Below are 144179 nucleotides of genomic sequence, written 5' to 3' on the forward strand. Positions count from 1 at the left end.
CCGGTTAAGGCAGCAAGGGTACAGAAGCGGATGGAGTAGTCTGTCACGGAGTGATTCCCTTGTCTCAACCTGGCAAGCTGGCTAGCGGCCTCTTGACTGGCCAACGAACGGTCAAATACCTTCAAAATCTCCTTCTCGAACAGCTCAAAGGAGGCGCAGAATGAAGCCTTGGCTGCCCACACAGTGGTTCCTCATTCACGAGCCTTGCCAGTGAACACCACCTTGGTGGTCTCAGAAGCATAAGTGGTAGGTTGCAAGGCAAAAATGATGGAACACTGAGTCAGGAATGAACGGCAGGACATGGGATCTCCATCGTAGGGATTGGGTGTGGGCACTCGAGGTTCTTGAGTCAAACTGGATTGGGCTGGTACGGAACGGGCGGCGACAGCAACTGATCTGATGGTATCTTGGTCCCTCCGCAACTCTCTAAGCTCCGCCGTGATGTCTGCCATCTGGCTGGCCATTACCTCAACATTACGGGTGGTGGCTGTAAGCTGGGAGGCATGTTGTCCAAGCAGAATCCCCTGCTGAGCGACAGCAGTCCGGACGGCTTCTGGCCCTGCTGAATCCATGGCTGGCCAGATCGTACTGTCACGGTTCAGAAAGAGAAGGATTCAATTTGCAGGGCAAAATGTTAGAAACCAGGAGGGGACAACAGAGGAAGAGTCAGGAGTAATCAATGGCAGAAATAAGTCCATAGAGCAGTAACGCTTAACCCAGAGAAGCCTGTTCCGAAGATCCGGGACTCAGGATGAGACTGGGTGTGTGACAGGCCGAGGTGGCAGGAGAGGCTGGAAGGAAAATGAAGAGGCAGCGGAGGAGCTGATGGTGGCAGATGGTGAACACCACCCAGCAGCCTGAGTAACTGGAGAACTGGAGTGGAGAGAGAGAGAGAGAGAGAGAGAGAGAGAGAGAGAGAGAGAGAGAGAAGAAAAAAAAAAACCTGACCTGAAAGAAGACATAGGGAAAAAAAAAATCCGAAATATATTTTTATAGAAAAAAGAAAAATAATTAAATAAAGCTGAAAAAAAAAAATAATAATAATAATAAAAAACCAAGACCAAAAGCTAAGTTTAAGGACAAGCCAAAAACACAAAGAAGGCTAAGCCACAAAAGCTTAAGAAATAAACAGCGTTCTAGACAAAAACTATACTTTCTAAATAAGGAGGAGCAAGACGTATCTGACACAAAGAACAAACACGATCTGGCAGGGAACAAAAAACACGAAGGGAATATATAGGGAGTCTAATGAGGGAAGCACGTGAGTGTAATGAAGAATTAACAGGGTAACAAGAGGGCGGGGCGAAAGCTGACAATGCACACAGCACACAACACTAATGACGAAGCACATGGCGAACGAACACAAACACCACACGCAAAAGCGCGTGCACAGACAAGACAGGCCACAGGCCAAGGCGCCGAACAATGACAACACAAGACAGATCAAACCAGCGTCCTGACAATTTACTAGGATTTTCCTCCCTACATTGCAATGCGCCTACTTCAGAGATCACTTTTCCCACCTAATTTTGCTTACCTCTTTAGAAAGCTGAGACCCTGTAGTTTCTTAGTAAACAAGCAGAATAATTGTGTGAAGTACTGGCACAGAGTTATAGTGGCTAGAATATTGTTTTTTTTACACAAGCTGCATGATTAAGTCGTTTATCGAAACAAAAAAGCTGCAATTTCAACGTGTTAAAGCATCCAGATTTGTAGCCATGTTAATAACGTTTGTAAGAAACCAAACCATTTGTAAATCCATCAAGATTTCAGCGAGATAAGAGTATTTATGTTCGTAAAGATCGCTCATCTTACATCAGGTTCCACAGAGCCCGACAGAAAGCTTGCCTATGACAAGATGGCCGCCTGTGATGACGATGGTGATTCCGCCGTAAGACATCTAGCCTTTATTATGTATATCTATGGGTACAACCAGTTGGTTCGCCACAGCCTGGTGCTTACTTGCCTTGTAGCTCTTTCTCGCCACCTTTGGCCAGTGTTGGGAATGTTACTTTAAAAAAGTAATTAGTTATAGCTATGTTACTATAGTTAGTAACAAATTACTCTACATATAAAAGTAACTTGTTACCAGGGAAAGTAACTATTTGCGTTACTGTACAAAAAAAATTACAGTAAAAGTCATATAATTTTGATTTTTTTAACCAGTTTTCACAAGTCAGTTGAAATGAGTAGAACAGAGAAGTGTATATATATATATATATATATATATATATATATTTATTAATATATATATATATATATATATATATATATATATATATATTAGGGCCGGGACTTTAACGCGTTAATTAAGATTAATTAATTACGTGACTTTAACGCGTTAATTAATTACGCAAAAAAATAAAAATATATATATATACTTTTTTTTAAATATTCAAATATGTCAAATAACTTGGATGCCCCCAATATTAAATGTTAAATGAATGAAATGGACACTAAATAGAATAACTTATTATTATAAAAAATTGTACATTAATCTACACTATTTTAATGTTGCTGTGGGGCAATGTGAGAGACAGCTATTAAATTTCAACACATTATTGTAAATATCAGTAATATAGTGGAACAATAAAACAAAATAGATTGTTTAGAACTGTAATATTTACTGCAAAGACCCCAACTGGCCATCAAATAAATCTAAAAATAAATGATGCTTCTTAAGAAAGGTATACAAAAAATAGAAAATAATAATAATAAAAAATATATTAGCCTAATTTACATAGACTCTTTGTAGTGCATATTAAAATTCTAAAACTGTCACACAACTGGTAGACATACTGTAGCCTGCTTGAAGTATTTTCTTTCTCACAAAAGTAAACAGTTTAACAAAACGTGCTCTCAAGACTTGTTTGTAAAGCGGGCTTACCCACTTTCTCGTGAGAAAAACCTAGTTTTGGTTGCTTTAAGGTCGTAGGTCTGTCTAATGAATCCTTTGATAGCGGAGCTCACATTATCAATTGCGTTCACCAATGTGGAGAGAGTCTTCCTGGGCATAAGTTGAACGTTACATAAACATTCTTACCTTTCACCTCAACGAGGGAAAAGTGGTGCTTACAGTTTGGGAAAGCTACCTTTTGAAGTCATTGGACATGTCGCTCTGACTCCTGATCGCTGGTTGCATGCGTGCGTGTGACACACACACACACACACACACACACACACACACACACACACACACACACACACACACACACACACACACACACACACACACACACACACACACACACACACACACACACACACACAGCTGCAGGACCGCTGACAGAGCGTGCCTGTTCGGATGAAAACAGCTTCAGTGAGCTCAGTTATAGTAATGCCTAATTTTATTCTCAGTAACGGTAACGGCGTTGTAACGGGGAAAACAGTAATTCGTTTGATTACTCGTTACTGAAAAAATTAAAGCCGTTAGTAACACTGTTTATCTATAACGCCGTTATTACCATCACTGCGTTTGGCTCGTATGCAGTTGTCGTCACAGATAACATCAGCACCGTTACCTCCTCAGAATCAGCCAATTCCTCATGTATCTTCAGCTAATGTAGGTCATCTTCAGGCTGTAGGTAATTTAGGGAATCCTCTTGTACAACAATCTACTCCATTTATTCGACCGATTGTTCCTACTAGCCAGACAAATACAATCCCATTTTTTCATTCGCACCAACATCCCCAGCCATACTATCCTTCATACCATGTTCCTCCTTATCCTAATTCCTGTGTTCAGGGACCTTCTTTTCCTTTTGTGGTGAATGATGATCCCCAAGAATTTGCAATGTTGAAGTTAGCTCTGACAAATTTATTGTCACCTCATGAGACAAAACATTACAAATACCACATCCTGTTGGATCATTTAAAATTTCTTCCTGCTTGTGATCTACTACTTTGGCTTATGCTAATGATCCTAGACCATACAGTATGGCTCTCTTTGCATTACAACAGAAATATGGGCAACCCCATCAATTAATTTTGAGACAAATTAAAAACCATTCTAGCTCTTCCCAAGGTGAGCATTTGGTAGCTTTGCACTGAAAGTCCGAGCTTTGGTTGGCATGCTCCTATCTTTGGCTCTATGGGATCATGCCCAAGCTGAACTAACCTGTGCTTCTCATGTACACTACTACATGAGTACGCGACTACTTAGTAAACTGCCCACAGAAAATGTGACCAACTTTACCCGCTATGTTCGTGCCGTCCTACATGGTCAAAGCTACAACCTGATAAAATTTTCTGCCTGGCTTCAAGAAGAGGCTGAATGTCAAGCAAGGGCTGATCAAGTTAGTGACTTCCCAAACCCACTCCTGGGTAAGCCTCATTCAAAGATCCACATTAAAAGTCGAACAGTTTTGTACGGAGCTAATGGCAGTTTTGCTGTATCAAGATCCACACACAAGCAATTCCAAATTGTAAGAGACGGAGAGCAGAGTTCCAATTATTCATGCGTATATTGTTCCAGTAGAGAGCATTTCATTGGTCTGTGTCCCTCTGTATCTTTCAAAGCTCTAGAAGTAACCAAAAAGGGTGCATGGATTAGACAGAATAAAAGAAAAAAATGCTGGAGGTGTGGGCTTAACCATCTGGCTGTTGACTGTGACCTCAAAAAACCTTGTCCACAGTGTAAGGGTCAACATCTTGGTATCCTTCATGGAGTTAACTGCCGTGATCAGGATAATGGTACATTCCATCTTAGCTGGCTTGGAGGCTCCAGCAAGGTTCTGCTGAAAGTTGTTGAGGTACTTATCCATCATAAAGGCCAATCTCTACAAACATATGCCGTCCTTGTCGATGGATCAGAACGTACCATGTTGCTACCTCGAGCAACTGACTATTTGGGCCTCAAGGAGCAAGCTGAATCCCTAATTGTTTGCCCTATACGGCAAGATACTATTGCACTCGGAGGCTCTGCTGTAACCTTTGATATATCCTCAACTGTCAACCCAGAAAGTATACCATTTCCAATGCCTTTTCTGCTGCCAGATTAGGATTGGCAGAACAGACATACCCTGTTGAGATTTTGCAGAGGCGCTTTAGACATCTTCGAGATCTACCACTTCCTGCATTTACTAACGTCCAACCAGTTATCCTTATCGGTGCAGACTACCCACACATGATAAACCCAACTGACCAAGTGTATTTCGGACCTCCTAACTCTCCTGCTGCTATCCATAATAAATTGGGTTGGGTACTGCAAGGCCCAATACCATTTCCTAACAGCGACGAGATGCAGTGCCTTCTTACCCTTACTAACCCTCTAGAGGATCTTCACCATGATGGGGAAAAATTATGGCAATTAAACATTCTCCCTTTTAGAAATGATAAGATCATTACTAGGTTCAAGCAGGATCAAGAGGCTATGTACTTGTTATCCTCTAAGACCATAAGACTTGAGGTTGATGGTGTGCAAATATACGCCACTCCTTTATTGAGTGCTGCTTCTGCCATACAGCTACGAGCTTCTCCCAATGCAGTTATGTCCTCCCTCAGAGGTATTGAACGCTGCCTCCAGCAAAACCCTAAATCTGTGGTTGTCTATGACCAAGAAATTGCAAAGTTGGAGAAGGCTGGTTATATTTCCAAGAGGAACCTTCCCATGACACACTTTCTGAATCATGGTATATCCTTCACCATCTTGTGGAGCATAATGAGAAACCACTAATAGTTTTCAATTGTTCTTATCCATACAAAGATACATCATTAAACAACCTGCTTCTTCCTGGTCCACAATTGGGCCCCTGCTTACTTGGTGTCTTACTCCGATTCCGCCAGTACCCAGTGGCAATTAGTGGAGACATTAAATCTATGTTCCACCAAGTTATTGGACCCTAAAGAAGGAGCTTTTGGTCTGAGCTGGCACTGTCCTCTGATGCCTTGGGGTATCGATCCCGAACTATGGAGTGTAAAGAAATAACTATGCATAATTAGGGCATGATAATGATAATTATCATGATATAATTTTCCTCGATAAAACGATAAGAGCAGTTTGATAAATTCTTGATATAATGCTTACGCACTATGCGTAATGCTGCGCATGCGTATTGCAGACTGGGCTTCTGGGCGCTGAACGCACTGTTGTTTACAGTCTGTGGCTGACAGGCTTGGAGGATCGGGGTGAAGTGGAGCGAGAAAAATGAGCAATAGTGAAGAAAATGCAGCGCTCACGACCAGCTCGAAGGACACAGATATCGTTGACAAGTTCGTTCGCTCAACTTCAGTGGTTTGGAGATATTTTGGCGATCCCATCCGACATAAAACAGAGCGACGTGCGTGGGCTGCGTATCATAGGTTCACCACGCGGAATTTATTATCGTGCTTCTTCGAAGTTCTTCCATATAACATTAAGCCCAACACAGCAGTAACTCTATAAACTACATAGCAGGCTTATTACCTTGTTAACTTGCGGTGGGTGACTTGCAAGCTAACGCTACCAAACTATAATCACTAAAACATCGGACTTCTACATCGCTATCATAATTGTTTTTCTTTGGTGATGTATTAATGACTCAGCGTCGTATGTATCAAAAGAGAAATAATTTCATCCAATGTTTAAAATGAATAAAATAGACTAGACAGGGATCTGGAGAGCTGCAAATACTTAACTTTACTCTCTCTCCCTCATCTCCCGACCGGCCCACTGTCGGTGAGGTGTGTGTGTCGGTGAGTTGGGCGTGTGTGTGTGTGTGTGTGTGTGAGAGAGAGCGAGAGCGAGAGCGAGAGCGATGCACAGTGGACAAATCCACTGTGATGCAAGAGAGGGGGGACTCAAAATGTTTCTTAACTTAAAACGCATTTTTAGTGTTATACTACTTACACAATTAAGTGATGATATTATTGATACACAGTGTAGAGTAAAAAAAAATCCTTACCACAATTAATATTATAATAAATAAATCTACCTAATTTTTAATTAATTGTTCACCTGTTGGGAAGTGTTTGTCATGTTTTGACAATAAAGGATAGTTTAAAACCACAGTTTTTAAATGCCTTTAAATTTTAAAGAAATAAAATGTTTACATTTATCGTGATATTTATCGATATCGACTGATATGGAAAATTACATAGTGATAATTTTTTTTGGGCCATATTGCCCAGCCCTGTGCATAATATCTATAAAGTTCTTGCTAGTCAATATTACGCCATTCAAAACGAGAGCTAAGGTTATTGTACAACAATGCTGGATGAAGTCTCTGGGATGGGATGACCCTCTTATGCCAAGTCCTATTCAACAGGCCTGGAAGGCTTGGGCAACTGAACTCCCAGATCTGTCATTCAAACAGCTTACTCGCTGTTATCTAACTTCACCTTCAGAGCAAATTGTATCCAGGGAGTTGCATATATTTTGCAATGTCTCAAAGAGTGCATATGGGTCAGTAGCCTACTTGAGAATGGAAACGGAGAAGGGTGAGGTACGTACTTCCTTCATCATGGCAAGATCTCGAGTTGCCCCAAAATGCAGATATCCATCCCTCGCCCATCCCAGCACTCTGTGCTGCTCTAACAGGTGCACAACTTTCTAAACTACTGCATAAGGAACTGACACTCTCTTTGATGAATACTACTTTATGGTCTGATTCAACAACTTTCTTGTCCTGACTGCATTTCCTCTCCTGCCGTTATAAAGTTTTTGTAGCCAATCGAGTCACTGAAATACTGGAACTGACTGAGCTTTGTTCTTGGAGATATACCCCTTCTGGGCAGAATCCAGCAGATGATATAACTAGAGGCAAAACACTTGCTGAGCTAGCGAAACCTGATCATAGATGGCGACAGGGTCCATCATTCCTGAAATATCCTCCACATCAGTGGCCCCAAAATCTGGTGTCCAGACTTGATAGTCCTGATCCTGAACTTCGCAAACCACTCTTTTGTGGGTTAACACAACTGGAAGGTCTTGCACTCCCGGACCCGTCCTGTTTCCAGTCATGGGCAGAATTGACATCTGCCATAACTGAATTACTGCAACAACATAGCTCAGAATCTTGTGACCCTTCCTCAGTCCAAACTCTCCTCTTAAGGCAAGCCCAACAACAAAGTTTTCCCTCTGAGTACCAGTGTGTTACGTTCCCCTCTGAGTCTAGGGGCCAGAAGGGGAAATAACAAGTGAAAAAGCAAAATATTTTACCTGGAAATAACTTAGAGATGTAAATAAACAAAAGAAACGTGGAGAATACACCTCAACCTCAGTCTCAGAGTGAAAACAAAACACTTTATAGCGTAATTGTATTTATTTGCTAGGTATAACCAAAGGCTTAACAAAAACATGGGAATAAATCGTCAGGAGAGAGAGTAGCCTAAAACAATAAACAAAACAGAGGCTAACTAAGGTTTAAAAAGAACTACCTACCCTGCCCAAAAACAAAGATGAAAATCAACAACATAAACTTCCCTGAGCTTCCTCTCTAACCAAAAAACAGGAGAAAAGATTACACAAAATATAAAGGCACTCTCCCCCTACTGTTCCCAAATAACAAAATAGCAAGAGGTGATACCAAAGGACAATACCTTTTAGTTACCCACAAAAGTCAGCTAAAATGATACCTCTTCACACACTAGAAGACAGACTAGACAATAGTCAATTATCGAGTATAGGCTCCACTTCTAACTCGAGGATAAACACGTGATCTCTGCTACACACACAGAGAGAAAGATCATTTGCAGTCTGAGGCTGGGGAAGAAGTGTTCCTCTTCGTTGAAGGTTCTGAATGATCCTTATATACCCCTCTGCTCAACCTTAGGCATGCTCACAACGAGTTGCAGCTGATGGTAATTAACCTGCGAGAGCTAGAGAGAGATACAGACAAAGCAAGAGAGAGAACAACAAGACAGGGCACACAAGCATTGTCCTTCTAAAGAAACACACACTGGGTCGTAACACCCCCACCACTAAGATTACAGACCAGGGTTCAATAAAATTTCTGTTTCACCCAACCCAACATGTATATCAGTTTAAACCCTCACTTCAACAGATCTTGACAGGGCATCAGCCACAATGTTGTCGATGCCTCTGATGTGCTGGATCTGGAGGTTGAAGTCTTGCAGCTTGAGAGCCCAGCGCAGCAAACGCTGGTTAGAAGAAGACATGGTGGACAGAAAAGTTAGAGGATTATGGTCTGTATACACAATTACCGGCAGAGCACTACTCCCAAGATAAACTTCAAAATGTTGTAAAGCCCACAATAAAGCCAAAGCTTCCTTCTCAATTGTGCTATAGGCTAACTGACACTTTGAGAACTTGCGGGAGAAATAAGACACAGGGTGTTCAATGCCTTGAGCATCTTCTTGAAGAAGGACAGCTCCAGCACCAAAGTGGCTTGCATCCACCTGCAGTTTAAATGGTAGTTTAAAGTTAGGTGCAGCTAACACAGGGGCACTACTTAACAAATCTTTCGCTGCCCCAAATGCACGATCACAGTCACGGCTCCACTTAAACGTTCTCGTTGTGCTTAAGAGGTCAGTGAGAGGGACAACTACAGAGGAAAAGTTCTTGCAAAAACCTCTGTAGTATCCTGCCATTCCCAGAAATCGACGAAGCTCGCGCTTATTGTTGGGTTCAGGGAACTTAAGAATAGCTTCCACCTTAGCTTCAAAAGGTTTCACCCAACCATGCCCTACCTTCTTCCCTAGGTAGGTTACTGTAGCCTTCCCTATCTCACACTTAGACAGGTTTAAGGTTAGTGAGGCATGTTTTAACCTTTTAAAGACCATTTCTAAAATTTTAATATGGTCTTCCCAAGTATAAACTACTATATCGTCAAGGTAGGCGTCACAATTTGGTATGTCACCTAACACAATATGCATCAGCCTTTGAAATGTGGCTGGAGCATTTCTCATTCCAAAAGCAAGGACAGAGTACTCAAGGAAGTAGTCAGGAGTAACAAATGCAGAGATTTCTGCAGCACGACTAGTTAGTGGCACCTGCCAGTAACCCTTCAGCAAGTCAAGTTTTGTAACAAACCTGGCTGATCCTACCCAATCCTCCATACGGGGAAGTGGAAAGGAGTCAGGCTTAGTTACCGCGTTCACCTTGCGAAAATCAGTGCAAAAAAGGTAGGTACCATCCGCCTTTGGAACCAATAGGCACGGCGAGCTCCACGGGCTTTGACTATGCTGAGCTAGACTGTGCTGTAACATGTACTCCACTTCTGCTTTCATGATCTGACTCTTCATTGGGTTTACTCTGTAGGAGTGTTGTTTGATTGGTTTAGCTGACCCTACATCGATGTCATGTTCAAGAACTGTGGTTCTCCCTGGCACATCAGAGAACAGGGAAGAATACTGATGCATTAGTTTCTTAACCTGATCAGCCTTCTCAGGTTCTAAATGAGAGAGAAAGGAAGTTAGATCTTTCATTACCACAGAGTTTTGCAATCTCTTAGCATCTTGTTCTGCAGCTTGAACTGCTACAGCAACCGGTAAGGGGGTAGTGGCAAGGTTAAACTGGGAATCAGGCTTCAAGTCTCGAACAAAACTCTTTAACATGTTAATATGGCATACCCTGGTTTTCCTCCGCCTATCAGGAGTGTTAATAGCATAGTCGGTTTCACTAAGTTTCTCTTTCACAGAGTATGGGCCTGTGAACTTAGCATGGAGGGATGAACCAGGTTCAGTTTGAAGAACAAGAACTTCATCATTCGGTTTAAAACTACGAGAAACACTTTTCCTGTCGTAGCATTCTTTCATTTTAGACTGGATTGTGGCTAAATGTTCCCTAGCCAGTTTACAAGCTCTGTGTAACCGCTCTTTAAATGAGCTTACATAATCCAGGACTGGAACAGGCATTGCCTCCTTAGCTAGCAATTGCTCGCTTAACACTTTAAGAGGGCCCCTCACAGTGTGACCAAAAACTAGGTCGGCAGGACTGAATCCAAGCGATTCCTGCTCCGCCTCCCTAACAGCAAACATCAAGAATGGTAAACTTTCTGCCCAATCTTTACCACTAGAAAGACAGTAAGTCCGCAACATCATCTTTAACGTCTGGTGGAACCTTTCCACAGCACCTTGCGATTGAGGGTGATATGCACTTGACAGTTCATGCTTAATACCAAACTGAGTTAAAGTCTGTGCAAAAAGTCGTGAGGTAAAATTCGTACCCTGATCAGTTTGTATGACTTTTGGCAACCCGAAGACAGTACAAAACTTGATCAGCTCATGAATAATAATGTGGGCTTTTGTAGAGCGCAAGGGAATTGCTTCGGGAAAACGTGTAGAAGTACACAATATAGACAGAATGTACTCATGACCGGACTTTGACTTAGGCAGAGGCCCAACACAGTCCAAAAGCAAGCGCTCAAAAGGTTCCTGCATCACAGGAATTGGCCGCAAAGGAGCAACTGGAAGTTTCTGGTTTGGTTTGCCCGCTATTTGACAAGCAGCACACGAGCGGCAGAACTTAGACACCGCTGATTTCAGCCCTGGCCAGAAGAAGTAACGGGACACACGTTTGAATGTTTTAGTAACTCCCAAGTGTCCTGAGAGTACATGTTCGTGAGCGATTTTTAATACGGGCTCTCTGTACTGTTGAGGCAAAACGATTTGGTGAATTTCATTCAAGAACGAACGAGCACTAGGCCTCCATCTCCGCATTAAAACATCCCCTTCCCAAAAGTACTTCACCCTATTGTGAGGTTTTCGTTTGAGATCTGTCACGGACCCAATACAGCTTGCCAAAGAAGGATCTGTATTCTGAGCAGTAGCCAATTGTTCCCTAGCCACTCCCAAAACAGGCTCCAGTTCAGGTACCGTGTCAACCTTGTTAAGATCGCTAACAACAGCGTCTTCTAGCCTCAAGTTACGATCATCATCTACATGAACCAGAAAGCTCTCAGAGAGATCAATTACATCACCTAACTTCTTCCTTTGGGCACGGGTGACTGCGCATGAAGGGAAAACAGAAGGAAATTTTTTCGCAAGCGACGAACTCATTTTTCGTTGCATCTCCAATTACTAAGGGGCTAGGGAAAACATCTCCACCTGCGAGATCATTCCCTAGAATAACATCTACTCCATCAACTGGTAGTTGTGGGCAAACCCCGAGTGTTACAGGGCCCGTGACCAAATCTGATGTAAGGTACAGGATATGTAAGGGAAAATTGAGACATCCCATGCCAATCCCACGCACTAAGATGTTGTTGCCAGCATAAACTGCGGCAGACGGTAACGCCTTTTCACAAATAAGTGACTGGACTGACCCAGTGTCTCTCAAAATCTTCACCGATTGACCCACTCCATCAGGTGAATGAGACACTGTGCCATCCAGTAAAAATGGCTGATACGCACTCGTAATAGTCTCCATAGCACAATTATCATTACCGACGGTGTGCACCAAAGCTGTACTTTTAGGCTGCGAAGCAGCAGTTTTCTGTTTCCAAGCACGACATTCAGAAATGAGGTGACTTGGATCCAGGCAGAAGAAACAAGCTCGCTTTTCGTTCTTTTTACGTGGTGAATTCGGTTGTATTACAGGTTTAGCGTGTGACAAGACAGGTCTCACCTCTCTGTCTGTATTATTGCTGTAAGACGATGTTACATTACGCCGCGAGGTAAAGAATACATTCCGGTGCGTTAGAACAAATTCATCAGCTACAACCACTGCGTCACCGATAGAAGTTACTTTCTGCTCATTCAAGTGAATTACTACATTTTCAGGTACACTACCTTTGAACTCCTCAAGCAAAATCAGCTCTTGGAGTTGTTCAAAAGTAGTGACCCGATTAGAAAGACACCACTTTTCAAAAAGTGTGCGCTTCTCTCGGGCAAACTCAACATAAGTCTGTTTGGCAGCTTTGGTATGGGAGCGGAACCTTTGCCTATACGCCTCTGGTACCAGTTCATATGCTCTAAGCACAGCAGCTTTCACAACGTCGTAGTCAAGCGATTGTTCTAGCGGCAAAGCAGAGGAAACCTCCTGGGCTTTCCCAGAAAGACTGCACTGCAAAAGCAATGCCCACACATCTTTAGGCCATTGCAACTTCATAGCTAGGCGTTCAAACGTAACAAAATAAGCATCTACTTTGCTTTCCCTGAACGGCGGAACCAGTTTCAAATATCTGCTAACATCAAAATTGGTATTGGCCTCAAGCAAATTCTGAGGTACCGCAGGAGTGTTAGCAGAAAGACTTCGCAAACGAGGCAAAGGTACAGGCTTGCGTCCCAGCTCTAAAACTTTTTGATCCATTTGCCGTAATTGAATATCACGATCCCTTTCTGCCTCTACAACGCGCAACTTAACCAACATGGTCTCATGCTCTTTTTCTTTAATCATGAAATCAAGTTCTTTCATTTTAAATGCTAACACTGGATCAGCAGAAGGTTCTACCACAGAGACCCTAGGAGGTACATCATCCGACACAGCTCCCACTACCATGTCGGACAAAACCTCGTCCCCGGCAGAGTGTTCTGGCAGAATTCCCTTTTCTTCGAGTTTATCCCGCAGCACTCGCTTGATAACTTGTTTTGTTGCCGCCGTAGGAACATTTATATTGAAGAAGTTAGCAATCAATATTAAATCTTTCTTCCTACAACGCTCAAAAACTTCTGTGGTAGGAGAGAGAGTGAACTCAATCAAATCAAACTCCATTCTACTACCACAGTTTTCCCCACACCAAAAAAAACCTGCCAAACAGTTAAGAAAAAGATAAGTAAACTTACCAACGAATAAGAGTGTCGCCAATACTATCCGTAGTGAAAACGGACGAGCCCCCAATTGTTACGTTCCCCTCTGAGTCTAGGGGCCAGAAGGGGAAATAACAAGTGAAAAAGCAAAATATTTTACCTGGAAATAACTTAGAGATGTAAATAAACAAAAGAAACGTGGAGAATACATCTCAACCTCAGTCTCAGAGTGAAAACAAAACACTTTATAGCGTAATTGTATTTATTTGCTAGGTATAACCAAAGGCTTAACAAAAACATGGGAATAAATCGTCAGGAGAGAGTATAGCCTAAAACAATAAACAAAACAGAGGCTAACTAAGGTTTAAAAAGAACTACCTACCCTGCCCAAAAACAAAGATGAAAATCAACAACATAAACTTCTCTGAGCTTCCTCTCTAACCAAAAAACAGGAGAAAAGATTACACAAAATATAAAGGCACTCTCCCCCTACTGTTCCCAAATAACAAAATAACAAGAGGTGATACCAAAGGACAATACCTTTTAGTTACCCACAAAAGTCAGCTAAAATGATACCTCTTCACACACTAGAAGACAGACTAGACAATAGTCAATTATCGAGTATAGGCTCCACTTCTAACTCGAGGATAAACACGTGATCTCTGCTAAACACACAGAGAGAAAGATCATTTGCAGTCTGAGGCTGGGGAAGAAGTGTTCCTATTCGTTGAAGGTTCTGAATGATCCTTATATACCCCTCTGCTCAACCTTAGGCATGCTCACAACGAGTTGCAGCTGATGGTAATTAACCTGCGAGAGCTAGAGAGTGATACAGACAAAGCAAGAGAGAGAGAGAGAAGAACAAGACAGGGCACACAAGCATTGTCCTTCTAAAGAAACACACACTGGGTCGTAACACAGTGTTTAAAGAAAGGAAAGCCCATTGAACATCAAAGTCATCTCCCTACACTTTCTCCTGAATTTCGAGAAGAAACGCAACTTATAGTGGTGGGTGGCAGACTCAGAAGAGTCGAGGATATGGAGCCTGGAATAGTTAATCCAGTCGTCCTTGACCCCATGCATCCATTATCCAGTTTAATCATCAAGGAATATGACAAGAAACTTTTCCATCCTGGTCCAGAGAGAGTTTTCTTAGAACTTTGGTGCAATTATTGGATAATTAGAGGGAGACAAGCCATTAAAATCATCAGTGGTCTTGTTTGGAATGTAGGAAGTGGAGAGCTAAGCCATCTATCCCCAAAATATCAGACCTTCCACTTTCCAAGCTTAGAGTGTTTAAACCTCCGTTTTGCTCCACCGAAATGGACTGTTTTGGTCCTTTCCATGTCAAGATTGGTCGGAGAACAGAGAAGAGGTGGGGCATTCTGTTCAAGTGTCAGACCACTCTATGCCTACATCTTGATTTGTTAACCAGGTTAGATGTGGACAGCTTTCTAATGTCTCTATGCTGTTTTATATCCAGGAGAAGGTCAGCCTTATGAGATTCTTTGCAATCAAGGATAAGTAAATCAATAAGTGCAATTCTTTGCAATCAATAAGTATTTTTGAATCCCCAAAAATACTTAAGTTAAGTATCCCCTCCTCAGGTGTTGAATTCCTGCTTTTGTGTTCTACAGCAGATTGCTCTCTTACATGTTTAACATCAAAGTCTAAAGAGCAGAAATAAATAAATAAATAAATAATAGTAATAAACTTGATCAAATACTAAAATTAACATTTTTCCTTTTGTTTTCAGAATGTGGACATCTATCTAGTTGACAGCCTTGCCATTGTTATATGGTTGCCACCTTTTTGTGCACATCCCGGATGGCTTACCTGTATGTATAGCTTAAATTACATACATAAATTACATAAATTCTCAAAGGTGGGTTTGTCAACTGCATAAAAGAAAGTCTGTAGGTTTAAGAATTTTTGATAAACTTGTGCTTTTCCAAAACTATAGACTGACATTTCAAGAATTAAGAGATGGTGGTGTGGTCTGTCCTTTTGCTGGGGATGTACCCACCAACATTATACATTTTCCCCTGGTATTAGTTTGTGGAAATTGATGCAAGGATGTCAAAATGTCAACAATTGGTGTTATTTTTCATTTCTTTCCTGCATCCAGTCAGTCCTGATATACTGTATTAATGTATTTTAATGTAAATTAATTTAGGTCACATAAACAAAGGAAAAGGATGCGAATCAGTGCTGACAAGAGATTGGTATTGTTTCTTTTATCCGAGGAGCTCTATTACTGATAATAAATTTTACTTTTTGACTTGCTTATCTTCTATATTGTGTTTGGTTTGAATACGATAAAGCATTGCAGAGATATAGCCCTTAGTTTGTTTTCGCGACCGCTACGTAAAATTAGTTTGCGTGTTTATTGAAAACGATTTGACGAATCAACTTGAATTCCATACATTTTTGTCAACATGGTCTGAAGATGATCTGTTTCAATTTTCGTGAAAATCGGAGCAACGGCCTAGGAGGAGTTCGAAAAAGTACACCGTAAAAAATGATTTTATGGCAAAGTAAATAAAACAGGAAAAATTATGCATAGTTTGCTTAGAATAATCTTGTAAAAGTGAAAACTCTAGAGTATTAAATAAAATCTAAACATGTACTTAAAGGAGAACTAGGTAACTTTTCAACCTTCATAATATATATTTTTAAATCCTTGTGATGATAAATCGACTTACAATAGGTTGAATGACACGTCTGCAATAGCCTGATGGGGTCTGTATCGTTTTTAATCATACTTTTAAACTTCGGGTTTCGGGTAGTAACCCGAGAACAAAAAGAACTACAAAATTTGACTGCTTTACGGCATATACGTCACTTCCACCAACACCCACACTTCCTAAAAATTCAGACGTGCAAGCCCAACTTTGTTCGTCGGATAATATAGTCATGTCCGAAGCAGCAGAGACAAATAAGAAAGAAAAGGTTTTGTTGGAGGAAAGCAATAAGAGGAAACGAAAAAGTGATGGGATTAAAGGCAGGATGAGGATCAACATTGGACCAGCGTTTGCTCGTTGACGTGAGCTGAAGGAGGCGTGCCCGACCGATGCTGTCATGCTTGTTACGGTGATTACCTACCACTCAAACATTGAATTGAAGTATCATATAGATTCTGTAAAACGGTAACCAATAGACTACTATAATGACGCTGGCTGGTAAACGTGAGCATCAGGATTATTTGGCGTTTGAAAAAAATAAAACCAATGAAATTATATTCATATGACATGCTGAAACATATGCCAGTGACTGTACCTGGGATGAAGACATTTCACACGCGCCGCCAGAAGAACACCTGCATGTGAACTCCTCGGGGTTCAGGTTAACTGTTAGTGCTGCACCAACCCGCGGCGCCACTTTTATGAAGTTATTTGGCCCGCACCGCACCACTGTATATATTTTTACAACCCGCGACCATTAAATAGACATACGGGGTCCGCAGGTTATGAGACGACCCACGCATCACTAGTTCAGGGCTATCAGGGTTGTCATGTCAACAAATGCACGCGTGATGGCATCCCCTGTTGTAGGATGATAAAGCTTACGACAGTAGTTGAGAACATTATTTTTTCCAAACTGTAGGGGGACCCCGAGAGCAAAAGTTGCCAAGTGCTGCTTTAATTTTTACTTGTAAATATTAAGACATCCAACAGACAAGTAAATTTCACTTGCGACTTTCTAGGATATTTACACAAATTAATAAAGTACATGAAGCTATTTTTAAAAAAATCAAGTAAAATTTACGTCATTTTGAAACAAGGAATCTGGGCATGCGTGGAAAGATCCCCGGCCGGTTGAGAGTGTCTCCGATCTGCACTGCACTCTAGTCTCGACCATGGTCTCGACAGGTAAGCAATAAACAGCATTATATAGTCTATTTTTAGATTTATATTTATTCAGTAAATGTAATTCATGCAATGGTTGTGTTGTCATCACCTTATTCTGTATATTTCAACAGTTTGAGAGTTTTTAATGATGAGCTAACTTCCTAGAATGTTAGTAGTATAACGTTAGCTTTAGTCAAGTTGAATATATTAGTACAATGTGGACACGACTGAGTAAACCGAGAGAACAAATCCTTAATTCGTGGTCAGGGTATATTTCTCATGTTGTGCATCACATGCTAGCATTATTGTGAGGAAATTGTGACAAGAACCTCGTATTACATTAGTGCAAGAAGTTTTAATGTGTCTTATCTGATTTGGTACGTTAGATATTTATGACGTTTTGTTGAGTTCTTTCGATCATTTTTTTAAACACGCGCTTTGCGTTATGACATTCTGGGCGACAGGCTAAACAGCAAACAAATGTAAAACTCATAGATGCTCTGGGCTTGTTTTTTTTTTGTTAGAGATGTTTCAGCAGTTTCAAGTGAAAGTAATGATGTGAATGCACATATTAATATTAAAATATTTGCTGTTTACTGATTATTGTTTTTTGTGTCTTTTTCTTTCTTAATTTCAGAATATTTAGCATGTGCATCCAGTCCTTTGTGCATTTGATGTAAACCGGTTGCAAGGGACAGAAGAGAGAGACCAACTTATGGTTGCAGTTGATTTAGTGGCTTGGTTAAAGGTATAGTTCACCCAAAAAAGAAAATGTGATGTTTATCTGATTACAGGGCATCAAAGATATAGGTGACTTGGTTTTTTTTCAGTTGAACACAAAATAATATGTTTAGCTCAAACTGTTGCAGTCTGTCAATCATATAATGTATGTGAATGGAAACAAAATACATAAGAGTTAATAAAATATGCATGGAGAAATCCATATCAAACCCTGTGGCTTGTGATGACACGTTGATGTTCTAAGACACAAAATGATCGGTTTGTGCGTGAAACCCAACAATATTTATATCATTTTTTACATCGAATGTGACGTCCAACAGCCTTCAGTGCACGATCACTTGAGGTCAATGTACATGATCTGGCGTAGAGATATGCGTAGGAGATCATTTCCGGTGCTCCGTGTCTTAGGACATCTTAGTGTCGTCACGAGCCGCAGGGTTTAATATGGATTTGTCTGTGCATGTTTTTTTACTCCCATAGATATTGTTTCCATTCACACATATTATACGACTGACAAACTGCAGCAGTTGGTGTTAAAAATCATCATTTGTGTTCTCCTGAAGAAACAAGTCACCTATATCTTGGATCCCCTGGGGGAAAGCAGATAAACATCAAATTTATATTTTTGGGTGAACTATCCCTTTATTTATTTTAACTGGAACAGTAGTCTGTTAATGTTTTGATACTAATAAGTAACTTGACTGACTTCATGTTTCCATCCAAAAGCAATTATCTGCCTTGTTGTTGGTTTTTGTGGAGAACTGTACCCTTGAGAAAACCTGTACCCTGTGACATCCATAATGTTGTGTGTAACCTTTACATTTACACTTGTATTAGTTGTATGCAAATTTCTTAAGTTGTATTAAAACATTGATAACATTGAGTTGATAATGAGGGTTTAAATCTAAAACTGTTTGAACAAATGTTTACACATTTCTGAATTTGTATTTCATAGTGTTTCAGTGTTTAGTTTGAAATGCTTTCAAAATGTTTTGATAGAGATTAAGATGCTATCTTAAACATTTAAACCTGAGTGAAGCATTAGCTACATGTTTCTGTATGTGGTTATTTTTTATTTCTTGTCAATAAACTACCCTTAACTGCACATTGTCACAGTATTATTTTTTTCACATTATAAAAGCAACATTTAATTTCATTTAATATAACCAGCACTGCATAAAACAAGTCAAATGTATTAAAATGATCAGTAATTTAAATTAATATAAAATATGGTAATAACCAGCACTGTATAAAACAAGTAAAATGCATTAAAAGGAGTCAATAGATTTACTTAATTATATTAACTAGATCCAATTTGTAAGTAAAAATTGCTCAATAAAATTTAACAGGCCAAGTTATATGTACTTGTGCACTTTGTAAATTTTACTCAGCTTAGTTAAGTAAATTTACTTAATTTCCTTAGGTGTTAAATTTACTTTAAAAAAATTGTGCAAAAAATTGCAAAATAAAAATTGAGTAAATTCTACTGATTGTTTTTTTCAGTGTAGGTTTTTCAGTAAATTCAAAATTTGCACAGTGGAATGACATAGGGAATCAAAATCGAATCGGCTTGAGCCAAGGAATCGGAGGAAAAAGACTTTTGTTTCTAGCTTGCAGGGGTCAAAAGTTATAAGCATTAACATGAGTAAAACTTTGGACAGGTGGTGGCGCTAGAGGAATTGAGTTAGAGATTTCAAATTTGCTATATTGACAGCTCAGACTGGCCTCTATGAGTGTGCCATATTTCACAACTTTTTACCATACGGTTCTATGGGATGCCATAGACTTCCAGAGCGGTAGAGGAAGAGGAGGAGGAAGAAGAAGAATAGGAACACTAACGGTTTCAATAGGTGCCTTCGCACCTTCGGTGCTTGGCCAACCAGCTGAATAAATCACATTTTACTCAGCTGTTAAAGTGTAACATGTGAAATACAACCTGTGATGTGAAAATGGGCCTGAGCTATTGTTGCACGATATATCGGTACTAGAAAAGTATTGCGACCCTGCTATTAAAAACAGTACGATAGACTTTTATTAATCAATCAATCAATCAATCAATCAACTTTATTTATGTAGCGCTTTTTTACAATCACGATTGTGTCAAAGCAGCTTCACAGTGTCAAACAGGATCATATTGCAACAACATTTGATTTGGCTGTACAGTCGTTCTGGAGAAAACAGTGATGTTATCAGCTTATTGTAAAGTATCATATAGCGACAATGTTGGCAGATCTGTATTATAGTTTATAGAATTAATTAAAACCTAATTCATAAATTTTATTTGTATAATTAGTTGAATAACTTTGATCATAATTTTAGTGTCCCCAACTGAGCAAGCCAAGTCAAGCCAAAGGCGACAGTGGCAAGGAACCAAAACTCCATCAGGGCATGATGGAGAAAAATAAACCCTGGGAGAAACCAGACTCAGTCAGGGTGCCAGTTCTCCTCTGGCCTATTCACACACCGTGTATGATTATTATTCTGGCAACCTTACAGGTCAGAAATCATATTAGATTGGAATATTCAAAATTTCAGGGTATCACGTAAGAGACGGGTTTATTTAGGATGGTGTGTCGATTACACAAGAGTATGAATACATGAAAGATCTGAATTATTGCGCCTGAGACGGGTTTTTTGAGCATGATGTGCCGGTGAGGCAAATTCGGAGGAGACACCAATTGACACGGCTCAGCACACCACAGTACAGGTACATTAGTACAGGTACTTTAAGGAGGACAGCCCTAATATGAGCTGTATTTCTTAATGGCGTGGTTGTGTGACAGCAGGTGTCAGGACGTGTGTGCAGAGCACTGCTTCCACTGTTCACTAAACATTGGAAGAGTAGGCTAAAAGAGTTAAATATATACGCGCAGCGCATGACAGTGAAAGCAACAGAAATATGCGCGCATGCAGGCCCGGTTCCAGAATCAAATCACTGAGGGTGCTTCTGAAATTACTGAGGGTGCTCTATGCAACGACTCCACCATAGCGGTGTGAGAAATGTATGTTTTTTTTATTTACAGGTCATATACGTTAATGCGTTACTAGTATTTTAACATGTCATCTTCCTGAGAACAAAAAAAAAAAAAAAGGTTATGCGAATTTAGAATTTTTTTTCCTCCTGTCATTGTTTGGAGCATAACATTTTTTTTTTTTTTTTTTTTTTTTTTTTTTTTTCATAATGTTATATGCAATATATTCTAATATAGGCCTACAGAGGACACCAGAACCATTTTATTGGGAAAATTAAAAGACATGGATTTTTTTTTTTCATTCGTCCAATCCATTTATTTTACCCAAATATAAAGATGATTCTCAATGTTATGAAAGATAGCCTAAAGAATATTTCGATATAGATAATGGCCCCTAAATAATGTCCCCTACTAATGCCAAACCACTATTCTGGGGCTCCAAAACTTCACAGCAAGCAATATTGGCCGTCGATTTTATCAATGAATGACTGTGTAGCCTCGAAAGAGAGCCAAGATCACTACGATCACTGCTGTTGCCCTTTGTCAGTTCATCGTGATCTCACAAAGTTTCGTTGTAAAAATGAAGTTGTCAACAACAAATCTCTTACTTACACAGTGACTTGCAGGGACGTGCACAGGATTTTTGAGGGGCAAAATTTTGAGGATTTTTAGGTTGCTCTGACCTAAAGAAATTTTGCAGTGGGGTTCTCCCCCAAGAATTTTTTTTATTTCGTAGATGTGATTTCCTGCATTATGGTGCGTTTGAGGCCATTTCCCTTGCCTATACCAATAAAGAACTCAAACCAGTCAATATCAATAGTCTAATAAAAAAAGACAATATTAATTTAACTGCCATCAACAGTTTATGATCGTCCGTTTGTTATACCTTTCCGACAACGTTAAGTCTCACCCGACAACCGCGACAATCTCCTTCTAGTGCCGCTCATGCAGGCTCAGCCAGGGCGATTAAAGGGATTTTGGGGGCCCCAAGCAAAATGGACATGGCTAACCTTCTACAGATAAACGGTTAATGATTAAAAAAAAATTGTAAAATTTTAAGAAACCATTTTTAAAACATCTATAAACATTACATAGATAGACAGACCAAATATTCCTAACTAATTGGTTTGTAAACTGTCTATAAACATTATCTGGATGGTTAGGCTATTATAAAGTTGCAACAGATGCAACTAATACCTTGTTAGCAACTAATACCTTGTTAAATATTTAATAAACAGTAACAGTAAAACATGTGGGTTGTCCTGATACTGTACTTCAAAATGCAACAGTGTAAAAATTTCCACACAGAATAAAGTAACTGTTCAAGAAAAAAAAAAATCATGTTCCTCTGTCTCTTTCTGGTTAAATAATGTTTATAATAATAGTTAATGCTTTATTAACTATTCCAGGTTATTTATGCATAGCATAAAAATAGTTAGTAGCCTATGGCATGCTATGTCACTTTCATCAAAACCTATTACAAAGCTATAGCAATTTTAGGTCATTAAATACGATAAACAGTTATTCTGGAACAGATCTGCATCTTCCTTATCCCGTTAAAAAACATATTACAATGTAACCATATTCCGTCCGTTTGAAAAAAAAAAAGTTGCACTGTTCGTTACAAGCAGCATTTGCCATCAGGCAGGTAACGTTAGCTAACATCAGCTCTAGCTCTTTGGTTGCCCTAGGCGAGATGGAGTTTTGCGCCCCCCACCCCTCCCCACCCCACTCACTTTTATCGTCTCTATTCTAATTCAGCACGTCTGTTTTCCTAGGCCTACCCCTAACCGAGAAGCACTTATTATTGAACACGTTTGACGCTTTATTTCTACTTTTCAAACATTTTCTCACTTTTTATTGAAAATAAATGCGTTTCCGATCTGGTATGTGATGGGAAAAGGGAATAGAGCGGGTTGGCAAAAGGCGGAATCGAACCTCTGATCGATCTGCATCAAATCTTGCTGCCATGCGTCTTACCACTACACTACAGCCACTGTAAAGAATTTAGTGAACACAGCATATTTGTGTTTAATGTAAATAATATGGCATCTATCGTTAGGCTGCTCCAGTAAAAAAAAAAAAAAAAAAAAAAAACGAGAGGCCGTATTTATTTCCTTCCGACGCCCACGTAGAGAGTGTTTGTACTTTTCATAAATAACATGCGTACGTTATCCATATTCATAACGAACTGGACTTTTGATATTTAATGACATCCATTTAGGTTATTGTAGATTATTGTCAGTGAAGTTATGTTTGCAATACGTATAGTAATTATGTAGAAAACTAGCAAGTGATAGCTTAGTGACAATATTAATAATATTTATAAAATAAATATTAGTTGATAAGATTGATACTAAGTAATTTTATTTTGTTTGACAACTTATTGGCTGAGATAAGAAGACTAACCTCTGTACTGGGCTTTCTTTCGATTTTCTTCCTTTCTCTTTTTCTCTTTTTCCATCCCTGTGCATCCCGCGGGTTTAGACGCCTCACTTTTGATGAACGCGCAAGATGAGCACTTGCCTGACCTAACGCCTGAACTAATAATCAATAATCACCATCAATTAAATCTAATAATCAGGTTGATAAGTAATTAAACGTGTGGCTGAGGGGGCGCCCTATGATGATCATGTTTCATGAACATTATGTTGTATTTCGCTTGTTCCGATTCTATGCTTAATGGGAAGTATGGGCGGCACTAGAGCGCGCTCGCGCCCCTAACACAATTGTCGCCCTAGGCAACCGCCTAGCTCGCCTATAGCAAACGCCGGCCCTGGCTAACATAAACATATTTTTGCTAGCCTACCTGCTGCAAATTACACCATTTTTGTACAAATAGAGTTATTTTATATAGTGTAATTTATCACTTACCACTATCTTGTTTTTTCTATTTTTTTCTTTTCTGGATTCCTAAAGCATAATTCCGCTTCATGAGGAGGTTTTGTATTTGCCGGCAGCAGAGATCGCGTGGTTGGGTGGCTGCTGTCAGCGACGACTGAGAGGGCCCCCTTGAGGGGGATTCTGATAACAGTGTCATTGCACTTTACTGCATTGGCTATGAAAGGGGCTCTCGAGCAGTTTGTCGTTGCATTTTATTCTTAACCTGTCGTTGTCTTGAGGCCCTAGTATGGCGTTTAAATAAAGTCAAAAGTCGCGCGCACGAAAACCACGAGCACGTGAATAAACCCAAGCGCGCAAAACAGACCCACGAGAGAAAAATAACAACGCGAGAGCGCATCTGTGCACCCGCGAGCGCATTTGTACACCGCGAGCGCGCATTTGTACACTGCGAGCGCGCGAAACAGTATTTAGGGGCGGAAATGAATACATGCGCAAGCCCCTGCTGCCTAGCGCGCACAACTGCAAATGAGCGCTCGCGTGACTACTCAACATTCGCTTGCTCCTTCGAGTTGACTTTTGACACTTTGAGGGCGGGGCAATGACTTTTGTCTTCCCACCTTTGATTGGTCAGTTGTTTAATCAGTTTCACTCTTGTTTAAACATGTAGCAGGACAAGGACAAGGCACGTTTTAAGGAACCATTATGTCGGACCCTGAGCAGGTAATTTAATTTTTAAGTCTTTGTGTTTCGAGTGCAATATATTCAATATATGAAATTGTATTGTACAATTTCGAAGGTATTTTGTTTACAATCATCTTGAATAGTTTGGATAGGACCTTAACACTAAAAAAGATAAGCTAATTTAAAATAAAGCTGGCTAACCCATAAATCTAGGATGTTAAAGGTTAGTTTTGACCTACATTGACAGTATACAGTAAATAAGTCATGGCTGAGTAGCATTTCTAGCTACTAAACAAAGCTAGTATGCTAATGTACTAAACAAAGCAGTGTAAATGCAATCTTTGTGATTTATTCAAACCACAGCACCGACCCCTATTCCCCTATTGCTATTATCGTAATGCCGTTTATAAAATGATTAGAACACATTACAAATGGCATTAGTGAAACTTAAGGGTTACATCACTGAAAGCGTTTTTCTGCTGATGGTCTATGTGACCCTGTAAAAAGTGTAAAACAAAAAAAAGTGACGTTTTGATGTTTTCTGTCATCCTATATGCAAACAATTAAGAAAATAATTTTGATATATTTACTACTAAGACCATGTTTAAAATAGGGAAATTAGTAAGTAAAATCAAACTTTGATGCTCATTATCTGTTTTTTTTATATATATATATACTTTCCTGGACTCAAAGGATGAGTAGAGATAATGTAACCCTTTCAACTTTTGAAGTGTGTTTATCACAACAGTGACATGGTATCTTAACATCTCATTAATTATTCTTTGTTCTGTCAATAGCTAAGACAACACTTTTTGGAAAATCTTTTACACAAGTTGCAACAGGCCTTCAGCACAACACCACTGGATTTGGATTATCTGGAGTTCCCTTTCGAGAGAGGTTCCTCGTATTACGTATGGGAAAAACTCCTTTTCTCGAGAATGTGAAGCAAAACTTTATTAATAAAGGTATCTATGTAAAGCGCAGTGAGCTGCACGGCCATAGCCCAGCGCGAGGAGCACTCTGATTGGCCGGGCCGCGGCAACTGCAGGAACCTATGGTGAGGCGGCTGAGAGGAACGAACCAATGGGGGGCGTTCCAGAAGCCCGCCGAAAAGGTGCTTATATTTGCATACAGGAGGCTATATAAGACCCTAATTCGCCATAGGTGTCAGATTTTATCTCCTTCAGCGACACCTTCGCTGACCTCCGGAATCAAGCAAACCGCTGTCGAAAAGGCAACCAGCGGAACATTCCTGCAGCCCTGAAGACGCCGGATTCCCTCCGAGTCTCCGCCTTCAGCCACCTGCGTTCCAGCTGCGCCATCCGGCGTTATATATCCTTTATACTGTGTCTATGTTGAGTGTTGTATGTGTTTGTGTGTGTGTTGCCGCTGCAACGCCACTTCTAGAGCTTACAGGCTTGTTCTATTCGAGGGAAAGACGGAGCTCTTCTCACTCTCCCTCTGCTCTCGTTCCGTCGCGCTGAATAGCGCCGCGGAAAGAGAGAATGTTAGAGGACATGAGCACACTCAAGCCGAAGCTCTCTCACTCTGCCGCCGCCGCGGCTCTTCTTCCGCCACTGCCACAGAGTTGTTCTCTCGTTCCGTCGCGCTACAGCCGCGGACAGAGAATACTAGAGTGAATAGGCGAACTCGAGCCGAAGCTCTCGTCACTATACCGTCGCGCTGAGGAGGCGCCGCGGACAGACGGAGTTTTTCCTCACTCTCCCTCTTCTCTAGTTCAGTCGCGATATCGCCGCGGACAGAGAATACTAGAGTGAATAAACTAACTCGAGCCGAAGCTCTCGCCGTGCTGAAGAAGCGCCGCGGACAGAGTTTTTCCTCACGCTTCCAATTCTCTCGTTCAGTCGCGCTGTCGCCGTGGACAGAGAATACTAGAGTGAATAAACAAACTCGAGCCGAAGCTCTCGCCGTGCTATAAGCGCCGCGGACAGAGTTTTTCCTCACGCTTCCAATTCTCTCGTTCAGTCGCTCTATCGCCACGGACAGAGAATACTAGAGTGAATAAACAAACTCGAGCCGAAGCTCTCGCCGTGCTAGAAGCGCTGCGGACAGAGTTTTTCCTCACGATTCCAATTCTCTCGTTCTGTCGCTCTATCGCCGCGGACAGAGAATACTAGAGTGAATAAACAAACTCGAGCCGAAGCTCTCGCCGTGCTAGAAGCGCTGCGGACAGAGTTTTTCCTCACGTTTCCTATTCTCTCGTTCAGTCGCACTATCGCCGCGGACAGAGAATACTAGAGTGAATAAACTAACTCGAGCTGAAGCTCTCGCCGTGCTAGAAGCGCCGCGGACAGAGTTTTTCCTCACGCTTCCAATTCTCTCCTTCAGTCGCGCTGTCGCCGCGGACAGAGAATACTAGAGTGAATAAACAAACTCGAGCCGAAGCTCTCGCCGTGCTAGAAGCGCTGTGGACAGAGTTTTTCCTCACGCTTCCTATTCTCTCGTTCAGTCACACTATCGCCACAGACAGAGAATACTAGAGGGAATAAACTAACTCGAGCCGAAGCTCTCGCCGTGCTCATTCTACCGCCGCCGTGCTGAAGCGCTGCGGACAGAGAATACTAGAGTAAGTTAGACGAGCGAGCTCGGGCTGTTGAGTATGTCAAGAACAATGTCGCTGCAGCGCGCGCTTACTGCCAAGGAAGTTGTAATGGCTGCCTTGTCATGATAGCGCGCGCCCCTTCCACAGCGCGTTGCTGACTAGAGCGCGACTTACGTCATAGCACGCGCTCACTGTCAGAGCATAAGGGCGTCGGAAAATGGCTGCCAAGCTAAGCCCTTTTTTCACTCTATCACTTCCAGTCCCCTTTATTCAGGCGGCTGGAAAGGTTTTTACACTGTAGACAAAGTGTCCACTACACAGTGTGCACAACTAGCCTTATTGCAGTCAACTAGCCTGTGGTCAAACACGCTTGTCTGCATGCGCGCTTTCAGTCTAGACTAGAGCATAACGGCATTGTGGAATGGCTCACATACCACCCGCACTTCCTTACATTCTCCCAGTTCCCTTAAGTTAAGTGACTGGAGATGAAATATTGCAGTCAACTAGCCTGTGTTAAACACGCTCGTCTGCAACCTAATGCTGTGTGCGTTTACCCCTGTGGATTTGCTCACTGGTTTGCACCGTGGGTATTCTACGTAGGTTGTGCGCCACTGCACATTGTTCACACAAAAGAGCTTTCTATGTAGGAAATGTGCCCACTTTACAGTCTGCACTCCTGCACCCAAGCACTTTTCACAAAGTTCACTCTCGCACACACAATATAAATGTGAGGCGCGCGCCCACTGTAAAGCCTGCACCGCAAACACTAACTAACCAAACACAAACACTAACACTAACTAAAAACTAACACTATCCCCATAGTGTTACAAGCAGTGTTACAGCACAAGCAACCAGGCTAACAGGCCCCTATTACTAAGCGGCCAGCCCCCGAATCTAATTCAACCCCTGGCTTCACGAGCCCAGGCCTGGCAGGCCATTCCTGGTATATAATATTGGGTGTTGAACATATAAAACGAGGTTCTACAGTTTTGCTCGCAGACCCCGCGATTCAAGCCGTGGTCGAGCCCTCAGTAAGAAGCAGTGTCAGTCACGTGCTTCTCGCTGAGGCATTGAAACTGTTAAAGGAGAGAGAGGCGGAAACAGTACACCCGACGCTAGCGAGTCAGGTTTTTACTGTCGCTAATTCCTCATGCCGAAAATTGATGGCGGTCTCAGGCCCATTTTCCAGGCATCTGAACAAAGCACTTATGACACGCTCGTTTCAAGGTGCTGACGGTGAAACAAATCCTCGCGCACATTCGCCCCGGGGATTGGGTTTTTCTCAATAGACCTGAAAAACGCATACTTCACGTTACAATAACCCCCCACCCCCACTACAGGCCATTCTTAGATTCGCCTTCGAGGGGCAGGCTTATCAGTACAGTCATTGTCATAGACTCAAGACTCAACGAGCGTCTTGCGGCATAAGAACCACCACGTCTTGATAACGTACATAGAATCGCTAGGGCAGCCGAGATCAGACTCTCTTCACTGCATGGCTAGGCATCTCCTTTTATGGGCAGAGCACAATCTGAGCTCCCTAAGGGCGGCTTACGTGCCAGGTATTCTGAATCAGGGTCCGGACACGTTATCCAGAGGACCCATGTCCCCAGGGGGATGGTCCCTTTACCCGCAAACAATTCAGCCCGCACAGCACACGCTGCCCAATATTTTTTCTGCAAATGCAGGGATGCCCTGGCCCATGTTGGCCCAGACTCCCTCTATATGCTCCCTCCGATCGCGATCCAGCTGCAAGCCTGTGCTTTTTAATAGCCCCACTTTGGAAGAACCGCACATGGTTCTCCAAACTGTTTCAGCTGTCAGACACAGCCCCATGGCCTATTCCGCCAACGAAAGGGAAGATCTGGCATTCCAATCCCGAGCTGTGGGCCCTCCACGTATGGCCCATCAACGGTATCCGGGAACCTCTCTGACAAGTTATGAACACTATTTCGGAAGCTAGAGCCCCTGCTTCTGGCAGCTCTGCTTTGAAGTGGTCAGTGGTTTTCTAACCAGTGTGCTGCGCGAAACATCGACGCACACTCATGCGAACTGGCGGAACTGCTCGCTTTCTCCAAGAGCTAATGGACGCGGGTCGTCCCCCCTCCATACTCGGGGTGTGTGTCTCTGCCATAGCAGCTAGCCACGCTCCGATCGCGGCACATTCACTAGGGAAAAGTGATCTTATTGTGTGTTTTCTTAAAGGGGCCAGGAGATTCAGCCCGCCTTGCCCCTACCTCGGTCCCTATTTGGGACCTCGCCATGGTTTTGGAGGCCGTGAAGGGTTCCCCCTCCTAACCACTTCAGACCACGAGCTTGAAGCACATATCACTCAAAACCGTTTTTCTGCTGGCTGTGGCCTCGGTTAAGCGAGTGGGTGGCTTACCTGCACTCTCCGTGAGCCCTTCCTGTCTTGAGTTTGGGTCCAGCAACTTCAAGGTTGTGCTCAAACCGAGGCATGGTTTTATGCTGAAAGTGCTATCAACCCCTTCAGTATGCAGGTCTTTTCACTGCTTAACCCGGGTCTCAGAGAGAATAAGACGCAAACCTATTCTGCCCAGTCAGAGCATTGAGATTGTATCTAGAGCGCTCCGCCCCCTTCAGGCAGTCGCATCAGCTCTTCATTGCTTCGGTGGCCGCACTAAAGTTTGTGCTGTCATGAAACAGACTCTCACACTGGATAGTGGATGCAGTCCCACTAGCATATAGGTCTAGGACCTAACCTGTCCTACAGGCATTTAAGCCCACTCCTCTAGAGGCATGGCCTCATCTTGGGCTTGGTCGTGTGGCATTTCTTGTAAGATATCTGTGCGGCGGCAGGCTGGGCCTCTCCGTCCACTTTTATCAGATTCTACAAGTTGGAGGTTCCAGTTCTACAAGCAGGGCTTCTCTCCATCTAGGCTCTATCTTGACCCTGGCAAACAGATTGCCTTACGTTTTGGCCTGTACACATTAGTCCTTAAGCACTATTCATTCATCATAAGATCCGACTACGTCCGATCAGCTGTTCAAACGAACCGACTCTTCCGGTTCTTCATTCCCCTTATAAGCCGCCTCTGTCGGTGTCTCTGGGGTTTATTACATGTGCTTTGGGTATACTGGGTCAGTCAGCACACACGGCGCTTTACATTGTGTTCCCATACGTAATACGAGGAACCTCTCTCGAAAGGGAACGTACTCGGTTACTTTCGTAACCTCGGTTCCCTGAGAGAGAGGAACGAGTATTACGTTCCGTGCCGTGTTTATGCTTCTCAGGTATCGCTTCAGTCGATCTTAAAACCTGACACCTATGGCGAATTAGGGTCTTATATAGCCTCCTGTATGCAAATATAAGCACCTTTTTCTGCGGGCTTCTGGAACGCCCCCCATTGGTTCGTTCCTCTCAGCCGCCTCACCATAGGTTCCTGCAGTTGCCGCGGCCCGGCCAATCAGAGCGCTCCTCGCGCTGGGCTATGGCCGTGCAGCTCACTGCGCTTTACATAGATACCTTTATTAATAAAGTTTTGCTTCACATTCTCGAGAAAAGGAGTTTTTCCCATATGTAATACTCGTTCCTCTCTCTCAGGGAACCGAGGTTACGAAAGTAACCGAGTACGTTTCTGTGTCGTCAGGAGCTGTATATTCTGGAGGCCCTGTCCAGTCTCATACAAGTACCCCCTGCTATCACCCAGGCTTTGCAAGAGCTCTTTGACCTTATACGGGCACAAGCTGAACATCCAGCACCATGTGTCAGAGTGGAAGTTGCTATCACCACAGGACGACCAAAAATGTTGGTTGAGGAACAACGCTTAAAATACATGCAACAGGCTAAACTTCCTGTGAGTCGCATAGCCACATTGATGGGCGTTTCAAAAAGCACGATTTTTAGACGCATGAGAGACTATGAGCTTTTTGTCCGTGACATGTATAGTTCCATCAGTGATGAAGAACTTGACAGTTTGGTTGCTTCTGTGAAGAACGCTTTACCAAATTCAGGCTACAGGATGGTCAGAGGAAGACTGGAGTCTATGGGCTACCGAGTTAAGTGGAGAAGAATTGCAGCCTCTATGCATAGGGTTGATTCAATGGGCATTATCTCAAGGTTATCAAGTCTTGGCTGTGTTGTGCGCCGAGTGTACTCTGTTCCAGGGCCCTTGTCCCTGGTACATGTGGACACAAATCACAAGTCGGCTTGACTGCTGACGCTTTTATTTATAAATTAAACTCAGTCTCTGTACACTCTCAGCGAGTGTGTATTTCTCTCAGTCACTTCCGGGTTCCGGTTAAACATCCGCTCCCGGGTCAACGTGCTCAGTTTCTCAGTGTCCGTGTGTTGCGTCAGCAGTCCCTCTCTCTCTCCCTGGTCTCCGGTTCCACCTATGTTTTATACCCTCTCCGAGCTCATTACTGGAACAAGGGACAGGTGTTATTAATCTGCGTCCAACCCACTCACTTACCGCTCGTCCCGCGGCTCTCTCTCCCGCTGCAGACCTCGCTGAATCACGCCCCCCTTGCCACATACCCACATACCTTGCCACCCCCCCCCCCCCCCCCATTTCTGGAGAGGAAGTCGGCCACAGCCATCTGAGCACCCGGCCTGTGGACCACCTGGAACTTAAACGGCTGAAGAGCTAGATACCAACGGGTGATCCGCGCGTTGGTATCCTTCATGCGGTGGAGCCATTGGAGAGGAGCGTGGTCCGAACAGAGGGTGAACTCCCGCCCCAGAAGGTAGTAGCGGAGGGTGAGAACGGCCCACCTGATGGCAAGGCACTCCTTTTCGATGGTGCTGTACTTAGCCTCTCTCTTTGAGAGCTTGCGGCTAATGTACAGCACCGGCCGCTCTCCCCCCTCCACCTCCTGGGCCAGGACTGCGCCCAGCCCCCTGTCCGACGCGTCAGTCTGCAACAAGAAAGGGAGAGAAAAGTCAGGGGAGTGTAAAAGCGGCCCGCCACATAGAGCAGCCTTAACTTGGGTGAAGGCCTGCTGGCACGGCTCCGTCCACTGGATCGTATCTGGTAGCCCCTTTCTAGTAAGGTCAGTCAAAGGGCTGGTGAGGTCCGAATAATTTGGTATAAACTGTCTATAATATCCCGCCAGCCCCAAGAACTGCCTTACCTCCTTTTTGGTCTTGGGTCTCGGACAGGTTGCAATTGCGGCAGTCTTATCAATTTGGGGACGCACCTGTCCATGACCCAAGTGGAAGCCCAGATACCTTACTTCCACCCGCCCAATCGCACACTTCTTCGGGTTGGCCGTGAGCCCCGCTCCCCTCAGCGACCTCAAGACCGCCCTGACATGCTGCATATGCCGCTGCCAATCGTGACTGTAAATAAAGATATCATCCAGATAGGCAGCAGCATATGCGGCATGGGGACGCAAAATCCTGTCCATGAGGCGCTGAAAGGTAGCGGGCGCCCCGAACAACCCGAAAGGAAGCGTGACAAATTGGTGCAATCCAAACGGCGTGGTGAAAGCTGTCTTTTCTTTGGACAATGGAGACAAGGGGATCTGCCAATAGCCCTTTGTTAAGTCCAATGTCGAATAAAATCGAGCCGTGCCCAGCCGATCAAGCAACTCGTCAACCCGCGGCATTGGATAAGCGTCGAATTTCGACACTGCATTCACCTTGCGGTAGTCCACACAGAACCTGACCGAGCATTCGGTCTTAGGGACCAAAACTATCGGGCTCGCCCAGTCACTGTTGGACTCCTCTATTACTCCCATATCGAGCATTGCCCCTAATTCCTCCTGAACCACCTTTTTCTTGTGTTCAGGCAAGCGATACGGCCGGCTGCAAACTACCACGCCCGGCTCGGTCTCGATATGGTGCTGAATCATATTGGTACCGATTGTGCTTTGATGCTCGCCTCTGGCCTGAGATCATCCTCTCCCCCGATCACCGTTGCCAACAACACTGATTCCACCTCATTCCATTTCGTAAGGAGATTGAGGTGGTATATTTGACGTGCCCCGTTCCTATCGGATCGTATCACTTCATAATCGAGGTCTCCAACCTGTCGTGCGACCTCAAACGGCCCCTGCCACTTTGACATTAATTTAGAGCTCGACGTAGGGAGTAATGCGAGCACTTTCTCTCCCGGTGTGAATTTGCGTAGCTTCGTACCCCTGTTATATGACCGGCTCTGGCGGTCCTGGGCTTGCAACAAATTCTCCCTAGATAGCCGCCCCAAGGTGTGGAGTTTTGTTCGCAAGTCCAGCACGTACTGAATTTCGTTCTTGGCCAAAGAAGTTCCCTCCTCCCAAGTTTCTCGTAGGACGTCCAGCACCCCCCGGGGCTGCCGTCCGTAGAGAAGCTCGAAGGGGGAAAACCCCGTGGAGGCTTGCGGAACCTCCTGCACGGCAAATAAGAGGGGTTCTAACCACCGATCCCAATTTTTAGCGTCTTCCTGTACGAACTTACGGATCATGGATTTAAGAGTGCGATTAAACCATTCGACCAAGCCGTCCGTTTGTGGGTGATAGACGCTTGTTCGAATGGATTTAATGCCCAATAATCCGTAGAGTTCGCTTAACGAGCGTGACATAAACGCCGTGCCTTGATCAGTGAGGATTTCTTTCGGAATCCCCACTCGGGAGATCAGTCGAAACAGTGCGTCCGCAACACTCTTTGCGGAGATGTTGCGGAGGGCCACTGCCTCCGGATATCGCGTTGCGTAGTCCACGATGACTAACGCAAAACGATGTCCGCGTGCGGATCGCTCTAATGGCCCGATGAGGTCCATCGCAATTCTCTCGAAGGGGACCTGCATTAATGGAAGGGGGCGCAACGGCGCTTTTGGGGCGGCCAGTGGATTCACCAACTGACATTCCGGACAAGACGCGCACCACCTGCGCACATTGTCATGAATGCCTGGCCAAAAAAATCTGGTCATGAGGCGATTCAGCGTGGCCGCCTGTCCCAGGTGGCCCGCCATTGGATTAGAGTGAGCCGCCTGGAAAAGCATTTCCCGGCGGCTCTTTGGTACTAACAACTGGGTTGTATCTACCTTTGTCTGAGTGTCTTGGGTCACTCGATACAACCGATCCTTTATTATGGCAAAATACGGATACGAGACAGGCAAGGCAGGTTGGAGAGACTGGCCGTCAATCGATCGGACCTGCTGGAAAGCATTTTTGAGGGTCTCATCTTGTGACTGCTCCAGAGGAAAGTCATCGCGGTCCGAGAGAATCAGTCTCTCGATCCCGCTCGGTTCCTCTGAAGCTGTCCCCAAGGGTCCCGTCTCAGTCTCTCCAAACTGCACTCGCGCCGCCCCCCTCCTCGCCTTTTTCTCCCAAGCGGCATCCGCGCATAGCGACCCCAATAAAGCCCGAAAGGCGGGCCAATTCGTCCCCAGAATTAGCGGATGGAGGTGTGGACTAACCGCGACCTCTACATTATGCTTTTTCCCCCGAAACTGTATCGTGACTGGGACAACCGGATATTCCACCACATCCCCGTGCACACACCGCACCTTAACCATGCGGCTTGTATCCAATGCCCCAGGCTGCATCAGGCTTTGATGGATCGAGGTTTGGTTACATCCTGAATCCACCAAAGCCTGATATGTACCCCCCTTGATACTCACAGGAATTTTGTACTCTCCTGCTTGATCGGGGGTGGTCCGCTGGACGTTCAGGATCCGGATCATTGTTCCACAAAATTATCCGGATCACCGCACCGCCAGCAGGCCAGCCCAGGCCTACCCGCCGCCCCTGCGGCGGGGAGTGGGTTGGAGAATGAGCGCGGGGAGGGTGTGAAACCAGAGCCATTGTCACCACCCGCCCCCAGCGGCCCCGCCCCCCTGGGCGGAGCCCGCGAACTCCCGGACGGTCCTAGGCCTATCCCACCCCGGCCTCTGGGGGGAACGCGAGGAGGGCCTGGAGGGCGGGACCTGGGGAGAGGGACAGGGCGAGAGGGAGAGACAGAGGGGGGAGAGAGAGAGTGAGAGGTTAATGGGGGCTCGCCGACCCCCGGGCACGCCACCAGGTGGTCCTCCGCCAGGTTGATGGCCGTCTCCAGCGACGTGGGCCGGTGGCACTGGACCCACTCGGCGGTCTTCCTTGGAAGCCGAGTGATAAACTGCTCCAGCACCACCAGATCGACGATATGGTCCACGTCGCTTCCGCCGGCCAAGAGCCATCTGCAGCACAAGTCCCGGAGCTGTTGGGCCATTGCGAAGGGTCGGCCGGCCTCGCCCCATTCCATGGAGCGGAACCTCTGGCGGTGCTGCTCCGGGGTCCGGCCGACCCGCTGAAGGATGGCCCTCTTCAGGTCGTCGTACTTCAGGAGGTTCGCCACCGGCAGCTGTTGTGCGGCCGCCTGGGCTTCTCCTGATAGTAATGGAATAAGGCGCACCGGCCACTGTGCCTGGGGCCACCCGCAGGCCTCCACGGCCTTCTGGAACAAGTCTATGAAGGCCTCTGGGTCGTCTTCTGGCCCCATTTTGTGTAGGGGCACGTGCACCGGTGCGCTGGCCAGCCCGGCGGCCTCGGCGCGAACCTCCCGATCCATCCAGCTCCGGAACCTCTCGCGGTCCTCTTGCTGGCCTCGGACAATCGCCTCAAAGCGGCGTTCTTGATCTGCCCGCAGGTCCAGCATCGCCTGGTGTTGGTCTTGGTGGAGGGCCGCGAGGCAGGTGATGATGTCCGCAAACGGCGTGGCGGAGGGCGTCTGCATGGCGGCGGCGCGGTCCTACTTCCTTCCTGGGTTTCGGCACCAGTGTGATAAAGTTCGTTTTTTGAGGAAGGAAGAGGACACGGGGGTCGGCTTGACTGCTGACGCTTTTATTTATAAATTAAACTCAGTCTCTGTACACTCTCAGCGAGTGTGTATTTCTCTCAGTCACTTCCGGGTTCCGGTTAAACATCCGCTTCCGGGTCAATGTGCTCAGTTTCTCAGTGTCCGTGTGTGTCGCGTCAGCAGTCCCTCTCTCTCTCCCTGGTCTCCGGTTCCACCGATGTTTTATACCCTCTCCGCGCTCATTACTGGAACAAGAGACAGGTGTTATTAATCTGCGTCCAACCCACTCACTTACCGCTCGTCCCGCGGCTCTCTCTCCCGCTGCAGACCTCGCTGAATCACGCCCCCCTTGCCACAGTCATTATGTTATAAAATATAGATAATCTAGAATAAATATTACAATGGCATTGAATTGTAAATACAGTCAGGTCCATAAATATTGGGACATCGACACAATTCTAACATTTTTGGCTCTATAACCCTCCACAATAGATTTGAAATGAAATGAACAAGATGTGCTTTAACTGTAGACTGTCAGCTTTAATTTGAACACTTACATCCAAATCAAGTGAATAGTGTAGGAATTACAACAGTTTACATACGTGACTCCCACTTGTTAAGGGACCAAAGGCAATGGTACAATTGGCTTCTCAGCTGTTCCATGGCCAGGTGTGTGTTATTCCCTCATTATCCCAATTACAATTATTATTCCGTCCCATTACTTTTGGTCCCTTAACAAGTGGGAGTCACGTATGTAAACTGTTGTAATTCCTACACTATTCACCTGATTTGGATGTAAGTGCCCTCAAATTAAAGCTGACAGTCTGCAGTTAAAGCACATCTTGTTAGTTTCATTTCAAATCCCAAAAATTTAGAATTGTGTCGATGTCCCAATATTTCTGGACCTGACTGTACATTGAATTGTTGTCTTATTGAACATTTCTAGGCATTACAAGAGCCTGACATTGACTGGGGGACTGCTGCTGACTTTGATCATCTTGAATCAGAAAGCGGTGTTGTCGTACCCAAATATGAGAGCCCTCTGACTGCAGAAATGATCAACGAACTACATAGTTTGGTTGATCCACTGGATCTGAACATTAATGATGAACAGCTCTACATAATCTGCTATGAACACATAAAACGACTACGGACATAGATACATTTCAGTGAATACATGGACGCTTTAAGTTTGCAACTTTTTATTTTATTTTCTAGTACATGTAATAAGCATGTAAACATTTGACGCTGAAGTACATGAACATTGTTTAAGAAGAAAACACTTATGCTTTGGTACTGCATATACTGTAAACATATACAGTAACAATAAAACATTTTGAATGCATACAATTTGTACTTATGTGTTGGAATACACCAACATCACTTCATAAACTTGCACAATAACTCATCATGTGAGCTTAGATTAGATTTATGAAATCCCTATATGTGCTACTCAGGTGTGCAATTAGGAACGTGAATGATCAAGAACATGCATTAAAGTGACAGTTCACTCATTAAATGATAATTCTGTGATTACTTACTAAACTTCATGTCGTTTTAAATCTGCACAAGTTACTTTATTTTGTTAAACACAAAGCTAGATCTTTTAGTTAACAACGGTAACCACACAGCTGGTGGCAGCCATTGACTTCTATAGCATTCGTTTTTCCTACTATGGCTGCTGCCAACTGTGTGGTTACCATCATTAACAAAAACGGTCTAAGGTTTACAATTACATGAAGGTGAGTACATAATCACATCATTTTCATTTGAAGGGTGAACTACCACTTTAACTACAGGATAACAGATACGGTGTGTACAATAATGCACATTGCAGTCATGGTCAAATTCCATGACAATTTGAACATTTTTACATTCTGCATTTTCCTAAATGCGTCCAAATTCATAGCCATGGGTAATGGCCTGTGAGATTAAATTTTTGAATTCCATGTATGTGCAACTCAGGTGTGCAATTGGGAATGTGATTGAGCGGGAACATGCATTAACTACAGGATAACAGATTGTGTGTGTACCATAGCGCACACTGCAGTCGTGGTCAAATTCAATGACAATTTTAAAGTTCTCACGGTCTGCATGACTTAAGGGAATCGTCTCAGGTTACGTATGTAACCATGGTTCCCTGAGAGGGAACGAGACGCTGCGTCGAAACGCTAGGGGACGCCTCTGCGTACCATGTCATGAAGCACTTGTGTAATCAGTCCAATAGCAGGACGATACGTCACGGGCGGGTGACATCATCGACCAGGAAGCTATAAAGCATACCCGGACCAAACAGTCACTAGCTTCTGGAAAAGTCGAACAAATCGATCACAGGCATGCCGGGAGTATGGCATCTCGACGCAGCGTCTCGTTCCCTCTCAGGGAACCATGGTTACATACGTAACCTGAGACGTTCCCTATCTCTAGGGGAACTTCGAGCTGCGTCGAAACGCTAGGGGACCTCAATACCCACGCCGCCAGAGTCCCAAATGTCTGTATGTGTGAATCAACCCAGAAACACCCGGGACCCCGGTGTAGAGGCTACATCTAGATTGTAAAACCTCCCAAATGTATGCGGAGAGGACCACCCAGCCGCATCACATACCTCTGACAATGAAACTCCCGAAATAAGAGCCATAGAGGCAGCCATACTCCTAGTGGAGTGGGCGCGGACCCTCATTGATGAAGGATGTCCGACCGACTCATATGCGAGCGAAATAGCCTCGACTATCCACTTGCTAAGCATCTGCTTTGAAGCCGGTTTTCCCTTGCTCGGGGACCCAAAAACACACAAACAACTGTTCTGAGTTTCGCCACAGGGAGCTCTGTGGACATATGCATCTAGGGCCCTGACCGGACATAGCAGATTTAGCTTCTCTTGGTCTTGACTAGTGAACGGAGGCGGACAGAAAGCCTGCAGCATTACTGGTCCCGGCACAGTAGTCGGGACCTTGGGAGCATATCCTTCCCTCGGGAAGAGAAATGCTTTTACCATTCCTGGTGCAAACTCCAGACAAGAGGGTGCCACTGCCTAAGTAGGCACCCTCGAGCGTGCCGCAGGTCTGAGCCTCAAAGTACCACGAAGGAAACGCATGACCCAAGGGTGTTTCCCCAATGATGCATTATCTAATGGAATATGATAAGCAGATATCGCCGACACATATACTTTCAGTGTCGACGGGGATAACCCTGCGGAGAATTTTTCTTGTAGGAACTCAAGAACTGAACCGACCGGGCAGTTAACAGGGTCCAAAGCCTGGTGCGTACACCAGGCGACAAAAACTCTCCATTTGAGCGCGTAAAGTCTCCTTGTGGATGGTTCTCTGGGGTGCAACATGGTCTCTATCACCTCAGTAGATAGACCCGTGTTTATGAACTGGGCCCCCTCAGGGGCCCAGCCCACCGTTTCCACAGTTCCGGGCGCGGGTGCAGTACTGACCCCCCGGCCTGCGAAAGAAGATCTCTTCTGACTGGGATTTTCCAGGGAGGACCTTCTAGGAGAGACATAATGTCGGCGAGCCATACTCGGCCCGGCCAGAGCGGGGCTACCAATAAAAGCTGAACCCCGTCCCGGCGGACTCTCTCTAGCACTCCTGGGAGCAACGCCAGAGGGGGAAGGCGTACAGACGCAGCCTCGGCCACGTCTGTACCATTGCGTCCAGCCCCAGCGGGGCTGGATGCGTGAGGGAGAAATATGCTGGACAGTGTGTCGTCTCTCGAGACGCAAACAGATCCACCTGGGCTCGCCCAACGCGGATCCACAGCTCGGGGTGGAGTCTCCATTCTCCCGGCATCACTCCCTGCCTCGACAGGGAGTCTGCCGCTACAGAACCCCCGGGATGTACATCGCCCTGAGCGAGAGCATCTTGCCTTGGGCCCATGTTAGCATGTGACGCGTCAGCTTCCACACCTGACGCGATCTCAACCCCCCCTGGTGATTTATATACGAGACCACCAAAGTGTTGTCTGACCGAACTAACACATGGCGGCCCCGCAGGTCTGAGAGGAAGTGTTTGATTTTATGTGATTTAAACACAGCCATCAGCTCCAGCTGGTTTATGTGCCAGGAGAGCTGACGGCCGCTCCACAGACCTTGGGCCGAGCGGCCACTCATGACCGCTCCCCAGCCAGTTAGGGAGGCATCCGTCGTTAGCGTTACGCGACGACAAGGAGCCCCCAGAACTGGACCTTGGGACAGGAACCAAGGATCTTTTCACTTCACTAAGGCACATAGGCAGCGCCGCGTGACCTTGATCAAGCGAAAAAGGGTTTCCCCTCGGGGAGAACCCCTTGGTCCTGAGCCACCACTGTAAAGGTCTCATGTACCGCAGGCCAAAAGGTACCCCGTTGGACGCTGCTGTCATCAGCCCTAACACTCTCTGAAAGTGTTTCACAGTGAGTGACTGACCTAGCTTTATCTGGTTCACGGTATCCAGGATCATTTTTATCCTGGGAGGGGAACCCTTTTTATAATGTGAGCAGGACCCATTCTGAGATATTCGGCAGAAGTTTCCACGCTGCCAGAAAATCTACTAAGGGAACCAGCCTCTCGAGGGTGGTCTCTGGATTTTCCTGGGTGGTCAGCCCGGTGTCCTGTAACGGATAACCGGCAGGTAGCAACCGAACTGACCGCCCCGGGGCCCTCACGAGAGGGCGCGAACATCCCCAAGCCGCTACGTTTCCGGGCGGACCCGGGAACGAGCGGGCGCCTCGGCGAGCCGCACTGTCCCGGAGGGGACTGCCATTGGAAGTCCTGCGCCTCTGACGTCAGGACTTCTTAGCCGAGGCCTTCCTAGCAGTAAGGACAGCCCTCAGATCCGCCCTACCACGGGAAGGTCCCGGCTGAGCGCGTCGCCCGGACCCCTGATCTCTCTGCGGGGGGGCCCCTAGCGGCCACGCTCTCTCTTTGTTTTGCTCGGTGTAGGTTTGAGAAAGGATATACTCGGCTGAGGCCCCGCCCGACAGCCCCAGAGGGACATTTTGATTTATTTATTATATCTATATATATATATATATATATATATATATATATATATATATATATATATATATATATATATATATATATATATATATATTTATATTTCACATCTCAATATCAATATCCCCCAGCAGGTCTGCTTGTTTTATATGCTTGCAGGGCAACCGCCGTATACAAACCGGCGGCCGCCTGATCTGCTGCCGAATATGCCCTACCCCCAAAGCCGACTTTTTTTTTTTTTTTTTTTTTACCGGCTTGTTGTGGGCAGCTGTGGGGCTGTGTGACGATGCGGACTCGGGGGAGAGATAGCTCGCAAGCGTCTCTTCCCCGCGAGACATCGTCGCCTCTGAATGATAGATGCAGACCCATAATCTACGCGATGCCTCGGCAAACACGCGATCTGAGCCACTAGACTCAACCCCGTAATCTACACGCTGCCTCGGCAAGCGCGAGACCCGCGATCGAGTCATAGAATCTATATTGTAGACCCGTGATCTACACGCTGCCTCGGCAAACGCGAGATCCGAGCCACTAGATTCAGCCCCTCGTAATCTCAAACATGCTGTCTGCTCGCCATTATATTGTTCTTTCTCTTTCTCTTTCTTATTTTATTTATTTATTTATTTATTTATTTTTTGGCGAACTTCTTGACACTCGGCCGGCCAGTCTAAACTTAACCTGGACACAGCGCGAGTTACACCAATAGCTCCTCTTTTTATGAGTGTGTGTGTGTCGTTTTCTTTTGGCAGATCATCATCAACGCTAACAACATCCAGTTCCTCGGAGCTGGAGTGCTGCTGCGTTTGTGCCTCAGCGCGAGCGGAAGAAAACCGCAGAGCGTGCTTCCAACTCACTAACTGAGGCATGAGATCCAGCGGGTAAGGGCAGAGATAGGGGATCACCCGTCTCTAACCCCGCCACTAGATCCAACTGCGATCCCCAGGACGCGAGCCTTCGCTGCGCCTCGGCAACAGCGGGACCCGAGCCCTGAGGACCGCGAGCCAAAGCACTCTCCTCGAAGAGTGCCCGACATGATCTTAATATGCGCATTGGGAGTCTCTCGCAATGCTCGCAGCCGACCCCCTCGAGAGCTGACTGGGCATGCTCGAGCCCCAAACACATCACACATTAGGACGTGTGTATCCCCACCCGTGATGTAACGTGGGCAGGGAGGAACACAACACCATACGGACTTGCCATATTTCTTTCTTTCTTTTTTGAACACACACACAATAAATGGACATACAATTCATACAGAGCGCTTGTGAAGACACAGAAGCTAGTGACTGTTTGGTCCGGGTATGCTTTATAGCTTCCTGGTCGATGACGTCACCCGCCCGTGACGTATCGTCCCACTATTGGACTGATTACACAAGTGCTTCATGACATGGTACGCAGAGGCATCCCCTAGCGTTTCGACGCAGCTCGAAGTTCCCTCGAGATAGGGAAATGAGATTGTCCTGTCAGCCATTGGCAAAACTTGCTAACATTAATGTGTGTGTTGGTATGTTTTTCTGCCTTTTCCTCTTCACCCTCTTCACCCATACTCTCCTCCTCAGGTCTGTTGTCTCTGTCGTCTTTGCTCTCTCCTGAGAAAGTGATTAAAAATCAGTAGAGAGTTTTTACCTTACAGTAAATTACAGTTAAAAATATTACAATGGAATAAGTTTTAGCACTACAATTTTTGACAAATTGGCTTTAGTTAAAAAAAAAACTAATCTTTTTAAATCCAGTTTCAAGAAAAAAAATCATAACCATAACAATGTAATGAGAACAGTTTTAACTGTAATGTGAAAACATTGATAATTTGCATAAATTGGTCACCTTCATCCTCCATGTCCTGTAAATAGTCCTGCAGAAAGTTGACTACTTTGGATTCCCTTGCACGCCTCATTGTACCCATCTCACTAAATGAAGGTGATAGTGCTTTCATCAAAAAATCAGCATCCACCTTAAATTTACAAAATGAAGAAAGTTAGACAATTATATTTAAAAACATTTAATGATTCAGCAAGTTATCTATTGGGTGGTATTAAAATTCACCTTGCAAAAAGATCCTGGAACAAACAGCTGCCTGCAAATGTCAGTTTCTTGTTGTACCAAGCTAAGGAGGTCATACAATTTCAATCCAGAGGCGATTTGTTGTAGCATGGGAAGTAACCTCACTGTAGAGTGTAGAACCACAGAGCTATAATAAAAAGATAATTGAAGAAAAAAATTAGTATCTGAATTAAAAGACCAATAACCTACAATAAAATGTCATATACCGCACAATCTCTTCTTTTTTTTCAAAAGACACTGCCACTGTATAACCACATGACAAAATTCTGTCTGTGAACTCCATGACAGTTGTGTTGTCAGCTGCCTTAATCTTTGAAACAAAACACACACAAAAAGTAATTTAATTTTTAATCCTTATAGGCAAAAAAAAAAAAAAAATTACCAAATAATTTAACTTTAAAAGCCATTTTCCATACTTAAATGAGCTACCTCTTTAATTAGTTCCATGACTTCAGGGTCAGTAATGTCTCTTTCAGTTATTGCTTCCTGATCCACTTCTCCAGTAGATATATACTTGTAACACCACTGCGAAAAGAAGTTTGGTGGTGGTCCTCCCTGTGCGATGCTGGCAGCAAATATCTCTCCAATAACCCTGCATAAAATGGTTTGTCATGTCAACAATAATCATAAAAAACTAACATTAGCAAATGAGTGTGAAATTTAAATAACCTACTTGAAGTTATGTTTGTCCAAGTCTGTAATTGAGTACTTGGGGGTTTTGCCACCATCCCCACCCTCAAAAAAACGCTCCTCTATTCCTGACATCATTTCTTTTCAGATAAGAAAAAAGAGAACATTAAAATCATAGATATCAACCATAAAATATATTACAGTAAAACTGACCAGTTAAAAACTCTGTCTTCAGTGCCCCATTGTCAATGCCAGCCTCTCCAATAAAAGTAACTCTAAGGGCATTTTTAGGGGAAGACTTTTTCTGCCGGTGCCACTGTTTAATGCCTCTTTCAACCATCTGTTCCCTGGTCACACAAATGCTGAAGGTGCTGCTTTCGTCCACCCTTTCAGTAAGGGTTTTAATGACATCAGCAATGCTAATAATATTGGGAGCAGAGAAAAAAAACATGAAATTTGAATGTTTCACATTATTAATGTAAAACATTAACTTCTGATGAACTATTTGGGGTTTGAGGTACCTTTTAATCTCTTGGTGTGTCCTTAATCGTTTTGGACACATCTCAGTTCTATCTGTGTCAAAGGCCTCTGTTTCCTCAAAAACTCTGTGAGAATAAATATACAGTAATACTCTGTAAGCAGAGGTGCAGTTACTATCATAACATGTTAAAACCTTTATTGGAAATCTAGCTTAAAAAATAATTAATGAAAAAATGAAATACCTTTCACCACAGTAGCTTGCGTGGAATTCTACAGTGTCACTGGGGTACAACTGCTCACAAATGGGACAGGCAGTCTAAAGTAGTATGTAGTAATAAAACACATTATTATTATGTTTATTATTATTATTCAAATGGAATGAATTAGTTATTCTTACCGTCTCAGAACCCTTGGCACATGAAGTAAGGTTTAAATTGTTGGTGTCCTTAAAATGTAAATAAAAAACATATTAAACTATGAACTGGATGAATAACAGTACCTGTGACATGACTTTTTTTTAGGACATACAGACTTTATATTTGCTGCATCAAACAAACAAATTTACCGTTACAGATGTTTCAATAGAGGAAGTGTTATCTGGGGAATTTTGCATAGTTATGTCCATGGCAGGACTGTCATCTGTAGAAAACATAGAAGTCGTCTGCAAAAGACCCCAAAAACCCCCCCCCAAAAAATTACTTTATTAGCCATGGGGCAACAAATATGTAATTAATTCATTGTTTTAATATGAAAGAAATGTTTCTCACCTCTGTCACTGTCTTACAAGATGCCACATGTGCGGCTAAAAACTGGACTGGCATGTTTTCGTAACAGTTACGACATGTTGTTTTTGGCATTTTTTCAAACTCCTTTGAAGAATAAGGAAGAGGCGACATATCAAGTGTTCCTTGCACTGGCACAATATATAGAGCTGACTTGCCACGAGCAACCGAATTGAGGTAAGCGCCTGTATAACCTTCTGCCTCAGGGGGTACAATACACAATTTTCTTTGTCCAGATCCACCTATAAGGAGGGACATAATATATTAATATAATAAAAGTCACTTTGCCATGAGATCATATAAGTTAGTATGTACAGAAAGTTTCAAGTCTTACCAACAGCCTTATACAACATCCATGCCCCATTCAAATCAGTCATTTTAGGGTATGTCTCCTCGAGTTTTCTGGAGAGCTGTACATAATTTATATAATGTAAGTTCTTTGACAAAAATAAAAAAAATGTAATTCTTTAATAACATATGGTAAGTTATATTAGTCTTGCGATCAATAATTATATGCAATGCCCCCGGCATCAAAATGAACAGAGCACAGCTGCAAAGGAATTTAGGTGGTCCACTTACATAAAAAACATATTGCAAGTCATAATTCTGACATGAACATCGAAGTGCAAGTTAAGTTTTCGACTACAACTTACCCATGAATGGTCAGAATCTTCTTTGACAGTAATAGTTCTCCGACCCATCCCTGCTTGTAAAAGTGTCAGCTCATCTGTAGCTTTTGGTGTCTTCTCCATGTGTTTGTTTACCAGGTAGAACTGTACTTCAAAACACTTCACAGTATGAAGTTTTCTTTTCATGTCAGTAAAGCTAGAGTGTGTTCCTCTTTTCCTGGTCACTTTTTCCCCAAATGTTTTCCCAAACAGTCCTGGGAAGGATCTGCAAAAAAAAAAAAAAAAAAAAAAAAAAAAAAAAAAAAAAACGGTAAATGTATTTTACAAAACAATGTTAAACACTACATTCAACAATTTATTGTACCACAATGTACCATAAAAACAATATGACAAACCTTTTCATGCTCTGCTCCAAGGTATTTTGCTGTGGAACTTCTTGTCTAGTGTGGTTTGTAGAATCTGCAGAACCTTTTTCAAACACACCAAAGCAACACATTTCTAAACATGTAAGCCATTATCACTTTAGGAAAGAAAAGTTACAAATCAGATATATTTGACTCATAAAATAACTTTTTTAATTTTTACCTCTCAGTTAATAATAATATAATACAGTATATAGATTATTTAGGCAACTCAATTTTTTATATTTTTAAATCAGTTATAAAATTAGCAAAATATGTACTAAGTCTACCTATGAGACTTTTAACATTATTCATTTAATATCTTAATTTTAGATTATAAAATGCATGTCATCAAGCCATTACTACAGTATATTGAGGAAAACATGTTAACCTGTTGTTTACCTTAAGCCAATATCTCTGAAAAGCACATGTAGTTTTAAACTTACACATTTACACTTAAATGTAGGTTTACACTTGACTTACCCTACTACTTTTATATATGGTGATAACATTGCTGCTTTAATATCATGCATTGTATGATCAATGTGCAAAATTATGTAATTGTCAATCTTTTAGAAAAGCAGATCAGTGTAAGAATAGGTAAGGATGAGAACAATCCTCACTGTCTCTTGTTGCAGGCCGGGAAAGGGCGCTTTGCGGCAGTGAGACAACCTTTCTAATGGCCGACCCGCTGGATAATGGCCCTCTTGAGGTCTTCATAGTCCAGGAGGTTCGCCACCGGCAGTTGTTGGGCGGCCACCTGGGCTTCTCCCGTGAGCAGTGGAATCAGGCGCACTGGCCACTGTGCCCGGGGCCACCCGCAGGCCTCCGCGGCTTTTTGGAAGAGGTCGATAAAGGCCTCCGGATCATCCTGTGGCCCCATTTTATGCAGGGGCACATGGACCGGTGCACTGGTCAGCCCGGCGGCTTCGGTGCGGACCTCCCTCTCGCGGTCCTCTTGCTGGCCTTGGACAATGGCCGCGAAGCGGCGCTCCTGGTCTGCCCGAAGGTCCAGCATGGCCTGATGTTGCTCCTGGTGGAGGGCCGCGAGGGAGGTGATAATATCCGCAAACGGCGAGGCAGAGGGCGTTTGCATGGCGGCGGCGCTGTCCTACTTCCTTCCCGGGTTTCGGCACCAGTGTAATAAGTTCGATAAGGATAGGGAAGATAAGATAAGGGAAGATCCATAAGATAAGGAAGGAAGAGGACACGGGGGTCGGCTGGACTGTTGATGCTTTTCTCTTTATTTCTCTTAGCAAAGTCAATACCACACTCAGGCGTGTGTTTTCAGTCAAACTCATAAGTAACAATAACTTCCGGTTCATGGCACTTCCGGCTTCCGGGTCAAACTCAGTCTCTCCGTGTTTCGCACCAACAGTCCGACTCTCTCTCTCCCTCGTCTGCGGTTCCACCGGTGTTTTGTACCCTCTCCGCGCCCATTACTGGAACAAGAGACAGGTGTTATTAATCTGCTTCCAACCCACTCACTTACCGCTCGTCCCACGGCTCTCTCTCCCGCTGCAGACCTCGCTGAACCACGCCCCCCTTGCCACAGTGGCACTGTTACGAAACTGATGTGGTGTAGTCAGATTGAGGTGACAATGACACATGCAAAGTTTGGTGTCAATATGTCAAAACATTGCTGAGATGCAGCCTCCAGACGAAATCCATAACTATTTGTCGGCATGGTCTGAGGACAATACGGTTCAATTTTTGTGAATATCGGACAAACGGTCTAAGATGAGTTTGAAAAAGTAGGTTTTTAACAAATAAGATGGAGGACAGATATGTTTGCAAAATATGGCAAAATTGGTATCCATGTTCTCGGCATGAGCCATTGAATGTATTATGACCAGTTTCATTATAATAGGGTAATTTAATCAAAAGTTATAAGCATTTTTGTACATTTTATTACAACTTTTGACCACAAGGTGGCGCTGCCCCGAAACTTTTTGAGTACCTTCAGGACATAGAGCGGAAGACACATACCGAGTTTTGTAACAATACACTAATGCATTCGTAAATTATAGCATTAGCATTTTAAACCATAATACTGCATTGAAATCAATGGGAATTTCATGTTTTGATTTATTATAGTGCCACTAAGAGGCACAATCCCAACAATTTTTTTATGTGTCCTCATATTGAGCCCATACATATGTGTGTCAAGTTTGGTGAAAATATCTCATTTTGTTTTGGATTTATAGACATTTATATGAAAAACACATGAAAAATGACTGACACCTGACTTTGATTGGATTTTACTACCTCTTACTATCAATATTTTGAGATTTGGGCATTAGCATATAGCTACCGACCTATGTTTCCGAACTTCTGACGCTAGTTTCGACTAACAAACCCATATGCCGAAACCTGGCAAGTCTGGTATCGTTGGACTTGCCGTATGGCAAGGATTCAGGAGACCAAAAAAGTCACTCCCATCAAAATATGTCAACCACACCCAAAGTTATAGGTGTTTGAAGTAACAAATTTATCCACTAGGTGGCGCCGAAGAAGAAGAAGAAGAAGAAGAGGAACACCAATGGTTTCAATACCTTTGGTGCTTGGCCCCAAAATATTTAATTACTCGTATCATAAAATAAGATTTTGGTCATCCCAACCTGTTGAGAAGTGAAAGGGTTGTGAATGATAACATGATTGATAATGATGATCTCTGTAAAGATCTTCACACTGGCATGCAGTTATTATAGCAATAACAGAAGGGAAAGGTCAAAAACCCGGGCAGGAACATGCTGGCCAAGTGAATTTTTAGTTAAAAAATAAATAAAACAATGAATAATAAGTTCTGTTGTCATGTTATTCATATTACTTGTTTTTATTTTTTATTTTTACCGTGGTATCGATTTAGTATCTGTATTGAGGTATTTTAGTCTGATATTGTATCAAAGTCAAAAATTTGATATCATGACAACACTAGCCTGAGCATATAATGAAGAGAAAGATTAGGATGTCAACATTCTCAGGGGAGAGTGAAGACCTCTCATGCCTGTTTAACACAGTCATTATTTTTATTTAAAATCCAAAAGCTGGTACTGAACATGGCTTGTCATCATTGCAATTCTCGTTGAAGGTCTACACTATTTTATAGATATCATGTTCAAACACACTACATTTAAACAGATTTTATTCAATATATTACTTTATATTTATATAGCCTAATACCTTAGAAAATGGCTAGACTATGTTCAAATAACAAACATTTTAAATTAGAACTTACAATAGACAAAAACAGCCAAATCATTTTTTCTTTCATTTAAAAAAAATATATATTTTAAAAGAAATTCTGCAGGTCATAAAGAACTTTTTTCCACCTCCAGAAAAGTGCTCTTCATTATTTCACTTGTTTACCTAAAGCTAAAAGCCATTTTCCTTGCTTTACCCAAGGCATAAAGCCATGTGTTGACTTTGAAACGGAGTAGTATACTTTACATTATATGCATATGTGGGGAAATAATAGATTTTCGCATCAATACATGTTTGTTTTAATACAGACAGCGCGCTGTACCTTTAATTTAGCGCGTTCAATTTCAATAAGCAATAATTCAGCAGAACAGACTCGGTGCAGAAAAGATTGCGGCACTTCGCACTGACGGACTGACACTGCGTGCAGTGTGAAAACTGTAATCTGTTAACATGGTACGGAAAAAACACAGAACAAACGAACGACTTGTTGTGGCATCCGATTATAATAAACCTCAACCATGACTGTTGACATACAAGTCCTCACGTCTTCTGCACAGCCTAGATCATAATGTGTGTCCGAGCTGCCGTTTTTGCTATCCTGAAGTGTCGTTTGATGTTTCGGCCTTGTCAGTTCCGCATTGACAATGAACATGTTTGGACAGACGCAAATGTTGGGGGCGTGCATATAAATGATCCCCAACGCTTGCGTCATGGTTGGGTTTATGTTGAGAAGCACTTTTTTTTCTGTGGTGTTTTTGATTCACGAGATTTAGAAGTTGGAGGCAATGGTGATTGAGAATCACAGTATGTGTACTGTCTATGTACTGAACTCTTATTATTTCACTATTGCAAGGTTAATTCAATTTTTCATTCTAGGGCACCTTTAATGCCCTTTTAACTGGTGGTGATAATCATAATTTAATAATACAGTTTGTTTATTTATTAAATAATTGTTTAATACCATGATGCTGTGAAACTCAGATGTTTTCTAAGGTGGTTATCATATTGTGAAAATCTCATTCTATTATAACTCTACACCTGAGAGTCCACCACCCATGCTGTTAAAAAAAAAAAACTCAATAACTTTTACTCTGAGTAAATTTTAAATTTACTTTTAACTTGCACTTAAGTAAAATTTAACTGAATAGTACTTTTACTTGAGTATAATATGTTGTTACTCTTTCCACCTCTGGTACTTTCATATTATATTATAATTGTATACACTATTGTAATGAGTTTTAAAGTTTAAGTTTTAAATTCTGGGTTTAGTTGCCGTGTTTCAAGGAAAGAACACATCCACAACAGGAGTCACACATTCTGAATATGTAACAGTTGAATTTCTTTGTGAATATTTATTTTTATTTGTGCAAAAATAAATTGTATTAAAGCTGCAAGCAGCATTTAACGGGGTTCAAGCATTTAAGGCCTTTAAACAGTTTAGATCTTTTGCATTTACAGCCTTTAAGCAGTAAAATAATTAAAACAGAGCTCAGATGAAATTGTGATAAATTGACAAAATATGATTTTAAAAGTTATAATAGTGATGTTAAGTGACTAGGATGTTGTTAACGTGATGCTAAGATGATTAGCATGTTAGCATGATGTTAACACAACTAACATAATGCTAGCAACATGATTAGCATGTTGTTAGCACAATGCTAAAACAATTAACATTGTGTTAACATTATTAACATGACATTAACACGATTAACATGTTTGTTAGCATTAAGCTAACTTGACGTTAGCACGTCAATTAACAATGTTATCATAATGCTAACACAATAAGCATGATGTTAACATAATGTTAACATGATTAGCATGTTTGGTGGCATTAAGCTAATACGATTAACATAATGCTAACATGATGTTACCACAATTACCATTATTTTAACATGATTAGCATGTTTTAGTGGGACAAATCAAGATGGCGGAGTGAGTAGTTCAGTCTCTAGCAGGCTCAGAAGAAAAACAACGTTTATTAAGTCCAAACATTACTTAAAGGAAAATCAACCAAACCATATTGTGACAGAAGTGACTTTTATTAGTTTTAGACCAACTTTTGAACTTTTTGAAGAATTAATCGCACAAACAGTACTAACTAGGCCAACCGGAAAGATGGAAAAACATGATGAAGCTAACATCGTCGACCATGCCTACAGCACCACTGTGGTGAGTGATATGAGTGAAACAAGCGAAAACGAAATCCAAGAAATGGAGCAATCTTGTGCAAATCTTGAGGGCGATCAAACTCCTGTAAATAGTCCACAACCCAAAAAGCTGAGAAAGAGAGGTGCGAAGACAAGGGAGGAGAATGCGAATAGCTTTATGTTAGCTATTGAGTCTGTGATGAAAAGATTTGACGGGTTGGATGGGAAGCTTGAGAACATTGAAGCGAGGATGAACAATGTTCAAGAAGCTCTGAAAAAGTTTGATGCCCTAGAAGCCAAACTGCAGAACATCGATGAACGCACCGACGCCATTAAACGAGCCACGGATGTGGAAGTTACAAAGGCAAGTTGAGTTACTGGCGGCAGAAAACAAATCCCTGAAGGAAAAGGTGTTGGAAGCAGCGAGATACAAGAGGAGATGGAACCTCAGGCTCTTGGGGTTACCTGAGAAGGAAGATGAGAAAACCAGAGATGAAGTCATAGGTATCCTTACGAGAGTGGTCCCCATCTCTGTTGACGATCTCCGCCAAAATGTTGACACCGTTCACCGTTTAGGGACAAAAGGTGCAATGAACAACAATATGCCCAGACCCATCATTATGCAGTTTGTTTCGCGAACGGTAAAGGAGGAAGTTTGGAAGATGTCGAGGGAGGCCAGAGTGTGTAAAGAGAAGAAGATCATCTTTAAACAGGATTTTTCCAAAGAGGATTGATCATCATTGATGGGAAAAAGGTTTATCCTTGATGCATACGACATGTTCCATAACTTTGATTAAAAAAGTAATCACGTGTTTTTCGAGTTTTTCTGCTTCTGTTATAATGGGCTGTTGAATAGACTGGGGAAAAAGTCTCATTGACATGGCTAAATAGCCCAAGACTGAAACATTTGGGTTTTGGTTGAGCCCTAATATATTTTTGGACAGAGTTGCTCATTCCTGCTTTTTTGTTAATTCAAGAGCGTTTTCATTAAGCACTATTTTCATTGTTCTTTAAGTGTTCAATGTCGGTTTTGTTTACTTCCTTAAATGTTAGAGGTTTGAAAAATCTTACAAAGCGCAAGGCACTTTTTTTATTTTGTAAAGAACTTAAGGCAAATTTAATTTTTTTACAGGAAACACATTCAGGTACAGCAGACGAAAAATTTTGGAAACAGCAGTGGGGGGATAATGTTTTATATTCTCATGGTACTAATTATTCGGCAGGTGTTATGATATTTTGTAACAGGTTTGCCGGAAAAGTAATTTGTCACTTAGGAGATAAAGATGGCCACTGGCTGATTGCAGTTATTGAAATATGCAACCAAAGAATGATTGTGCTTTCAATTTATGGATATAATAACAAAGTGAACAACAAAAGTATGTTAGAAAAACTTGGTAAACTAGTGACAGAGTGGAAAGCTGTTCATATGACAGATAAAGTTGTTATGGGAGGGGATTTTAACATTGCTCCAAATTCTTGGTTGGATAGGCTACCTCCTAGAGGCCAACAACCTGAAAACAATGAAGTACTACAACATTTCTGTATTGAAACTAATACTTTTGATTATTGGAGATTGAATAACCCTACAAATTTGGAATATACATGGATTAGCGCTTCAAACAGGAACCAACGGTCAAGGCTAGATTACTGGCTAATCTCACATTCAATAAGTAATAATGTTCAGAATTGTGAGATTATTACATCTCCGCTCACCGACCACTGTTTAATAAGCTTATCCTTGTTAATAACCAAACAACCATGCTCTTCGGGTAATATTTGGAAACTAAATAATAGACTTTTATCAAATGATTTTTTTTGCAAACAAATAAACTCCATTTGTTTAAATGTAAAAGGAATGGATATGTCAAATAAAGGGAAGTGGGAATGGTTTAAATTTAAACGAGGAGGTTGGCAATTGAAATAGGGAAAAGCATGTCAAAAACAAATAAACTAAAACAGGAAGAAATACTGATAAGGATTAACATACTCTGTGGTAAAACTAATGCTTCGGAGGAAGAACTAACTGAGTTGAACTCCCTCCAAAAACAGTTAGATGAAATTTATTTAGAAAAAGCAAATGGAGCCTTTGTACGATCCAGGGCTGGATGGATCGAAGAAGGTGAGAAGAATACAACATATTTCTATGGCTTAGAAAAATCTAGGCAGTCAAAAAAAAGAATTTCCAAATAATAAAAAAAATGACATAGTTATTGAAGACCCTAGCCAAATAAATGAGGAAGTTCAACTCTTTTACTCTGATCTGTATTGCTAAAATTTCCACAAAGAGGACTGTGAATCCTTTTTTACTCTGATTAAGAGCAACATTAAAATGATTGGTGAAAGTGAAAAAAAAAAGTTTGGAAAACGAAATAAATTTACAAGAAATAGAAAATGCCCTGAAAAAATTGAAAAATGGGAAGTCACCTGGAATTGACGGATTAACCTCTGAGTTTTTTAAATTATTCTGGGAAGACATCAAAGAATTGTTATTGAATGTATTTATTGAATGTATAGAAGAGGGATGTCTTACTCCAACAATGAAAACTTGTATAATAACCCTACTCCCTAAAACAAAAAAAGATATAACAAGTTTAGACAATTGGAGACCCATTACGTTGCTCTGCAATGATTATAAGATATTAGCGTTAATTTATGCAGAGAGATTGAAAACAGTAATTGATAAAATAGTAGATGAATCTCAGTCTGCGTTTATTAAAGGTAGAAGCATACATAATAATGTGAGATTAATTTTGGACATGCTGGACTATCGGTCTATTCTGGAATCGGAAAGCCTGATTTTATTTATAGACTATTTCAAAGCGTTCGATTCTATAGAACATGAATTTCTATTTTCTACATTAGACAATTTGGGATTCGACAACAAATTTTGTTCAGTGATCAAAATGTTCTATACTGATATTTATAGCTATGTCTCCTTAAACCCAGGATTAACATCCAGAATAAATATAACCTGTGGAATAAGGCAAGGATGTCCAATTAGTCCAAAGTTGTTCATTTTATGTACACAGCTATTAGCATATCTGATATTAAATCATCCACATTTTCTGTGTATACATTTTTTTGATTACGAATTTCGCCTCAGTCAGTTTGCAGACGACACCGTTTTCTTCCTTAGAGATAAATCGATGGTTAGCAATGCATTGCAAATAATTTCAATTTTTTCCAAAGCCTCAGGGCTTCGTTTAAATATGAAAAAGTGTGAACTACTTGCATTATATGACTGTAAAGAGACAGAAATAATGTCAATCCCTGTTAAAAAAGAAGTTAAATATCTTGGAGTTAAGATAGTTGAAGATGAAAAACAAAGAGAGGAAATTAATATGAAAGAAAAAATTGATCAAATACAAGTATCCTTAAACCACTGGCTTAGTAGAGATCTTTCCATTTTTGGGCGCAACTTACTATCCAAGGCAGAGGGTATAGCTAAACTGATATATCCCTGTCAATCCCTTTACATTGCTCCAAAAAACGTCAGGAAAATTAACTCTATTATATATAAATTTATTTGGAGAAATAAGACCTACTATGTTAAGAAATCTCAGTTGGTTAAGGAGTATAATAGGGAGGGGGGGGGGGGTATCAAAACAGTAGATTTTGAGGCAATGCTAGGAACATTTAAATAAAGTGGTTAAAAGAGTTTCTATTGAAGCCGGATTCAATATGGTATCACATTCCAAAAAGTATCTTTAAGAGGTTCGGTGGATTAAACTTTCTTTTGAAATGTGACTTTGAAATTTCTAAATTACCCTTTAAATTATCTGAGTTTCATAAACAAGTTTTGCATCACTGGAAGATGGTATTTACCCATAACTTTACCCCTCACTGTGCCACCTTGTGGAATAATAGAGTAATTGTATAAAACAAAAAGTCTTTGTTCAACCAGCTTTGGTTTGACCAAGGCATTATCTTTGTTTATGACATTTTAGATATAAAGGGTGAAATCCTACAGTTAAAAGATTTAAAAATCAAATTTGATAATATTCAATGTTCTCTTAAAGAATATAAGAGAATATGTAAATCTATTCCAGTGAATTTGTTACAGTTGATAAAAAACATAATTATTTTTTCAAATGTCCAAATCAAACTTCCAAACTTAATGATAGGAGAATTAAACATTACGGACAAAAAATGTGACAGCAAATGTTTAAATAAAGCTTTCAAAGGACATATATATCACGACTATGATAGGAAGATAAAACTTAAAATATTAGATAACCCAACAATTGCTGAAAAACATTGGAAATTTATAAAATGGCCAATTGCACCCAAAGTAAAAGAAATGCAATTTAAAATTCTTAACAATTACTATCCATCTGCGGAGACACTGAGGGGTAGATTTGGTTTTGAAGTTGACCCTTGCGATTTTTGTCATGAAAACCCAGAACGAACAGAGCATTTATTCTTCCTTTGCTCAGTTAGTAGAAAGTTGGGAAGATGTACACAACTGGTTAAATAATAAAATTAGCGAACTTGAGCAATTTACAATAGAAGATATTCTTATTTATAATTCTAAACTAACGAGGGATCTTTCACTTCTGATCAACCTTATCATCATTATGGGTAAATACCACATTCACAAAAGTAAATGGAAAAAACAATTGCTAAATGTGAACTGTTTTAAAAATGAATTTCGTATGTTATTATCCTCCATGAACCTTGTCAAAAATTCCAAACAAACTATAGAAGCTATTGTTATGCTGCTGAAATGTTTTTGATCCTGTAACTCATTATTTATTTTGATAACAATGCCTTTTTTTCTTTTTCTTTCCCGTCCTCACTGTCAACTTGCACTTTGTTGTTGCCTTGTCTGTTTTATTTTAATTTTTTTGTTTTGTTGTGTTTCTTATGCTGTTGTCTCCACGAGAGTTTGTAATAAACATGAAAAAAAAGAAAAAAAAGAAAAAAAAGCATGTTTTAGCATTATGTAATATGATTAATATGATCCTAGCATGATGCTAACACAATTAACATGTTGCTAGCTGGTTGTTAGGGTGTTCTTGATGTTTGCTAGGGTATTCTGGGTGGTTGCTATGGTGTTGCTAGGCAGTTGATAGTTGTCACAGGTAGTTACTATAGTGTTTGCTCCATAGAGGAGTAATTATCCCCGAACAGAAACTGTTCGGACCAATGAAATCATCAGGGTGGGCTTTAGACGATGACGGACAGATGATAAACAGTAACGTAATCATGTACGTCATCAAAGGTGCTTGGATTATATTTGTTCGAATCCTAAACGGAGAGCTTGTTTGTAGGCTATATGCATTCTCCTTCACTATTTCTCTCAAAGATGATGATCATGTTGGGTAAGTAGTCTACTCTGTGTATCAATAAATTCTTTTATTTTTTACAACACCGGCAAAGATCGTTTATACCAGCATGCGTGCAACAGGGTTGCCAAGTTTTTATATCAAAACCCGTCAACTACTATCCCTAAACTTCTCGGGGGGATTCTCAGGGAAAAAATTGTGTTTGGCTGGTAAAATGTGTGTTATTTTGACAAGGTTGCCTGCAAAAATTCGCACTCATGGGTCTATATCAGTCACTCCCAAACTGTGGTCCGCGGACCACTAGTGGTCCATGAGGGTACTGCAGGTGGTCCGTGGAAAGGCAAAATAAAATAAAATAATATTTTTTACCTTCATTTTACCAAGCTCGGAACATCGGATTCCATTGAGTCCGTAGCCCCGACGGTGGCGTCACGTGCATTCCCTCTATTGGTAAAAAACAAGAACGCTATTATAATAAGTAATATATACTAAAACATTTTCCTTTAACCTTAATATTAACACAGTTTGTAAGTCTGTTTTTTATTTTTTATTAATTTATTTGTATTCTATATTATGTTATTGATGTATTAATGTTGTTCACAAACTGTGATGGCTGAATGTTTGTATGTTTGTAATTTGATTTATATAATAAATAATAATAATAATAATAATAATAATAATAATAAAAACTCAACATGTGACGTCACGCGCGTTACCGGAAGCCTTGCGAGCTCGCTCACAGACTCACACATTAATCGTCACACTTTTGGGTCTGGCTAGAGATCCTTGAGAAGAGACAACTGGTGAGTGTGAATTAAAGACGCATTTAAGATTATGCATAAACAAATAACATATTGAATGACACTATAGTAACAGTCACAGGCTGCTAGCTTGCTTTAAAACCTCAAATAAATCCTCTTTTGTTTTGGTGTTAATCACATGAGCGAACTGTAGCTAATGCTAACAGAATTAGCACACACGTTGTAAAACCAAAAGAAACTATTAGCATAAGCTAGTGTGTGCTAGAATATTCCGCGTTATATCAACTTTGTTTTGATTCAGCATATGATTGAGCATATTCAAGGTTTAGCACGCTCACAGCAATGGTTGCATATCTAAAGCGAGAACATTTGTAAGTGTCTTACATTGCCTACTTTAAATTAAGTGTACATAGTTGATAATTGAGGACGTTTAGTCAAAGGATTAAACCTAGAAAATGTCATTTTAAACAGTTAACTTGTTAGCTCACAATCTACTAAAGCTCTCATTCTTGTCAAACTGATTTGCAAACAATTATACATTTTGTTTATAATGTTGTATTATAACACTTATATTCGTCTCTTAGGTTTGCTCCACAAATTTATTAGGTGAGGTTCAAGCCTCAAGGCAGAATGGCTGACACAAAGCGTCTTGCGTTCTCCATTATCCAGTTTCTCCATGATCAGCTGTCCTCTGGGGGTCTGTCATCAGATGCTCAAGAAAGCTTAGAAGGTAAAACCTTAATGCTAAAATCAGTGATGGACAGTGGACACTGTTATGTTGGTTTGTAATAACCAGGTCCTAATTTGCCCATTTATCTAGTTGCCATCCAGTGCCTGGAGACAGCATTTGGCATCTCTGTAGAGGACCAAAGCTTAGCAGTCAGTCAGTCTCTGCCAGAGGTATTTGCCTCAGCAACTAAACAGGTAAAAGCTGTTTTTGCATGTCATCTAAACAATGTTGTTTTAAAATGTTTATTTATAGTGCTGAATACACTCTCATTAATTGTCATATATAGCAGACTGGTGCAACACAAGATAAGACAAGTTCATCCAGTGATTCACCTTCAGAGGAGCAGTTAGCAGAGGCAGAGCATCTTAAAACAGATGGTAAAAACATCACACCTTGACCATTTCAGGCTGCTTCATATGGTTCTCTCACTCAAAGTGTGCATGTATGTTCCTTCAGGCAACAATCAGATGAAGGTAGAGAACTTTAGCGCAGCTGTTGAGTTCTATTCTAAAGCCATCCAGCTTAATCCTCAAAATGCTGTCTACTATTGCAACAGGTACTTGCACAACTTAATTAAATACCCCCCCCCCCCATTATTTTATTGATGTGTAACGGTACACATCATGATTAGTTCGATACACAATAGTTCTAAAACATGCTAAATGGTTTAGCAAGAAACTTATTTGTTCTAACAAATTATGTTAGAAACATATGAATACTTACATTGAAAAAGTTTAAATATATTTTTTTATTAAATTAATTTTAATTTATTAATAATCATTTATAAATGTTGAAGTTCAAATGTGTGACCTTCTGGAGTTACCATATATAATGCTTAATTAATATTTGATAGTATGTATAACTTTTTTATAGATTAAAAAAAAAAAAATTACTTTTAGAGCTGCAGCTTACAGCAAACTGGGGAACTATGCTGGAGCTGTTCAAGACTGTGAACGTGCCATTGGAATCGATCCAAACTACAGTAAAGCATATGGACGGATGGGGTAATTGTTTTTTCCTTTTAAAATGTACAGCAAATTTTTACACATTTTCAGATAAATAATTTAAGGAAAATTGATGCATTTATTTTTGTGTTAGTGTGACATCTATGGAGATAATTTATTTTCAACTCATCAAATTGAATTCATTAGGGTTTTTCCTACATTGACATTTTTTTGTCGGCCGCCAAAGCACATTTTTGTCCCGCCAAAGCCTTATTTGATGTGTTATTGTGATTTATAAATTGATGTAGATTTCTAATGCGCGTGACTCGTTCTGCTCGTTCTGACACTCAGTTAACGTGCGCCCTCGTTAACTGAGTGACAGAAAATGAGCAGAGAGCCCCACACTCTGTCTTCAAAACCATCACCGTTCTCTCTCTTTCTCACTCGCGCATATCAATCAAAATCAACAGAACTGACAAAATGGTAAAAGGTCGGAAGACTGAATTTGTGCGCCACATGGCGCGTTCGAACAATATTTTCCCTGAATTACTGCTGGATGCTCAAAAATCGCAGCTCTTTTGACAGATGTTTTGTACACGCAGCTGACATAAACCATACTTTCAAATAAACGGAAAAATATCCTTATGAAGTGTTTTCTGTGATCAATCTTTTGCGTTGTTTTAACAGTCTGGGTTCACACATAATGCGTCCGCTTTTGTCCGATTCGCGAACTAATGACTCATTTGAACCGATTCATTTTAATGAACTGATCTGTCCAACACTGGGTAGTTTAAAATGAGTTTCATGAATCGTGTGTTTACTCACAACACCTCTGAAATGAGAATGCAAGAGTGCTTACCCCATTAAACAAGAGGGGTTAGTAAGAATTAGTCTTAAAAATCCACAATATTTTCATGTATTTATTGAGTATTTATATTGATAATGTGTAGTAAATTACCACAAAAAAAATTTGTTTTTCTGGAATAAGGTGAAAGCAGAACAACGCAAGTTAAATTGTTTATGGCAGAGAATTAGACTTAATTTATTACATTTTTAAAACTGCTTTTTAATAATTGTTGCCAAAATAATGAATCAGTAAACTATGCAAACAGTGTAAAAATGAGGAACTGAAGAAACAAACATCAAGACATCATACAAAATGAGATATCAAAATTAGATGAGCAAAAAAAGCAAAAAAAAAAAAATGTTTGCATTTATTTAACATTTATTGTGAGTATTGGGCTCACAGATCATGCGGGTAGGTACTTTTACTATTGGTGTGTGTGCGCGCATGCATGCGTGTGGATGACCATGACTGGTCAGCCACCACCGAAGACCCAGGAAAAACCCTGAATTCATCAAATTCATGTGCCCATGTAATATTAAAGTAACTATTTATAAAATAAATTTGTCTTGTTTACAATCAAAACATCATCCATTATGCATACAATTAGGGCTGGGCGATAAAATGATAGCGATAATTATTGCGAAATTATTTTTCTCGATAAAACAATAACGACAGTTAGATAAATTCTTAATGTAATTCTTAGTTCTTTAGACCAGACTTCTGGGTGCTGCACACGATGTTGTTTACAGTCACTGTGGCTGACAGGCTTGGGGGATCGGAGGGAAGTGGAGTGAGAAAAATCAGCGATAGTTAAGAAAATTGTGCTCACTACCAGCTCGGAGGACACAAGACAAGAAAGTTTACTCTACTTCAGTGGTTTAGAGATATTTTGGCTGTCTCATCCGACATAAAACAGAGCGATGCATGTTCACTGCTTATCATAGTTTCACCTAGGGATGAAACGGAATGAAAATTTCACATCACGGTTATAGTGACCCAAATTATCACGGTCATCAATATTATCACGGTTTTGTGATAGTGTTCAAAAAGAACCAATGCACACACTGAAAAAATTTCAACAAGTTTTGAATATCAACAAACAACAAATAAATCAAGCAGCTCTATGCACTTTTTTTTTAAAAGGGGGGTGGGGGGTGAAATGCTGTTTCATGCATACTGAGCTTTTTACACTGTTAAAAGACTTGGATTCCCACCCTAAACATAGACAAAGTTTCAAAAACTAATGTTCGACGTTTGATGGAGTATTTCTTTGTCAAAAATACTCCGGTTTCTCACAAGTTTCGGAGAGTTTTTTTCGAGTATGGGTCGGTTTGACGTTAATAGAGCGGAAGGTCCTTGTATGGGCCGTACGGGCTCTTCTCCCGGTAGGGTGCACGCGCACGTGACTCGAGCGAGAGAGGAAATGCACGCCCATAAACACTCGCTCAGCTGCAGATCCAGTCGTCCGTGAACACTTATGACGCGCCGCGCTCCCGCTCCACTTTATTCCTATTGGTGACTTCAACGCTTCAGCACAGCATTCCCGGAAGGCAGCGCTGCATTTGAACCGATTTGAATGCAGAAATGACGGGAAGCTTCACAACATCGCAGATTTCCACGGTCACAGCTGTTACAGGACTTCACCAAATCATACCAAAGAAGTGTGTTTTTGACGGAGCGGTCCCAGCGATAATGGTTCGGTCCTGCTTTGGAAGCAGCCGGTGAGTAAAACTGCTTCAAATGTCTATGCTGTTGGCTCGTCGCGTGAGTAAACATCAGTAAACGACACGATCGCGTGCTTCGTCATTCAAATGCGCTAAAGGTTAACGTTACTCCATTGTAGTTCTATATAACGTTACACTAGTCTGACGTGCAAAACTGTTTTGCTTGCTACTACTAAGGTTTAGTCGCATACAATAGTCCATAAACCGAATCATGTCCTCATAAACTGCGGGTAAAGACACACAAATGTTGACAGGACACTAAATACAGTACATACCACAGAGACGGACGTCCTGCTGTTGCTGTTTCTCCTGTTCAATTTATTTCAGCCTGATTCTGGATCACGTATTAGCTGAATCCGATCGATAGCATACATTGGTCGATAGCATATATGGGTTTCTCCACGCTTGAGGACGTCACCGCTTTGGGTGGGCTCGTCATTCTTTATCTCCGCCCACACGATACGCCTCCAGGTGCTCGTTTTTTTCTGGAAAGACTCGGTACAGCTCATATTTCTTTTATAAATATAATAAAACTAAAGACTTTTCGGAGAGATGAAGGATGCAATACTACTCTATAGGTACTCAAGATTGACATGAGATTGACTGAAACTGAGTATTTCACCCCCCCTTTAAGCAAGATTCTATTCTTTGGGATGTCCTTCCTTATATTAGCTGTCGTCAATAGCACCACATAATGCATAAATAATAATTTGGTCTAAATATAATCTCTAATATTATCTCTATAAATATGTTTAAGCAATATTCTCTATCAGCTATGATGCATTTAAATCTAGCATATTTTGTGTAAGAGCCCAAACAGTGTCCCAGTAAAATATCATATCCATATTTTCATATGATTTGACAGTTTATTTTATTAAATATCAAAAATCTAAAAGGTGTGCATTATACCTGACACCTATGAACACTTTACAGCTAGTTTTATACAACTGCACATACCAATGTTGTATGTAACTTTAGAGACGGTCCCTAAATGTCCGAATCTCGAACGTCAAGGCAACTTTATGCCAGTCATATTAGATGCGCTATGGTTCTGCGGTGTTTGTTTTAAACTATTTTCGCTGCTGAAATAGGCTAGAACAAAAACATTCAACCGTATGCTGAATGAATCTCCTGCATACATTGGACGTTCATCTCTGCTTTGAGTACAGGTTTTAGTGAGTGCGAGCAGGCTCTGAACAAAATGTCTTATCTGAACGCATCTGATTATTAGACATTGCATTCATAAACTCAATAGAAACACGTGTGATAGGTTCTAATGTGCAACACAATTATAACAGATGGCTTTAGAGAAGCCTATAATAAGGTGATTAGCAACAGCGACGTGAGTGACTGTTACACGCCACAGCCGAAATACACCAAACAAGCGGCGGGTGTTATGTCAAGCCCTGATTATTATTCCTTAAATGTCACCCTATTAATGTCTGAACGTGTTCTTTCATATTTGGCTTAAGCTTCACTTTTATTATTTCCTAGACGTAGGTTTGGTATTGAGGTCAAAGTCCACTTGCCTTGCGTTCGCAAACCTTCGCAGATTTTAAGTATGTCCCTATTACAGCGACTTTGTTCTGGCATGTTCTGCTGCAGGGTAGTGATCGGCCGATATATCGGATTCCCGATATTTAAGCATTTTCCCATAATTGGGTATCGGTTTTGTAATATCGGATTTTCCGATAAATGGCGGCATCTAGTGGACGCTTTGAGAATTGCATAGAAGCGCACCATTAAAGGACTGCGTCTGAAGGGAGATTATCAACAGCTGTGTTCAGAGGTAAAATAACCTGCATCCCTTAATTAATCAACTTTGTTTAACATAAGTTATGCAAAATTCAGATAACCTCAAATAAGATGTTGATATGTATAGGTAGTTTAAACTTGGCGCTTGAGACGAACTCACTGACGGACTCAGTCAGGTAATCCGTCATCATGTCACAATAAAGATGCAAATTCACATGAATGAAATAAAACAGCCATGAATGAGAGCATGTTGGAAATAAAAGCGCCAAACTTATTTCTCTCTTTGTGTTTATTCTCAGTCGCATTCAGCCGTTCTCTCACCGAGTTGTTGCTCTAACATATAGGCTAGATCACCATGTAAACAAGACCGACTCGTTTAAAACTCCTTAAATTATATTAACGTCCGCATAACATTTATATAATAAACATCTAATTAATTATTACGCCACGAATGAGAGCATGTTAGAAATAAAAGCACCAAACTCTTTCTCTCTCTGTGTTTATGCTCAGTCGGGTTCAGCCATTCTCTCACCGAGTTGTTGTTCTAGCATAGGCTAGTCACATGTAAACAAGACCAACTCGTTTAAAACTCCTTAAATTATATTAACGTCTGCTATATGACATTTAACATTATATAACAATTCGTTGTTTTATAATAAACATCGAATTAATTACAGCTCCGTGAAAATGAATTATTATCTCCGCGAGACGGGTGTTAAACGCAGAGATGAAAACAACGCTGTCATCAGGATAATTTAGAGACTGACACAAACATTCATTTTGATACCGTACTAGATGAGATTGACATAAACAAACCAGCGAATACATCAGCTTTTACAATGTTTGCATAATCCAGAGAATATTCACTCTTTAGACTATTAAACACTTTTAAAACAAACTGTAGTTTAAAATGAATTATTAAGCCTATCTCCGTGAGACGTGTGTTAAACGCAGAGATGAAAACAGCACCCTGTCACCAGCATACTTCAGAGACTGACACAAACATTCATTTTGATACCGTACTAGATGAGATTGACATAAACAAACCGGCGAATACATCAGCTTTTACAATGTTTGCATAATCCAGAGAATATTCACTCTTTAGTCTATTAAACACAAACCTTTTAAAACTGTAGTTTAAAATGAATGCTTATATTTACGCTCATAGTTATGGGGAGTTGATAGACTCAACTCTTTATAAAAGACTTTATAAATGTATTTTGCCTGTTGTTAAAATGGCTGTATTTATAAATAAAAAGGTAAAACAGCATTAATGTTAAAAAGACTTTGCACTGTATTTAAAAAAACAAAACAATTCTGACTATTAATTGATGTAAATGTCTTTTGTTCTGTATGTGAGTGAGTGAAACTGCAAAAATTACAGTGTTTAAAAAGCTCAGTTCAGTGCTGTTGCTTTAATTGTAAAAGACAGAAATAACACAATAAGTAAATATCGGTTCTATATCGGTTATCGCCACATAAACATGCAATTAATCGGTAACGGTATCGGTTATAAAAAATCAATATTGGTCGATCACTACTGCAGGGTGACTAAAGCATCTATGATTAGTTTTCCCTCAGGAATTTTGTAAAAGCCAAAATATGGCCACACCTCAGATTTTGTCCTTTTAGAAGGCTAGAAAATATCCCGGTGCTGTCACGGTCTTCTGTCATTTCTCCTCATTCAGAAAACAGCGTTAGTAATATCGTTAACAAACAATGAACAAAGTCCGGCTCCTTTCCATCTTTATCACAAACAATTGAGAAACTTCTCCAAATATCAGACTTTCCTTGCTTAGCTTTTGTGCTGTAAATACCTCGTTTGAGGTTCTTTTCTACATCATCTATTGACATCTCCATCATGGCACTAGGCAACCTCCCTATCCCGCTGTGTTTTTTTTAGCCGCCCATTCCCGCCCGCAGCATAATTCAAACCGCCGCTCCCGCAAGATTTGCGTTGGGTCCCGCATACTTCACGAGAAAAGCAGGTGCTGATCATCTGTGTTTCTCTGCATTAACCACGCCCACTTTAAATGTCTGACCAATCGCACAATAGTTCTCGGACACCCGCAAGAAAAAAGTGATGCTCGGGTGATGTTTCGAGAACAAGCTGCGAGAACTCTCAAACCAGGGCTGCGAGAACAAAATGACGTCATTTTGTTCTCGCAGCCCTGGGAGCGAGAACCTTTTCTCTCTTCTTGCGGAGTATGTTGCAGCCTTTAGTCAGGCGCGAGCAGCTGCAGCACTCACTCACTGCCAGTTGAGACGAGAGAGTGACGGAGCTGGGGAAAGATTGCTTAGGAAGTGTTATTGTACCGAGTTGTTGAGAGCGTGAGTTTTTGTTTGTATCTGTGACCTCTGAATAAACATGAGTGAACTTTGCAATGTTATTTCTTTTACAAAGCATTTTTGTAACACAAGACATGAATACAGTAAGTTTGTTGAGCATAATTACTAGAGCAGCCTCATTCAAATGGCAGTTTGGACAAGTGTGCACTGCCGATATACAGATCCGAACATTACAAAGAGATGATCGCTCTCTGTTAGGGATGGCTCGATACCACAATTTTTGGCTTCGGTACGGTACCACAATCTTATACCGAAGTACCGATATTAAATCGATACCACAAGGTCTGATATTAGCGCGGGTATATTGCACGCGAATGAGAACAATTATGCAAGTTTTGAGTTTATAAAGTGGGAAATTACCACAAATGTTTATTTGTAAATTAATCAGCAAAGCTTATCACATCAAATCAGTCATTTGAAAACTTTCTTGTGAGAAATAATTTCAGCAAAAATCTCTCAAAATTAGCAAATTGCTTCTGGTTTCAAAAGACATCGCACATTTCACGCTCGTCTCGGGATGGAGAACGGAAATCATTTGAACACGCAAGAGATTTTCTAGCATTTCGTAATAACAGTTACAGGAGATATGAGCTCATACGACACACACACACACACACACACACGCCTGTCACTTAGTCACGCTCGCTCGTCTTGGACGATTTGGGCGTCGAGGAGAGTTGAAATAAGCTCAACTTTATGGTAATGAGCTATGACGCGGTTCGGCGGCAACCAGTCAGAATGTAGAAGTGCTCCGCTTCAGAGAAATCCAGAAAACGCGGGCCTGTAAACTTTGGTTCCGACCACATTAGTTCCCAAACAATTTGTAGGAGAGGTTGATCATTGCTGTGCGGGTTTCCCGATCATTTATGACAAGATCATTCATAGTGATGTGTAATTTGTTAAGAAGTCGCGCAACACTATTTTATAGGCGCTAGAACGCTCGTTGTTCAGCGGGTGTGCAATTAATTCTTACTTTCACATTTAAACGATTTCATGAAGTTAATTTATACCCTACTTGTGGTCAGTATATCCATCAACATGCTTGTTTGATTTGCGGCCTCTTTAAATACAGTTTAAAAAAAGAAAAAACATTCGATCTACGTCAGAGCGGCAGCACGTCCACGGAGCTTTCTACAGCGTCGTTGTCAGGGCGGCAAGAGCGAATTTTGACGCTCTCGCCGGCGGCGGTGTGAACGCACGGTTAGGCTATGTGTGTGCATTGATCAGTGTTAAAAGAAAATAAATGTCTAAATGAGATGGTTTGAATGATCCACTGACCTGTCGATCTCTTCAGAAGTCTTACATTCAGGATAGTGACAGATGCTTCTTGGCTAGGTTTGATGGTTCTTCTTCAGTTTTATAAGCAAAGTCATTACAAATGTCACTTCTACTCCTCTCTTTATTAATTTGTTTTGGGCATCTTGAGTGAGATTCAACTGCTTTATCTATTTTGTCCGTCTATGTTGTTGTCACATTTGCTGGTTGTTTCGGGTCAGTTTGGGTAGAGCGCTGCCATCTAGCGGTGAACTTCGGAAAAGCAGCATATGTGCGATATCATGAAATGTGCCAAATCATGATATCGTACCGTTTTAAATACCGGTATACCGCGCATCCCTACTCTCTGTAGTTTAATAATTTAAATAACAGATTTTGTTTCATGCTACTAACAGAAATGACGTGAATTTGATCGTTTTAGTCACTGGCTTGATTCACTGATGCATCAAGACGGCCAGCAGCGGGACTGACAGTATTAAACGATTTAGAAAGAAAGTCTGTGTGAACTTGAATGATTAGCTACACATCAGAACTCGCTGATCCCAGATCAGGCATTAATGAACACTGTTACTCACTGTATGTGGCGGTGCTGTCGAATCCATATGGTAAAGCCTGGGCTGACATCGCGACTGATAAACTGAAGCCATTCTCTACCAATTCTCTTTTTTTTAAACTATATTTTTGTTTATTGACAAAAATTGACTTTAGAACACTTTGACTTTGCATTTGCAGTCAGCAGAGCCAACATATTTCAGTTCTAGATTTTACTATGGATATTTATTTTATATATTCTGTTTATATTAATAATCTACTCTATTAATATTGCTTTTATTAGTAATAAATAAATCTACCTCAGTTTTAATAAAGTGTTCACCTGTTTGGGAAGTGTTTGTCATGTTTTAACAATAAAGGATAGTTTAAAACCACAGTAAACTGTCTTTTTTCTACATCTTTCACTCAGGAGCAATAATATGCCTTTTTAACATTGAAGAAATAAAGGTTTTACATTTATCATGATATTTATCGATATCAACTGATTATATTGTGATCACTGTTTTGGGCCATATCACCCAGTGACCCAGCCCTACATACAATATATTTTATTTATATATATATATATATTTTATTCTCTGGGCCACCCTGTCACAGGGTAGGAAAGACTAAGAACATTAAGTACATTCTGTAATCATCTTTCTTTCTATAAATGCATTATTATATTGCTCAACCTCTACTTTGGATATATTAATATATTGGTACATAAACATATTTCAGTAAAACATGTTTTAAATATTTAAAGTTGCAATTTATGATTTAAGTGGTTTGTTCTAAATGGTACTAATTTAGTTTGTGCAGGTTTTTTAAGTTCTTAAAAAACCTTTAATTAAAAAAAACCCTGCAGATATTCTAATATTAAGGGATGTTGATGTGTTATTTACGTTTCATTTGTTTTGCCAAAAAACAAGGCTTGCTCTTGCAAGTTTGAACAAATACTCAGAGGCTGTGAGCTACTACAAGAAAGCACTGGAGCTGGACCCTGACAATGACACCTACAAAGTCAACCTGCAAATAGCAGAACAGAAGATGAAGGAAACGCAGTCCAGCCCAGTGAGTCCACAGAGCCACTCTGATAGCAGCCATTTTTTTTGCTTTCTGGAAAATAAAGAGGCTTAAAGGTCATGTGTTTATCTTTGATAGGCAGGGGGTTTGGGTGGAGTCGACCTGGCTGGTTTGCTGAGTAACCCTGGCTTCATGAACATGGCGAGTAGAAAAATATCTTAAATGCTCATCATAAATGCTCAATTATGCTCATCACTAACTCACTGTCACTCTCTTTAGGCATCTAATTTAATGAACAACCCACAAGTGCAACAACTGTGAGTAGACAACTTAAATCACAGCATTACTGCATTAAAACTAAGATGCTCTTATAAAGTCAAGTGTATTCTTATTTGGTTGTCAATGATTTTGTTGTTCAGCTAAAAGAAATGTTCCTCTATAAAACTAGAGTTTGATAAATGTTTGATATAATGTTTATGTGGCAAAATTGGAATAGCAATACTCATTTGAACCACACAAACCATTTATTCGCTTGGATGATTGAAAGTTCAATCATAATTCAATCGTAGTTCAGGGAAGGAAGGTGGCGGGAACTGGCGAACGTTCTATCAAAAGACTTTAAATAAATAATAAACAAAACGAAAGTAACGCGGGCAGCCCCTCATGGGCGACTGCCTGCACACACATAACAAAACATAAACAAAACATAAACAAAACCATAACATAAAATCCAGGCCTGGTCCCATTGTTGCCAACTCTTACATGACAAATAAGCAACCGCCGCTTCAAAAACAAGCCCAATATTAATAATATGCACTTTTTTTTTACAATCTATTATTGGGGGTTGGGACATTGCGGCAAGCACTAAGGGAGCGCTTCCATAGCCACATATTTATAATAAAATACATTTGAACCATACCTTGGTTCCATACAAAATAATTCCGTACACCATACAAAATAAACATTTAGGGGTTCAAGCACAAAGTGCTGAAACCCTAATGTATTTGTACCGATTTTTATTATTATTATTCAGCCGTAAACTGCATCGTGCAGACCAAACCGTAAGGGCTAGAGACTTGAAACTTGGCCAATAGGTAGTACAAAAATCGAGGAGAGGTTATCAAATTATGAGTCAGATTGGCCAATAGGTGGTGCTATAGCAATCAATTGCACGAAACTGGTCATAACTCTTAGACCGTATGTCATAGACTCATGCTAATCAAGTGTCTTATATCATCAAAAAAACTAAAATCACAAAACGTATATTTCCGATTTCATTTCGGTATGCACATTTTTCCGCCATTTTAAATTGAGTCAAAAACCTACTTTTGCAAACTAGTCCCTGGTTTTTTGCCCGATCGGAACCAAACCAGTGCCAAAATGTTCTCTGGAGTCTAATTATCAATAATAATTGAAAAAAATCTAAATTTCGATTCACGGTTGTTAAGGGGCATAAAATAGACGTTCAGGGCGGAGCCTGTTTTACCAAAAAGGCTATAACTCAAGAACAAAATGATATCTTCACCAAACTAGGTACACGTGTGTATGGGCTCAGTCTTTGGTGACGACAAAAAAATTCGACGATTGGCCACTTGGTGGCGCTATAACATGAAAAAAACACAAAAAGGCTATTACCATGCGACTGCTAGTCCGATTGATTTGAAAATTGGTATGCTGTGTGTCGTGGCCTAAGGTACCATGTATGTATATGAGGACATTGGCGTATCTCAAAAAACATGGCCGTCATCGGCCAATGAATTTGAGCACCTATTAGACAAGGTTAATGGAGGACGATTGTAACAAAACTCAATGGGCATGTTTGACTCATGGTCCAGAGGTCTGTAAGAATTTTGAAAGAAATCGGCCACTAGTTGGCGATGGCTCTGCAACAGTGATGCCAGTAACGCGTTACATAGTAACGCATTACTCTAATCTGACTACTTTTTTCCAGTAACGAGTAATCTAACGCGTTACTATTTCCAAACCAGTAATCAGATTAAAGTTACTTATCCAAGTCACTGTGAGTTACTATTTTAGTCATTTTCCTTTGTAAAAACCGACAGCTTATCAAAGTTCTCAGCCCGAGGGCTGGAGCCGTGTTTTTTATTTATTTATTTTATTTTTTACATTGTTGCAGCCATTAAAATAGTTCAGTTTTGTTTTTAATGTCAAAGTAGTTATTTTTCGTTTCGTTTTTTATTATCCTAATTTAGAAAATGTTCAGAACAATTTTTTGTTTGTTAAATTAAAGTTTATATAGGCAAGACAATTCAAGAGTTGGTTTGAGAGACTAGGCTATTAAACATGCGGTTAACTCACTGGGTCGTCACATAAAAAAATTAAAACTTTAATTTAACAAACAAAAATTGCTCCAAACATTTTTCTAAATGAACTTAAAAAATAAACGAAACGAAATATAACTACTTTGACATTAAAAACAAAGTAGGCTAGTTATTATACCACCACAAAGGCATTTCTGACGAGCTGAGGCAGCTGATAGATTAGCCTACTGCTCACAACATGCTCGCAACGGTGCTCAAAAAACCCGAAACGGGCTACACAATCTAAAAAAAAAAAAAAAAAAGTACAGGCAGGTTGTCTTATAGCCTACCTTACACTTCAGCAAAATTAATATAAATCCGATCTTCAATTCCCGCGATATATGCTCATTTAACGGAGTTCACATCAAAGCAAAAGATTCCAGCATTTTATTCAGCAGCTCATTTCAAATTCAATGATCGCAATATGAGAGAGAGCTAAGCACTGGTAAGATAATTAGTCTCATTATTTTATATTGAAGATGATTGTATTTTGTGTGACTTATTTTAAAGTTTCATTTACGGCCATATGCGTTGGCTTGCTTTACTCATCTGCAGCGATGTTGCAGTAGCACCGTCATATCTATCTGACTACAACATAACACGCTCTCACACATTTATTTTTTAATTATTTGCCAGGAGTAAAATTTACACATGTGGTTTAAACAACCAGATATATTTACATTTGTCCGGTTTAGTTTGAAATGCTTTCATGCACCTTCTGAATTGGTTTGTTTGAGTGATCGGAATTAAATACGTCTGGAAAGACTCTCGGAAGGCATTTAGGCCTACTCCTGGTCATTTCGCAATCAGATAGATACCTGGTCAGAGAAAACGAATGAAGGAACCAGTTGTAAAAAGGCCATAACTATAGCAGCTGCACTGAAGAGACGGAATCTTTAACCCTGCGCGAGCCGTATCTTGACAGTGGCGCAAGCTATCATGGTCTCATGTTGTTTCCACCAGCACATCTCATTGTTCATTTTAATTATTAAAATAAATATAAAACGAAGGAGAAGCCTAAAAAAGGGGGCGTAAAAAAGTCGGGACCGTCAGTCTCGGGCATAAATACAATAAAGTGTGTTGCCAAAAACGGTTGTCATTTCTATTTTGAGGCGGCAGCGGTGTTGTCGGCAACTGCTGAATGTAACTAATAAAGTAACTTGTAATCTAACTTAGTTACTTTTAAAATCAAGTAATCTGTAAAGTAACTAAGTTACTTTTTAAAGGAGTAATCAGTAATCAGATTACTTTTTCAAAGTAACTGTGGCAACACTGCTCTGCAATCACGTGGTGTTGCACACATCCGCAAAATATGCATATCATATGATAGATCTCCTCATGCTGAACAGCTTTGCCTATAGAACCATTGCTGTCAATCAAATCGTTAATTAAATATACATTTATTTAATTAACGATTTGAACCAAACCAGTCTAGGACAATTCTCTGTACCCTCTAGATCAACAATTATCCAAAAAAGTTGAACTTTTGCATTTGGATGGCCATAACAGGGCCATTTAGAAAAGAGGCATGGGACATCTGGTGATTTGTAAATTTTTTAGAGAATGTCTGTGATCTTAATCCCGTGCGAATCGGCCATGTCTGTAATTTGTAAAGTAAAAATTCCCCTGCAAATTACCTACCATATTTCGCCGCACACCAAGGTCCTGTGATAGTAGTCCCGTGCGAATCAGCATCTGTGATTTGGCCAGGATTAGGCGGATCGTATATAATTTTTGCAATTTTTTTTTCTTCCTGTGAGCATTTCTATCTTTATCTTTCACAAAGAATAAAGTCTGCATTCATAATTCACACTGTTATGAATTCCTGCACAGATTATACTTTCACTTTAGAATGAGTATCAATTTGGGAGTAAACTCATTGAATGGTGTGTTTAATATTAACATCAATACTGTTCTTAATGAAAAACAGAACAGAACAGTACAGTACAATGACAAGCTTGTTTAAATAGGCGCTTTTACATTTAGTTTATATTTACATTAAGTCTTGACATCATATCCGGGAGAAGTCAGTAAAATCACAGGCTTGCTTATCCCGTGCGAATGCGGCAAGCAAAACTCAGATGTGGGGGAGTAATTTCTAAATCAAAGAGGTCCCTAGATAATACTGATCCCGTGCAAATAGTGCTTTAGTATGTCATGGTAGCAAACAGCATTTACAACATGCTACACATGCTAATAGTGAATAGCTACATGCTAATAGTTATTAGCTAAGTGTTAAACCAGGCTAAAAACATATTAAGAACTCTCCAATAGTAACCAACTGTGACAACTGCCAACTGCCTAGAAACACCATAACAGCCACCTAGAATACCTTAGCAACCGCCTAGCAACACCATAGTAACCACCCAGAATGCCCTACCAACCACCTAGAACACTGTATCAGAACATCAGAGACATGAGCCCCTTTCACACTGCGATTCCGGCAAATACACGGATAATGTGACCCGGCATTTGTGCCCGGGACGCTAGATTTGGTCCATTCTCACACACAACGCTTAACGGTCCCGGGTCGAGTTGACACGTGACATCCTGATGTGACGTATAATGGCGAGCGATCTCCGCTTCAGCGCGGATAGTAAGGAGCTCCGTGGTCTCGACATGTGTCCAGTTTGCGCACATTTCTGCTTGTTTAATTTTAGTTTCTTTTGTATACGAACACTCTCTGCGTTTAAAACACCGACTAGCTCTTCTGGCACTGCAGGGTTGTATTATTGAAAAAACAAGCTCTAGGAGTCGCACGATAACTACGTACACGTTGCGCCTGTCAGTCCCTTGCACGTGGCTTTTGTTTTACACGGCGCTCGTCCCGGGTCGAATACCGCAATATTACTAGGTCCCCGACCCGGTTCGAATTCGGTAATCAATCCCGGGACGTGGTTGCTTTCACACAGAAGGCGACCCGGCAATGTTCCGGGAATATTGCGGGTCCGACGTGCAGTGTGAAAGGGGATATGGGGGTTGGGTCTTTTTACTTATGCTAGCAAAAAATGTTAACAGTGAATAGCTACATACTAAAAGTGGTTAGCTAACTGCTAAATCAGGCAAAGAACATAGTAAGAACTCTATAAACACTATAGTAACTATCTGTGACAACTATTAACTGCCTAGCAACACCATAGCAACCACCCAAAATACCCTAGCAACCATCAAGAACAACCTAGCAACCAACTAGCAACATGTTAATTGTGTTAGCATCATGCTAGGATCATATTAATCATAGAGTCGAGGTCCTGACTCTCTGTGGTCGTTAAAAATCCCATGTCCTTCGATTGAGAGTAGGGGTGTAACCCCGGCATCCTGGCCAAATTTCCTCATATGCCTCTGTCCATCATGGCATCCTAATAATCCCCATATCCTGATTGGCTTAATCACTTCCTTTCCACCAATCAGCTGGTATGTGGTGGGCGTTCTGGTGCAAAATGGCTGCCGTCGCATCATCCAGGTGGATGCTGCACATTGGTGGTGGCTGAGGAGATTCCCCCCTTCTATATGTAAAGCGCTTTGGGTGTCTAGAAAAGCGCTATATAAATGTAATGAATTATTATTATTATTATTATTATTATTATTATTATTATTATTATTATTATTATTATTATTATTATTATTACTACCATAATGTTAAAACAAATGCTAATCATGTTAAAATAATGTTTTAAATAATTGTGGTAACATCATGTTAGCATTATGTTAATTGTATTAGCTTAATGCCATCAAACATGTTAATCATGTTAACATTGTTAACATCATGCTAATTGTGTTAGCATCATGTTAACATTGTTAATTGAGGTACCATAATGCTAACAACATGCTAACCAAGTTAGCTTAATGCTAACAAACATGTTAATCGTGTTAATGTCATGTAAATAATGTCAACACAATGTTAATTGTGTTAGCATTATGTTAACAACATGCTAATCATGGTGTTAGCATTGTTAGTTGTGTTAACATCATGCTAATCATCTTAGCATCACGTTAACAACATGCTAATCACTTAACATCACTATTATAACTTTTAAAATCATATTTTGTCAATTTATCACAATTTCATCTGAGCTCTGTCTTAATTATTTTACTGCTTAAAGGCCGTAAATGCAAAAGATCTAAACTGTTTAAAGGCCTTAAATGCTTGAACCCCGTTAAATGCTGCTTGCAGCTTTAATACAGTTTATTTTTGCACAAATAAAAATAAATATTTACACAGAAATCCAACTGTTACATATTCAGAATGTGTGACTCCTGTTGTGAATGCGTTCTTTCCTTGAAACACGGCAACTAAACCCAGAATTTAAAACTTAAACTTTAAAACTCATTACAATAGTGTATACAATTATAATATGACAGTACCAGAGGTGGAAAGTAACAGTATTCTAAATATTCTACTCAAGTAAAAGTACTGTTCAATTAAGTTTTACTTAAGTGCAAGTTAAAAGTAAATTTAAAATGTACTCAGAGTAAAAGTTATCGAGTTATTTTTTTTAACAGCATGGGTGGTGGACTCTCAGGTGTAGGGTTATAATAGAATGAGATTTTCACAATATGATAACCATCTCAGAAAACATCTGAGTTACACAGCATCATGGTATTAAACAATTATTTAATAAATAAACTGTATTATTAAATTATGGTTATCACCACCAGTTAAAAGGGCATTAAGGTGCCCTAGAATGAAAAAATGAATTAACCTTGCCATAGTGAAATAATAAAAGTTCAGTACATAGACAGTGCACATACTGTGATTCTCAAACACCATTGCCTCCAACTTCTAAATCTCGTGAATCAAAAACACCACAGAAAAAAAGTGCTTCTCAACATAAACCCAACCATGACGCAAGCTTTGGGGATCATTCATATGCACGCCCCCAACATTTGCGTCTGTCCACACATGTTCATTGTCAAGGCGGAACTGACAAGGCCGAAACATCAAACGACACTTCAGGATAGCAAAAACGGCAGCTCGGACACACATTATGATCGGACACACATTATGAAGAGGTTTATTATAATCGGATGCCACAACAAGTCGTTCGTTTGTTTGGTGTTTTTTCCGTACCATGTTAACAGATTACAGTTTTCACACTGCACGCAGTGTCAGTCCGTCAGTGCGAAGTGCCGCACTGTATCAAAATATCAAAAGTGCCGTCAAAAATAATGACGATCGTTTCTGTGCCAAATCTTTTCTGCTGTGTTGAACGCGTTAAATTAAAGGGACAGCGCACAGTCTGTATTAAAGGGTCATGAAACCCCAAAACACTTTTTTTTAGATGTAAACAGATATGTATAGGCTGCACATCATTGAAAACACTAAGGGTACTCATTAATGGTATGCATATGTGAAAATAGTTATTTTTGCATTTTTCAGAGCGATTTCTGTCTTCCGGTTTGAAAAGTTTAGTCGGAGCAACGTCACAAATGCTGACGTCGGCACGGCCTTTTCGGCCCAAGTATGGGCAGCTGGGCACATGCTGACGTCGACCGCTCTGAGCAATTCTCGATATATATTCATGACATGAAGCTCATTCAGTCCAATCCCTGCGCTGTAGTATGCATACAAGATAATTTAGTTAATATGCATGAGACAGTCACTTCTGTCAGGCTCGTCTTACATCATTATTGTAGAGATATGGTGGGGAAGTTTTGGAAGCAGCGTGCGGAAAAGTCACGGAGGAAAGCTAGGCGTTGTGCTGATACGAAGTAACGTAAAGGGCGCCGAGCGAGCTGTAACCGGCGCCGTCTGTGGAAGCCTTTGCTACAAAGGCTCGGTAAAGTAAAATTCACCTGAGGAATCGCACGCCGAACCTGCATGCGTTGACTATCTATGTCAGGAGTGCAAAATAACCAATCTGTAATCTGTAGGCTATTGAACAAAAGCCACGTCCTCTCCGTTTTATTTGTCGTCACAGCCATGCACTAAACCGCATGTGTTCGGGCTCTTAGTGAAACAGTGTGATGCATATTTGGACAAATATAGATTTAGCTGCCGAGTGATAGACAGCGCGGATCGTCACGGCAATGCGCGGTCGAGACTAGCCTCAAACCTCTTCGCTTTTACCCCGATCTAGAATTACACATCTCTTATCACATCGCATGTTGGGTGGTTCACGTTCTCTTATCAAGTCGGCGCGTTGTTCATCTTGCCAAACAGCGTGCATATTTAGACAAATATAGTTTTATCACGTTTGCAAAATATTTCGTCATGCAGAATAACATTTATTTTCATTTCTCACTGAATTATGCTGGTTTGAACTTTGAAGAGCTGAATGATTTGCGATCTCTGCTGCACGCCACTCATAGCTCTCTCATTCGCTGTACTCATCCCTCATTTAATCTCTCTGTGGTAAACAATGCCAACGTGAACCAAGAACATGTCTCAGAACCGCTCAGCACCTACTGACAGACACTCCCCTATTTATGCAAACATTCCCTCTTTCCACACAATACCATCCCACCTTTTCACAGTCGACCACTCCCCTTTTAACAAGCTTTTTCAAATCGAAGGTGTGAAAAAACACCGCTGCAGCAGGGGGGTTTCATGACCCTTTAAAACAATCATGTATTGATGCGAAAATCTAGTAATTTCCCCACATATGCATATAATGTAAAGTGTACTCCGTTTCAAAGTCAACACATGGCTTTATGCCTTGGGTAAAGCAAGGAAAATGGCTTTTAGCTTTAGGTAAACAAGTGAAATAATGGAGAGCACTCTTTTCTGGAGGTGGAAAAAAGTTCATGACCTGCAGAATTTCTTTTAAAAAGATTAAAAAAAAATGAAAGAGAAAATGATTTGGCTGTTTTTTGTCTATTGTAAGTTCTAATTTTAAATGTTTATTTTAACATAGTCTAGCGATTTTCTAAGGTATTAGGCTATATAAATATAAAGTAATATATTGAATAAAATCTGTTTAAATGTAGTGTGTTTGAACATGATATCTATAAAATAGTGTAGACCTACAACGAGAATTGCAATGATGACAAGCCATGTTCAGTACCAGCTTTTGGATTTTAAATAAAAATAATGACTGTGTTAAACAGGCATGACAGGTCTTCTCTCTCCCCTGAGAATGTTGACATCCTAATCTTTCTCTTCATTATATGCTCAGGCTAGTGTTGTCACGATACCAAATTTTTGAATTGATACGATATCAGACTAAAATACCTCTATACAGATACTAAATCGATGCCACGGTAAAAATAAAAACAAAAAACAGGTAATATGAATAACATGACAACAGAACTTATTATTCCTTGTTTTATTTTTTTTTAAACTAAAAATTCACTTGGCCAGCATGTTCCTGCCCGGGTTTTTGACCATTCCCTTCTGTTATTGCTATAATAACTGCATGCCAGTGTGAAGATCTTTACAGAAATCATCATTATCAATCATGTTATCATTCATAACCCTTTCACTTCTCAACAGGTTGGGATGACCAAAATCTTATTTTATGATACGAGTAATTTGATATTTAGGGGCCAAGCACCGAAGGTGCGAAGGCACCTATTGAAACCATTGGTCTTCTTCTTCTTCTTCTTCTTCTTCTTCTTCTTCTTCTTCTTCTTCTTCTTCTTCTTCTTCTTCTTCTTCTTCTTCTTCTTCTTCTTCTTCTTCTTCTTCTTCTTCTTCTTCTTCTTCTTCTTCTTCTTCTTCTTCTTCTTCTTCTTCTTCTTCTTCTTCTTCTTCTTCTTCTTCTTCTTCTTCTTCTTCTTCTTCTTCTTCTTCTTCTTCTTCTTCTTCTTCTTCTTCTTCTTCTTCTTCTTCTTCGCCACCTAGTGGATACATTTTTTTTTTTCTTCAAACACCTATAACTTTGTGTGTGGTTGACATATTTTGATGGGAGTGACTTTTTTGGGTCTCCTGAATCCTTGCCATACGGCAAGTCCAACGATACCAGACTTGCCAGGTTTTGGCATATGGTTTGCACAACGTTGTAATTTAGCGCTTCAAAACATTTTCTGATATCTTCGAAACCGCTAGTCCGATCGAGTCGAAACTAGCGTCAGAAGTTCAGAAATATAGGCCGGTAGCTATATGCTATTGCCCAAATCTCAAAATATTGATAGTAAGAGGTAGTAAAATCCAATCGAAGTCAGGTGTCAGTCATTTTTCACGTGTTTTTCATATAAATGTCTATAAATCCAAAACAAAATGAGATTTTCACCAAACTCGACACACATATGTATGGGCTCAATATGAAGACACATAAAAAAATTGTTGGGATTGTGCCTCTTGGTGGCACTATAATAAATCAAAACATGAAATTCCCTCAAAAAGTTTCGGGGCAGCGCCACCTTATGGTCAAATGTTGTAATAAAATGTACAAAAATGCTAATAACTTTTGATTAAATTAGCCTATTGTAATGAAACTGGTCATAATACATTCAATGGCTCATGCCGAGAACATTGATACCAATTTTGCCATATTTTGCAAACATATCTGTCCTCCATCTTATTTGTTAAAAACTTACTTTTTCAAACTCACCCAAAACCATTTGTCCAATTTTCACCAAAATTGAACTGTCATCTTCAGACCATGCCGACAAAGTTATGGATTTCGTGTTGATAGACAAGACAGTCTTCATATACCACTGCAACAGAGTTCAGCCATGATGAAAAAAATACTTTTAAGGCTTTATCTCTGCAATGCTTTGACATATTGACACCAAACTTTGCATGTCGTGGTCACATCAATCTGAATACACCACATCAGTTTCGTAACAGTGCCACCTATTGGTCGAAAGTGATAAACTATTAAATCATTATTATTGACTGTATTTAAAATTTTACTGCTATTTTGCCTAAAATAAACTTAATACAGGGAGTGCAGAATTATTAGGCAAGTTGTATTTTTGAGGATTAATTTTATTATTGAACAACAACCATGTTCTCAATGAACACAAAAAAACTCATTTATATCAAAGCTGAATATTTTTGGAAGTTTTAGTTTTTAGTTTTAGCTACTTTAGGGGGATATCTGTGTGTGCAGGTGACTATTACTGTGCATAATTATTAGGCAACTTAACAAAAAACAAATTTATACCCATTTCAATTATTTATTTATTTTACCAGTGAAACCAATATAACATCTCAACATTCACAAATATACATTTCTGCCATTCAAAAACCAAACAAAAACAAATCAGTGACCAATATAGCCACCTTTCTTTGCAAGGACACTCAAAAGCCTGCCATCCATGGATTCTGTCAGTGTTTTGATCTGTTCACCATCAACATTGCGTGCAGCAGCAACCACAGCCTCCCAGACACTGTTCAGAGAGGTGTACTGTTTTCCCTCCTTGTAAATCGCACATTTGATGATGGACCACAGGTTCTCAATGGGGTTCAGATCAGGTGAACAAGGAGGCCATATCATTAGATTTTCTTCTTTTATACCCTTTCTTGCCAGCCACGCTGTGGAGTACTTGGACGCGTGTGATGGAGCATTGTCCTGCATGAAAGTCAAGTTTTTCTTGAAGGATGCAGACTTCTTCCTGTACCACTGGTTGAAGAAGGTGTCTTCCAGAAACTGTCAGTAGGACTGGGAGTTGAGCTTGACTCCATCCTCAACCCGAAAAGGCCCCAAAAGCTCATCTTTGACGATACCAGCCCAAACCAGTACTCCACCTCCACCTTGCTGGGGTGTGAGTCGGACTGGAGCTCTCTGCCCTTTACCAATCCAGCCACGGGCCCATCCATTGGCCCATCAAGACTCACTCTCATTTCATCAGTCTATAAAACCTTAGAAAAATCAGTCTTGAGATATTTCTTGGTCCAGTCTTGACGTTTCAGCTTGTGTGTCTTGTTCAGTGGTGGTCGACTTTCTGCCTTTCTTACCTTGGCCATGTCTCTGAGTATTGCACACCTTCTGCTTTTGGGCACTCCAGTTATGTTGCAGCTCTGAAATATGGGCAAACTGGTGGCAAGTGGCATCTTGGCAGCTGCACGCTTGACTTTTCTCAGTTCACGGACAGTTATTTTGCGCCTTTGTTTTTCCACACGCTTCTTGCGACCCTGTTGACTATTTTGAAAGAAACGCTTGATTATGATGATCACGCTTCAGATGATCACGCTTCAGAAGCTTGGCTTTTTTAAGACTGCTGCATCCCTCTGCAATATATCTCACTATTTTTGACTTTTCTGAGCCTGTCAAGTTCTTCTTTTGACCCATTTTGCCAAAGGAAAGGAAGTTGCCTAATAATTATGCACACCTGATATAGGGTGTTGATGTCATTAGACCACACCCCTTCTCATTACAGAGATGCACATCACCTAATATGCTTAATTGGTAGTAGGCTTTCCAGCCTATACAGCTTGGAGTAAGACAACATGCATAATGAGGATAATGTGGTCAAAATACTAATTTGCCTAATAATTCTGCACTCCCTGTAGGTCTTTAATGGCTCATTGTTGCAATTGGTTTGACACTTCCAGCCATGCTGGCATGTCTTGTCGTCTTATTTGCGCTTGGCCCCGATAATGGCTGCTTGCAGCTATATTTAGGGGCCAAGCACCGAAGGTGCGGAGCCCCTCTTGAAATCGTTAGCGTTCTTATTATTCTTCTTCTTCCACTTCTTCTTCTTCCGCTCGAGTCTATGGCAGCCCATAGAACCGCTTGCGGGAAAGTTATGTAATTTGGTACACTGATAGAGGTCAGTACCAATAGTAACCATATAGTAATCCTTGCTGAGTCCAACGATACCAAATTTTTCAGTTTTCGATGTATGGTTTGTGCAGCGTGTTAATTAAGTGCTTATAAAACATTAGCTGATATCTTAGAAACTGCTAGTCCGATCGAGACTAAACCAGCATCAGAAAATCGGAAACATAGGTCGATAGCTATATGCCAATGCCCAAATCTCAAAATATTTATAGTAAGGGGTAGTAAAATCCAATCAAAGTCATGTGTCAGTCATTTTTTTCACATAAATGTCTATAACTCCAAAACGAAATGAGATTTTCACCAAAATTGATAACACATCTATGGGCTCACTCCGAGGACACAAAAAATTGGTATGATTGTGCCTCTTGGTGGTGCTATAATTATACAAAACATGCAATTGAGTCTATACAACTCAATGTATTAATGTGGGGTTTCAACATTTTTGCTTAAAAATTGTGTCCAAATGTCTTTACTCATTTTTGCAGTTGTTCTGCTGTTAGCTTCTTTGTTTGCTTCTGTTGCACTTGGCCCCAGAAATGGCTGCTTGCAGCTATAGTTTATTTTATATTTGTTAAAACCATAACCATATAGGTTATGCTGACACCAACATTTTTCATACAATAAATGAAAAGCAAATAAAAATCATCTCCTCCCCCTTTTTTTCTGACTTGAAAAATGATCCGATCCACGACTAGTGATCTGTGATGTGATCCAAACCATGAGTTTTGTGATCCGTTACACCCCTAGCGTCTTAAAGGGGTACTTCAGCGCTGGAAAGATGAATCTGTATGTAAACTGGGTCATTAATAAAGTAGAAATGTGAAATTATTTTTGAATTTGGTGCCTTCTAGACTGAGAAAAGGCCGAAAATGTATTTTTGTCTCATGGGGATGAAAGACTACAATTCCCAGATGCTTCGCTGCCCTGTGAGGCCAGTCCCAAAGGCACCACTACTGGATTGCAGTGACAGTTTTAATTAGAGAACTAGCATTACAATTAAATATTGAACGTGTCTGTTCAATATAACGATCGAGTTGCCGTGTGAGTCTCACAGCACTAACTCAGATTAGGAGTCAGATTACATTTAACGTCATAAATGAGCTGATGAGCTCTCGTGATGAGAGCTGAGGTAATCGCGATCACACTCGCGGCATACATTCACAATGCGTGTTCAGTCTGGCGCGTTTTCAGTTCATGCCTTTGGAAGCTTAACTTTCATAGAAATTAATTTGAGATGTTAAAACACTTACATTGCTTAGCATCTGTTTTAATGAATGCCTGGTGCTGAGCTGAGTTGTGAGTTGTAATCTCCATTCCACATGTGTGAGTTGAACACGTGGAATTAGCTCCCTCTGCTGGCTGTAGTCTTTAGCCTCTGGACAAACATTCTAAAGATGACGCAAATATCGTCAATTTGCGCAATGTAAGCTACGCAGTGACTGTGATGTAGCTTACTTTGTCAAATGACTGTCGTTTTAACTTGTGTGGTGGAAAGGGTGACGTTTGCTAGAAGGATCGAGTGAACGATCTGTAAGCAACATATCTACGGTTGTATTTTGCAATACAAAATAATATTAACCTTTGTCATTAGACACACTATTTAGTTTTGTATGGTACTTGGAGTTTCCTGTTGTTACTGTACTAGCATCTTGCGTTATCTAGACAATGCAGTCTCTAACTTTCAATTATTCTAGAAACTCTAGGAACTTTCAATTTAATCAGAAATTGTTTAAACAGCTAGTCAATAGTGGATAAATCACTACTTGCTTGCAGGAATATATTTGCCCCTTTCTTCAGTTTAAGACGCTGAGCGAAGCTTGCTTGAAATTGGAGTATTATATTCCTGCACAACCGCAGGCTGCAGTTTCAGGACCCCGGTTTCAGGACCGCAATTCTAGGACCCTCGTTTTTTGTGACACCGCCAACTACAGAACTGGATGATATAGCGGTGTGCTGCAGTTTCAGGACCTCAGTTTCATGGTGGTTTAGTTAGTAGCCTACATAGTATCAAGATATTTAATCTCAGGAGTATATTTTGTGATTTTTTTTAAATTCAAAATGCATCAGAGGTTAATTACAAAGTGTGTAATACCTGCTTTGAATCACAATTTTAAATTTAAACATTAATTTACACAAAATATAATTGAAAAATGTATTTCAATCTTTAAAAAAAGGTTGAGTACCTTAAAAATCTTAGTTTCTTGAATTATACTGTATATTGATTAACCTCCTTAAGATTAACTAATTAGTTCAGTATCAGGTAAAATAAAGATGGAATCAGCATATTCAGTCACTAAATTACAGATATTTTAAAGGTTGTAGAGAGGCAAGGCAAGACTCAAGAATGATTGAAGAATATATATTTGTCATTTTTGCAATAACAACAGCACCAAAAAGACCCCTTTTTTAATCAGTTGCTACACAGACGGAATGGCTGTATGTGTGTGTGTGTGTATATATATATATATATAAGTATACCTTACTTAGCTAATTGGATGACGACTGAAAGTCATTATACTAATCTGGTGAACATGGTAATTTTGATAAATGAGCCAAGATACAAAATGAACTGTAGATGATAACATAAATTTAATAAAAAACTGTCTTTATACTATGAGTATGTCTAAATGCTCCATTTGCCAAATCGTGAGATGACCGGTAAGGGGTTAATATTCACACACCATGTCGCAATTTTATTTATTCTAGGCCTACAGCTCTACTTTTGAGTTATTTGTTCATCCATCAGTTTGCATTGTGTTATAATGTAAAGTTAATGTTCATGACAGGGTTCCTGGTGGCCTTGAGTTATAAACATACCTTTATCTGCACAGAGGGATGTGTATTTGAACATGTTCTATGTTTCCTAATTTCCATCCACATTTTTTGCAAATTTGATATCCTACTGGACAACAACACGTTATTTATTTTTTTTCAATATCGAAAATATTTCCATATTAACTAGGGGTTCACCTGGGTCTGCATCACTGACATCTGTCTTGTCCGTCTGCTCTGTCAGACTCCATTTGCCAAACTTGCCATTTGTTCTCTCCCGCGTCCCGCCCTTCAATTCAATGCAGTCGTTTCCGGATCGCATTTTTTCTCTCTTTTTGCATAACTTATTTATTTTTACTCAGTAACGGATGTGGTTTAAAACGAAGCAAAGTACGATATTTCAATCAAAACGTACTTAACCCTTTAGGTGCCAGAGGTTTTTTCCTAAAACATTCAATTTTGACATCTTAATATCAAAAGGCTATATCTAAAAAGTGATAAAAGATGTAGAGACTTTGTAAATGAGAAGAATATTAAGGATGACCCAAAGTTTATGCAGGGATTACAGTTTTCCCATCAAATTTGCATATTTGCATATTGCACCATAATTTGACATTATGGTGGTGGCAATGTTGGATTATAGAATTTTCATGAAAAGACAATGTTTAAATGATAAAATGCAGCACTTCTTTCCCCCCTAAAATGTCCCACAGCTTTTGTATGCTATATTGCACAATACTGAATGTTCATGTAAATACTTACATGAATAAATACAATTGGAATAAAAACTACAACTGCCCAAGCGCATCAACACTGAGAAACTGTTATGCTGCGCTCACACCACACGCGAATGACGCGAATAAATTGCTAGGTCAAATTTTCAAATAGGTGCTCTTAATAAATAAACCACATATTTGAGCTTTAAACAACTATATTCTCACTTGAAAATCTCTTAAAGCTACATTTTGTGACACAATAACAGTAGTATTTTTTAATTATAAATTAAAAAATATATAAAATAATTGGGCGTTCAAAACGCCCAATTCGCGTGATCCTTGCCGCCTCATTCGCGTGAAACACCGCAGAATGCCTATTCGCGTATCTGCATTGACTTAACATGTAAATCACTTGCGCAAATTGTCATTCGCGTCCGGTGTGAGCACAGCATTAGGCTATGTTTCCTACTGCAATCAACTGCTTTTCATGCAGTCAGCAGAATAAGTGCAAAACGTGTGCGATGGACTACACTTCAAAAAAAGATTGTTTACAAGGTGAAAGGGGTGTGACAAAGCCATGCACACTTGCAGACTCCTCGCGCTGATGATTTGCAGCCAAATTAAAATGAACTGTAAATAACAAATTTGGATTATCATAAACAAGCTTTGAAGTTAACGGATGCTTGGGGCAAAAATGACACCACAAACTTATTTATTAATAATAAATGTAAAAAGCACTTGAGTTTTTGATTTTTATCTTTATCACGCATGCTATTTAAAAAAAATACTAAATGTATATGTGACCCTGTCTGTGAAAACCCTACTAAAGTCATTTTTTTGTGATTCACTGTTTTCTACATAAAATCATCCTACATAATGTAAAGAACATTCTGTTCAAATATAACCTTGATATCTCTTATATTAACTGAGTGCAGCTATGTTAAAGATTTGCTGAATTTCAGGCTCAGAAAATCATGTTTTTGAGAAATTCCAATGTAAACACAAGCTTATTTTTAAAACTGCAACACATTTGATGCATAATTATCCTGAATATGAGCCATATACCACATTAAAGCTGAGATTCTCCCATTTTCAGTGATGACACATTTATGGGAAAATTCTTAAAGGTTTGTAAAACAGGCCTATTTATTATGATGCGTATGTCCCAAAAGCACAAAAACATTCAAACGAATTGGGGGTACAAGAGCTTGATTGTAGCAACAATTACCAAGTCAATTCATTGAAATTATTTGTATAACTTTATTAATAAAATTAAATATCCATGGAAAAAGTCATTAATATATAAATTAATTAATATATTACATTTCAGTAGAAAATCTCTAACTTAAATTATTTTACTGGGCTACATTAAGTACAGTACTGGAGTAAAAATAAAGAGATGGATAGTTCACCCAAAAATGAAAATCCTGTCATCATTTATTTACCCTAATGTACCCTTAACCTGCACTTTCTTCAATAAACTCGGTTATATCATTATTCGGGGTAATTCCATCGAGATTAATATCAGAAAAGCTGTTTAAGCAATCAGCTATTTTCTGTTCCTGCTCGTGTTTAAGTGCTGCCATGTCAAATAGCCTAGATAACTTAATTCATTAATCCAGTGTTTCCCAACCTTTTTTTAGTCATGGCGCCCTTTGAAAATGTTCTAAATTTTGTGAAATAACGGCGGCGCTGTGCTAGCTGGTTATTAAACTCAACCAAACGCCGTCCTATATGAGATTAATCAGATATAGACAACATATAATCAACTATTAAACAAGTAATCTTACAACTTACATCTGTGAAAAACGACGCGGATGCGCAGATGAGCTTGACCGTGTTCTGACTCTCGTTGTGGATTTCCTTTAACAGCGCCCTGATACACGGGGAACAACTAAAGCACAGAGAATACAACATTATATTACAATCGTGTTCTCATTGTAATGATGTGTATGCACATCTTGCACTGTATTTCATGATCATTCACAGTGCTTTCAGTTTCACTTTATTTCGCGGTCTAGAAAGCGTGCTGTCAAATGCTAACCAATCAGACATCAGTTACCGTCCAATATGCCACAATAACCAATCCAAGAAATATACAAATATATTTTTTAAAGTCAGGGCGATCATCGTTATCAAGATCGATCGGCACTGTCACGTTCGAGTACTCGACCACTGTTGCCCATCCCTAATGAGCAGTACATGTGTTAATGTATTAGTTAATATTTGTTAACATTAGTTAATAAAAAAAGCTGTTCATGGTTTGTACATGTTAGGTCAGTGCATTATCTAATGTTAATAAGATTTAATAATATATTGGTAAATGTTGAAATTAATAAAGATAAAATATAGCTGTAAGCAGCCATTATCGGGGCAAGCGCAACAGAAGCTAGCAAAGAAGCTAGCAGCAGACCAACTGCAAAAATGAGTAAAGACATTTGGAGACAGTTTTAAGCAAAAATGTTGAAACCCCATGTTAATACATTGAGCTGTATAATCAATTTCATGTTTTGTTTAATTATAGCGCCACCAAGAGGCACAATCCTACCATTTTTTTGTGTGTCCTTGGCCCATAGATTGTATATGAAAAAACACAAAAAATAACGGATTCTTGACTCTGATTGGATTTTACCCCTTAGTATCAATATTTTGATATTTGATTACATGTAGCTATCAACCTATGTTTCCGAATTTCTGAAGCTGGTTTCGTTTCGATCTGACTAGCGGTTTTGAAAATATAAGCTAATGTTTTATAAGCTCTCAATTACTATGCTGCACAAACCATATGTGAAAACTGGCAAGTCTGATATCGTTGGACTTTGCAAGGATTCAGGAGCCAAACAAAGTTACCCCATGAAATTAAGTCAACCAAACCCAAAGTTATGCTCCTTGGTTATCAGTCGACTCGACATGGCGTCCCGAATCTAACAAGACCACTTTTATAATTTTTGGACAAACGGTTCAAAAGTTAAAATAAAAAATAGCCATTTTTCTTATCTCCGGACCAGTAGGTGGCGCTGTGCCAAAACACTGCTTGTTGCCTCAGGTCATGCTTGTGGTGACATGTACCAAGTTTGGTTTGAATACGAAACAGCGTTGTGGAAATATAGCCTTGAGTGTATTTTTACAACTGCTACAGAACAATTAATGGAAAATTATAAAGAATAAAAAAAAGTGCTAATTATTGATGGCCATATCACCCAGCCCTAATTAGAATGATTATTAAAACTTGATAATTATAGTTATTGTCCTTGGTGTGACTCCCTTTACCTTTTAAATACATGTGATTGTGTACCTAAATCATTATTTTGAGATTTTAAATATAATGTTATTTTATTTCATGCATATCGATATTTTTTCCCCCCTGCTTTTTAATTTGACAATGTGGTCACACCACGACTTTGATTTGGAGGGAAAACTATTTTCAGGTATTAATAGAGCGTCATGGTACGAGAAGCAATTTAACAAGCTTTTCTTTTTAACACCTTAAGCCCTAAGGGTATTTTTAGAGTTTTTTTGTTTGAATGACATGCACAACTTTAAAGACTCATAACTCCAAAACTATAGCAAGGAGAGTCAAATGGTAGCTATCATTTATTAGCAAACTTTTTATATTTTTTATAAAATATAAATTTTATTAAAAAAAATTTGTATATTTGGACGATCTATAATTAAATAAAAAAAATTATCTTTTTTTTTTTTTTTTTTTTTTTTACAAATATTTTTTATTCCCCCCCCTCATATCCCCCTGATACAAGAGATTCATGCATTTTATTTCTGGAAAAATTCCTCCTATGAAGCAAATTGACGATATTTGCATCATAGGAGGAATGTTTGGCCAAAGGCTAAAGACTACAGCCAGCAGAGGGAGCTATTTCCTCATGTTTTCAACTCGCGCATGGGGAATGGGAGATTACACTCACAGCTCAGCTCAGCACCAGGCATTCATTTAAACTGATGCTAAGCAATGTAAGTGTTTTAACTTCTCAAATTAATTTCTATGAAAGTTAAGCTTACAAAGGCATGAACTGAAATGCGCCAGACTGAACTTGCGTTGTGAATGTGTGCCGCGAGTGTAGTCGCGATTTACCTCAGCTCTCATCACGAGCTCATCAGCTCATTCATCTGCCTCCTGCAGTTAGTGCTCAGTGCTGTGATACTCGTGCGGTGACTCACTCATTATATTGAACAGACACGTTCAGTTTTTAATTGTAGTGTCTTCTCCAACTCAGTCACAGTAATCCAGTAGGTGGCTTTGGGAATGGCCTCACAGGGCAGCGAAGCATTCTGGGAATTGTAGTCTTTCATCCCCATGAGACAAATACATTTTCTGTCTTTTCTCAGTCTAGAAAGCACCAAATTCAAAAATAATTTCACATTTCTACTACATTGATGACCCAGTTTAAATACGGATTAATCTTCCCAGCACTGAAGTACCCTTCTAAAGAGGGGGTGAAACACTCAGTTTCAGTCAATCTCATGTCAATCTTGAGTACCTATAGAGTAGTATTGCATCCTTCATATCTCCGAAAAGTCTTTAGTTTTATTATATTTATAAAAGAAATATGGGCTGTACCGAGTCTTTCCGGGAAAAAAACGAGCGCCTGGAGGCGTATCGTGTGGGCGGAGCTAAAGAATGACGAGCGCGCAAAGCGATGACGTCCTCAAGCATGGAGAAGCCCATCGCTATCGATCTCCGCTAATAGATATATAATCCAGAATCAGATTCAGAGGCTGAAATAAATTGAACAGGAGAAACAGCAGCAGCAGGACATCCGTCTCTGTGGTATGTACTGTATTTAGTGGCCTGTCAACATTTGTGTGTGTTTACTCGCAGTTTATGATGACATGATTCGGTTTATGGACTATTGTATGCAACTAAACCTTAGCAGTAGCAAGCAAAACGCTTTTGCACGTCAGACTAGTGTAACGTTAAACAAACAATGAAGTCCGTTAGCGCATTTGAATGACGAAGCACGCGATCGTGTTGTTTACTGATGTTTACTCACGCGACAACAGCATAGACATTTGAAGCAGTTTTACTCACCGGCTGCTTCCAAAGCAGGATCGAACCTTTATCACTGGGACCGCTCCGTCAAAAACACACTTCTTTGGTATGATTTGATGAAGTCCTGACAGCAGTGACTTGCTGTGCTGAAGCGTTGAAGTGGCTTGATGTCACAGATAGGAATAAAGTGGAGCGCGGCAGGAGTGTATGGGCGTGCATTTCCTCTCTCGCTCTAGTCACACACACGCGCGCACCCTACCAGGAGAAGAGCCCGTACGGCCCATACAAAGACCTTCCGCTCTAGTAACGTCAAGCTGAGCCATACTCTAAAAAAAACTCTCCGAAACCCCCCCCTTTAAGTTTAGTCAAAGGCCAAAACAATTATGCTTGTTGTGTTCTACTCCGTGAGATCTTTCAAATGATATGAGACATGACTATCTGAGTTGTTTGATGTGATTGACACATTGCAGTACATAATAATCATAACTCATCACTACTTGGGAGATACTCATAATAAGGCTAAATTCATTGTAAACATTAGACTCTAAGCTTTCAAATGACACCTATTTTATGTTGATCCATGCAAGATTTTTGAAAAATATGAAAATTATTTTTCCCGTGGCTAGGTAGTGCCTGCAGGTGGTACACTCCATTTTAGAAGAATAACTCAGCGCTCGTTAACAGTTAATCAAAATGGGAAGTGTACCGCCGTGGGTTAAGAATGGCCTTTTCTTCTTATTAATATCTGGAGAGTTATACCTAACCTATTAGATATAACCTAACATTGACAGCAATTTATCAACTGTTTCTTTGCCCATGTAGGATGTCAGGTATGATGTCTGGGGCTTACGGTCCTATGGGGGGTGCCACCTTGCCAGGAGCAGCACCAACGCCAGCAACAGCAGCAGCAACAGCCGCAACAGCAACAGCCGGAGCAGGAGGTGGTGGTGGTGGTGGTGGTGACCTCTCCAGCCTCATACAGGCGTAAGTTTCAAGACCATTATCGAATATGGACTATCGTCTCTATCACGGTTGCGCTCATGTGACGGTGCTGTGCTACGCAGTGGTGATAGAAACTTGAGTTGCAATTAAGTCGCAAAGTAAATGACTTGACTTGGACTCGCAAACAGTGCAAAATATAAGTGCACAATAATTGTATAAAATCTAAACATTTAGTAAAAATAAAAACATTTAGTGGGGAACAAATAAAAGTGAATTAGTGTAGCACTAAATCTGGTAAAATGTTGCATGTTGTAAATTACATTCATGACAAACAAGTAAATATTTATATAAATAGGGCCTATATACTAAGAAATGAAAATGCATTAAAAAGCTGTGCTATACATTTGAGACCACAACATATTATAGATAGGGCAGAACAAGAAAGGCTATTAATCATCTTTCATTGCGCAAATATATTAAAGGTGCCCTAGAAAGTTTTGAAACAATGTTAAATTGTTCTCTGATATCTACATATAGGGTATGTGGCTTATTCAGGGGCAAAAATTGTCCCTAGGATGGAATGCACTGTTTTTGCCTTATTTGGAAGGGTCATGAATATTAATGAATATTATTCTGCTTTGATTGGCTTATTTCAGCAGCTCACAAGCAATTCAGCTGTTCAGCTCGTGAGTCCTGACCGCCCGTCCTGACAGAACAAAGACAGACTAAATGACACTTTAAGCAAAACATCTCAAATGGGGATTGATAAAATGCAGCTTACCTATTTGTTGGTGTTTTGAGAACATCCGCACGTGAGAAAGAACTCTTGTTTGTGCGGTTGCCAGATTTCAGTAATGAAATCCCCCAAACAGAGCTTTTCTGTGAAAAACAAACCTGTATGCATCCGGTGTTTTACCTAAACATGTCCAATCTGGCAACCATAAGCACGCGAGCTCTCTCGCGTGCCGGTGAACTGAAAACACCAATAAACAAGTAAGCTGCATTTTATCTATCTCCATTTGAGATATTCTGCTTAGTGTGTCATTCTGCCTACATTTTAGACTTGTCTTTTTTCATAAACGATATTGCATGTTTATATAACGTTAGTCACAATGTAGGCTAACGTTACGCAGTAACTGTGATGTAGCCTAATCTGAAATATAAATAGGCAAAAACATTATAGGAAACGCCCTACTTCAGTTTTCAAAAATATAAATATATAACTATACAACAAAATGAATAGCCTTGTCAAATTACTATCGTTTTAATTTATATGCTGGAAAAGGTGACGTTTGCTAGAAGGATCGCGTGAACGATCTAAGCAAAGTATCTACGGTTGTATTTTGTAATACAAAATATTACCACCCTTTGTCATTAGACACACTATTTAGTTATGTATGGTACTTGGTGTTTCCTATTGTTACTGTAAGCATCTTGCGTTATCTAGACAATGCAGTCTCTTAAGAAACTTTCAATTTAATCAGAAATTGTTTAAACAGTCAATAAGTGGATAAATCGCTACTTACTGCTTGCAAGAATACAGTTGTAATTGACACTTTCTTCAGTTTAAGAAGCTGAGCGAAGCTTGCTTGAAATGGGCCGATCAAATGAACGATCTTGAGTTAAATTGTTGTGGTATTATAAACATCAACCATGACTGTTGACATTTTTATCTGTGAGAAGGGTAGAAAAGTTTCCTGAACAGCCTGGAACATTGTGTCCATGCGAGCAGCTTGTTTTGATGATTCGCTCCATTTCCGCCTGACAATGCACATGTTTGGACAGATGCAAATGTTGGGGGAGTCTATATGATGTGATCCCCAATGCTTGCGTCACTGTTGGGTTTATGTTGAGAAGCACTTTTTTTTCTGTTGCATTATGGATTCACGAGATTTACATAAGAAGTAGGAGGCAATGATGTTTGAGACTCACAGTATGTGATGTCCATGTACTGAACTGTTATTATTTCACTATGGCAAGGTTAATTACATTTTTAATTCTAGGGCACCTTTAATATGAAAGGCTCCAGAACGTATGCACATCCCGTGTGCAGGATGATACATTTGAAGCAACATGGAGTCACAGTGCGCAGTGCTCTATCCGCGTTGAAAAGTTCAAAACACAAGGAAAGATATTGATGCGTAGTTTATCTTTCCATGCAATATTTCTTTTAACAGTTAAAAATTTCAGGTACCGTGCCTTTGAAGAACAATAATATCTCGAGTCCAGTTTTGTGATCTAAGACACCTGGTAGAAAGTAACACGATTTACAACTCGGGATTAATTCCAGCAAGATCAAAACAGACGGTTATCTACAGATCAAGAATAATAACAGGAACATTGAATCATCTTTGAAAGAGTTTCATTGTATTGACTGTCGTTAACTTAAATCTTCAACTGTACCTCACATTAAACTTTGGAATGGCTTCAGAACAAAAGCGTTGATGAGGCTTTATAATGTTTTTGTGCCTTTTGTGGGGCCCTGGGGCTTAACAGTAACACGATAGTATACACACATTATTGGATTTGATTCTGTCCTGTCTGACCGATACCCGATCCGATTGAACGGTATGGGAGACAATTAATCGTTTAAAGATCACAATCTCGATTCAAACACATGCTTATTCCTAAATGACGGTAATTAAGCAATGTCTATTAAACCTTTGCAATTATGATCACAAGGAGATTCAAAAACAAAGAGAGTAGTCGTCATGTATGAAACGGTCTTTTCAATTAGGGCTGCACGATAATGGTAAAAATGATAATCACGATTATTTTGCTCAAAATCATAATCATGATTATTGATCACGATTATTTTGCCAAAAAGGGCAACGGCATTAGTTTACGAACCTACACCCCAAAGGCCTGTAGTTGGCACACCGACTTCATTTAACCATCTATGATAACTTCATTAGATGGTAAATCAATACAAAACACGTGGTTTTGGTGATCGCTTTATCTTCATTCACATTAGATTTTTAAAGCAACACAATTTGTTTGCAAATGAGACAACCACAGATACAGGTTGCCCAGCAAATTCTTAAAGAAAAGAACAATGATATAAAAAAAATGTCTGAGGCTATATGGACATTCTAAAACGTTCAATTTGAAAAATGCTTAATGTGGCTTAATGGACTGACTGTGATATTAAAAGACCGAACTCTGTAAATATCATAAACCATAGGCTACATACTGTACAGCAAAACAGTTGAGCCCAGAATATGAACACAACGTGTTCATTAAGTTTTGTCTTTTAATGTCACTGTAGCCTACATTAAGCGTTTTCTTTATGGAGGAAAATGCCAATTAAATGCGTTTCGTTCCTATTCAGGGCTCATCTGCTTTACTGTACACAGTATGCTTTATTATGGTGTTCACTACATGTGGTTAGTTAATAGCTCTTTTTTCACATATTCATGTTGCGTTTTAGAACTTACCAGTGACGATATCATTTTCAACTGATTCACATTATGAAAACTGCTAAAACCTTTAGGAACTTTAAAAGATAAAACGGCAAATAATTCTAAATTAGGTTCCTTTTCCTGATTGAATTGTCACATCAGCTGCAAAGATGCGTTTATTCTGTAAACGGTAAGGAGGACTTCCGTACGTGCATTTTTTAAAATTAATCGCTGAATCAATTTGATCATGGCAGATTTACTCACACAAATAATTGTGTGTCTTGTGAAGAAACAAACACTGGCTGTGACACTTTCACTAAGGCCCCGTCCACACGGAGACGCGTTTAGCTGTATACGTATAATTTTTTTACCTTATCAGCGTTTCGTCCACACGGATCCGGCGTTTTAGAAGCATGCATCCGTTATTTTTCGAAATCGGGTCCCAAAGCGGATAAATCTGAAAACGATCATCTTCCGTCTTCGTGTTTACAGCGAATCCGTATATTTTCTGAAATGGTGATGTCATCACACTACGTCCAGCACGGTGAAAGAGGTAAGGGATACAACTACGGGCACTGGGCATGCGCACATCAATATCGCGTCATTTAATTAACGTATCTGCATTGTTGTAACCGTGCGTTCACACCGCCGCCGGCGAGAGCGTCAAAATTCGCTCTTGCCGCCCTGACAACGACGCTGTAGAAAGCTCCGTGGACGTGCTGCCGCTCTGACGTAGATCGAATGTTTTTTCTTTTTTTAAACTGTATTTAAAGAGGCCGCAAATCAAACAAGCATGTTGATGGATATACTGACCACAAGTAGGGTATAAATTAACTTCATGAAATCGTTTAAATGTGAAAGTAAGAATTAATTGCACACCCGCTGAACAACGAGCGTTCTAGCGCCTATAAAATAGTGTTGCGCGACTTCTTAACAAATTACATAATTATCACTATGAATGATCTTGTCATAAATGATAGGGAAACCCGCACAGCAATGATCAACCTCTCCTACAAATTGCTTGGGAACTAATGTGGTCGGAACCAAAGTTTACAGGCCTGCGTTCTCTGGATTTCTCTCAAGCGGAGCACTTCTACATTCTGACTGGTTGCCGCCTGTTGCCGCCGAACCGCGTCATAGCTCATTACCATAAAGTTGAGCTGATTTCAACTCTCCTCGACGCCCAAATCGTCCAAGACGCGCCGCGCCGCTCTCGCCGGAGCTCGCCGCCCGGCTCCCATTGAAAATGAATGACTTCCGGGCAGCTTGACGCTCTCGCCGCCGGCGGTGTGAACGCACAGTAAGGGTATGTTTTGGGTTGGGGTAGGTGTAGGCATTAATAAAACACATCTGTTAAGTAGCAAATGTATTTATTGTTATTTTATTGTGAGATTTTGCCTCACCTCCGACCACTGCTATACCCCTGCCTAGCCACAATTCTTCTACGTTTTTAGTGTATTTCTGTGGCAGAATTACAGCACCACACACTGGCCTAGCATTCAAACTACATCGTTTTTAGCCCGTTTTTGTAATCTCGTATGGACGCAGATATTTCTTGAAACGAGGAAAAAAAAAGATCGGATTGGGAAAGCGCTGGCTTCGTGTGGACAGGGCCAAAAATATGATTTCGCTGTGAAGATTGCTAAACTCCAGTGCATGTGTTTGTTTTCAGCTCATCCGCGCTTCTTCCGCATTTAGAGGAAGCATGTGCAGAGGGTTGCCAGATTCCACAGATTAAGTAAAACACCGGGAAGAAAGTATATCCTTTTAAGGAGAAAAGCTCTCTTTGGTGGATTTAAGCTCTTTTCATCTGGCTACCACAAGCATGACTGCTAGTGGAGGCTCGTTATCAACGTAAACCCCAAAGAAAAACACGTTTTAAGGATAAATAACGAGCGGGCCAATATCGTGACGATTATTTGAGAACCATCGATAGAAGCAGATATCGTTATAACGATTAAAATACGATTAATCGTGCAGTCCTATTTTCAATCACACGGTATTGTTTAATGATGTATAATTGTTTCTGTTATAATAATTCAAATTATCACACAAATACTGGGATAAAAGTTTATAGTTACGGTAAAGGCACGGTTTATAGTTTAGTAGAAATAAACACTGATGTCTATCAGAAATCACCTTTTCAAAGAAACTGGAGCTACACCAATAGTTGGCGCCAAGTGGCTATTAAAATTTTCTTCGTCATCGAGTCATTCATTCAAGAGATCGTTTGAAAACACTGATTCATCCAAGTAAGGGAATAAGTGAAATCTTTATAAATAAGTAATTGAATAAATGATTCAAATTAATTACATATTTTTACACGGACTGAAGCAATTAGCATTTTGTCAAAACCTTTAGTAAATTACGTTATTTCTCGTTGTCTATTCAGAATCGTATGGGAATTGTGATCTCTATAAAAAATTTTTTTAAAACTACTCAATTTATCCAGATTCGTGAAGCTCCATTTCAAAGGTTACCATTCTATTTCCTAACTGAAAGTTCATGGCTATATTCAGTGAGGCTGACCAAGTGTTTTCTTGTTGTGTGACAGTGGTCAGCAATTTGCACAGCAGATGCAGCAGCAGAACCCTGAGCTTATCGAGCAGCTGAGGAGTCAAATGCGCAGTCGACCTCCCAGTAGTGCTGGCAATGATGAACCCTGACACTCTCCATGGTACCACACATCAACTCATGCAATTATTTATTTGTGTATATATATATATATATGTGTGTGTGTGTGTATGTGTATGTATATGTGTGTGTATGTATTTTTGTGTGTGTGTGTGTATATGTGTATATATATATTAGGGGTGTAACGATACGCGTATTCGTATTGAACCGCTCGGTACGAGGCTTTCGGTTCGAAACGCGGTACGCATTATGTACCGAACGGTTCTTGGACTAATTAATTAGATTTGGAAAAAAAAAAAAGTGTTTGAAATATAATAATATGCGTAAGGTAGCCCAATAACCAAAACGACATAAACAGCCAATGCCCCTGACACCGCCAAAGTGAAAGAAAGAAAAAACACCAAATATGTTTTAGGCTCCTCAGTCAGGTGCTCGCTTACTTAGTAGGCTACGCGCTGAATGCTCGTGGCAAAATGGCTATTGCGTTTAACAAACCAGAAATAGAAGATCCTCCAATAACCAACAGGTCTGGTGTTTGGGTGAACTTTGGATTCTTTGTAAGCTATGATGGTGTTGGCAAGATTGATGGATTAAAAAACAATGGTATGTCGCATTTGCTGATGGTACAGCAGCGGGAATAATCATGTCATGTCAATCAACTCATTTACGCCGACAACAAGACGATAAAAAGGAGAAACAGCCACAAATTATCCCACAAACTATCCCCGCAGCATTTAGACAGACATTTCCAACTTATTCAAATGGCAAAAGACATCACCACGGCGAGTGGTCCATTTATAGCCGTGGACATGAGACCTAACGCCCGTTTCACACATACTCCGTCTGCAGTGCGAATGCGGTGCGTATTTTTTTCAGTACCCATGTTAACGGATGACAGCTTTCACATTGCACGCAGATGCTGTCCGTCAGTCCGTTTCAGGAGCGTTGCGTCTGCAGCAGTGCACGGATCGTTTTCATACCGAGTCTATTTTTTGCTGCGCTGCGTTGCTGCATTAAAGTGGTAGAACATTGTTCGCATTAAAATAAACATGTACTGACGTGAAAATCTAGTAATTTCACCACAGATGCATATCATTTAAAATATACTCTTGTTTTCAAAGACAACACATGGCTTTTTTTTCTCAAGTAAAGCAACAAAATGACACTTTACCTGGCATTTAGGTTAAAAAAAAGTGCCATAATGGATAGCACTCGTACTTTCTTGGAGGTAAAAAAAGCAAAGTTATTTTTGACCTGCAGGATTTCTTTTAAAAGGGTGTAAAAACGAAAGAAAAGACGAGAGGCTGTTTTTGAATAGCCTATTGTAAGTTTCTAATTTAAAATGTTTGTGAATTAAGGCTATAAACTGTTTAAATGTTTTGCCACTTGTGTGAGCTAAATCTAAAGTATATAAATATGAATAAATGAATTTAATAAAATGTTGTTTAAATGTAGTAGGTTACGTAACCTGACTTCTATTAAAGAGTACACAAAGAAAATTGGAATTCTGACGAGGCATGTTCAGTAAAAACTTTTGGATTTTATATAAAAAATAATGACTCAATGCTGTGTTTGTGATATGCGACAGCGGATCAGTTGCCGACTGCAAACGCAGCATATGTGAAAGCACTACAGGGTGTGGGGCTCCTGCAACGCACAATCAACGCAACACGGTACATGCTAATGTAAAGAGCTAATGTCTTATTCCTGTAACTACATAGAAGATGGTTAAAATCATACAAAAAAAAAAAATTCATACTTTGTTAGTTTTAATAAAAATAATAATAAAAAAAGGTAATTTATCTGCCAATTTTTTCTTTTTGCTGTATCTAAAACATACCGAACCGTGACACCAGTGTATTGAACCGAACCGTGAATTTTGTGAACCGTTACACCCCTAATATATATATATATATAATATGTAGACACATACATACACACATATATATATATATATATATATGTATGTGTGTGTGTGTGTGTGTGTATATATGTATAATCGATCAAAATATTTAATCATGATTGTCATGAGTTAACTCGTGATTGATCACAATTTAATTGCACATTATCAGTTGTTAATGTATCTTAAATTAAGTTTAAGTGTTTAATACTCCAATCAACATGGGAATGGACAAATATGCATGTTTTATGCAAATGTATGTTTAGTATTAGTGAAACTATACTTATTCAATAATCTATAATACAGCACGAAGACTAGACATGTATCAAAGGTCATAGATGTTTATCAAAGAACTTGTTCTCTTAAGCGCTTAAAAATTCAGAATAAGCAGTGATTTTGCTCATTTTAAGAATATGAATAAATTGAGTTTTTACACTGGCAGTTTAGTTCAGAACAGGGCACAGTTCGTATAAAAAATTGGTAATGTGAAAGCTGCCATGCAGACCTGGGAGCACACCAGTACCTGGAGGAGGTCCATGTTCCACGAGTAGGAATATAGTGTGACCCCTTTAAGAGATGCCCCTCTATTGAATTGCCGGTATTTTGTGCGTGTATGCCCCATGTACATGGGAGCGCTCATGTTCAAAAAAGTAACCTGCGTATTAGTTTTTGCCGATTGTAGTATATTTAGTTCAATAAAACACATGTATTGTAAGTGGTATATTAATGATTTACCTCGGACATGAGCGTGATTGAGCTTGCATCGCGCTCAGACTGCAAAGAAAGTGCTCAATGTAAAAACTGGAGTCTACAAAAAAAAAAGAAAGAACAGAAAATATGGTAACTTGTAGGCAATAGGGCTGTGTTGAGAAAAATTTATTCACCAATTCTGATTACAATATATTCAATATATAAATATTACTTTCTAAAGATCGATCTGTAACTCAGAGGATCGATTTAATAATAGACCTATATTTTCCCGTGAATTTTTATTTGCTGCGTCATTGAATTCACACATGCGTGTGAGGTGGAAGGACATTAAAACAACGAACATGGCAGCTTTGGAAACTCTGCGGACAGAGAATACTAGAGTAGATAAACAAACTTAAGCCGAAGGTCTCGTCACTATACCACCGGCGCCACCGTGCTGAAGAAGCGCCGCAGACAGACCGAGTTTTCCTCACGCTTCCTCTTCTCTCGTTCCGCCGCGGTAAGAACCACCACGGGAACACTAGAGTAGATAAACAAATTCAAGCTGAAGCTTTCGTCACTATGCCGTCGCCGTGCTGAAGAAGTGCTGCGGACAGACCTAGTTTTCTTCACTCTTCCTCTTCTCTCGTTCCGCCACGGTAAGAACTGCCTAGAGTATTTAGACGAGAGGAGTTGTAATGGCTGCCTTGTAATGACAGCGCGCGCCCTCTCCACAGCACACGTTCGCTGACTCGAGCACTCTGGAAGGGGGATTGTTCTTTACAACCATCAGTACTCCATTAATTTTCAGTTGAATGTCTATAATAATAGTATCAATATGTTGCATAACTACAGTCCTGTAATTCAGGTAACAGCTGGAAAAAAATGCTTTCTTCAAAAACACTTATCTAAATCTCGAAGATCGGATCGAAACGAATAATGATAATCGATTCAAGATCTTGAAATTTGAATCGAAACCCAGCCCTAGTAGGCAATAACTGCACTTTTGGTTTAAAATAATAATATTAATGTTAACCCTTTTCTTTCCCTATTAATTTGCACCTGCATCCTTTAAGCCTATGGCTTATCTCAATTTCTCTAATTATGGGTTCTGCCACGGATCAAACAGAAAATGCGCGCTGCTGCATTTAACGCGCGTTAATAAATTTAGTGCCATTAAAATTAATTTACGTTAACCCGGAAATTTTGACAGACCTTATATATGGGCGTCAGAACCCTTCTGTGGGTGGGACAAAACCCACCCACTTTTTACGACCAATGATATTGGACCCACTCACTTTTATCTTCTCTAATTCAGCACATGTCTGTTTACCTACCCCTAACTGGGAAATGCTTCTTATTAAACACATTAGACGCTTTTTTCCCCACTTTTCTAATATTTTCTCAATTTTTATTGAAAATAAATGCCTTTTCAATCTGATATCTAATGGGAAACGGGACTAGAGCGAGTGTGGCAAAAGGCGGATTCGAACCTCTGATCGATTTGCATCAACTTAATGACAAGCGTCTTACTCCTACACCATAGCCAGAGTAAATAGCTCAGGGATTTTATTTTGTCTGGCTCAATCAATCGTTTGGTAAACGGCGGTATATTTGTATTTAATGTAAATATGGCATCTAACGTTAAAATAAATTCTGAGAGAGGACTAGGGTTGGGCATCGAGAACTGGTTCTAACTTGGAACCGTTTAAAAAATAACCGTTTATAAAATGCCATTGGAATCATTTAGAAATTTTGTTTTCGATTCAGATCATCGGTTCCAAACGCGTTTTGGTTTCCATAGTGGCCACCTGATTTCCGGAAGTGCTTGCCATGCCTGCTTGTTCTTGCAATCATGGAGCACGGTAAGCTGCGCTCTACAGTGTGGATTTATTTTACTTTTAAAAAGCCTAGGTCGGCACAGTGCAACTAGTCAAAAATATTGATACTGAAATATCTGAAACGATTTGATACTCAGTTTCTACAGTATCAATACCAGCTGCGCTCTCCTCTGACCGACAGCGAGTGAACATGCACCCGCATATTCTCATTCATCCCGGCTAACCCTCTGAACACGGCGAACTCGCGTTCTGCAGGATTTTTCCTCATGCCAGTGTTTTAGTTTTAGTGTGTGATCGGTCTGAATTTTGTGTGGGATTGCACATGATTCTACTAATCCCCGCAGATTTCATGCTCACATCTGAAGCGTGCACACATACATTGATAAAACCGCTTCTGACATACAAGTGCAAACATTTGCTTCTTTTTCCAGCTTATTATTGGTCAAATACACTCAAAAAAATTCTCAGTGCACATCTTGAAGAGTATTAACGTAAACACAGTTGTAAACAGTTCAGGAAGAATGAGTAACAGGAACATTGTTCAGGATCCATTACTTGGTATCAGACCATTGTTAGGTCTTTAAGCGACAGCAGTTATTTTTATTCAAACTACAAAAAGACAAACGATCAAACTGCTCTTGACTGATCAACTTGTGACTTTAATGGTTTCATCTGTAGGCTATTTAATTTTTTACAAAGAACATTATCCAATGTTATTTTTAATTTAATTACTTTGTTATTTTTTATATTTTTTAAAATTCAGTTTCTTATCTGAATGTTAATAATAATAATAATAATAATAATAATAATAATTCATTTTATTTGTAATGCGCTTTTCTTAAACCCAAAGCGCTACAGTAAAATAACAAAAATACAACCAAAAATAAAATACAAAAAAACAATAAAAACAACTACAACAAATGATTAAAGAAAAACAGTTGTAAACAAATGTCTTAATCAACTTTTTAAAATGACCCAGCGTTGGTGCATTTCTGATGGGCAGAGGAAGCACATTCCATAACTTGGGGGGTTTGTATGAAAAGGCTCTTTCCCCCATGGTCTTTAGTTTACATGAAGGCTGAAGAAGAGAGCATGATGGAGTATAAGGACTGACGAGGTCACAAAGATACTCAGGTGCAGTCCCATGAAGTGCCTTGTATGTTAAAATAAGAATTTTTAAATCAATTCTCATATTTATGGGAAGCCAGTGCAATTGTGAAAGAACAGGTGTAATGTGTTCACGAGGAGAAGTACGAGTGAGCACACGAGCGGCAGAATTTTGAATATACTGAAGCCTGAAGCTTCAACTTTATTTATTTATATATATATATATATATATATAATATATATATATATATATATAAAATTTATTTTTTATATAAAATTATTGTCATTAATCAAACAGTTTTTGTGTTAGTTTTACAAATATTCAAACAACAGCTTCTTATATTCTTACATATATACATCTGTTCAGAGTTTAATATCTCTTCTCTTATTTTGCACAGAATTTAACTTTACCTGGTGGACCTGTGGAAGATGGGCTACTTTTTTATTTTTTAAGATATACCTTGTACCTACAGCTCCAGGGACAAGACCATGTTTATTCATCTATAAAAACTGCATGTGTTCCCACTGCCCCACATTGCCCTACCTGTTGGAAGAAGTCATCAGTGCACAATGTGCACATTGTATTTGGGCACTGAACTATCTGATCAAATGAAATCTCACACTGGGTTAACACTATATCCCCAAGTAATAATCCATTTTGTGATTGTAATGAATTGCTGCTACTTGGACATTATGCAGTTTTGCTGTATTAACACACCAGTGATTCATCTGTCCTATGACATCTCTGTCTAAACTGAAAGGGGTTGGCAAGGAACATGTGCAATCTCAACATGGACAATTAAATGTTAGATTTCAAACAAGACCTGTGTTTTTGCTGATGAAGCTTTTTGTTTCATAACTGCTGGTCATATTTGCAACCATTGAGATTTGTCAAAATTACCACATGATTATTACATGATAATTTTTCCTGGTCTCTCTTTAATTAAAGAACAAAAAAATGTTTTGGCCATTTTGGAGAACTGAGATATGATGTTGTGTGTGGAGCAGGTGTATTAAGAAGAACTTTTTGCCATTTGTAATATCACTTTCTCAAAACCTAGCGAGCTGCTTATAAATCCCTTAGGAAACAAAAATATATTGCAATATATTGGAAAATACCATGCAATACATAAGGCAATATATTCACATATATGGGATTTAATATTTATATTTTACAATATATTGCAATTTATTGAAAGCGGCAATAATTTGTATATTTTTCAATATATTACATGAATATATAGTATGTTTTGTAATACCATCAATATATAATTCGATATATTAAAATATATTTCAAGGAATAAATTGATAAATATTTTCCTTTCGTAAGGGATATTAATATATGCATTATTTGCACCCTTAGCGGCAGCAAAATATTTTTAAATAATTTTCGGATTTAAAAAGGGTGATGTTTTAAACGCGCTTATGTTGCCTTTCAACGCGTTACGCTACGCGTACTAGCTAGGCAGTTCAAAATAGTTTTTTTTTTTTTTTTACAGTCTATCTATGGTTTTGAAACGCAGCCTAGGAACAGGCGCTTCACCAGCAGCAAGTAAGTTACCGCAGACAACACGGGTTAAACGCTTTATTTCATACATACGCATATGGAGTACATGTTTTCTGGTTCATGGAGGCGCCTTTAATCCAGTAATACTGAATAAATATAGTTCGTGTAACGTTAGTGTTTAGTTTACACTAACCATTTGATCTAAGAAACTCCTGCAAGCGACGCCAGGTTATTAATACAATTTCGTAAAAAAAAACAACAACAGACTTGCACATCTTAATATAATATGGTATTTAGACGTTTACATGTTTTCGCAATACATGCACCTATGGCTTGTTTTTCTACTTCGCTAGCTAGCAGAGTTAGCATGCTAACGTGCTGACCTCGTCGGTCACATTATAAACAAAATTTGTCGTCGGATGTTAATCTACTGCAGTTTACGTTACTGTTAACTGTTGTACTGGTTTGAAGTACGCCCTAATACTGGTTTGAAATTGCTTAAATTATTTAATTTCACATTTATAAATTACGATATTTGTGAAACTGGACTGACGCTTGTCATTTTCTTTTAGGGATGTTGTCCATAACCTGATCCCAGGCTGGCTAGAACGAAGTGTGGATTTGGGTCGTTTATTTCATGTAACAAAGTTTGCTGAAGTGGTTTCGCAGCCCACCTCCTCAGCTCAGCATGGATATAGCTGTATTTAAAATCATCTGCCTACTGGGGGTGTTTGTCCTTATGTTGGGGGGCATCCTTATTCCTGTGAGGGTGATTCAAATGGAGTATGATAAAATCACAAGGTACAGAAGAGTAATTGCTTTAAGCAACTCTTTTGGAGGAGGTGTATTTCTGGCCACCTGCTTCAATGCCCTTCTACCAGCAGTTAGAGAAAAGGTATGTTATCAAGCATGATTTTAGTTAAAGTAACAGTTGACTTAAAAATTAAATTAATCACCCTCAAGTTGTCTTCCAGTGGAATACAAACGTAAAATGGTAAATGGACTGAATGGTGCTTTCAAAAGACTTATGGCCATACATATATTGCCTCGCATTTAACGTTACCCATTCTTGCATTCATACACCGACGGCGGTGTCAGCCATGCGCCATCCATCTCGTCGGGAGCAGCTGGGGTTAGGTGTTTTGCTCATGCTGCGACCTAAAAGTATGTACTCTTTTTGTGCAGAAAATATATATATACTTTTGAGTGTGTAGCAGAAAAGTATGCAAGCTTTGGAACATACTACTTCGTCATCTTAAATTTAACGCTTAGTTACTTGGTTTTATTTATTTTTATTATTAACAATAACAACAAAAAAACTCAAAAATACGTTTTTTTGAATCTCATACATACAAATCAATGATTACCACGATTCTACGGAAGCTTATTGCATTCACTTGAGGGAAAAAAAAATCTACTCTGTTTTTCTGAATTAATGACTTAATTATCTCAGAATTATGAGATTTTTCATGAATAATTTTTTTTGCTCTGTTTTTCTGAATTAATGACTTAATTATCTCAGAATTATGAGATCATTTTTCATGAATATTTTTTTTGTTCTGTTTTTCTGAATTAATGACTTAATTATCTCAGAATTATGAGAGAATTTTTCATAAATATTTTTTTTTTTTGCTCTGTTTTTCTGAATTAATGAGATCCCTCAAAATCCAGCCAAGAGCTCTATTTTAGCTGGATTGCATGGAAGTAAACATGTCCCGCCTTTCAAATTTAATCCGGATGTATTTTACTTTGGGTTTGAGACATTGTCTTTAAGTAATACAAATTGTATTGTTTTTAGTGCATCAACTTTGTGCAGACAGCTCATGACAGCAGAAAAGAACATTCTGATCTGCTTGACATTGCTATTGCACTCCATGGGGATCCAGTATTTTCGACAATTGCCTGATTGTCTCTTGTGTCACCACGTAGCCAGCCTGAATGCATTTCAGATGCATCATCTTAACACGATCACATAGTAATGTGTATCAATAGTACGAGTGTGAAATCGTGTCTAATGTATATCGTCTGGAATGTATATTGTGTGGAATGTTTACTGAGATAATGCACGTGCTACACAGTCTTTCGCGTGCATGCATATGACATGCTCTTGAGTAGGTTGGGGATGGTGGGATGGGGGGTTTGTACGTATAATTGTACGTATAATAATAAGCGGGACATGTTTACTTCCATGCAATCCAGCTAAAATAGAGCTCTTGGCTGGATTTTGAGGGATCTCATTAATTCAGAAAAACAGAACAATTTTTTTTTTTCAAGAAAAAATTAAGTCATTAATTCAGAAAAACAGAGCAAAAAAAATTTATTCATGAAAAATGATCTCACAAATCTGAGATAATTAAGAAAAACAGAACAAAATATTTGTTTTTTTCAAGAGAAAATTAAGTCATTAATTCAGAAAAACAGAGCAAAAAAAATATTCATGATAGATTATCTCATAATTCTGAGATAATTAAGTCATTAATTCAGAAAAACAGAGTAGATTTTTTTTTCTCAAGTGAATGCAATAAGCTTCCGTACGATTCAGAGATACAGAACTATATGTCATTATGAAACATCTTAATTATTTTACAAAATTTGTTCCCAAAACCAAAAAAAAAAAAAATCTAAGAAATCAAATAAAAAGGCATGTTCGGCATGTTAAAAAAAGGCATGTTAAAAAGGCACAATGGTGTCAAATGCTTTGTAAAAATTAAGAAATAGAATAAAGGCATCAGTATAAATTATATCTCAGTCAAGCAGGTCTAGTAGCAGTCTGGTATGATAATGTATATTTCTATCCCTCATGAAAGTTGACTGACACTCATCAAGAATATGTGATAATCCCTCATTAAGATGATTAGCATAGACAGTGGCCAGTAATTTATAATCGGTACATAATAAGGTAATTGGTCTCCAATTAGCTAATAAAAGATTATCTTATAGTTTCATAGTAGGGGAAAGATTTCCTTTTGATATACAATCTAAATAGGTAGCCTATTATAGAGCATTTATCTGATGTCACTACAAAATAAATATGAAAACTCCATCGTTATCCCATCTATTTCAGATGATTTCCCCTTTGACATCTGTCGAACAGCCAAGTCTAGCTCCTCAATTCTTAGCTCATCTTCCATAAGTTGTTTAAAGTTATCATCTAATGTCTTTTTAAACCCCTGAATCTTATTTAAGAAGAAACAGCAATCTTCTTTAGAAAAACATGATTTATACAAATTACAATAGAAATCTTAGATTTTTTTTAATTGAATACTTCTTGATTTCAAAAGTAATATAATTGATTTTTAACTTTTGAATTTTTTTCTTTGTTTGTCTTTGTATTTCCAAACTAAAAAAAATAGGAAGAGTTTTTTCCACTTCTTCAATCCAGTGAGCCCTTGAACGCATAAATGCACCCTTGGCCTTTTCCAGATATATATTGTCAAGAGGGGACTGTAAATTGTTTAATTCAGTCTGCTTTTCCATTGTCAAATCATCTTTACAGCACAGCGTATTAATGTGACTAATAATGTCCTTTTATCTTATCTTTTTAAGTGTTAATGCTTGTTTACTTGTCTTAATATCTATCTGTCTAACTTTTAATTTGAACCATTCCCATTTACTCAGAAAACACATTTCCAATTATTTTATTTCTCTAACCAGTTGTTTAACTGTATTACAAAATGTATTATCTTCCAAAAGGGTATTGTTAAATACGTATGTATAATATGCCTTAAAGTGCGTATCATATGCACGTGAAAAACAGCGTGGCATAGACACGCCAAAATGAGTTTTGGCATATACATTCCATGACATTGCACACTCGTACTATTTATACGCATTTTCGTGAGATCCAGCTGCATTAAAGAACAACTCCGGTGAGAAATGAACCTAGGGGTAATTAACAGATGGTTACCGAGTAGATCGTTCTCTGGGATGCGTTTTCATGAAAATCAAATGTTACGAGTTTTATCTCTAAAAACAGATTAGCTTATAGCACTTGTCTATGGGGCATAGGGTAGACACAGGGAAGTAAAATTAAATTGCTAGTTAATACCACTAACAAGGCTCAAAATAGCACGGTAGCTTAATGAGGGTCCCTACATGCAAACCGAAGCATTGAGAATGTTGTAAGTGTACAAATAGTTTAATAAGAAGATACTTTATAAATACAGTGCATTATGCGTTCACGGACAGGCGCCATCTTGGAAAACAGTCTCGACGAATCGATCCGCGAGTGCTGTTCACAGACACTATAGGCTGTTACCAATCAAATTAAATAATTGAAACTGCAAAAAAAAAAAATGCAGCAATAAATAATGTTATAAGATTGATTTTCTAAATAAATATGCAATCATACTTTTAAACATAACCGTCAATAGGGTGCAGCAAGTGATCGTCTTCATAAGTGAGTCACTGAGTCGTTCATTCAAATGATTCATTCAAAACACTGAATCATTTAGTAACAAAACACCGTGCTGAGTGTTGCTTTCTTTTGGAACTATTTTCGTCGGTGAAATCATGGGTGAAATGGAACAAAAAGGGTTGTTTAGATCTAAGTAAGTAACTTAATATTAATTAGACTACTTTTTAATTGAACTAGACTACACCATTCATGCTACACAATTCGCGATTGCAAAGTCGACTTGTGTTATTACCAATATCATAAATCATAAATATCAACAACTACAAAAAACTCAGTTTTACCCCAGTATGTTTCTTCTGTGAGTTTATATTGCTGCTCACTTGTTTTGATTAATCCACGAATGTCTCTCACAAAGAGACAGGCAGCGCGAGCCTCAACGCGACTTTATTACCAGAGGCAGAGATACATTACATCATCAGTCGCTGTTTACATTGAATATAATAATAACAACAACAAAAAAATCTGAATGCGTTTCTGGTTATTTTAATATTTTATTTGTCCCAGACAAAGAATGTCAAGCCCTTGGCTTAGAGACAGCCGTGTATTCTCCTGTGACCAATGGTTTGTCTTGTGTGTGTATTCAGAGGCAGTGAGCAACGGGGTTTCAATATACTGGTAATAATAAATAACTACGTTAACGTGTGACAAAATAATTGTCGGCGTTAATTAATTTATGCGTTAACGCAGGGCTCGCAAAATTTCGAAATCCCTGGTAGCCCTTCGGGCAGGCACCCTTGAGAATTTGGTAGCCCGAAAAGAATTTAAATAAAATGTATGTAGAAAATTAGATAGGAGTCAAAATATCAATTGTTTGAATCAGTTTTTGATTCTAACTGAGCTGAAATTTCTATGAATTTCTGTCCTGACCTTTCTTTTTTTGGAGAAGCAGAACTGAAATATCGTTGTATGTATATCCATGTGCCTCTTAACATGTTTGCGCACACACAGTAAAGTGTTATTGTTTTCACCCACTGCGCATGCAATCTCTTTCATTCAGCAACAAAAAAAAAAAAACTTATACTATATATAGTATGGTGTTGGGGGAAAATGAATTGTGATTAATCGCATCCAAAATAAAAGTTTATGTTTACATAATGTGTGTGTGTACTGTGTATAATTATTATAAATATATGGGCACATGCATGTATAAATTTAAGAACATTTTTATATTTTTATTTTTAAAAAAAACGATCAAATTAATTATATACACGTGTGCAAATGTTTTTTTGGCCAAATTACATTTCCTTAATAAACACCCTCTTAAAGCAGCACTAGGTAACTTTTCAACCTTCATAATATATTTTTTTAAGACTCTTGTGATGATAAATCGACTTACAATAGGTTGAATGACACGTCTGCCATAGCCTGATGGGGTCTGTATCGTTTTTAATTGTACTTTTAAACTTCGGGTTTCGGTAGTAACCCGAGAACAAAAAGAACTAAAAAATTCGACTGCTTTAAAGGCAGGACGAGGATCAACATGTGACCAGCGTTTGCTCGTCGGCGTGAGCTGAAGGAGGCGTGCCCGACCGATGCTGTCATGCTTGTTGAGCTACCACTCAAACATTGAACTGAAGTATCATATAGATTCTGTAAAACGGTAACTAATAGACTACTATAATGACGCTGGCTTGTAAACGTGAGCATCGTGATTATTTGCCGTTTGAAAAAAATAAAACCCATGAAATTATATTCATATGACATGCTGAAACATGCCACTGACTGTAACATTACCTGGAATGAAGACATTTCACACACGACGCCAGAAGAACTCTGAACTCCTCTTGCAGTGTTCAGGGGAACTATTGCTGCACCGACCCGCGGCGCCACTTTTATGAAGTTATTTGGCCCGCACTGCACCACTGTATATATTTTTACAACCCGCCGCGCACCCGCGACCATTAAATAGACATACGGGGTCCGCGGGTTATGAGACGACCCACGCATCACTAGTTCAGGGCTATCAGGGTTGTCATGTCAACAAATGCACGCGCGATGGCATCCCCTGTTGTAGGATGACAGATCTTACGACAGTAGTTGAGGACATTATTTTTTCCAAACTGTAGGGGGACCCCGAGAGCAAAAGTAGCCAAGTGCGGCTTTAAATGGTCACTGTTTCCATCACCGCAGCTTCCCGAACCCACAAACACACAACACTAAATATGTTCATCCCAAGCTGAGACTGGATGTGCTTTATTAGCTTACTGTCATACACACCGTTTTTCACAGAGTTGCCAAAGTTATTAAACAATATTTTGTGTAGGTACATTTGTGTTTTATATAATGACCACAAGGAGGTGTTCTAGGCATATGTTTTCCTTGATTGGTTTTCCCTGAAGAGTTTAAAAATGACAGTAAACACGTAATGCAGGTTCGTTGAATTTGACCATGAAATGAGAGTTGTGTCTAAATCAAACACAATAATGATTTCTAAGTTATTTATTTTTGTTGGTACTTGGCCCACTCAAATATAGAACCGCGCATCACGATTCACTGACACGTGCACGCCCGCGCACACACACACACACACACGCACAGGTTAGCAGGGCATAAGCAGCGTTTATTTTTCCCGGCGCCCTTGTTAAAAGATTAGAGCATTTACACCGAACACAGAGGCGTTTAAATTATTAAAACTAGATGCATATCTTAACTTAAAGGTTACTTTGATAAACTACCTATATACAGCATGTTATATGCATGCATGTGAGGGGAACACGGTCGTATTTGCAGCAGATCATATGATTATGCCAATCATAAATCAAAGCGCGAGACAGACGGGTTGGAGGAGAACGCCAGAAAAGTGACAGAATGGAGGATATTCGTCTGTATTTGCAGTACACAGGCCACGGTTCAGCTGCGCGAGGCAAACACAACACGATCTCATGGTCATGCGTATAAATAGTACGAGTGTGAAATCTCGTGGAATGGACTTTATGAATTTATGGCGTGCATATGACACGCTCTTGGGTAGGTTTGGGGTGGGGGGGTTCGTATGTATAATAGGCCATAAAGTGCGTATCATATGCATTCCACGAGAAGCTCCGTATGCACAGCGGTGTGGAACCGATCAGCTAAACTTTTCTGCAGTCAAATCAGCATGATTAATACTTCTGCGATCAGATTTGCCCAGCCCTAATCTAAATATAAAATATTTTGAACTGTGTTCCGAGAGCTGTCTGTCTCTCCATTGAAAACGTATGTACGGTATACTGTCCCTTTCCAGAAGGACAAGAAAGGTAATAAAAAACATCATCAAAGTAGTCCATATATGACATCTGTGTGTTAGTTAGAATCTTTTGAAGCATCGAAAATACATTTTGGTAATACGTTCGCGACTGCATAGTCTCCCTCAGACTATAAACGAAGCTCGTGCACACCAGATAACACGTTAGCAATGTCACTGCGCAGTTGCGAATGTGGATTGAAAACAAACCCGGAAGAGAAGACAATGCTGAATAAAGTCGTATTTTTTATTATTTTGGGGCCCACAATCTATTTCCGATGCTTCAAGAGAACTAAACTAGCCCACTGATTTCACATATGGACTACTTTGATGATTTTTTTATTACCTTTCTGGTCCTTCTGGAAAGTGATAATATACCGTACATGCATAACGTTTTGAATGGAGGAACAGAAAGCTCTCGGACTAAACATAAAATAAATATCTTAAACTGTGTTCCAAAGATGAACGGAGGTCTTACAGGTGTGGAACGACATTAGGGTGAGTCATTAATGACATAATTTTCATTTTTGGTTGAACTAACCCTTTAAGTATTGTATTTATCAGTTATGTAAGCAAAGTTAGTTATAAAAACAGAATTATTAGGAAGTTCAATTAGGAAGTTTGTGCATGTTAACATGCAGAGGTGGACAAAGTACACAACTTCATCACTTGAGTAAAAGTAAAAGTACTACTGGTCAAATATTACTCCGTTACAAGTGAAAGTTGTAAAAACAGATTTTTACTAAAGTAAAAGTAAAGAAGTATTTGTTTTCAAAAGTACTTAAGTATTAAAAGTAAATTTCCTTTTTTATGTCAACGCATTATTTTATTATTGTTGTATAAATGCTCACTATACCATTATAGTTTAAGCCAGTCAGTGATGCGCAATCTGACATACTAGCATATGACTAACTTAAACTCATTTAATAAAACTCAAAGCCCTTTACAAAGCTGCTGTCTCTTTAAGGCCTAATGCACGGATCGAATACACTGTTTACGTTATCTAAAGACATAATCAACTTTGTTTATGTGAATACTCGCCAAAAACATTTTGACATCCGTCTTCTTCCATTTTGCTATAAACTATAAATCAGTGTTTAAAATGCTGGGAAATCATTGAACTTCACGTGACCCTACAAGTGATTCCTGATAGGCTTTCTGCAAAAAAAACGAAACGCCTTTTAAAGAAGAAAAAAATCATCCACTGACTTTCAAAGCTACTACAGAATTGATTTTCGACTTTAAGGACCTTGATAGAAATCTAGTGGAGGAAAAAAGTATGTTATTCGTCGTTCAAATGTAGTGAAATTGAAGTCTTAAGTTTCCAGACAGAAAAAAAATAATAAAGTATTATTAATAAAGTAAAGTCAGATACTCAAAAACTGTACTTAAGTACAGTACTCAAGTAAATGTAAAAGTTACTGTACAGCTCTGTTACCATGGCTTTTTTCTTTTAGGTCAAGGACATTTTGGAAGAGCTGAAGTATACCAATCAGTATCCACTGGCAGAGACTATGATGATGCTTGGATTTCTCCTCACAGTATTTGTGGAACAGACTGTGCTTACCTTCCGCAAGGAGAAGCCCTCGTTTATCGACCTGGAGACATTTAATGCTGGTGGCTCAGAAGTGGGGAGCGACTCAGAGTATGATGCTCCATTCATTGCTCCCGCTCGAGGTGCGGCCAGAGCCCAGCTGCACCATTCCCATCACCACGGACACTTCAACCCTTCTGAATTGAAGCGTGCTGGGCCATTGAGATTAGCTAGCCTGGTGCTAGCACTGTCTGCTCACTCTATCTTTGAGGGTCTTGCTTTGGGTCTTCAGGAAAATGGGGCTAAGCTTGGAAGCCTCTTCATTGGAGTGGCAATCCACGAGACGCTAGCATCTGTGGCCCTAGGGGTTAATGTAGCCAAGGCAGGAGTACCCATACGAGATGCCTGTAAACTGGCCATAACAGTAAGCCTAATGATTCCCCTGGGCATCGGGATTGGCATGGGTATTGAGACAGTCCAGCACTTAGCAGAAAGTATTATATCTGTAGTGCTCCAGGGCCTAGCAGCCGGCACATTCCTCTTCATTACATTCTTTGAGATCCTCTCACAAGAGCTGGCGGATAAACATGACAGGCTACTGAAAGTGCTGTTTCTTGCACTGGGCTATGGTGTTCTAGCAGGACTTGTCTTAATCAAATGGTAAAGGAGATCAAAAGATTAAAATTTTCAAAAATTGTGACCTGCTCTTCTTAAACATTGTTAAAGATAACAAAACGTTTCCATAATCTACTGTAAAAATGTTGATATTCTATAGGTCAAGGGTTTTCAAAATTGCTGATGCCAATGAAACTAAAATAGGATGATTCCATTGTGAGGGACCCCTTTCCTAACATGTAAAGGCACCTATAATAGCTGCTATATTTAATGTGTGATAAAATATTAAGTATCATATATGTTTGTTATTTTAAAGAATTGAATCATTTGCTTTAATATTGTCACTTCGCCAAGGCCAAAATAAATTAAAATATTATCTGGAGAATATATCTAATTTGTAAGTTGACAGCATGTATTTTGTTAGATGTATAAACCTTTAAAATAAAAACAAGATGTATTTCTTAATTCTTAAACAATTGCCAAAAGAAAAAGAATAATTGATTAATCATAAATGCCTTTTAAAGCAAAATTAATTAATTATATTGGTAAATAAACTTACATTAACATTTTTTAATTACTTTTTTCTTTTCTTTCAAAAACCTATTTGTGACCCTGCACCACAAAACCAGTCATAAATCCCACAGGTATATTTGTGGCTATAGCCAACAAACTACATAGTATGGGTCAAAATTATTAATTTTTATTTTATGCCAAAAATCATTAGGATATTAAGTAAAGATTCTTAATATCCTAATTGGTGGTGGTTGAGGAGATTCCCCCTTCTATGTAAAGCGCTTTGAGTGCCTAGAAAAGCGCTATATAAATGTAATGAATTATTATTAAATTAATTGAACAAAACATGGAACTGTTTTGTTCCATGAAGATAATTTGTAATTTTACTAACATAATTATATCCAAAATGCATTTTTATTAGTAATATGAATTGTTAAGGACAACTTTAAAGGTGATATCTGACACCCTCAGATTCCAGAATTTGTATCTTAACCAAATATTGTCCTATTCTAACAAACCATACATCAACAGAACACTTATTTATTCAGCTTTCTAATGATATATACATCTCTTTAAAACAACATCTATCGATTTAAAATTGACTCTTATGATTTTTGTTGTCCATGGTCACATTTGGAAAAATTGTGATTTATTATCATTTAAATTCACTATGGAATTTATATTATTTTATGAGTAAAAATGCCTTTTGATGAACATCCATGTTGATTCTGAATGACTACTGTAGGTCTTCTGTCTGAAGAATTTCATGTTAAGAGACAATGCCCAATTTATTTATTTATTTTTTACCCATCCATTAAGTAAATATCATACTGTATGTTTTGTTCATTTTTTATTAACAATATGACAATGACTGGATATTACTGTTTTGTTTTGAATAAAGAATTTGCTTTCAGATACTTTAAGCTGAATGCAAATGTAAAGAGATATTTACTATGACAGCGAAGCCAGTTATTTTTAACTGAGAGTTCAATGTTTTAGTAAGAATGTTGTGTTGAATTTGGTCAGATTTGTTTACAATAAATCCAATGTAGTTGAGTATGGGCCTGGGCGATATGGAGCAAAAAATATATCTCGATATATTTTGCTATATCTCGATATACGTTATATATCTCGATATCGTTACAGGAAAAATAACCCCCTAAAAACTACGACAAAAACAAATATGCCAAATATCTTAGTCTTTTTTACAGTTTTTATTGAAGTTCAAAGAGGTAGTCAGTTCATGTTGGAACAAAATGCTTTTGCGACATTTAAAAAGTAAAACTACCTGATTACATAAATAATAATAATTTAACTGTAAAATAAAAGAACATAGCCTTCTTTTTATTCATTTAATGCTTTCAAAAGATGAATCAAAGACTCCCTTTTTTACAGTTAAAGTAAACATTTTGCAGAAAGATCAATACATTCTCACACCCAACTCGTCACATATGGACGCTTGACCCGGACCCCTTGTCGTCACTTTTCAACGAACTGGGCGTACCTTTATCGTCAATTTTCGACGTGCTGGGTGCTCCATTCATTTCAATGAGAAACCTTTGGCTCACACAGACCCATTTAATTCTTTGCGTTTGTAAAAGCAGACATGATTTTATTAATATTTAAAGGCTACTTTCATATTTTGGAGCAACTAACCCAACTCCTACCCTAAACCTACCCACATCTTAACAATATAAAACACATACCAGGCAAATAAATGTACAGTCACAAGTATTTATTGCAAAATCTGACCAAAACAGTATAAAATTATTAGCTCATGTTGCATTCCAAGTCTTCTGAAGTCATACGATGTCTTCATGTGAAGAACAGAGTTGATCTTGATGTTTCAATCGCTGAAATGATGATCCCGCTGCCTCGTGAACGAACTCATTCATATCTCATTCAAATAATTCAAAAGACTCTTAAACATGACGCAATTGGTCACAAGACACAGGAGAGCCAATGCCATTTTACAATCAATGCTGACATAATGAAGCAATTGGTCACAAGACATATGAGAGCCAATGCAATTTCACTATGAAATCTGAAGTAAGGGCGGCAATATTTGAAATTTGATGTGTTTGTTCATTATCTTCGGCGGATGGAGATGCTGATCGCTTTTGGGTATTTTCTTCATGCAAATCAATTGTTTGGCCTCTGAAAACTTGGATTATTTAACTGTTTTGATTAACTCGTGGAAGCAGTCGTATATCCTGTGTTTTATATCATGTTCACACAAATGGGTAGGTTTAGGGATGGGGTGGGGTTGGGTTACGTTAAAATGTGTCTAAATAGCGTAAATGAAATTATGCTTGCTGATTTAATTGAGAAGCACACTCCAACATGTCATAATGGCAAAATTATAAGCCAATAAATAATTTCAATAAAAAAATCAATTTCACATTCCATTCCCAGTGCGTCTGTGTATGACGCCAAAAGTTTCTCATTGAAATGAATGGAGCACCCAGCGCGTCGAAAATTGACGATAAAGGTGAAGTATTACTGGACAGCTTTAGAGGTTGTTAGGAACATCTTTACTGGGTATCAACGTGCTTAACATCACACTACATCCGGTACACGCACACAGGGTATTACATCATCATGTATTACGTATCACAACATCCCCCCTGTTTAACATAAGTGTGTAACATTTCAGATAACCAAGACAATTCGATCAATTTTTTAATAGGGTGCACACTATGACAATAATGAACAATAACAACCTGTTTAGTTAAGTGTGCAGAAATAAGCATTCAGTCTCTATTTGGTACTATTGTATTGCTTGACATTCCATTCAGCTTCACACATAGTCCTTGTATTGCACTGGCTTGATTATGATCCGTCCAGATCTTGTGCATTTTGGTCTTGTTGTCTCAGTGCCTGTGTTGTCAGTTTTTGTTTCAAGAGGTTGTGTGACTTTGTTTTCAGCTGGATTCTTGTGGTTTTGTTCAACCACATCTTTTTTGGGTGTTTCAGCGAATTGTACCTTTTTCTGTGTGTGTGTAGAATACATTTTACGGAGATGGCTCCTGGTACGTCTGATTGTGTTTCCATTTGGTGTTTGGATTAGGTAACTTTTTGGCTCCTTGCAGCTCTCCACAATAGTCCCTGGGCGCCATGTTTTCCTCTCCTTGTCCAGTACTCTTACCCACTGTTCACGAAACAATGGAGGTAAGTCTCAACCACTGCATTGATCATGATGTGTTTTCATCCGTGTCGTCATTTTTTCCAGGTGCTGTCTGTGTTCCAGTTTACCCGGATCTGCATGACTCGGTAGCAGTGTGGTGATAGGTCTACCAAAGAGTAGTTCTGAACTGACTGGATTGCTGTCTCTGTCGTCTGCTCTTTTTGCAGCATTTTGCCCAGTGGCCTCTGTTACCACACATAGAGCATGTATCATTGTATGCAGGGCACTTGGCTTGTGATTTGTGTCACAGTTTTGACATGTTCGTCCTCTTGTTATAGCATGGACATTTTCAGTGTGTGTCATACCAAGCTGCTGTATCTGTTCATTACCAGCTGTTAAGGCTTCATATTTTTGCCCATCTGCTAGAACGTCAGCAATGGGGTGACCTTTAGGCTTACTATATAGATCATTTCTTAAAGCATCAAAGGGAGTACTGGCAATGATAAGTTCAACTAGATGTTCATTGAGCTCTTCATCAGTGAACTGACATTTCAGTGCTAAAGTTCTAGCTCTAGTCACAAAGTCATCGATGCTCTCGTTTGGTTTTTGTCTTTATTGCATGAGATGGAGCCTGTGGATTCTGAAATTCACATTTATCTTTAGTTGTCCTTCAAAGAAATTCCACAAGGTGTCAGGTTTTATCTTATCTGCATCACTAAGCCCACTTGCATTGAGTCGTTTTAATCCTTCATCGCCAATGCCACGACATATTTTCCTAGCTTGTTTTCCTTCATCTGATATTTCTTCATCTTCCAGGTAAAGATTCATTTTTTGTCTGAATAAGGACATTGCTTCACTCAGATCGGGGTCAGACCGGTTTATCATTGGTAGGTGTGCTGCCATGTTAACGTTTCTTTTACTCACGTTGAAGTAGTTGTGTAGTGTTGTGTTCTCTAGAACATTAGCAATTATCATGCAGACAATGCTCGTTCACGATCCCACACAGACATACAAGAGATTGCATCACTGATCTCCCGTTTAGGTGTTTAGCACAGCTGGACACGATTAAGCTAACGTCACTTTGCTTACGAACACAACATATGCCCAGATGATAATACGGTTGTTTACCGCTGCCACCATGAAGTATTACTGGACAGCATCAGAGGTTGTTAGGAACATCTTTACTGGGTATCAACGTGCTTAACATCACACTACATCTGGTACACGCACACAGCTTATTACATCATCACGTATTACGTATCACAACAAAAGGTACGCCCAGTTTGTTGAAAAGTGACTACAAGGGGTCCGGGTCAAGCATCCATATGTGACGAGTTGGGTGTGAGAATGTGTTGGAAAGATGGGGGCATGACTGAGATATAAATAAAATGATTTTGTCATAACCACTTCTTGTTAAATTTTTATCAAAATTCAAACAGTAGGCCTAGATGTCGCGCTCTTACTAAAGCGTGTGACTGAGCGCCTCATCATGCGGATCATGTACACATGAGGCGAGCCTCCCTTCTTTTCCAGTTACAGAACGAAAATGAATGTCAGAAGGTAGGCTATATCATAAAAGTACAACTTACAGAAGAGCGCTGTATCTCATAGGACACCCGGGATGTCGAGTTTTTCCCTCTTGGTTAAAACAGACCTATTCACCATAATCCCGTGATAAAGATCACAAAAAAATAATAACGATATTGCAATCATTTTTTAAATGTTTTCAAATAATATGCGATCATTTTGACATTTTAACCGAAAACCATGCGATCAGTTAGACACAAATCATAAACTGACGTGACTGCGAGTGCGTCTCACACCAATTGTGTCAATCCCTGACTGTGGGTGAAACTTGCGATTTGAACTATGATGCACATTAATATTTCTTTATACATTTTAGCAAGCAGTTGTGTTAGAAGGGAAATCATGGTCTCTAAACTAAGTCTTAAACAACTCACACGTGTGTCAGCATGGTCAATAATCCTAAACTGGTTGCGGACGCCGCCGTGTTCAATGAGAAAACACGCGAGCGGAGGGGGAACAAAAGCAATGAGGCGGGAGGCGTATGTCAAGCCGTTTTAGCATTAAATACACCTTCGCATACTAGTCATAAATCAGTTTTGACTAGTCATAATTCCAGTTCCAGATATCTCCTCTGCAATTTTGACTAGTCGTTATTGCAATTAAGATATCTACAATTTGATTGTGACTAGTCATAATATGGATTGAATATATCTACAATGTTAATTTGTCTAGCCATAATAAACATTCAAGATATCTATAATGCTATTTTTACTAGTCATATTCTACCATTGGAAAATATTTCCAGATATCTTCAAATGAGTTTTGACTAGTAGAAATTGTAATTAAAGATATCTATAATTGATTTTATACTAGTCATAATTCTAATTAGAAATATCTCAAATTACAATTGTACTAGTCATAATTAATTTAGAGATATCTCTAACTGGTTTTTGACTAGTCATAATCACATTTAGGATATCTTTAATTCATCAATACATATGTAGATATCTGCAAATAATTTATTACTAGTGTAGTGTAGTAAATATGAAACTGATTACGCCACCTCCTTATTTAAGGCAGGAGGAGCCTTCCAAAAGTAATGGGATTATAAACGACAAATGTAGTTTGTCAATAATCACAATTTAATTAGTACAACACAGCCATATCAAAAGGTTAAAAAACAATTAAAAATGCGTCAGCAATAGGATTCATAGAATCGGGAAATGGCGCTCCAAGAATGCAAGAAGGGTCGGGCCTGCTCTTTTACACCGCCTACCACCTGAAAGAGACGGGGGAAGAAAACAAAAGAAACCCATAGCATACACCGCAAATAAGTAACCGCAAATTAAATCACCATTTATAGTGCCAACCTTCTAATGCACACCACACAGTGCCACACACCACCCAGATCAGCCACACCAAGGAAGGTTAGGTGTCGATGCAGGCCCGGCCCTGTACAAAGCCAGTAGCACTGTAACAGAAAGAGGAGGGCAATACCAAACAAACAACAACAAATAAAAACAATTATTAGTATGATCAAAGTAGACATATAGTAAATCAAATATAAAAATGTAACTCAAAAGGGAAACTTAAATATACACAAAACAGTGGCTGGTCTGCCCCTTTAACAGGAAAACAAATACACATTAATACAAGTCAATGCAAAAAAAAAAAAAAAAACACAATAAATGCAAACTAATCAAAACATACTTTAGCGAAAGTACAACTGCAGGACAGTTATCCAATCTCAGCGCTCAATCCCCACACGATACAATGATGATACTATAAACAAAAAAACCACATTGACATCAACATAAAGACTTGTGTATTAATTGCATCAACTCATAACTGATCGGTTTACATTTACCAGTTATTCACCGTTCCAACGTGGCCATCAGCCTATTGAAAGTACTGCAGCAATAAGTGTTTGACCCACTTCTCAGACAGAGTGTAAAAACTTCAAGTCAGCCTAAAAGGGGATTATTTAAAAATAAAAATAGCACAATCAGAATGCAAGCATTTAATACAAACAAACCACACAGTTAATTCAACATACCTCAATGAAAAGGAGGCTGTACGTCAAGCACAACTTCCGAAACAAACCAATCCCGCCATGTGTCTCTGCAACTATTATTTACGCTTCCTTAATCATGTGACAAAGCACCTGCACCTGAAACTCATTACTGGCTAGTCTCCTCCCACATTCACCCCTCCCAAAAGATGTCGTCACCCCGACGGCAAGGGATAATTTATATTACCAGTGCCATCAGCTGGTGTAACTGTATATAGGGCATCAGGTTTGTCTGGCACATTAACCACTTGGTACAGTAGTGGTGACCATACATCTTGAATCTTATGGCGACCTCGATGGCGATGATCTTTCAAATAGACTAGTTGCCCTTTGCTCAAACCAAGATCCTGTACCTGATTATTATGTTGTTGTTGTCGATATTCTGTAGCCTCTTCAAGATTTTTTCGTGCTAAATTATGAGTCACCCGGAGCCTCTCTTGGTGCTGCTGAACCCACTCTTCCCAGGAGTTAATTACCTCCTTGTCAGCTTCAGAAAGATCTATTCCCAAAAGGGAGTCAACAGGAAGTCGAGGGGACACTCCGAACATCAAAGAGTATGGTGAATGGCCAGTAGAACGATGAGTTGTAGTATTATATGCCCAAACCAACTGGGAAATATACTTGGGCCACACCCTTTTTTCTCTGGAGGGAGGGAACGAAGCAGATCATGAAGTGTCCGATTGAATCGCTCACACTGTCCTTTGCCCTGTGAATGATATGTTGTGGTCCTGGATTTTTCAATCCCGTAAAGGCTGCAGAGCTGTCGAATAAGAGCACTTTCAAAATTTCTCCCCTGATCAGAATGTATTTGTTTAGGCACTCCAAACCGATAAAACCAGCTCTCAGCCAGAGTTCTTGCTACAGTAACAGCACTTTGATCTTTAGTAGGCACTGCCTGTGTATACTTGGAAAAGACATCAGTCGTGATTAGCACATTTTCTCGCCGGTCAGTAGCAGGTTCTAAAAGAGTAAAATTAATTGCAAGAACCTCCAATGGCTGACTGGCAAGAAGAACACCTTGATATGTCTTCACTCCTGGCTGAACAGTTTTAGAAAGTATACAACGTTGGCCATGGTGGCAGTACTTCTCCATCTCCACTACCATTCCTGGCCAGTAGCATCTTTGCCTGATCAAATCAGTAGTCCGTCGCACCCCCTGGTGCCCATGTCCATCATGAAGGTTATGCAGAACTTCCTGATGAAGACAAAAAGGCAAAAGTAATTGGAAAAACTCCTCACCATGGGACGTCATTGCCCGTCTATACAGCAGGCCATCTTTCTCAGTGATGCAGTCCCATTGACGAAACAAACACTGTAGATCCTTTGAAAGTTGTAACCGCTGTTCTTTATTTGGTTGCTGCCCCGACCTCCAGAATGAGCACCAGCACCTTGCAGTGCCACCAAGTCAGCTCTGGAACGACTGGGAAACACCCCAATCTGTTGCAACATTGCTACATCAGCGCCATCATTTTGAGTTGTTGGAGAGCATTCATCATGCGGAACAATTCCATTACCACGGTCTTCACTGGCCTGTGCACTGTATTGGCGAGAAAGAGAATCAGCATTGCCATTGACACGACCTGGTCGATAGAGCACTGTAAAGTCAAAAGCTGCTAATTGTGCAACCCATCGTTGTTCAGTGGCACCTAACTTAATTGACTGGAAATGTCAGTCGCCACCCCTTCTCTAGACACACTATGCCCCAGGTACTGCACTTCCTGTTTGAAGAAATGGCATTTACTTAACTTTGCTAGTCCTTTCTTTTTCAGTCGACTAAGGACCACCTCCAGTCTCTGCAAGTGCTGTTCAACGGAAGAAGAAAAGACAATAACATCATCAAGATACAAAAGAACAGAATGCATGCTCTGATCGCCAAATATTCTTTCCATGAGTCGTTGGAAAGTCCCTGGTGCATTACACAATCCAAATGGCATTCTCTCAAACTCGAAAAGCCCAAAAGGTGTGCAAAAGGCTGTCTTTACTTTATCCTTTTCTGCCACAGGGACCTGGTTATAGCCGCTTGCCAGATCCAGGGTAGAAAACCACTGTGCACCTGCCAGGGCATCCAGGGACTCCTCAATACGGGGAAGTGGGTAAGCGTCCTTACGCGTCTTGGCGTCCAATTGTCGATAGTCCACACACATTCTTAACTCTCCATTCTTTTTCTGTACCAAAACAATAGGTGACGCATAGGGACTACTGCTTTCGCTAATTACCCTTCTGTCCAAAAGCTGCTTAATATGATTTTTCACAGCCTGCCACTGTGTAGGAGGTATTCTCCTATACCTCTGACGTACGGGGACATTATCAGTAAGTGGTATTTCGTGTATGATCTCATCAGTACACACTAGGTCCCCTTTATTTTTAGCGAAAACCTGATGGTACTTCTCCAATAGCTCTTTTACTCGTCTTTCCTCTACAGATGGGAGTCCTGACCATTGTAATGCTGAAATAGTTTCTGATATAGGCACATGGGGTTCCATAACTGTGTGGGCATTAACTACAGTCACATGTGCAACCTCTTCACCTTCCCCAAAAAAATTCAATTGCTGCCCTTCAATTCCTTCAACCTGGTGCAACTTGCCAAAAACCTGTTTTGCATGAACTGTAGCCCCTGTGACACCTACATTCACTACAGGTACATAAGTCACACCATTTACCACCGTCACTAAAGATGGAGACAGCAACAAACGTGGGGCAAGATCTGAACCCCCTGGCTCCAGCAACATAGATCTTGGGGTGGTATAGGGAACCTTTGGACAAGTGACCTTTACCAATTTTAGTGACCCTGCTGGTATAAAATCTCCTGCCCTTTCAAGCACATGGACCCTACCTTCATTGATTACTGTACAGACCTCTAGTCTATGGCAATGACGCAAAGCCTTTCCCCAGCCCGCCTTGACCTGATCAACATCTAACGAGCTAAACAAGACTTCCCCTGGTTGTGCAAATAACTCTTGATAACACTCTCCAATGACATTCATACCCAAAAGCCCTGGTACCGCATCTTGTCGTGAAACACCAAGGGGGTCTTTTACCACTAAAACCTCCCGGCCCGGAATGGTTCGGCCCAAAACCTGGACATCCAGTTCCAAGTAACCTACATAGGGTATGTCTAGCCCATTAGCTGCCTTCAGGGCAAGCCACCCACATGATCTAAGTCTAGGGGCCATTAAATGCTTAAATGCCTCCTTAAAGAATGACTCTGTAATGGTGGTAACCATAGAACCGGTATCTAATAAACATTTCACTTCTACCCCACCCATTACCACCTCTACAACTGGACATTTACCTATAAGAGGTGGTGAGGACTTAATGTTACTAATGACAATATCAGTGCTTTTTCTCCCCCCATCTCCCATACCTGAGGGTCCAGTAGCAGCAGGGGTGGTATTTGGGTCAACAGATAGGCTAGCGGCTCGTGGTCTCGGCCCTTGACGAGACTGGCGAAGGACATGTCCAGGTTTACGGCAACGCAGGCAAATAGACACACCTTCTGCAGTAAACTGATAATTGGAGTTAAGAGTACACTGTAAAAAATTATTTGTTGACTTAACTTAATATATTTTGTTATCTTTTTGCATTTTTTTAAAAGTTTTTTCTTACTTATTTGGATAAATTATCTAAACTAATCCCATTTAGTCATGAAAACTTCCCCTTTAGTTTTCTGAACTTACATTTTATAGTCATGAAAACTTCACTTTAGTTGGCTGAACATAAATTTGATAGTCATCATAAATTCAGTTTAGTTTTCTGAACTTCAATGTTCTAGTCATCATAACTTCACTTTAGTTGGTTGCAAAGCTGCTTTAATCAGTATTAATTGCATTACTATATTGATTTGTAAATTATATTTGATTTAGACTAAAACTTATAGTAAATTAAAATTACAGCAACACATATCAGTACACATTTATATTTATTGCAAAAACAAACACCAAAAACAACCACACAAAAGGTCTTATGCCTGCCTCAATAGCTGTTTGCATCCAAAGTTGCAATTTTAACTTGTGCTTAAGTCAGTCAAAGAGAAGACAATTCACTTCATGATTAACTGGGACCAAATATCACTAGGAAAAGTAAAAGAAGCCACTGTATTTAATTTCCCAAAATGCACATACAAATAAGTGGATGGAAAGAAACATAGCTAATGTATGTCTGTATGCATCAGTTCTCAAATAAAGCAATTTGTTTTTAAAAATTAAATAAAACAAGCTCACCCAATAACATACATTACAGAAATGTCCTTTCTTCAGAAAATTTCAAAAAGAAACGGCACAGACTGTTAAACACCTCTGAATTGGCTTTATACCATTTTAATTTAAACTTAATTTAAGTTCATTTTAATTAACAAAGTGTAAGCTCTCAAGCTTCAGTACATTTATCAATGAGCATAAACAGCACATATGCACCAGTGTTAGCTCGCTGCATTTTTTTTCAGTCCATCAATCTTAGCTGTGCAGCGCTCCCCAAACATTAAACCTAGATTAAAAATAAAATAAAAAATTGGATAACCTCATAGCTCTTTGGGACGGTCATTGTTCAAAGCATAAAGGAGCCTGAACAGTGTGGCAAAGGAAATTTAGGGCATCTTCTAGATCCATGACCACAATCTCTCCATCCAGTATGACATCCACATCCACAACATCATCTGGGAAGGCACTATCATGTCTGATGTCCTCACTCATGGTCAAGATGCCCTACATTAACCCCATGAACAATGTCTCTCTCATCATCAGCTGGCTGAAAATAAATGAGACAGAGATACAAATTTTAGGTGGTGCTGTCATAAAATATTTATTCAAACATACATTAAATACTAAAGAACAGTAATACAATAACTATGCAATATAGTAAATATGCTGAGCAAAATGTTCTAATATAGAGTTAATTTTTCTAGCTGACAGAATATCTTTTGAGGTAAATGTGACATGACATTGTTTAAAAGCTATTTATTGACGTTCATTAACGTTTGGACAGTTGAAACTGTGATTAAATAAGACAATACACATTTCATACATTGTACTGTATCTTTAAACATATTCTCTGATGTTCATACATGTTTATTTCATGCTGTAACTACTAGTAAAGTGCAATATTCAAATGCAAAAAAGCAACAAAAACAACATTTAAAGCCACTGTCATATTCAAGGGTTAGTTCACCCAAAAGTGAAAATTAGCCCATGATTTACTCACCCTCAAGCCATACTAGGTGTATTACATTCTTGTTTCAGACGAATACAATTACAGGGCTTGACATTAAGCATGTTCATGTGCTTGTCCGGAAAAAGTTCAATATTTTTTCGTGTGTGTGTGCATTGTAAATATAATTTATTCTGAAGCAATATTCTCCCCAGTGTTCAATCAGCTTTGACATATTTAAATCTGCATATTTGTGATTAAAAAAAAAAATTATTGAATCATTTGAAATTTAAGAAATTTTTACCTTTTATAAAGGGAATTTTCCCCTTAATCTTATTAAATAAAGGCTCTGCTTCAGGTTTCATTTTATATTGTTACATTTGATCAATACATTAAATTAAAATAAGACAATATAAGGGCTGTTACCAATCAAATAAAATAATTTACACTGAAAAATTACAACTGCATTAAATAATGTTTTAAGATTTGTGGCTTTGAATAGACAAATAACAAATGTTGGAAAGTATGTTTAAACATGAAACCAAACCAGTAGGTGGCAGCAGGTGACTGTCTTAATGAGTGAGCCATTGAGTCGTTCATTCAAAAAATTCATTCAAACACTGAATCGTTCAGTTGCTGTGAGAAAAAATCGTTCACAGCAGAACCGTAACTTTCGCTGCTGAAATAGAACAAACACACTCAATATTGCATCTAACATGTAAGTGACTTTAAGTGAATGTTAATGTAATGTTTATGGAACCGTCATATGAAATCAGAGTCACTTTCTGTCGTGATTCTATTCAGGAAACAGCTTAAATGCTTGTGTTGTAATTTCTCCTCGAGAGGCTGCACGAGTGTCAACAGCGCGAACTTGTTATCATCATTTCATTATTTATTATTATCCACTGTCGATCGGCACTTGCACTAAATTAATGCACAATCATTCTTGCATTTTGGTGATTCGCTAACGTTAGTTTATTTTATTTTTTAATCAGGCTCTTGTCCGTCGGGCAAGTAAAATTCTCTTTCACTTGTCCCTTCAAAAAATCCACTTGTCCCGGACAAGCGGACAAGCGTTAATGTCAAGCCCTGAATCAGTAGTGAAAGAGAATTTTACTTGCCCGATGGACCTGATTAAAACAAAAAATAGCTAGCGAGTCACCAAAATGCAAGAATGATTGCATTAATTTAGTGTAAGTGGCGATCGTGTATAGTATAATAGTGGATAATAATATATAATGAACTGACGATAACAAGGAAGGTCGCACTGTTGACACTTGTGCAGCCACTAGAGAAGACATTACAACACTTGAGCTGTTTTCCTGAATACCATCACGACTGAAAATGACACTAATTTCATATGACAGTTCATAGCAAAACAATTAACTAACATTCACTTACATTAACATTCCCTTAAAGTCACTTACATTTTAGAAGCAATATTTAATGTTTTGTTCGATTTCAGCAGCGAAAATCGTTCACAGCCAAACCGCAACACATCACAGCAACATGTGTGTTACTGAATGAATCGTTTGAATGAACGACTCACTGACTCACTCATTAAAACGGCCACCTGCTGCCACCTACTGGAGGTTTAGTTTGATGTTTAAACATTATTGGTCTATCCAAAAATACAAATTTCAAAACATTATTTAATGCAATTTTAATTTTTCAGTGCAAATTATTTAATTTGATTGGTAACAGCCCTTATAGTGTCTTATTTTAATTTAAAGTATAGATAAAATTTTACAATATAAATTGTAACCTGAAGCATAGCCTATATTTAATAAGATTAGGGGGGAAATGCCCTTTATAAAAGGTAAAAAATAATAATTAAAACATTCACAAATATGCAGATTTAAATATGTCAAACTGATTGAATACTGGTCAGCATACTGCTTCAGAATAAATTATATTTAAAACACACACATACACACACACACACACAAAATATGTCCGGACAAGCAAATTTTTTACTCGGACAAGTGAATGAGCGATTTACTTGTCCGAAGGACAAGCACATGAACATGCTTAATGTCAAGCCCTGTATCCATTAGAAAAATAATCCAGAAGACTCCGGGGGGTTAATAAAGGCTTTCTGAAGTGAATCGCATTTGTGTAAGAAAAAATATCCATATTTAACAAGTTATAATGCAAAACATGTAACTTCTGGCGGACCGCCTTCCGCATTCAACTTACGAAATAAGTGTAATGCCTCTCGAAGTTCAAAAGGTTTACGCCACGTCCGGCGTCATCTTCGCGCCAATTAAGTTTTTTTACACTATGTCCGATGCCGTCACTGCGCCAGTTACGTTTTTTTTCCCCCTCTACGTCCGACGTCATTGCCGTGCCAGTTACACTTTTTCCGTAACTTTAATACGGAAGGCCGTCCCGCCAGAAGCTACATATTTTACATTATAACTTGTTAAATATGGATTTTGGTTTTTTTATGTCTTTTATTAACCCCCCGGAGCCATGTGGATTACTTTTATAATGGATGGATGCACTTTTTTCTGGGCTTTAACATTTATAATGCTTTAGAATTTTTTTTAAATATAACTCCGATTGTATTCGTCTGGAAGATACCTAGGATGGCTGGAGGGTGAGCAATTCATGTGGTAACCTTTTTGGGTGAACTTACTCTTTAATATTTATTTATTTTACCTGTATTGATTCAAACTTACATTTAATAATTTTCAAGGATTTTCATGAAACGTATCTGTATCTGATGGCGATCTGAGAGAGAGACCATGCAGTGAAGCGAGATGTAGTTTCATCCTATCTGTAAACCAGTTCAGTTTCTTGTCAAGGAGCAATAGATAAAAACATTTAAAAAAACATTTTATAGGTTTATTGACAACATGTTACAATGTTTACAGTGTACAATGACTCATAATGTGATTGAATTAGGGCTGAATACTTCAAATTTCACAATTTGAAATTATTTTAAATTCATAAAGTTAATATTTACCAGAAATTGCAGCAAATATAGTGAAACCGCTGTCTATCCTCCTCCAACCATTCGAACAAATAGACGGCGCGAGTTGTTGAGAGCTCCATGAACCCCGCGAGGTAAAAGCGTGTAGGAACCATAGACCGTAAAAAAATATGGACGACTCGACATCATCCGTTTCCGCTTGCCATATTTGAAGCTTTCAGGCAGCCTTGCACGGCGCGGACATCTTGGGACCGAGTCTGCGCAGTAGCGATTTCGGGACCGGAGTTGCGCAGTAGCGCGCAGGAAGTAGAGCAGGAAGTACAGCCGCGATATCAAAAGCCCGCCCACACTCTCACAGATGCAGAACAATTACTTATGTTGGTGTGAAATAAACAGTTATGGAAATGTAGAAATTAAAGCTAAAGCTCTAATCTGCTCCCAAAAATTTCGAAAAAAGTCCGTTAGTGCCTCAGTGACAACTTCACTCAGAGAAGCCGTCAGTCTCAGCTGTCAATCATGACGTCACACCCCCGTTTTTATAGCATCAAATAACTAACTCAAACTAAACTTATTTTTAAAACGAACACCTGAAATGAAATCATCGTGATGATAACTGCCTTCAGTGACATAAACTAACTTTGGGGAAACATTTTTGAAGTGTAATATTATTATTTAGTTTGCCTCGCGTCCATTAGAAAACACAGAGGGGCGGCTATACTGGGACCGGTCACCGGGGGGCGATCGAGGCGCGAAAGCTTCAGTAAATGAGAGGGAGACTGCAGGCTTGGTAGGAACTCTGTATTTCAACGGCTCTGGGAGCGCACAACAACACACACACACACACACACACACACACACACACACACACACACACACACACAGAAATATCATTATAAAACAATATAACGTCATAAATACCCTTTGTACATGAGGTTAAACATGTAACTTACTTTGTGTTATCTTGGTTAAAAGTAAACTCCGTGTCTGCACTGCGAGTCATGTCCCCTGAGAGAAGTTTTGGCTCGTTAAACGCGCACAGCATAGACATATTGCTATAAATCAATAAACTATGAAAAACAGACGGTAAATGAGATAAAACACTTACTTTATATTATTTCCCTGTAAAAAAGTTCTCTCGCCTCAGTCGCCTGTTTCTATCCTCTGCTCCGCACCGCGAGTCAAAGAAGATATCTCTAAGTTTAGGTGCGCACGGACACACACAAACACACACACACGCACATATACCATCCTACCACAATATAATGTTATAAACTTCATACTGTTAATGAGATAAAACACTATGCCGGTGTAAAAACTACTCGTTTGCTCAGCATTGCGATTGAATGGAAATGGCGTCTGGTCTGTCAGTCGGTGGGGGAGATGGGAATTTTACTTACTCAAACATGTTCTGAGGGCAGAAAGGAAAATGATTGGTTTACAGATTCAGCCAATGAAATTGAAGCAGAGGCGGGCCAAGCGGTTTGTACGTGCGTGGAGGGAATCCCCCAGACTCAGCCGTTACCACCGTACTTGAGAGAACGCATTTTTTGCAAGGTAAGTGTATATATACTGTCTATTTTGTTAAAACTCACAACTCTTGCGTTAACCAAGATAATTAGCGAATATTAGAAATGCACAGAACTAGTAAACTAGTAGAAATACGTCTGCTTTTCGCTAGACCACCTCAAAGCTGCTGTTTATGGTGTCACTGCGGTTAAACATGCTTTTCCAAAACTGCCCGCTATCTGTGCAGCTGATATATGCAAAAAAAGATTGATGAAAAAAGATGATGATGATGATGATATCATATTACTTCGCCACATTTCATCCTTCAAAATAAAACTTTTATCGTGCTGCCCTCAGGGCAGGAGTACTCAATAGGTTCATATCGCTGTTATTATTAGTGTTTATCATGCTGCCTTCAGGGCAGGAGTACTCAATAGGTTCATATCGCTGTTATTATTAGTGTTTATCATGCTGCCTTCAGGGCAGGAGTACTCAGTAGGTTCATATCGCTGTTATTATTAGTGTTTATCATGCTGCCTTCAGGGCAGGAGTACTCAATAGGTTCATATCGCTGTTATTATTAGTGTTTATCGTGCTGCCTTCAGGGCAGGAGTACTCAATAGGTTCATATCGCTGTTATTAGTAGTGTTTATCATGCTGCCTTCAGGGCAGGAGTACTCAATAGGTTAATATCGCTGTTATTATTAGTGTTTATCGTGCTGCCTTCAGGGCAGGAGTACTCAATAGGTTCATATCGCTGTTATTATTAGTGTTTATCATGCTGCCTTCAGGGCAGGAGTACTCAATAGGTTCATATCGCTGTTATTATTAGAGTTTATCATGCTGCCTTCAGGGCAGGAGTACTCAATAGGTTCATATCGCTGTTATTATTAGTGTTTATCATGCTGCCTTCAGGGCAGGAGTACTCAATAGGTTCATATCGCTGTTATTATTAGTGTTTATCGTGCTGCCTTCAGGGCAGGAGTACTCAATAGGTTCATATCGCTGTTATTATTAGTGTTTATCATGCTGCCTTCAGGGCAGGAGTACTCAATAGGTTCATATCGCTGTTATTATTAGTGTTTATCATGCTGCCTTCAGGGCAGGAGTACTCAATAGGTTCATATCGCTGTTATTATTAGTGTTTATCATTCTGCCTTCAGGGCAGGAGTACTCAATAGGTTCATATCGCTGTTATTATTAGTGTTTATCATGCTGCACTCAAGGCAGGAGTACTCAATAGGTTCATATCGCTGTTATTATTAGTGTTTATCATGCTGCACTCAAGGCAGGAGTACTCAATAGGTTCATATCGCTGTTATTATTAGTGTTTATCGTGCTGCCTTCAGGGCAGGAGTACTCAATAGGTTCATATCGCTGTTATTATTAGTGTTTATCGTGCTGCCTTCAGGGCAGGAGTACTCAATAGGTTCATATCGCTGTTATTATTAGTGTTTATCATGCTGCACTCAAGGCAGGAGTACTCAATAGGTTCATATGGCTGTTATTATTAGTGTTTATCATGCTGCCTTCAGGGCAGGAGTACTCAATAGGTTCATATCGCTGTTATTATTAGTGTTTATCGTGCTGCCCTCAAGGCAGGAGTACTCAATAGGTTCATATCGCTGTTATTATTAGTGTTTATCATGCTGCCTTCAGGGCAGGAGTACTCAATAGGTTCATATCGCTGTTATTATTAGTGTTTATCATGCTGCCTTCAGGGCAGGAGTACTCAATAGGTTCATATCGCTGTTATTATTAGTGTTTATCATGCTGCCTTCAGGGCAGGAGTACTCAATAGGTTCATATCGCTGTTATTATTAGTGTTTATCATGCTGCCTTCAGGGCAGGAGTACTCAATAGGTTCATATCGCTGTTATTATTAGTGTTTATCATGCTGCCTTCAGGGCAGGAGTACTCAATAGGTTCATATTGCTGTTATTATTAGTGTTTATCATGCTGCCTTCAGGGCAGGAGTACTCAATAGGTTCATATCGCTGTTATTATTAGTGTTTATCGTGCTGCCTTCAGGGCAGGAGTACTCAATAGGTTCATATCGCTGTTATTATTAGTGTTTATCATGCTGCACTCAAGGCAGGAGTACTTAATAGGTTCATATCGCTGTTATTATTAGTGTTTATCATGCTGCCTTCAGGGCAGGAGTACTCAATAGGTTCATATCGCTGTTATTATTAGTGTTTATCATGCTGCCTTCAGGGCAGGAGTACTCAATAGGTTCATATCGCTGTTATTATTAGTGTTTATCATGCTGCCTTCAGGGCAGGAGTACTCAATAGGTTCATATCGCTGTTATTATTAGTGTTTATCATGCTGCCTTCAGGGCAGGAGTACTCAATAGGTTCATATCGCTGTTATTATTAGTGTTTATCATGCTGCACTCAAGGCAGGAGTACTCAATAGGTTCATATCGATGTTATTATTAGTGTTTATCATGCTGCCTTCAGGGCAGGAGTACTCAATAGGTTCATATCGCTGTTATTATTAGTGTTTATCATGCTGCACTCAAGGCAGGAGTACTCAATAGGTTCATATCGCTGTTATTATTAGTGTTTATCGTGCTGCCTTCAGGGCAGGAGTACTCAATAGGTTCATATCGCTGTTATTATTAGTGTTTATCATGCTGCCCTCAAGGCAGGAGTACTCAATAGGTTCATATCGCTGTTATTATTAGTGTTTATCATGCTGCCTTCAGGGCAGGAGTACTCAATAGGTTCATATCGCTGTTATTATTAGTGTTTATCATGCTGCCCTCAAGGCAGGAGTACTCAATAGGTTCATATCGCTGTTATTATTAGTGTTTATCGTGCTGCCCTCAAGGCAGGAGTACTCAATAGGTTCATATCGCTGTTATTATTAGTGTTTATCATGCTGCCTTCAGGGCAGGAGTACTCAATAGGTTCATATCGCTGTTATTATTAGTGTTTATCATGCTGCCTTCAGGGCAGGAGTACTCAATAGGTTCATATCGCTGTTATTATTAGTGTTTATCATTCTGCCTTCAGGGCAGGAGTACTCAATAGGTTCATATCGCTGTTATTATTAGTGTTTATCATGCTGCACTCAAGGCAGGAGTACTCAATAGGTTCATATCGCTGTTATTATTAGTGTTTATCATGCTGCACTCAAGGCAGGAGTACTCAATAGGTTCATATCGCTGTTATTATTAGTGTTTATCGTGCTGCCTTCAGGGCAGGAGTACTCAATAGGTTCATATCGCTGTTATTATTAGTGTTTATCGTGCTGCCTTCAGGGCAGGAGTACTCAATAGGTTCATATCGCTGTTATTATTAGTGTTTATCATGCTGCACTCAAGGCAGGAGTACTCAATAGGTTCATATGGCTGTTATTATTAGTGTTTATCATGCTGCCTTCAGGGCAGGAGTACTCAATAGGTTCATATCGCTGTTATTATTAGTGTTTATCGTGCTGCCCTCAAGGCAGGAGTACTCAATAGGTTCATATCGCTGTTATTATTAGTGTTTATCATGCTGCCTTCAGGGCAGGAGTACTCAATAGGTTCATATCGCTGTTATTATTAGTGTTTATCATGCTGCCTTCAGGGCAGGAGTACTCAATAGGTTCATATCGCTGTTATTATTAGTGTTTATCATGCTGCCTTCAGGGCAGGAGTACTCAATAGGTTCATATCGCTGTTATTATTAGTGTTTATCATGCTGCCTTCAGGGCAGGAGTACTCAATAGGTTCATATCGCTGTTATTATTAGTGTTTATCATGCTGCCTTCAGGGCAGGAGTACTCAATAGGTTCATATTGCTGTTATTATTAGTGTTTATCATGCTGCCTTCAGGGCAGGAGTACTCAATAGGTTCATATCGCTGTTATTATTAGTGTTTATCGTGCTGCCTTCAGGGCAGGAGTACTCAATAGGTTCATATCGCTGTTATTATTAGTGTTTATCATGCTGCACTCAAGGCAGGAGTACTTAATAGGTTCATATCGCTGTTATTATTAGTGTTTATCATGCTGCCTTCAGGGCAGGAGTACTCAATAGGTTCATATCGCTGTTATTATTAGTGTTTATCATGCTGCCTTCAGGGCAGGAGTACTCAATAGGTTCATATCGCTGTTATTATTAGTGTTTATCATGCTGCCTTCAGGGCAGGAGTACTCAATAGGTTCATATCGCTGTTATTATTAGTGTTTATCATGCTGCCTTCAGGGCAGGAGTACTCAATAGGTTCATATCGCTGTTATTATTAGTGTTTATCATGCTGCACTCAAGGCAGGAGTACTCAATAGGTTCATATCGCTGTTATTATTAGTGTTTATCATGCTGCCTTCAGGGCAGGAGTACTCAATAGGTTCATATCGCTGTTATTATTAGTGTTTATCATGCTGCACTCAAGGCAGGAGTACTCAATAGGTTCATATCGCTGTTATTATTAGTGTTTATCGTGCTGCCTTCAGGGCAGGAGTACTCAATAGGTTCATATCGCTGTTATTATTAGTGTTTATCATGCTGCCCTCAAGGCAGGAGTACTCAATAGGTTCATATCGCTGTTATTATTAGTGTTTATCATGCTGCCTTCAGGGCAGGAGTACTCAATAGGTTCATATCGCTGTTATTATTAGTGTTTATCATGCTGCCCTCAAGGCAGGAGTACTCAATAGGTTCATATCGCTGTTATTATTAGTGTTTATCGTGCTGCCCTCAAGGCAGGAGTACTCAATAGGTTCATATCGCTGTTATTATTAGTGTTTATCATGCTGCCTTCAGGGCAGGAGTACTCAATAGGTTCATATCGCTGTTATTATTAGTGTTTATCATGCTGCCTTCAGGGCAGGAGTACTCAATAGGTTCATATCGCTGTTATTATTAGTGTTTATCATGCTGCCTTCAGGGCAGGAGTACTCAATAGGTTCATATCGCTGTTATTATTAGTGTTTATCATGCTGCCCTCAAGGCAGGAGTACTCAATAGGTTCATATCGCTGTTATTATTAGTGTTTATCATGCTGCCTTCAGGGCAGGAGTACTCAATAGGTTCATATTGCTGTTATTATTAGTGTTTATCGTGCTGCCTTCAGGGCAGGAGTACTCAATAGGTTCATATCGCTGTTATTAGTAGTGTTTATCATGCTGCACTCAAGGCAGGAGTACTCAATAGGTTCATATCGCTGTTATTATTAGTGTTTATCATGCTGCACTCAAGGCAGGAGTACTCAATAGGTTCATATCGCTGTTATTATTAGTGTTTATCGTGCTGCCTTCAGGGCAGGAGTACTCAATAGGTTCATATCGCTGTTATTAGTAGTGTTTATCATGCTGCCTTCAGGGCAGGAGTACTCAATAGGTTCATATCGCTGTTATTATTAGTGTTTATCGTGCTGCACTCAAGGCAGGAGTACTCAATAGGTTCATATCGCTGTTATTATTAGTGTTTATCATGCTGCCCTCAGGGCAGGAGTACTCAATAGGTTCATATCGCTGTTATTATTAGTGTTTATCATGCTGCCTTCAGGGCAGGAGTACTCAATAGGTTCATATCGCTGTTATTATTAGTGTTTATCGTGCTGCCCTCAGGGCAGGAGTACTCAATAGGTTCATATCGCTGTTATTATTAGTGTTTATCGTGCTGCACTCAGGGCAGGAGTACTCAATAGGTTCATATCGCTGTTATTATTAGTGTTTATCGTGCTGCCCTCAGGGCAGGAGTACTCAATAGGTTCATATCGCTGTTATTATTAGTGTTTATCGTGCTGCACTCAAGGCAGGAGTACTCAATAGGTTCGTATCGCTGTTATTATTAGTGTTTATCACGCTGCCTTGAAGGCATATTTTTACATGTTATTCTTTTTTTCCCGTTGTTGCACTTTGAGATTCTTCGGAATGAAAAGTGCATTATAAATAAAATCTATTATTATTATTATTATTATAACCTCGTCGTTGGTCCATCGTCGTATTTTTTAAACTCCATTGTTGATTTGAATACCAAACGACTCGCCTTTGGCCGGCTACAAACTGGCTGTGTGGCGTGTCCATTTTTTATTTTGGCTCCTCAACAGGTTTGAGTTTGCACACTACCTGCTCGAGCTGCTCCGAAAACGTGTGCATGGTAGTAATAGAACCGACGCCTATTTTTCATGCGGCACGCAAGCGTGTTGGAAGCTTTAAATATAAAATATGAAAATGATTATATTTAATTTTCACATAAATACAATAAATGATTAAATAAATAATTATCGATTTTGAAATATTGCACCTGTCAATACAGAACAAAATATTTTGTAGCATATTTTGCCATCAATACTGCAGACGATGTCTTTGCTGTATCAGTAGGCTATATATTTATGTTTAACATAGCAGCAGTGCCGTGTCAGACACGTTTCTGGTGTGCAAAAACATAAAATGCAGCACAGCCAATGTGTAGTCTCTTACTGCATGCACCGAAACAGACTTTTAGGTTGAAATGCAATGCTGGGTGAGCTTAACCAATCAGCACGTTCAGTGCCTAAGTCCCACCACCAAAAGGTCCTGAACTTTGATAAAGGAGGAGATATTTTGAGGGGGAGATATTTACCCAGAACTTTATTTTGACCCCAGTTCCTGCGGTCAAAATACACCAAGTACCACCGAAAAGTCCCTAGTTCCTGAGGGAAGTTCCTCCTGTGTAAACGTGGCTATGAAAAGTAGATTAGAATTTAAACGGACTGTAATGGGAATATAATGCTCTGGATAAATGCACCCAATGAAGTTCAATGGTCTTCACTGGGTGCCCACAAACATCTTCTTCTACAACTACATCTCTGTAGTTGTAGCTTTGTCCTAATTTAATATTACATATAAATGGTCTCTAAATTGCAGAGGAGATGCTGACCTGCTGAGTGTTAATCTAGCAATATTGTGGTTGCTTATTTACGAAAAGAGAAATACAAACCCGATTCCAAAAAGTTAGGACACTGTACAAATTGTGAAAACAGAATGCAAGGATTAGAAAGTTTCATCTTTGGATGATATTATGCACCCTAGATGATGAAAAATTAAGTTTCTCCTTTCTGATATTGCCTTTCTAAAATTATTGCATTCCTTTTTTATTCACAATTTGTAGTGTCCCAACTTTTTTGGGAATCGGGTTTGTACAAGAAAAGCTGGCTGATACAGGTGAGCGGCACACCTCAGCCTTATTGCTATTTTGTTGTATTACTTGTAAATAGGAAATTGTCCATTTTGAGGTTATGAGTCTTTGTAGCTTAGATCTTATAATTGTCCTAGTAATTATATTTGTCTACATTTCAGATGCAGAGCAGTGAGCTGATCAGTGGTGTAATGTTCCTGGCAGCCATGTTTACTCCATCAAAAGAAAGTGATCCAGGAAATATGTGAAAAGGAGGATGTCAATGATTCATGTTACCTAAAACTAAAATTCAAAAGCACTTGACAACCTCTAAGAATGATGAAATGAACTAGCTGTAGTGATACATATTTGCTCTACCTTTTGGTTGTGATATGTTGCGGTATTTTATATTTTTTGCTTCACTGGATTTATTTTGTAATTGCATAAATGAAATGTCATAATTTTATTTTATTGTAATATTTGGACCAAAAGGCTATACAATAATAAAAGTACAGACTGAATTAAAATGGTAGTTTGCTTTTATTGCAGGTTTGAGGGGCAAACACATTCATTTTAATGCAGTTCAAAAGAAACTTGCTTATATTAAAGAAAAACAGTTTTCCATTTTTGCATCCAGTCCTTTGGTAATCTTATTCTGGCCAGCTTCAGAGAACTCTTCTCTCCTTTAAGTCGTCCAGTTACTGCCAGCTCACCCAAGTAACTGAAGAATAAAAGAACAAGTAAATTATAAAGCAATGGTTTAAGAATGAAATAAGTTTTAAACATTTTTAATGCTGCACTTCAAATATGGGTTAAGAAAAATAACTCATGCTCATTAATTTGCTCATCAATAGTTTTTTATATGATATTTTTTCTGGATTGAAATGAACACTAATAACACACTGTAAAAGCCAATAGTTGTTCTTACTTAGACTTTTTAATTAACTTTACTTAATGTCCAATAATTTGTTGAACTTACTTAAAAAAAATTGTAATCTGAACTATTTGCATGCTAATGCATTTGTTACTCAGAAATCCCAAGTAAACATTACTTGACTGGTTTGAGTAACATTTTGCCTAAAAATAAAAACGGTGGCCGGGGAAAAGGTTGAGGCGGGGCAATTCTTAATAGACTTTTCACTAATTTTCTCCACTTCTGCAGACATCACTCTACTTAGTTGCATTCACTCATTTTCCAGTCATCTTAAATGTTATTGACAATACAACTAAATACTTTGGGAGAGCGTCAAATAAGCTGACTTCATAAATTTGTGTTGATTTCCTAAAATTTCTCACCATTATGGTGATCAGTGTTCCCTTTTGTTGGGCACTTGGATCTTCATTTATATTATTGCAAATCACTTCCTATTGATGCAGCAATGCAACAAGAAATCACAGTTATGTGATTTCAAAGGAAGGGTAGAAAAAAAAAAAAAAAAAATATATATATATATATACACAGTGCCTTGCAAAAATATAAACACTAATAATAACAGCAAAACGAACCAATTGAGTACTCCTGCCCTGAGGGCAGCATGATAAAACTAATAATAACAGCGATATGAACCTATTGAGTACTCCTGCCCTGAGGGCAGCATGATAAAACTAATAATAACAGCGATATGAACCTATTGAGTACTCCTGCCCTGAGGGCAGCATGATAAAACTAATAATAACAGCGATATGAACCTATTGAGTACTCCTGCCCTGAAGGCAGCATGATAAACACTAATAATAACAGCGATATGAACCTATTGAGTACTCCTGCCCTGAAGGCAGCATGATAAACTCTAATAATAACAGCGATATGAACCTATTGAGTACTCTTGCCCTGAAGGCAGCATGATAAACTCTAATAATAACAGCGATATGAACCTATTGAGTACTCCTGCCCTGAAGGCAGCACGATAAACACTAATAATAACAGCGATATGAACCTATTGAGTACTCCTGCCCTGAAGGCAGCATGATAAACACTAATAATAACAGCGATATGAACCTATTGAGTACTCCTGCCCTGAGGGCAGCATGATAAACACTAATAATAACAGCGATATGAACCTATTGAGTACTCCTGCCCTGAGGGCAGCATGATAAACACTAATAATAACAGCGATATGAACCTATTGAGTACTCCTGCCCTGAGGGCAGCATGATAAACACTAATAATAACAGCGATATGAACCTATTGAGTACTCCTGCCTTGAGGGCAGCACGATAAACACTAATAATAACAGCAATATGAACCTATTGCGTACTCCTGCCTTGAGGGCAGCACGATAAACACTAATAATAACAGCAATATGAACCTATTGAGTACTCCTGCCCTGAAGGCAGCACTATAAACACTAATAATAACAGCGATATGAACCTATTGAGTACTCCTGCCTTGAGGGCAGCACGATAAACACTAATAATAACAGCGATATGAACCTATTGAGTACTCCTGCCTTGAGGGCAGCACGATAAACACTAATAATAACAGCGATATGAACCTATTGAGTACTCCTGCCCTGAAGGCAGCACGATAAACTCTAATAATAACAGCGATATGAACCTATTGAGTACTCCTGCCCTGAAGGCAGCATGATAAACACTAATAATAACAGCGATATGAACCTATTGAGTACTCCTGCCTTGAGTGCAGCATGATAAACACTAATAATAACAGCGATATGAACCTATTGAGTACTCCTGCCCTGAAGGCAGCATGATAAACACTAATAATAACAGCGATATGAACCTATTGAGTACTCCTGCCCTGAAGGCAGCATGATAAACACTAATAATAACAGCGATATGAACCTATTGAGTACTCCTGCCTTGAGTGCAGCATGATAAACACTAATAATAACAGCGATATGAACCTATTGAGTACTCCTGCCTTGAGTGCAGCATGATAAACACTAATAATAACAGCGATATGAACCTATTGAGTACTCCTGCCCTGAAGGCAGCATGATAAACACTAATAATAACAGCGATATGAACCTATTGAGTACTCCTGCCCTGAAGGCAGCATGATAAACACTAATAATAACAGCGATATGAACCTATTGAGTACTCCTGCCCTGAAGGCAGCATGATAAACACTAATAATAACAGCGATATGAACCTATTGAGTACTCCTGCCCTGAAGGCAGCACGATAAACACTAATAATAACAGCGATATGAACCTATTGAGTACTCCTGCCCTGAAGGCAGCACGATAAACTCTAATAATAACAGCGATATGAACCTATTGAGTACTCCTGCCCTGAAGGCAGCACGATAAACACTAATAATAACAGCGATATGAACCTATTGAGTACTCCTGCCCTGAAGGCAGCACGATAAACACTAATAATAACAGCGATATGAACCTATTGAGTACTCCTGCCCTGAAGGCAGCACGATAAACACTAATAATAACAGCAATATGAACCTATTGAGTACTCCTGCCCTGAAGGCAGCATGATAAACACTAATAATAACAGCGATATGAACCTATTGAGTACTCCTGCCCTGAAGGCAGCATGATAAACACTAATAATAACAGCGATATGAACCTATTGAGTACTCCTGCCTTGAGGGCAGCACGATAAACACTAATAATAACAGCGATATGAACCTATTGAGTACTCCTGCCCTGAAGGCAGCACGATAAACTCTAATAATAACAGCGATATGAACCTATTGAGTACTCCTGCCCTGAAGGCAGCACGATAAACTCTAATAATAACAGCGATATGAACCTATTGAGTACTCCTGCCCTGAAGGCAGCACGATAAACACTAATAATAACAGCGATATGAACCTATTGAGTACTCCTGCCCTGAAGGCAGCATGATAAACACTAATAATAACAGCGATATGAACCTATTGAGTACTCCTGCCCTGAAGGCAGCATGATAAACACTAATAATAACAGCGATATGAACCTATTGAGTACTCCTGCCCTGAAGGCAGCATGATAAACACTAATAATAACAGCGATATGAACCTATTGAGTACTCCTGCCCTGAAGGCAGCATGATAAACACTAATAATAACAGCGATATGAACCTATTGAGTACTCCTGCCCTGAAGGCAGCATGATAAACACTAATAATAACAGCGATATGAACCTATTGAGTACTCCTGCCCTGAAGGCAGCATGATAAACACTAATAATAACAGCGATATGAACCTATTGAGTACTCCTGCCCTGAAGGCAGCATGATAAACACTAATAATAACAGCGATATGAACCTATTGAGTACTCCTGCCCTGAAGGCAGCATGATAAACACTAATAATAACAGCGATATGAACCTATTGAGTACTCCTGCCCTGAAGGCAGCATGATAAACACTAATAATAACAGCAATATGAACCTATTGAGTACTCCTGCCTTGAGGGCAGCACGATAAACACTAATAATAACAGCGATATGAACCTATTGAGTACTCCTGCCCTGAGGGCAGCACGATAAACACTAATAATAACAGCGATATGAACCTATTGAGTACTCCTGCCCTGAAGGCAGCATGATAAACACTAATAATAACAGCGATATGAACCTATTGAGTACTCCTGCCCTGAAGGCAGCATGATAAACACTAATAATAACAGCGATATGAACCTATTGAGTACTCCTGCCCTGAAGGCAGCATGATAAACACTAATAATAACAGCGATATGAACCTATTGAGTACTCCTGCCCTGAGGGCAGCACGATAAAAGTTTTATTTTGAAGGATGAAATGTGGCGAAGTAATATGATATCATCATCATCTTTTTTTCATCAATCTTTTTTTGCATATACCAGCTGCACAGATAGCGGGCAGTTTTGGAAAAGCATGTTTAACCGCAGTGACACCATAAACAGCAGCTTTGAGGTGGTCTAGCGAAAAGCAGACGTATTTCTACTAGTTTACTAGTTCTGTGCATTTCTAATATTCGCTAATTATCTTGGTTAACGCAAGAGTTGTGAATTTTAACAAAATAGACAGTATATATACACTTACCTTGCAAAAAATGCGTTCTCTCAAGTACGGTGCTAACGGCTGAGTCTGGGGGATTCCCTCCACGCACGTACAAACCGCTTGGCACGCCTCTGCTTCAATTTCATTGGCTGAATCTGTAAACCAATCATTTTCCTTTCTGCCCTCAGAACATGTTTGAGTAAGTAAAATTCCCATCTGCTGGGGGCACGCGCATACAGCACGTGCATTTCTTGGATGTACGTAATTATCCTCTCCGCCAGATGGCGCTGCTTTCACTAGCCCATAAAATGCAGTCCATAGTTGTGTTAATACAAAAACTTTAACTCTTTACTCATTGACTCCTTGAATTAAGATTTTAGGTTTATATGGTGTGGAATGGTACGTATTTAATGCGGTAAGTTAAATAGATATGCTCATATCTATATAATTAGAGTGTTGTATATAAATCTGCTGCTTGATTGCTCCTGGCTGATTGATTGTTCCTGATCGATTGCTCCTGTCTGTCTGCCTGCTGCTGCTGCCACCACAGTGTTTGTAGCTCTGTATAGCTGTGTTTGAATCTCTATTTGATATATTTTCTTTGTAATTTACACTGCTAAATATAACTTACTCATCACCATATAGTGTTTAATATAGCCTATCAATTTAAATTTGACATTACTAGCTTTTAATCTAAATCACTACCACACGTTAGCTTTTCGCTAGCCTGGTAGCTTTCCATCCCAGCATCCAGGTCTCCTGTTTTCTGAGTTCTATAGACAACTGTGGTGAGTTGGATTATTAAAAAGACTCCAGACAACTGTGGTAAGTTTTGGATTCATCAACAAATACGGTAAGCCATGTCTTCTTCTCCTGTCATTGTCACTTGCACTGCATGCTACATGTTTAGCATATCTATCTCCGTTGGCGAACAGGGCTTCACATGTGATAAATGTAAGGAATTAATCAGGCTGACGGAGAAGATTTCAGATTTAGAGACACGCATCCAAGCTTTATGTGAGAGTAGTGAGAATGTAACAGCTTTAGATACTGCTTTGGATGCGACTAGCTTAGTGAACACTCATTGTTTGGTTCCGGCTGAGCCCGCGCAGCAGGGCTGGGTGACGATGAGAAAGCATAGTCGCGGATCAAAAAACCACTCTTCCGTTCCGATTAGAACATCAAACGGGTTCTCCCCACTCAGTGACGCACCCACTGAGGATCCTGTTGAAAGTGCCCTAGTTATTGGCGATTCTATTACACGGAATGTGAAAATAGAGACACCAGCCACCATAGTCACATGTTTACCGGGAGCCAGAGCACCTGACATCAAAGCAAATTTAAAAGTGCTGGCTAAAGCTAATCGTAAATTCTCTAAGATTATTATTCACGTTGGCACTAATGATGTTCGACTTCGCCAGTCGGAGATCACCAAAATTAACATTAAAGAGGTGTGTAAACTCGCAAG

General features: G+C 39.5%; 3 protein-coding genes across 5 annotated transcripts; 2 read left to right on the top strand and 1 right to left on the bottom strand.

The window, feature by feature from the left end:
- Positions 1-42500: 42500 nt before the first annotated feature.
- Positions 42501-44463, bottom strand: LOC137058576 (G2/M phase-specific E3 ubiquitin-protein ligase-like). Its single transcript, XM_067431890.1, has 8 exons — positions 44395-44463; positions 44194-44277; positions 43886-44091; positions 43716-43812; positions 43472-43634; positions 43025-43352; positions 42806-42932; positions 42501-42570 (listed from the first exon to the last, which is right to left on the bottom strand). Exons 2-6 carry the CDS (start codon positions 44232-44234, stop codon positions 43212-43214), a joined length of 648 nt encoding a protein of 215 aa, XP_067287991.1. The 5' UTR covers positions 44235-44277; positions 44395-44463; the 3' UTR covers positions 42501-42570; positions 42806-42932; positions 43025-43211.
- A 12092-nt stretch (positions 44464-56555) lies between these two features.
- sgta (small glutamine rich tetratricopeptide repeat co-chaperone alpha) lies at positions 56556-103373 on the top strand. Of its 3 annotated transcripts, none has more exons than XM_067431790.1 (12): positions 56556-56639; positions 57949-58094; positions 58185-58288; positions 58381-58471; positions 58551-58650; positions 58994-59098; positions 68452-68593; positions 68684-68746; positions 68825-68862; positions 90858-91019; positions 96933-97055; positions 102949-103373. In XM_067431790.1, exons 2-11 carry the CDS (start codon positions 57995-57997, stop codon positions 97042-97044), a joined length of 1017 nt encoding a protein of 338 aa, XP_067287891.1. In that variant the 5' UTR covers positions 56556-56639; positions 57949-57994; the 3' UTR covers positions 97045-97055; positions 102949-103373. The 3 variants fall into 3 exon arrangements, with proteins under 3 accessions (XP_067287891.1, XP_067287890.1, XP_067287892.1); XM_067431789.1 differs by lacking the exon at positions 56556-56639 and adding an exon at positions 57321-57406; XM_067431791.1 differs by lacking the exon at positions 56556-56639 and adding an exon at positions 57321-57406 and having other exon boundaries at positions 58384-58471.
- A 600-nt stretch (positions 103374-103973) lies between these two features.
- LOC137058504 (zinc transporter ZIP3-like) lies at positions 103974-115304 on the top strand. Its single transcript, XM_067431792.1, has 3 exons — positions 103974-104102; positions 104630-104952; positions 113155-115304. The coding sequence occupies exons 2-3, from the start codon at positions 104746-104748 to the stop codon at positions 113893-113895; spliced, it is 948 nt and encodes a 315-aa protein (XP_067287893.1). The 5' UTR covers positions 103974-104102; positions 104630-104745; the 3' UTR covers positions 113896-115304.
- Positions 115305-144179: the final 28875 nt, after the last annotated feature.

Source organism: Pseudorasbora parva, chromosome 22 (genome assembly GCF_024679245.1).
Source record: "Pseudorasbora parva isolate DD20220531a chromosome 22, ASM2467924v1, whole genome shotgun sequence".
NCBI lineage: Eukaryota > Metazoa > Chordata > Actinopteri > Cypriniformes > Gobionidae > Pseudorasbora > Pseudorasbora parva.

Excerpts from the sequence above, each read along its gene's own strand:
- LOC137058576 (XM_067431890.1), bottom strand. The coding sequence starts at position 44,234 with ATGTGTCCAAAACGATTAAGGACACACCAAGAGATTAAAAG. Across the intron at positions 43,635-43,715 it reads TTGGACAAACATAACTTCAA|GGTTATTGGAGAGATATTTG; the intron begins GTAGGTTATTTA and ends CATTTTATGCAG. Across the intron at positions 43,353-43,471 it reads TCATGGAACTAATTAAAGAG|ATTAAGGCAGCTGACAACAC; the intron begins GTAGCTCATTTA and ends TTTGTTTCAAAG.
- sgta (XM_067431790.1), top strand. The coding sequence starts at position 57,995 with ATGGCTGACACAAAGCGTCTTGCGTTCTCCATTATCCAGTTTCTCCAT. Across the intron at positions 59,099-68,451 it reads AAAGCATATGGACGGATGGG|GCTTGCTCTTGCAAGTTTGA; the intron begins GTAATTGTTTTT and ends CCAAAAAACAAG. Across the intron at positions 68,594-68,683 it reads AGGAAACGCAGTCCAGCCCA|GCAGGGGGTTTGGGTGGAGT; the intron begins GTGAGTCCACAG and ends TATCTTTGATAG.
- LOC137058504 (XM_067431792.1), top strand. The coding sequence starts at position 104,746 with ATGGATATAGCTGTATTTAAAATCATCTGCCTACTGGGGGTGTTTGTC. Across the intron at positions 104,953-113,154 it reads TACCAGCAGTTAGAGAAAAG|GTCAAGGACATTTTGGAAGA; the intron begins GTATGTTATCAA and ends TTTTTCTTTTAG.